Genomic DNA, 139,063 nt, shown 5'->3' on the forward strand with positions numbered 1-139,063 from the left:
GTTTCTTTGGGCTGATAGCTTTAAAGATATGTTCTGATGGTGGTGAGAGCGGAGCAGGACTGTCTCCGTGGCGCAATTGGCTAGTGCGATCGGCTGTTAACCGAGAGCTTGGAGTTTCGAGCCCACCCGGTGGTGGTGTGGCGCTTCTTTTTCTTTGGGCTGATAGGTCTTACGAAATGTTCTGACGGTGGTAAGAGTGGAGCACGACTGTCTCCGTGGCGCAATTGGCTAGCGCGATCTGCAGTTAACCGAAAAGTTGGAGGTTCGAGCCCACCCGGTGGTTGTGCGGCGCTTTTTTCTTCTTTGGGGGCTGATAGCTTTGAAGATATGTTCTGATGGTGGTGAGAGTGGAGCAGGACTGTCTCCGTGGCGCAATTGGCTAGCGCGATCGGCTGTTAACCGAAAGCTTGGAGTTTCGAGCCCACCCGGTAATGGTGCGGCGCTTTTTTTTCTTTGGGCTGATAGCTTTGAAGATATGTTCTGATGGTGGTGAGAGTGGAGCAGGACTGTCTCCGTGGCGCAATTGGCGAGCGCGATCGGCTGTTAACCGAAAGGTGGGAGGTTCGAGCCCACCCGGTGGTGGTGCGGCGCTTTTTGTTTCTTTGGGCTGATAGCTTTAAAGATGTGTTCTGATGGTGGTGAGAGCGAAGCAGGACTGTCTCCGTGGCGCAATTGGCTAGCGCGATCGGCTGTTAACCGAAAGCTTGGAGTTTAGAGCCCACCCGGTAGTGGTGCGGCGCTTTTTTTTTGGGCTAGAGCTTTGAAGATATGTTCTGAAGGTGTTGAGTGTGGAGCAGGACTGTCTCCGTGACGCAATTGGCCAGCGCGATCGGCTACTAACCGAAAGGTAGGAGTTTCGAGCCCACCCGAGGACGGTGCGTCGCTTTTTTTTCTTTGCGCTGATAGCTTTGAAGATATGTTCTGATGGTGGGGAGAGTGGAGCACGACAGTCTCCGTGGCGCAATTGGCTAGCGCGATCGGCTACTAACCGAAAGGTTGGACTTTCGAGCCCACCCGAGGACGGTGTGTCGCTTTTTTTTCTTTGCGCTTATAGCTTTGAAGATATGTTTTGATGGTGGTGAGAGTGGAGCACGACTGTTTCCGTGGCGCCATTGGCTAGCGCGATCGGCTGTTAATCGAAAGGTTGGATATTTGAGCCCACCCGGGGGTGGTGCGGCGCTTCTTTTTCTTTGGGCTGATAGCTCTTAAGAAATGTTCAGACGGTGGTAAGAGTGGAGCGCGACTGTCTCCGTGGCGCAATTGGCTAGCGCGATCTGCAGTTAACCGAAAAGTTGGAGGTTCGAGCCCACCCAGTGGTGGTGCGGCGCTTTTTTTTTCTTTGGGCTGATAGCTTTGAAGATATGTTTTGATGGTGGTGAGAGTGTAGCAGGACTGTCTCCGTGGCGCAATTGGCTAGCGCAATCGGCTGTTAACTGAAAGGTTGGAGGTTCGAGCCCACCCGGTGGTGGTGCGGCGCTTTTTTTTCTTTGGGCTGATAGCTTTGAAGATATGTTCCGATGGTGGTGAGAGTATAGCAGGACAGTCTCCGTGGCGCAATTTGCTAGCGCAAGCGGCTCTTAACCGAAAGGTTGGTGGTTCGAGCCCTCCCGGGAGTGGTGTGCTGCTTTTTTCTTTGCGCTGATAGCTTTGCAGACATGTTCTGACGGTGGTGAGATTGGAGCACGACTGTCTCCGTGGCGCAATTTGCTAGCGCGATCGGCTGTTAACCGAAAGGTTGGTGGTTCGAGCCCTCCCGGGAGTGGTGTGTTGCTTTTTTCTTTGCGCTGATAGCTTTAGAGACATGTTCTGACGGTGGTGAGATTGGAGCACGACTGTCTCCGTGGCGCGATTGGCTAGCGCGATCTGCTGTTGACCGAAAGGTTGGAGGTTCGAGCCCACCCGGTGGTGGTGCGGCGCTTCTTTTTCTTTGGGCTGATAGCTCTGAAGAAATGTTCTGACTCTGGTAAGAGTGGAGCACGACTGTCTCCGTGGCGCAATTGGCTATCGCGATCGGCAGTTAACCGAAAAGTTGGAGGTTCGAGCCCACCCGGTGGTGGTGCGGCGCTTTTTTTTCTTTGGGCTGATAGCTTTGAAGATATGTACTGATGGTGGTGAGAGTATAAAAGGAATGTCTCCGGGGCGCAATTTGCTAGCGCGATCGGCTGTTAACCGAAAGGTTGGAGGTTCGAGCCCTCCCGCGAGTAGTGTGTTGCTTTTTTCTTTGCACTGATAGCTTTGGAGACATGTTCTTACAGTGGTGAGATTGGAGCACGACTGTCTCCATGGCGCAATTGGCTATCGCGATCGGCTCTTAACTGAAAGGTTGGAGGTTCGAGCTCTCCCGGGAGTGGTGTGTTGCTTTTTTTTCTTTAGGCTGATAGCTTTGAAGATATGTTCTGATGGTGGTGAGAGTGGAGCAGGACTGTCTCCGTGGCGCAATTGGCGAGCGCGATCGGCTGTTAACCGAAAGGTTGGAGGTTCGAGCCCACCCGGTGGTGTTGCGGCGCTTTTTGTTTCTTTGGGCTGATAGCTTTAAAGATATGTTCTGATGGTGGTGAGAGCGGAGCAGGACTGTCTCCGTGGCGCAATTGGCTAGTGCGATCGGCTGTTAACCGAGAGCTTGGAGTTTCGAGCCCACCCGGTGGTGGTGTGGCGCTTCTTTTTCTTTGGGCTGATAGGTCTTACGAAATGTTCTGACGGTGGTAAGAGTGGAGCACGACTGTCTCCGTGGCGCAATTGGCTAGCGCGATCTGCAGTTAACCGAAAAGTTGGAGGTTCGAGCCCACCCGGTGGTTGTGCGGCGCTTTTTTCTTCTTTGGGGGCTGATAGCTTTGAAGATATGTTCTGATGGTGGTGAGAGTGGAGCAGGACTGTCTCCGTGGCGCAATTGGCTAGCGCGATCGGCTGTTAACCAAAAGCTTGGAGTTTCGAGCCCACCCGGTAATGGTGCGGCGCTTTTTTTTCTTTGGGCTGATAGCTTTGAAGATATGTTCTGATGGTGGTGAGAGTGGAGCAGGACTGTCTCCGTGGCGCAATTGGCGAGCGCGATCGGGTGTTAACCGAAAGGTTGGAGGTTCGAGCCCACCCGGTGGTGGTGCGGCGCTTTTTGTTTCTTTGGGCTGATAGCTTTAAAGATGTGTTCTGATGGTGGTGAGAGCGGAGCAGGACTGTCTCCGTGGCGCAATTGGCTATCGCGATCGGCAGTTAACCGAAAAGTTGGAGGTTCGAGCCCACCCGGTGGTGGTGCGGCGCTTTTTTTTCTTTGGGCTGAGAGCTTTGAAGATATGTACAGATGGTGGTGAGAGTATAAAAGGAATGTCTCCGGGGCGCAATTTGCTAGCGCGATCGGCTGTTAACCGAAAGGTTGGAGGTTCGAGCCCTCCCGCGAGTAGTGTGTTGCTTTTTTCTTTGCACTGATAGCTTTGGAGACATGTTCTTACAGTGGTGAGATTGGAGCACGACTGTCTCCATGGCGCAATTGGCTATCGCGATCGGCTCTTAACTGAAAGGTTGGAGGTTCGAGCTCTCCCGGGAGTGGTGTGTTGCTTTTTTTTCTTTAGGCTGATAGCTTTGAAGATATGTTCTGATGGTGTTGAGAGTCGAGCACGACTGTCTCCGTGGCGCAATTTGCTAGCGCGATCGGCTGTTAACCGAAAGGTTGGTGGTTCGAGCCCTCCCGGGAGTGGTGTGTTGCTTTTTTCTTTGCGCTGATAGCTTTAGAGACATGTTCTGACGGTGGTGAGATTGGAGCACGACTGTCTCCGTGGCGCGATTGGCTAGCGCGATCTGCTGTTGACCGAAAGGTTGGAGGTTCGAGCCCACCCGGTGGTGGTGCGGCGCTTCTTTTTCTTTGGGCTGATAGCTCTGAAGAAATGTTCTGACTCTGGTAAGAGTGGAGCACGACTGTCTCCGTGGCGCAATTGGCTATCGCGATCGGCAGTTAACCGAAAAGTTGGAGGTTCGAGCCCACCCGGTGGTGGTGCGGCGCTTTTTTTTCTTTGGGCTGATAGCTTTGAAGATATGTACTGATGGTGGTGAGAGTATAAAAGGAATGTCTCCGGGGCGCAATTTGCTTGCGCGATCGGCTGTTAACCGAAAGGTTGGAGGTTCGAGCCCTCCCGCGAGTAGTGTGTTGCTTTTTTCTTTGCACTGATAGCTTTGGAGACATGTTCTTACAGTGGTGAGATTGGAGCACGACTGTCTCCATGGCGCAATTGGCTATCGCGATCGGCTCTTAACTGAAAGGTTGGAGGTTCGAGCTCTCCCGGGAGTGGTGTGTTGCTTTTTTTTCTTTAGGCTGATAGCTTTGAAGATATGTTCTGATGGTGGTGAGAGTGGAGCAGGACTGTCTCCGTGGCGCAATTGGCGAGCGCGATCGGCTGTTAACCAAAAGGTTGGAGGTTCGAGCCCACCCGGTGGTGTTGCGGCGCTTTTTGTTTCTTTGGGCTGATAGCTTTAAAGATATGTTCTGATGGTGGTGAGAGCGGAGCAGGACTGTCTCCGTGGCGCAATTGGCTAGTGCGATCGGCTGTTAACCGAGAGCTTGGAGTTTCGAGCCCACGCGGTGGTGGTGTGGCGCTTCTTTTTCTTTGGGCTGATAGCTCTTAAGAAATGTTCTGACGGTGGTAAGAGTGGAGCACGACTGTCTCCGTGGCGCAATTGGCTAGCGCGATCTGCAGTTAACCGAAAAGTTGGAGGTTCGAGCCCACCCGGCGGTTGTGCGGCGCTTTTTTCTTCTTTGGGGGCTGATAGCTTTGAAGATATGTTCTGATGGTGGTGAGAGTGGAGCAGGACTGTCTCCGTGGCGCAATTGGCTAGCGCGATCGGCTGTTAACCGAAAGCTTGGAGTTTCGAGCCCACCCGGTAATGGTGCGGCGCTTTTTTTTCTTTGGGCTGATAGCTTTGAAGATATGTTCTGATGGTGGTGAGAGTGGAGCAGGACTGTCTCCGTGGCGCAATTGGCGAGCGCGATCGGCTGTTAACCGAAAGGTGGGAGGTTCGAGCCCACCCGGTGGTGGTGCGGCGCTTTTTGTTTCTTTGGGCTGATAGCTTTAAAGATGTGTTCTGATGGTGGTGAGAGCGAAGCAGGACTGTCTCCGTGGCGCAATTGGCTAGCGCGATCGGCTGTTAACCGAAAGCTTGGAGTTTAGAGCCCACCCGGTAGTGGTGCGGCGCTTTTTTTTGGGCTAGAGCTTTGAAGATATGTTCTGAAGGTGTTGAGTGTGGAGCAGGACTGTCTCCGTGACGCAATTGGCCAGCGCGATCGGCTACTAACCGAAAGGTAGGAGTTTCGAGCCCACCCGAGGACGGTGCGTCGCTTTTTTTTCTTTGCGCTGATAGCTTTGAAGATATGTTCTGATGGTGGTGAGAGTGGAGCACGACAGTCTCCGTGGCGCAATTGGCTAGCGCGATCGGCTACTAACCGAAAGGTTGGACTTTCGAGCCCACCCGAGGACGGTGTGTCGCTTTTTTTTCTTTGCGCTTATAGCTTTGAAGATATGTTTTGATGGTGGTGAGAGTGGAGCACGACTGTTTCCGTGGCGCCATTGGCTAGCGCGATCGGCTGTTAATCGAAAGGTTGGATATTTGAGCCCACCCGGGGGTGGTGCGGCGCTTCTTTTTCTTTGGGCTGATAGCTCTTAAGAAATGTTCAGACGGTGGTAAGAGTGGAGCGCGACTGTCTCCGTGGCGCAATTGGCTAGCGCGATCTGCAGTTAACCGAAAAGTTGGAGGTTCGAGCCCACCCAGTGGTGGTGCGGCGCTTTTTTTTTCTTTGGGCTGATAGCTTTGAAGATATGTTTTGATGGTGGTGAGAGTGTAGCAGGACTGTCTCCGTGGCGCAATTGGCTAGCGCAATCGGCTGTTAACTGAAAGGTTGGAGGTTCGAGCCCACCCGGTGGTGGTGCGGCGCTTTTTTTTCTTTGGGCTGATAGCTTTGAAGATATGTTCCGATGGTGGTGAGAGTATAGCAGGACAGTCTCCGTGGCGCAATTTGCTAGCGCAAGCGGCTCTTAACCGAAAGGTTGGTGGTTCGAGCCCTCCCGGGAGTGGTGTGCTGCTTTTTTCTTTGCGCTGATAGCTTTGCAGACATGTTCTGACGGTGGTGAGATTGGAGCACGACTGTCTCCGTGGCGCAATTTGCTAGCGCGATCGGCTGTTAACCGAAAGGTTGGTGGTTCGAGCCCTCCCGGGAGTGGTGTGTTGCTTTTTTCTTTGCGCTGATAGCTTTAGAGACATGTTCTGACGGTGGTGAGATTGGAGCACGACTGTCTCCGTGGCGCGATTGGCTAGCGCGATCTGCTGTTGACCGAAAGGTTGGAGGTTCGAGCCCACCCGGTGGTGGTGCGGCGCTTCTTTTTCTTTGGGCTGATAGCTCTGAAGAAATGTTCTGACTCTGGTAAGAGTGGAGCACGACTGTCTCCGTGGCGCAATTGGCTATCGCGATCGGCAGTTAACCGAAAAGTTGGAGGTTCGAGCCCACCCGGTGGTGGTGCGGCGCTTTTTTTTCTTTGGGCTGATAGCTTTGAAGATATGTACTGATGGTGGTGAGAGTATAAAAGGAATGTCTCCGGGGCGCAATTTGCTAGCGCGATCGGCTGTTAACCGAAAGGTTGGAGGTTCGAGCCCTCCCGCGAGTAGTGTGTTGCTTTTTTCTTTGCACTGATAGCTTTGGAGACATGTTCTTACAGTGGTGAGATTGGAGCACGACTGTCTCCATGGCGCAATTGGCTATCGCGATCGGCTCTTAACTGAAAGGTTGGAGGTTCGAGCTTTCCCGGGAGTGGTGTGTTGCTTTTTTTTCTTTAGTCTGATAGCTTTGAAGATATGTTCTGATGGTGGTGAGAGTGGAGCAGGACTGTCTCCGTGGCGCAATTGGCGAGCGCGATCGGCTGTTAACCGAAAGGTTGGAGGTTCGAGCCCACCCGGTGGTGTTGCGGCGCTTTTTGTTTCTTTGGGCTGATAGCTTTAAAGATATGTTCTGATGGTGGTGAGAGCGGAGCAGGACTGTCTCCGTGGCGCAATTGGCTAGTGCGATCGGCTGTTAACCGAGAGCTTGGAGTTTCGAGCCCACCCGGTGGTGGTGTGGCGCTTCTTTTTCTTTGGGCTGATAGGTCTTACGAAATGTTCTGACGGTGGTAAGAGTGGAGCACGACTGTCTCCGTGGCGCAATTGGCTAGCGCGATCTGCAGTTAACCGAAAAGTTGGAGGTTCGAGCCCACCCGGTGGTTGTGCGGCGCTTTTTTCTTCTTTGGGGGCTGATAGCTTTGAAGATATGTTCTGATGGTGGTGAGAGTGGAGCAGGACTGTCTCCGTGGCGCAATTGGCTAGCGCGATCGGCTGTTAACCAAAAGCTTGGAGTTTCGAGCCCACCCGGTAATGGTGCGGCGCTTTTTTTTCTTTGGGCTGATAGCTTTGAAGATATGTTCTGATGGTGGTGAGAGTGGAGCAGGACTGTCTCCGTGGCGCAATTGGCGAGCGCGATCGGCTGTTAACCGAAAGGTTGGAGGTTCGAGCCCACCCGGTGGTGGTGCGGCGCTTTTTGTTTCTTTGGGCTGATAGCTTTAAAGATGTGTTCTGATGGTGGTGAGAGCGGAGCAGGACTGTCTCCGTGGCGCAATTGGCTATCGCGATCGGCAGTTAACCGAAAAGTTGGAGGTTCGAGCCCACCCGGTGGTGGTGCGGCGCTTTTTTTTCTTTGGGCTGAGAGCTTTGAAGATATGTACAGATGGTGGTGAGAGTATAAAAGGAATGTCTCCGGGGCGCAATTTGCTAGCGCGATCGGCTGTTAACCGAAAGGTTGGAGGTTCGAGCCCTCCCGCGAGTAGTGTGTTGCTTTTTTCTTTGCACTGATAGCTTTGGAGACATGTTCTTACAGTGGTGAGATTGGAGCACGACTGTCTCCATGGCGCAATTGGCTATCGCGATCGGCTCTTAACTGAAAGGTTGGAGGTTCGAGCTCTCCCGGGAGTGGTGTGTTGCTTTTTTTTCTTTAGGCTGATAGCTTTGAAGATATGTTCTGATGGTGTTGAGAGTCGAGCACGACTGTCTCCGTGGCGCAATTTGCTAGCGCGATCGGCTGTTAACCGAAAGGTTGGTGGTTCGAGCCCTCCCGGGAGTGGTGTGTTGCTTTTTTCTTTGCGCTGATAGCTTTAGAGACATGTTCTGACGGTGGTGAGATTGGAGCACGACTGTCTCCGTGGCGCGATTGGCTAGCGCGATCTGCTGTTGACCGAAAGGTTGGAGGTTCGAGCCCACCCGGTGGTGGTGCGGCGCTTCTTTTTCTTTGGGCTGATAGCTCTGAAGAAATGTTCTGACTCTGGTAAGAGTGGAGCACGACTGTCTCCGTGGCGCAATTGGCTATCGCGATCGGCAGTTAACCGAAAAGTTGGAGGTTCGAGCCCACCCGGTGGTGGTGCGGCGCTTTTTTTTCTTTGGGCTGATAGCTTTGAAGATATGTACTGATGGTGGTGAGAGTATAAAAGGAATGTCTCCGGGGCGCAATTTGCTAGCGCGATCGGCTGTTAACCGAAAGGTTGGAGGTTCGAGCCCTCCCGCGAGTAGTGTGTTGCTTTTTTCTTTGCACTGATAGCTTTGGAGACATGTTCTTACAGTGGTGAGATTGGAGCACGACTGTCTCCATGGCGCAATTGGCTATCGCGATCGGCTCTTAACTGAAAGGTTGGAGGTTCGAGCTCTCCCGGGAGTGGTGTGTTGCTTTTTTTTCTTTAGGCTGATAGCTTTGAAGATATGTTCTGATGGTGGTGAGAGTGGAGCAGGACTGTCTCCGTGGCGCAATTGGCGAGCGCGATCGGCTGTTAACCAAAAGGTTGGAGGTTCGAGCCCACCCGGTGGTGTTGCGGCGCTTTTTGTTTCTTTGGGCTGATAGCTTTAAAGATATGTTCTGATGGTGGTGAGAGCGGAGCAGGACTGTCTCCGTGGCGCAATTGGCTAGTGCGATCGGCTGTTAACCGAGAGCTTGGAGTTTCGAGCCCACGCGGTGGTGGTGTGGCGCTTCTTTTTCTTTGGGCTGATAGCTCTTAAGAAATGTTCTGACGGTGGTAAGAGTGGAGCACGACTGTCTCCGTGGCGCAATTGGCTAGCGCGATCTGCAGTTAACCGAAAAGTTGGAGGTTCGAGCCCACCCGGCGGTTGTGCGGCGCTTTTTTCTTCTTTGGGGGCTGATAGCTTTGAAGATATGTTCTGATGGTGGTGAGAGTGGAGCAGGACTGTCTCCGTGGCGCAATTGGCTAGCGCGATCGGCTGTTAACCGAAAGCTTGGAGTTTCGAGCCCACCCGGTAATTGTGCGGCGCTTTTTTTTCTTTGGGCTGATAGCTTTGAAGATATGTTCTGATGGTGGTGAGAGTGGAGCAGGACTGTCTCCGTGGCGCAATTGGCGAGAGCGATCGGCTGTTAACCGAAAGGTTGGAGGTTCGAGCCCACCCGGTGGTGGTGCGGCGCTTTTTGTTTCTTTGGGCTGATAGCTTTAAAGATGTGTTCTGATGGTGGTGAGAGCGGAGCAGGACTGTCTCCGTGGCGCAATTGGCTAGCGCGATCGGCTGTTAACCGAAAGCTTGGAGTTTCGAGCCCACCCGGTAGTGGTGCGGCGCTTTTTTTTTGGCTAGAGCTTTGAAGATATGTTCTGAAGGTGTTGAGTGTGGAGCAGGACTGTCTCCGTGACGCAATTGGCCAGCGCGATCGGCTACTAACCGAAAGGTAGGAGTTTCGAGCCCACCAGAGGACGGTGCGTCGCTTTTTTTTCTTTGCGCTGATAGCTTTGAAGATATGTTCTGATGGTGGTGAGAGTGGAGCACGACAGTCTCCGTGGCGCAATTGGCTAGCGCGATCGGCTACTAACCGAAAGCTTGGACTTTCGAGCCCACCCGAGGACGGTGTGTCGCTTTTTTTTCTTTGCGCTTATAGCTTTGAAGATATGTTTTGATGGTGGTGAGAGTGGAGCACGACTGTCTCCGTGGCGCCATTGGCTAGCGCGATCGGCTGTTAATCGAAAGGTTGGATATTTGAGCCCACCCGGGGGTGGTGCGGCGCTTCTTTTTCTTTGGGCTGATAGCTCTTAAGAAATGTTCAGACGGTGGTAAGAGTGGAGCGCGACTGTCTCCGTGGCGCAATTGGCTAGTGCGATCTGCAGTTAACCGAAAAGTTGGAGGTTCGAGCCCACCCAGTGGTGGTGCGGCGCTTTTTTTTTCTTTGGGCTGATAGCTTTGAAGATATGTTTTGATGGTGGTGAGAGTGTAGCAGGACTGTCTCCGTGGCGCAATTGGCTAGCGCAATCGGCTGTTAACTGAAAGGTTGGAGGTTCGAGCCCACCCGGTGGTGGTGCAGCGCTTTTTTTCTTTGGGCTGATAGCTTTGAAGATATGTTCCGATGGTGGTGAGAGTATAGCAGGACTGTCTCCGTGGCGCAATTTGCTAGCGCGATCGGCTGTTAACCGAAAGGTTGGAGGTTTGAGCCCTCCCGCGAGTAGTGTGTAGCTTTTATCTTTGCACTGATAGCTTTGGAAACATGTTCTGACGGTGGTGAGATTGGAGCACGACTGTCTCCGTGGCGCAATTGGCTATCGCGATCGGCTGTTAACAGAAAGGTAGGAGGTTCGAGCCCTCTCGATAGTGGTGTGTTGCTTTTTTTCTTTAGGCTGATAGCTCTGAAGAAATGTTCTGACGGTGGTAAGAGTGGAGCACGACTGTCTCCGTGGCGCAATTGGCTAGTGCGATCGGCAGTTAACCGAAAAGTTGGAGGTTCGAGCCCACCCGGTGGTTGTGCGGCGCTTTTTTCTTCTTTGGGGGCTGATAGCTTTGAAGATATGTTCTGATGGTGGTGAGAGTGGAGCAGGACTGTCTCCGTGGCGCAATTGGCTAGCGCGATCGGCTGTTAACCGAAAGCTTGGAGTTTCGAGCCCACCCGGTAATGGTGCGTGCTTTTTATTCTTTGGGCTGATAGCTTTGAAGATATGTTCTGATGGTGGTGAGAGTGGAGCAGGACTGTCTCCGTGGCGCAATTGGCGAGCGCGATCGGCTGTTAACCGAAAGGTTGGAGGTTCGAGCCCACCCGGTGGTGGTGCGGCGCTTTTTGTTTCTTTGGGCTGATAGCTTTAAAGATGTGTTCTGATGGTGGTGAGAGCGGAGCAGGACTGTCTCCGTGGCGCAATTGGCTAGCGCGATCGGCTGTTAACCGAAAGCTTGGAGTTTAGAGCCCACCCGGTAGTGGTGCGGCGCTTTTTTTTTGGGCTAGAGCTTTGAAGATATGTTCTGAAGGTGTTGAGTGTGGAGCAGGACTGTCTCCGTGACGCAATTGGCCAGCGCGATCGGCTACTAACCGAAAGGTAGGAGTTTCGAGCCCACCCGAGGACGGTGCGTCGCTTTTTTTTCTTTGCGCTGATAGCTTTGAAGATATGTTCTGATGGTGGTGAGAGTGGAGCACGACAATCTCCGTGGCGCAATTGGCTAGCGCGATCGGCTACTAACCGAAAGGTTGGACTTTCGAGCCCACCCGAGGACGGTGTGTCGCTTTTTTTTTCTTTGCGCTTATAGCTTTGAAGATATGTTTTGATGGTGGTGAGAGTGGAGCACGACTGTCTCCGTGGCGCCATTGGCTAGCGCGATCGGCTGTTAATCGAAAGGTTGGATATTTGAGCCCACCCGGGGGTGGTGCGGCGCTTCTTTTTCTTTGGGCTGATAGCTCTTAAGAAATGTTCAGACGGTGGTAAGAGTGGAGCGCGACTGTCTCCGTGGCGCAATTGGCTAGCGCGATCTGCAGTTAACCGAAAAGTTGGAGGTTCGAGCCCACCCAGTGGTGGTGCGGCGCTTTTTTTTTCTTTGGGCTGATAGCTTTGAAGATATGTTTTGATGGTGGTGAGAGTGTAGCAGGACTGTCTCCGTGGCGCAATTGGCTAGCGCAATCGGCTGTTAACTGAAAGGTTGGAGGTTCGAGCCCACCCGGTGGTGGTGCGGCGCTTTTTTTTCTTTGGGCTGATAGCTTTGAAGATATGTCCCGATGGTGGTGAGAGTATAGCAGGACTGTCTCCGTGGCGCAATTTGCTAGCGCAAGCGGCTCTTAACCGAAAGGTTGGTGGTTCGAGCCCTCCCGGGAGTGGTGTGCTGCTTTTTTCTTTGCGCTGATAGCTTTGCAGACATGTTCTGACGGTGGTGAGATTGGAGCACGACTGTCTCCGTGGCGCAATTGGCTATCGCGATCGGCTGTTAACTGAAAGATTGGAGGTTCGAGCCCTCCCGGGAGTGGTGTGTTGCTTTTTTTTCTATAGGCTGACAGCTTTGAAGATATGTTCTGATGGTGTTGAGAGTCGAGCACGACTGTCTCCGTGGCGCAATTTGCTAGCGCGATCGGCTGTTAACCGAAAGGTTGGTGGTTCGAGCCCTCCCGGGAGTGGTGTGTTGCTTTTTTCTTTGCGCTGATAGCTTTAGAGACATGTTCTGACGGTGGTGAGATTGGAGCACGACTGTCTCCATGGCGCGATTGGCTAGCGCGATCTGCTGTTGACCGAAAGGTTGGAGGTTCGAGCCCACCCGGTGGTGGTGCGGCGCTTCTTTTTCTTTGGGCTGATAGCTCTGAAGAAATGTTCTGACTCTGGTAAGAGTGGAGCACGACTGTCTCCGTGACGCAATTGGCTATCGCGATCGGCAGTTAACCGAAAAGTTGGAGGTTCGAGCCCACCCGGTGGTGGTGCGGCGCTTTTTTTTCTTTGGGCTGATAGCTTTGAAGATATGTACTGATGGTGGTGAGAGTATAAAAGGAATGTCTCCGGGGCGCAATTTGCTAGCGCGATCGGCTGTTAACCGAAAGGTTGGAGGTTCGAGCCCTCCCGCGAGTAGTGTGTTGCTTTTTTCTTTGCACTGATAGCTTTGGAGACATGTTCTTACAGTGGTGAGATTGGAGCACGACTGTCTCCATGGCGCAATTGGCTATCGCGATCGGCTCTTAACTGAAAGGTTGGAGGTTCGAGCTCTCCCGGGAGTGGTGTGTTGCTTTTTTTTCTTTAGGCTGATAGCTTTGAAGATATGTTCTGATGGTGGTGAGAGTGGAGCAGGACTGTCTCCGTGGCGCAATTGGCGAGCGCGATCGGCTTTTAACCGAAAGGTTGGAGGTTCGAGCCCACCCGGTGGTGTTGCGGCGCTTTTTGTTTCTTTGGGCTGATAGCTTTAAAGATATGTTCTGATGGTGGTGAGAGCGGAGCAGGACTGTCTCCGTGGCGCAATTGGCTAGTGCGATCGGCTGTCAACCGAGAGCTTGGAGTTTCGAGCCCACCCGGTGGTGGTGTGGCGCTTCTTTTTCTTTGGGCTGATAGCTCTTAAGAAATGTTCTGACGGTGGTAAGAGTGGAGCACGACTGTCTCCGTGGCGCAATTGGCTAGCGCGATCTGCAGTTAACCGAAAAGTTGGAGGTTCGAGCCCACGCGGTGGTTGTGCGGCGCTTTTTTCTTCTTTGGGGGCTGATAGCTTTGAAGATATGTTCTGATGGTGGTGAGAGTGGAGCAGGACTGTCTCCGTGGCGCAATTGGCTAGCGCGATCGGCTGTTAACCGAAAGCTTGGAGTTTCGAGCCCACCCGGTAATGGTGCGGCGCTTTGTTTTCTTTGGGCTGATAGCTTTGAAGATATGTTCTGATGGTGGTGAGAGTGGAGCAGGACTGTCTCCGTGGCGCAATTGGCGAGCGCGATCGGCTGTTAACCGAAACGTTGGAGGTTCGAGCCCACCCGGTGGTGGTGCGGCGCTTTTTGTTTCTTTGGGCTGATAGCTTTAAAGATGTGTTCTGATGGTGGTGAGAGCGGAGCAGGACTGTCTCCGTGGCGCAATTGGCTAGCGCGATCGGCTGTTAACCGAAAGCTTGGAGTTTCGAGCCCACCCGGTAGTGGTGCGGCGCTTTTTTTTTGGCTAGAGCTTTGAAGATATGTTCTGAAGGTGTTGAGTGTGGAGCAGGACTGTCTCCGTGACGCAATTGGCCAGCGCGATCGGCTACTAACCGAAAGGTAGGAGTTTCGAGCCCACCCGAGGACGGTGCGTCGCTTTTTTTTCTTCGCGCTGATAGCTTTGAAGATATGTTCTGATGGTGGTGAGAGTGGAGCACGACAGTCTCCGTGGCGCAATTGGCTAGCGCGATCGGCTACTAACCGAAAGGTTGGACTTTCGAGCCCACCCGAGGACGGTGTGTCGCTTTTTTTTCTTTGCGCTTATAGCTTTGAAGATATGTTTTGATGGTGGTGAGAGTGGAGCATGACTGTCTCCGTGGCGCCATTGGCTAGCGCGATCGGCTGTTAATCGAAAGGTTGCATATTTGAGCCCACCCGGGGGTGGTGCGGCGCTTCTTTTTCTTTGGGCTGATAGCTCTTAAGAAATGTTCAGACGGTGGTAAGAGTGGAGCGCGACTGTCTCCGTGGCGCAATTGGCTAGCGCGATCTGCAGTTAACCTAAAAGTTGGAGGTTCGAGCCCACCCAGTGGTGGTGCGGCGCTTTTTTTTTCTTTGGGCTGATAGCTTTGAAGATATGTTTTGATGGTGGTGAGAGTGTAGCAGGACTGTCTCCGTGGCGCAATTGGCTAGCGCAATCGGCTGTTAACTGAAAGGTTGGAGGTTCGAGCCCACCCGGTGGTGGTGCGGCGCTTTTTTTTCTTTGGGCTGATAGCTTTGAAGATATGTTCCGATGGTGGTGAGAGTATAGCAGGACTGTCTCCGTGGCGCAATTTGCTAGCGCGATCGGCTGTTAACCGAAAGGTTGGAGGTTTGAGCCCTCCCGCGAGTAGTGTGTAGCTTTTATCTTTGCACTGATAGCTTTGGAAACATGTTCTGACGGTGGTGAGATTGGAGCACGACTGTCTCCGTGGCGCAATTGGCTATCGCGATCGGCTGTTAACAGAAAGGTTGGAGGTTCGAGCCCTCTCGATAGTGGTGTGTTGCTTTTTTTCTTTAGGCTGATAGCTCTGAAGAAATGTTCTGACGGTGGTAAGAGTGGAGCACGACTGTCTCCGTGGCGCAATTGGCTAGTGCGATCGGCAGTTAACCGAAAAGTTGGAGGTTCGAGCCCACCCGGTGGTGGTGCGGCGCTTTTTTTTTTCATTGGGCTGATAGCTTTGAAGATATGTTCTGATGGTGGTGAGAGTGGAGCAGGACTGTCTCCGTGGCGCAATTTGCTAGCGCGATCGGCTGTTAACCGAAAGGTTGGAGGTTCGAGCCCTCCCACGAGTAGTGTGTAGCTTTTTTCTTTGCACTGATAGCTTTGGAAACATGTTCTGACGGTGGTGAGATCGGAGCACGACTGTCTCCGTGGCGCAATTGGCTATCGCGATCAGCTGTTAACTGAAAGGTTGGAGGTTCAAGCCCTCTCGGGAGTGGTGTGTTGCTTTTTTTCTTTAGGCTGATAGCTTTGAAGATATAATCTGATGGTGATGAGAGTGCAACAGGACTGTCTCCGTGGCGCACTTGGCTGAAGCGATCGGCTGTTAACCGAAAGTTTGGAAGTTCGAGCCCACCCGGTGGTGGTGCGGCACTTTTTTTTTCTTTGGGCTGATAGCTTTGAAGATATGTTCTGATGGTGGTGAGAGTGGAGCAGGACTGTCTCCGTGGCGCAATTGGCTAGCGCAATCGGCTGTTAACCGAAAGGTTGGAGGTTCGAGCCCACCCGGGAGTGGTGCGGCGCTTTTTTTTCTTTGAGCTGATAGCTTTTAAGATATGTTCTGATGGTGGTGCGAGTGGAGCACGACTGTCTCCGTGGCGCAATTTGCTAGCACAATCGGCTGTTAACCGAAAGGTTGGAGGTTCGAGCCCACCCGGGAGTGGTGTGTTGCTTTTTTCTTTGCGCTGATAGCTTTGAAGATATGTTCTGATGGTGGTGAGAGTGGAGTACGACTGTCTCCGTGGCGCAATTTGCTAGCGCAATCGGCTGTTAACCGAAAGGTTGGTGGTTCGAGCCCTCCCGGGAGTGGTGTGTTGCTTTTTTCTTTGCGCTGATAGCTTTGCAGACATGTTCTGACGGTGGTGAGATTAGAGCACGATTGTCTCCGTGGCGCAATTGGCTATCGCGATCGGCTGTTAACTGAAAGGTTGGAGGTTCGAGCCCTCCCGGGAGTGGTGTGTTGCTTTTTTTTCTTTAGGCTGATAGCTTTGAAGATATATTCTGATGGTGTTGAGAGTGGAGCAGGACTGTCTCCGTGGCGCAATTGGCTAGAGCGATCGGCTGTTAACCGAAAGGTTTGAGGTTCGAGCCCACCCGGTGGTGGTGCGGCGGTTTTTTTTTCTTTGGGCTGATAGCTTTGAAGATATGTTCTGATGGTGGTGAGAGTGGAGCAGGACTATCTCCGTTGCGCAATTGGCTAGCGCGATCGGCTGTTAACCGAAAGGTTGGAGGTTCGAGCCCACCCGGTGGTACTGCGGCGCTTTTTTTTCTTTGCACTGATAGCTTTGGAAACATGTTCTGACGGTGGTGAGATTGGAGCACGACTGTCTCCGTGGCGCAATTGGCTATCGCCATCGGCTGTTAACTGAAAAGTTGGAGGTTCGAGCCCTCTCGGGAGTGGTGTGTTGCTTTTTTTCTTTAGGCTGATAGCTTTGAAGATATAATCTGACGGTGGTGAGTGTGCAGCAGGACTGTCTCCGTGGCGCAATTGGCTAGGGCGATCGGCTGTTAACCGAAAGGTTGGAAGTTCGAGCCCACCCGGTGGTGGTGCGGCGCTTTTTTTTGCTTTGGGCTGATAGCTTTGAAGATATGTTCTGATGGTGGTGAGGGTGGAGCAGGACTGTCTCCGTGGCGCAATTGGCTAGCGCAATCGGCTGTTAACCGAAAGGTTGGAGTTTCGAGCCCACCCGGGAGTGGTGTGTTGCTTTTTTCTTTGCGCTGATAGCTTTGAAGATATGTTCTGATGGGGGTGAGAGTGGAGCACGACTGTCCCCGTGGCGCAATTTGCTAGCGCAATCGGCTGTTAACCGAAAGGTTGGAGGTTCGAGCCCACCCGAGAGTGGTGTGTTGCTTTTTTCTTTGCGCTGATAGCTTTGAAGATATAATCTGATGGTGGTGAGAGTGCAGCAGGACTGTCTCCGTGGCGCAATTGGCTAGAGCGATCGGCTGTTAACCGAAAGGTTGGAAGTTCGAGCCCACCCGGTGGTGGTGCGGCGCTTTTTTTTCTTTGGGCTGATAGCTTTGAAGATATGTTCTGATGGTGGTGAGATTGGAGCAGGACTGTCTCCGTGGCGCAATTGGCTAGCGCGATCGGCTGTTAACCGAAAGGTTGGAGGTTCGAGCCCAATCGGGGGTGGTGCGGCGCTTTTTTTTCTTTGCTCTGATAGCTTTGGAGAAATGTTGTGACGGTGGTGAGATTGGAGCAGGACTGTCTCCGTGGCGCAATTGGCTAGCACGGTCGGCTGTTAACCGAAAGGTTGGAGGTTCGAGCCCTCCCGGAAGTGGTGCGGCGCTTTTTTTTTCTTTGGGCTGATAGCTTTGAAGATATGTTCTGATGGTGGTGAGAGTGGAGCAGGACTGTCTCCGTGGCGCAATTGGCCAGCGCGATCGGCTACTAACCGGAAGGTTGGAGTTTCGAGCCCACCCGAGGACCGAGGACGGTGCGTTGCTTTTTTTTTTCTTTGCGCTGACAGGTTTGAAGATATGTTCTGATGGTGGTGAGAGTGGAGCACGACTGTCTCCGTTGCGCAATTGGCAAGCGCGATCGGCTGTTAATCGAAATGTTGGAGGTTCGAGCCCACCCGGGGGTGGTGCGGCACTCTTTTTTCTTTGGGCTGATAGCTTTGAAGATATGTTTTGATGGTGGTGGGAGTGGAGCAGGACTGTCTCCGTGGCGCAATTTGCTGGCGCGATCGGCTGTTAACCGAAAGGTTGGAGGTTTGAGCCCTCCCGCGAGTAGTGTGTTGCTTTTTTCTTTGCGCTGATAGCTTTGGAGACATGTTCTGACGGTGGTGAGATTAAAGCACGACTGTCTCCATGGCGCAATCGGCTATCGCGATCGGCTGTTAACTGAAATGTTAGAGGTTCGAGCCCTCCCGGAAGTTGTGTGTTGCTTTTATTTCTTTAGGCTGATAGCTTTAAAGATATGTTCTGATGGTGGTGAGAGTGGAGCAGGACTGTCTGCGTGGCGCCATTGGCTAGCGCGATCGGCTGTTAACCGAAAGGTTGGAGGTTCGAGCCCACCCTGTGGTGCTGCGGCGCTTTTTTTTCTTTTCGCTGATAGCTTTGAAGATACGTTCTGATGGTGGTGAAAGTGGAGCACGACTGTCTCCGTGGCGCAATTGGCTAGCGCGATCGGCAGTTAACCGAAAAGTTGGAGGTTCGAGCCCACCCGGTGGTGCGGCGCTTTTTTTCTTTGGGCTGATGCTTTGAAGATATGTTCTGATGGTGGTGAGAGTATAGCAGGACTGTCTCCGTGGCGCAATTTGCTGGCGCGATCGGCTGTTAACCGAAAGGTTGGAGGTTTGAGCCCTCCCGCGAGTAGTGTGTTGCTTTTTTCTTTGCGCTGATAGCTTTGGAGACATGTTCTGACGGTGGTGAGATTAAAGCACGACTGTCTCCATGGCGCAATCGGCTATCGCGATCGGCTGTTAACTGAAATGTTAGAGGTTCGAGCCCTCCCGGAAGTTGTGTGTTGCTTTTATTTCTTTAGGCTGATAGCTTTAAAGATATGTTCTGATGGTGGTGAGAGTGGAGCAGGACTGTCTGCGTGGCGCCATTGGCTAGCGCGATCGGCTGTTAACCGAAAGGTTGGAGGTTCGAGCCCACCCTGTGGTGCTGCGGCGCTTTTTTTTTCTTTGAGCTGATAGCTCTGAACAAATGTTCTGACGGTGGTGAGAGTGGAGCACGACTGTCTCGGCGGCGCAATTGGCTAGCACATTTGGCTGTTAGCCGAAAAATTGGAGTTTCGAGCCCTCCCGGGAGTGATGTGTTTCATTTTTCTTTTCGCTGATAGCTTTGAAGATATGTTCTGATGGTGGTGAGAGTGGAGCACGACTGTCTCCGTGGCGCAATTGGCTAGCGCGATCGGCTGTTAACCGAAAGGTTGGAGGTTCGAGCCCACCCGGTGGTGGTGCGGCGCTTTTTTTTTCTTTGCGCTGATAGCTTTGGAGAAATGTTGTGACAGTGGTGAGATTGGAGCACGACTATCTCCATGGCGCAATTAGCTAGCACGCTTGGCTGTCAACCGAAAAATTAAAGTTTCGAGCCCTCCTGGGAGTGGTGTGTCGCTTTTTTCTTCGCGCTGATAGCTCTGAAGAAATGTTCTGACGGGGGTGAGAGTGGGGAACTACTGTCTCCGTGGCGCAATTGGCTGGCGCGATCGGCTGTTAACCGAAACGTTCGAGGTTCGAGCCCACCCGGTGGTGGTGCGGCGCTTTTTTTTCTTTGGGCTGCTAGCTTTGAAGATATGACCTGATGGTGGTGAGAGTGGAGCAGGACTGTCTCCGTGGTGCAATTGGCTAGCACGGTCGGCTGTTAACCGAAAGGTTGGAGGTTCGAGCCCTCCCGGGATGGGTGTATTGCTTTTTTCTTTGCGCTGATAGCTTTGAAGATATGTTCTGATGGTGTTGAGTGTGAAGCAGAACTGTCTCCGTGGCACAATTGGCTAGCGCGATCGGCTGTTCACCGAAAGGTTGGAGGTTCGAGCCCTCCCGGTGGTGGTGTGGCGCTTTTTTTTCTTTGGGCTGATAGCTTTGAAGATATGTTCTGATGGTGGTGAGAGAGGAGTAGGACTGTCTCCGTGGCGCAATTGGCTAGCGCAATCGGATGTTGACCGAAAAGTTGGAGGTTCGAGCCCACCCGGTGGTGGTGCAGCGCTTTTTTTCTTTGGGCTGATAGCTTTGAAGATATGTTCTCATAGTGGTGAGAGTGGAGCAGGACTGTCTCCGTGGCGCAATTGGCTAGCGGCATCGGCTGTTAACCGAAAGGTTGGAGGTTCGAGCCCTTCCGGGAGTGGTGTGTTGCTTTTTTTTCTTTGGGCTGATAGCTTTGAAGATATGTTCTGATGGTGGTTAGAGTGGAGCAGGAATGTCTCCGTGGCGCAATTGGCCAGCACGTTCGGCCGTTAACCGAAAGCTTGGAGGTTCGAGCCGACCTGGTGGTGGGGCGGGTTTTTTTTTCTATGGGCTGATAGCTTTGAAGATATGTTCTGATAGTGGTGAGAGTGAAGCAGGACTGTCTCCGTGGCGCAATTGGCTAGGGCGATTGCTGTGAACCGAAAGGTTGGAGGTTCGAGCCCACCCGGTTGTGGTGCGGTGCTTTTTTTCTTTGGGCTTATAGCTTAGAAGATATGTTCTTATGGTGGTGAGAGTGGTGCAGGACTGTCTCCGTGGCGCAATTGGCTCGCGCGATTGGCTGTTAACCGAAAGCTTGGAGTTTCGAGCCCACCCGGTAGTGGTGCGGCGCTTTTTTTTCTTTGAGCTGATAGCTTTGAAGATATGTTCTGATGGTAGTGAGAGTGCAGCAGGACTGTCTCCGTGGCGCAATTGGCTAGCGCGATCGGCTGTTAACTGAAAGGTTGGAGGTGCGAGCCCACACGGTGGTGCTGCTGCGCTTTTTTTTCTTTGAGCTGATAGCTCTGAACAAATGTTCTGGTGGTGCTGAGAGTGGAGCACGACTGTCTCCGCGGCAAATTGGCTAGCACGTTCGGCTGTTAACCGAAAAATTGGAGTTTCGAGCCCTCCCGGGAGTGGTGTGTTGCTTTTTTCTTTGCGCTGATAGCTTTGAAGATATGTTCTGATGGTGGTGAGAGTGGAGCACGACTGTCTCCGTGGCGCAATTGGCTAGCGCGATCGGCTGTTAACCTAAAGTTTGGAGGTTCGAGCCCACCCGGTGGTGGTGCGGCGCTTTTTTTCTTTCCGCTGATAGCTTTGGAGAAATGTTGTGACGGTGGTGAGATTGGAGCACGACTATCTCCGTGGCGCAATTGGCTAGCACGTTCGGCTGTCAACCAAAAAATTGAAGTTTCTAGCGCTGCCGGGAGTGGTGTGTCGCTTTTTTCTTCGCGCTGATAGCTCTGAAGAAATGTTCTGACGGGAGTGAGAGTGGAGCACGACTGTCTCCGTGGCGCAATTGGCTGGCGCGATCGGCTGTTAACCGAAACGTTCGAGGTTCGAGCCCACCCGGTGGTGTTGCGGCGCTTTTTTTTCTTTGGGCTGCTAGCTTTGAAGATATGTTCTCATGGTGGTGAGAGTGGAGCAGGATGTCTCCGTGGCGCAATTGGCTAGCGCAATCGGCTGTTAACCGAAAGGTTGGAGGTTCGAGCCCTCCCGGGAGTGGTGTGTTGCTTTTTTTTCTTTGGGCTGATAGCTTTGAAGATATGTTCTAATGGAAGTTAGAGTGGAGCAGGAATGTCTCCGTGGCGCAATTGGCTAGCACGTTCGGCCGTTAACCGAAAGGTTGGAGGTTCGAGCCGACCTGGTGGTGGTACGGTTTTTTTTCTATAGGCTGATAGCTTTGAAGATATGTTCTGATGGTGGTGAGAGTGAAGCAGGACTGTCTCCGTGGCGCAATTGGCTAGCGCGATCGAGTGTTAACCGAAAGCTGGGAGGTTCGAGCCCACCCGGTGGTGGTGCGGTGCTTTTTTTCTTTGGGCTGATAGCTTTGAAGATATGTTCTGATGGTGGTGAGAGTGGTGCAGGACTGTCTCCGTGGCGCAATTGGCTAGCGCGATCGACTGTTAACCGAAAGCTTGGAGTTTCGAGCCCTGCCGGGAGATGTGTGTCGCTTTTTTTTGCGCTGATAGCTCTGAAGAAATGTTCTGATGGAGGTGAGAGTGGAGCACGGCTGTCTCCGTGGCGCAATTGGCTGGCGCGATCGGCTGTTAACCGAAACGTTCGAGTTTCGAGCCCACCCGGTGGTGGTGCGGCGCTTTTTTTTCTTTGGGCTGCTAACTTTGAAGATATGTTCTGATGGTGGTGAGAGTGGAGCAGGACTGTCTCCGTGGCGCAGTCGGCTAGCACGGTCGGCTGTTAACCGAAAGGTTGGAGGTTCGAGCCCTCCCCGGATGGGTGTGTTGCTTTTTTCTTTGCACTGATAGCTTTGAAGATATGTCCTGATGGTGGTGAGAGAGGAGTAGGACTGTCTCCGTGGCGCAATTGGCTAGCGCAATCGGCTGTTAACCGAAAAGTTGGAGGTTCGAGCCCTTCCGGGAGTGGTGTGTTGCTTTTTTCTTTGCGCTGATAGCATTGAAGATATGTTCTGATGGTGGTGAGAGTAGAGCACGACTGTCTTCGTGGCGCAATTGGCTAGCGCGATCGGCTGTTTACCGAAAGCTTGGAGGTTCGAACCCACCCGGTGGTGGTGCAGCGCTTTTTTTCTTTGGGCTGATAGCTTTGAAGATATGTTCTCATGATGGTGAGAGTGGAGCAGGACTGTCTCCGTGGCGCAATTGGCTAGCGCAATCGGCTGTACACCGAAAGGTTGGAGGTTCGAGCCCTCCCGGGAGTGGCGTGTTGCTTTTTTTTTCTTTGGGCTGATAGCTTTGAAGATATGTTCTGATGGTGGTTAGAGTGGAGAAGGAATGTCTCCGTGGCGCAATTGGCTAGCACGGTCGGCTGTTAACCGAAAGGTTGGAGGTTCGAGCCCACCCGGTGGTGGTGCAGCGCTTTTTTTCTTTGGGCTGATAGCTTTGAAGATATGTTCTCATAGTGGTGAGAGTGGAGCAGGGCTGTCTCCGTGGCGCAATTGGCTAGCGGCATCGGCTGTTAACCGAAAGGTTGGAGGTTCGAGCCCTCCCGGTGGTGGTGTGGCGCTTTTTTTTCTTTGGGCTGATAGCTTTGAAGATATGTTCTGATGGTGGTGAGAGAGGAGTAGGACTGTCTCCGTGGCGCAATTGGCTAGCGCGATCGGCTGTTTTCCGAAAGCTTGGAGGTTCGAGCCCACCCGGTGGTGGTGCAGCGCTTTTTTTCTTTGGGCTGATTGCTTTGAAGTTTTGTTCTCATAGTGGTGAGAGTGGAGCAGGACTGTCTCCGTGGCGCAATTGGCTAGCGGTATCGGCTGTTAACCGAAAGGTTGGAGGTTCGAGCCCTTCCGGGAGTGGTGTGTTGCTTTTTTTTCTTTGGGCTGATAGCTTTGAAGATATGTTCTGATGGTGGTTAGAGTGGAGCAGGAATGTCTCCGTGGCGCAATTGGCCAGCACGTTCGGCCGTTAACCGAAAGCTTGGAGGTTCGAGCCGACCTGGTGGTGAGGCGGGTTTTTTTTTCTATGGGCTGATAGCTTTGAAGATATGTTCTGATAGTGGTGAGAGTGAAGCAGGACTGTCTCCGTGGCGCAATTGGCTAGGGCGATTGCTGTGAACCGAAAGGTTGGAGGTTCGAGCCCACCCGGTTGTGGTGCGGTGCTTTTTTTCTTTGGGCTTATAGCTGAGAAGATATGTTCTTATGGTGGTGAGAGTGGTGCAGGACTGTCTCCGTGGCGCAATTGGCTAGCGCGATTGGCTGTTAACCGAAAGCTTGGAGTTTCGAGCCCACCCGGTAGTGGTGCGGCGCTTTTTTTTCTTTGAGCTGATAGCTTTGAAGATATGTTCTGATGGTAGTGAGAGTGCAGCAGGACTGTCTCCGTGGCGCAATTGGCTAGCGCGATCGGCTGTTAACTGAAAGGTTGGAGGTGCGACCCACACGGTGGTGCTGCTGCGCTTTTTTTTCTTTGAGCTGATAGCTCTGAACAAATGTTCTGATGGTGTTGAGAGTGGAGCACGACTGTCTCCGCGGCAAATTGGCTAGCACGTTCGGCTGTTAACCGAAAAATTGGAGTTTCGAGCCCTCCCGGGAGTGGTGTGTGTTGCTTATTTCTTTGCGCTGATAGCTTTGAAGATATGTTCTGATGGTGGTGAGAGTGGAGCACGACTGTCTCCGTGGCGCAATTGGCTAGCGCGATCGGCTGTTAACCTAAAGTTTGGAGGTTCGAGCCCACCCGGTGGTGGTGCGGCGCTTTTTTTCTTTCCGCTGATAGCTTTGGAGAAATGTTGTGACGGTGGTGAGATTGGAGCACGACTATCTCCGTGGCGCAATTGGCTAGCACGTTCGGCTGTCAACCGAAAAATTGAAGTTTCTAGCGCTGCCGGGAGTGGTGTGTCGCTTTTTTCTTCGCGCTGATAGCTCTGAAGAAATGTTCTGACGGGAGTGAGAGTGGAGCACGACTGTCTCCGTGGCGCAATTGGCTGGCGCGATCGGCTGTTAACCGAAACGTTCGAGGTTCGAGCCCACCCGGTGGTGTTGCGGCGCTTTTTTTTCTTTGGGCTGCTAGCTTTGAAGATATGTTCTCATGGTGGTGAGAGTGGAGCAGGATGTCTCCGTGGCCCAATTGGCTAGCGCAATCGGCTGTTAACCGAAAGGTTGGAGGTTCGAGCCCTCCCGGGAGTGGTGTGTTGCTTTTTTTTCTTTGGGCTGATAGCTTTGAAGATATGTTCTAATGGTAGTTAGAGTGGAGCAGGAATGTCTCCGTGGCGCAATTGGCTAGCACGTTCGGCCGTTAACCGAAAGGTTGGAGGTTCGAGCCGACCTGGTGGTGGTACGGTTTTTTTTCTATAGGCTGATAGCTTTGAAGATATGTTCTGATGGTGGTGAGAGTGAAGCAGGACTGTCTCCGTGGCGCAATTGGCTAGCGCGATCGACTGTTAACCGAAAGCTGGGAGGTTCGAGCCCACCCGGTGGTGGTGCGGTGCTTTTTTTCTTTGGGCTGATAGCTTTGAAGATATGTTCTGATGGTAGTGAGAGTGGTGCAGGATTGTCTCCGTGGCGCAATTGGCTAGCGCGATCGACTGTTAACCGAAAGCTTGGAGTTTCGAGCCCTGCCGGGAGATGTGTGTCACTTTTTTTTGCGCTGATAGCTCTGAAGAAATGTTCTGACGGAGGTGAGAGTGGAGCACGGCTGTCTCCGTGGCGCAATTGGCTGGCGCGATCGGCTGTTAACCGAAACGTTCGAGTTTCGAGCCCACCCGGTGGTGGTGCGGCGCTTTTTTTTCTTTGGGCTGCTAGCTTTGAAGATATGTTCTGATGGTGGTGAGAGTGGAGCAGGACTGTCTCCGTGGCGCAGTCGGCTAGCACGGTCGGCTGTTAACCGAAAGGTTGGAGGTTCGAGCCCTCCCCGGATGGGTGTGTTGCTTTTTTCTTTGCACTGATAGCTTTGAAGATATGTCCTGATGGTGGTGAGAGAGGAGTAGGACTGTCTCCGTGGCGCAATTGGCTAGCGCAATCGGCTGTTAACCGAAAAGTTGGAGGTTCGAGCCCTTCCGGGAGTGGTGTGTTGCTTTTTTCTTTGCGCTGATAGCATTGAAGATATGTTCTGATGGTGGTGAGAGTAGAGCACGACTGTCTTCGTGGCGCAATTGGCTAGCGCGATGGGCTGTTTACCGAAAGCTTGGAGGTTCGAACCCACCCGGTGGTGGTGCAGCGCTTTTTTTCTTTGGGCTGATAGCTTTGAAGATATGTTCTCATGATGGTGAGAGTGGAGCAGGACTGTCTCCGTGGCGCAATTGGCTAGCGCAATCGGCTGTACACCGAAAGGTTGGAGGTTCGAGCCCTCCCGGGAGTGGTGTGTTGCTTTTTTTTTCTTTGGGCTGATAGCTTTGAAGATATGTTCTGATGGTGGTTAGAGTGGAGAAGGAATGTCTCCGTGGCGCAATTGGCTAGCACGGTCGGCTGTTAACCGAAAGGTTGGAGGTTCGAGCCCACCCGGTGGTGGTGCAGCGCTTTTTTTCTTTGGGCTGATAGCTTTGAAGATATGTTCTCATAGTGGTGAGAGTGGAGCAGGACTGTCTCCGTGGCGCAAATGGCTAGCGGCATCGGCTGTTAACCGAAAGGTTGGAGGTTCGAGCCCTCCCGGTGGTGGTGGGGCGCTTTTTTTTCTTTGGGCTGATAGCTTTGAAGATATGTTCTGATGGTGGTGAGAGAGGAGTAGGACTGTCTCCGTGGCGCAATTGGCTAGCGCAATCGGATGTTGACCGAAAGGTTGGAGGTTGGAGCCCTTCCGGGAGTGGTGTGTTGCTTTTTTCTTTGCGCTGATAGCTTTGAAGATATGTTCTGATGGTGGTGAGAGTAGAGCACGACTGTCTCCGTGGCGCAATTGGCTAGCGCGATCGGCTGTTTTCCGAAAGCTTGGAGGTTCGAGCCCACCCGGTGGTGGTGCAGCGCTTTTTTTCTTTGGGCTGATAGCTTTGAAGATATGTTCTCATAGTGGTGAGAGTGGAGCAGGACTGTCTCCGTGGCGCAATTGGCTAGCGGCATCGGCGGTTAACCGAAAGGTTGGAGGTTCGAGCCCTTCCGGGAGTGGTGTGTTGCTTTTTTTTCTTTGGGCTGACAGCTTTGAAGATATGTTCTGATGGTGGTTAGAGTGGAGCAGGAATGTCTCCGTGGCGCAATTGGCCAGCACGTTCGGCCGTTAACCGAAAGCTTGGAGGTTCGAGCCGACCTGGTGGTGGGGCGGGTTTTTTTTTCTATGGGCTGATAGCTTTGAAGATATGTTCTGATAGTGGTGAGAGTGAAGCAGGACTGTCTCCGTGGCGCAATTGGCTAGGGCGATTGCTGTGAACCGAAAGGTTGGAGGTTCGAGCCCACCCGGTTGTGGTGCGGTGCTTTTTTTCTTTGGGCTTATAGCTTAGAAGATATGTTCTTATGGTGGTGAGAGTGGTGCAGGACTGTCTCCGTGGCGCAATTGGCTAGCGCGATTGGCTGTTAACCGAAAGCTTGGAGTTTCGAGCCCACCCGGTAGTGGTGCGGCGCTTTTTTTTCTTTGAGCTGATAGCTTTGAAGATATGTTCTGATGGTAGTGAGAGTGCAGCAGGACTGTCTCCGTGGCGCAATTGGCTAGCGCGATCGGCTGTTAACTGAAAGGTTGGAGGTGCGAGCCCACACGGTGGTGCTGCTGCGCTTTTTTTTCTTTGAGCTGATAGCTCTGAACAAATGTTCTGATGGTGTTGAGAGTGGAGCACGACTGTCTCCGCGGCAAATTGGCTAGCACGTTCGGCTGTTAACCGAAAAATTGGAGTTTCGAGCCCTCCCGGGAGTGGTGTGTTGCTTTTTTCTTTGCGCTGATAGCTTTGAAGATATGTTCTGATGGTGGTGAGAGTGGAGCACGACTGTCTCCGTGGCGCAATTGGCTAGCGCGATCGGCTGTTAACCTAAAGTTTGGAGGTTCGAGCCCACCCGGTGGTGGTGCGGCGCTTTTTTTTCTTTCCGCTGATAGCTTTGGAGAAATGTTGTGACAGTGGTGAGATTGGAGCACGACTATCTCCGTGGCGCAATTGGCTAGCACGTTCGGCTGTCAACCGAAAAATTGAAGTTTCTAGCGCTGCCGGGAGTGGTGTGTCGCTTTTTTCTTCGCGCTGATAGCTCTGAAGAAATGTTCTGACGGGACTGAGAGTGGAGCACGACTGTCTCCGTGGCGCAATTGGCTGGCGCGATCGGCTGTTAACCGAAACGTTCGAGGTTCGAGCCCACCCGGTGGTGTTGCGGCGCTTTTTTTTCTTTGGGCTGCTAGCTTTGAAGATATGTTCTCATGGTGGTGAGAGTGGAGCAGGATGTCTCCGTGGCGCAATTGGCTAGCGCAATCGGCTGTTAACCGAAAGGTTGGAGGTTCGAGCCCTCCCGGGAGTGGTGTGTTGCTTTTTTTTCTTTGGGCTGATAGCTTTGAAGATATGTTCTAATGGTAGTTAGAGTGGAGCAGGAATGTCTCCGTGGCGCAATTGGCTAGCACGTTCGGCCGTTAACCGAAAGGTTGGAGGTTCGAGCCGACCTGGTGGTGGTACGGTTTTTTTTCTATAGGCTGATAGCTTTGAAGATATGTTCTGATGGTGGTGAGAGTGAAGCAGGACTGTCTCCGTGGCGCAATTGGCTAGCGCGATCGACTGTTAACCGAAAGCTGGGAGGTTCGAACCCACCCGGTGGTGGTGCAGCGCTTTTTTTCTTTGGGCTGATAGCTTTGAAGATATGTTCTCATGATGGTGAGAGTGGAGCAGGACTGTCTCCGTGGCGCAATTGGCTAGCGCAATCGGCTGTACACCGAAAGGTTGGAGGTTCGAGCCCTCCCGGGAGTGGTGTGTTGCTTTTTTTTTCTTTGGGCTGATAGCTTTGAAGATATGTTCTGATGGTGGTTAGAGTGGAGAAGGAATGTCTCCGTGGCGCAATTGGCTAGCACGGTCGGCTGTTAACCGAAAGGTTGGAGGTTCGAGCCCACCCGGTGGTGGTGCAGCGCTTTTTTTCTTTGGGCTGATAGCTTTGAAGATATGTTCTCATAGTGGTGAGAGTGGAGCAGGACTGTCTCCGTGGCGCAAATGGCTAGCGGCATCGGCTGTTAACCGAAAGGTTGGAGGTTCGAGCCCTCCCGGTGGTGGTGGGGCGCTTTTTTTTCTTTGGGCTGATAGCTTTGAAGATATGTTCTGATGGTGGTGAGAGAGGAGTAGGACTGTCTCCGTGGCGCAATTGGCTAGCGCAATCGGATGTTGACCGAAAGGTTGGAGGTTGGAGCCCTTCCGGGAGTGGTGTGTTGCTTTTTTCTTTGCGCTGATAGCTTTGAAGATATGTTCTGATGGTGGTGAGAGTAGAGCACGACTGTCTCCGTGGCGCAATTGGCTAGCGCGATCGGCTGTTTTCCGAAAGCTTGGAGGTTCGAGCCCACCCGGTGGTGGTGCAGCGCTTTTTTTCTTTGGGCTGATAGCTTTGAAGATATGTTCTCATAGTGGTGAGAGTGGAGCAGGACTGTCTCCGTGGCGCAATTGGCTAGCGGCATCGGCGGTTAACCGAAAGGTTGGAGGTTCGAGCCCTTCCGGGAGTGGTGTGTTGCTTTTTTTTCTTTGGGCTGACAGCTTTGAAGATATGTTCTGATGGTGGTTAGAGTGGAGCAGGAATGTCTCCGTGGCGCAATTGGCCAGCACGTTCGGCCGTTAACCGAAAGCTTGGAGGTTCGAGCCGACCTGGTGGTGGGGCGGGTTTTTTTTTCTATGGGCTGATAGCTTTGAAGATATGTTCTGATAGTGGTGAGAGTGAAGCAGGACTGTCTCCGTGGCGCAATTGGCTAGGGCGATTGCTGTGAACCGAAAGGTTGGAGGTTCGAGCCCACCCGGTTGTGGTGCGGTGCTTTTTTTCTTTGGGCTTATAGCTTAGAAGATATGTTCTTATGGTGGTGAGAGTGGTGCAGGACTGTCTCCGTGGCGCAATTGGCTAGCGCGATTGGCTGTTAACCGAAAGCTTGGAGTTTCGAGCCCACCCGGTAGTGGTGCGGCGCTTTTTTTTCTTTGAGCTGATAGCTTTGAAGATATGTTCTGATGGTAGTGAGAGTGCAGCAGGACTGTCTCCGTGGCGCAATTGGCTAGCGCGATCGGCTGTTAACTGAAAGGTTGGAGGTGCGAGCCCACACGGTGGTGCTGCTGCGCTTTTTTTTCTTTGAGCTGATAGCTCTGAACAAATGTTCTGATGGTGTTGAGAGTGGAGCACGACTGTCTCCGCGGCAAATTGGCTAGCACGTTCGGCTGTTAACCGAAAAATTGGAGTTTCGAGCCCTCCCGGGAGTGGTGTGTTGCTTTTTTCTTTGCGCTGATAGCTTTGAAGATATGTTCTGATGGTGGTGAGAGTGGAGCACGACTGTCTCCGTGGCGCAATTGGCTAGCGCGATCGGCTGTTAACCTAAAGTTTGGAGGTTCGAGCCCACCCGGTGGTGGTGCGGCGCTTTTTTTTCTTTCCGCTGATAGCTTTGGAGAAATGTTGTGACAGTGGTGAGATTGGAGCACGACTATCTCCGTGGCGCAATTGGCTAGCACGTTCGGCTGTCAACCGAAAAATTGAAGTTTCTAGCGCTGCCGGGAGTGGTGTGTCGCTTTTTTCTTCGCGCTGATAGCTCTGAAGAAATGTTCTGACGGGACTGAGAGTGGAGCACGACTGTCTCCGTGGCGCAATTGGCTGGCGCGATCGGCTGTTAACCGAAACGTTCGAGGTTCGAGCCCACCCGGTGGTGTTGCGGCGCTTTTTTTTCTTTGGGCTGCTAGCTTTGAAGATATGTTCTCATGGTGGTGAGAGTGGAGCAGGATGTCTCCGTGGCGCAATTGGCTAGCGCAATCGGCTGTTAACCGAAAGGTTGGAGGTTCGAGCCCTCCCGGGAGTGGTGTGTTGCTTTTTTTTCTTTGGGCTGATAGCTTTGAAGATATGTTCTAATGGTAGTTAGAGTGGAGCAGGAATGTCTCCGTGGCGCAATTGGCTAGCACGTTCGGCCGTTAACCGAAAGGTTGGAGGTTCGAGCCGACCTGGTGGTGGTACGGTTTTTTTTCTATAGGCTGATAGCTTTGAAGATATGTTCTGATGGTGGTGAGAGTGAAGCAGGACTGTCTCCGTGGCGCAATTGGCTAGCGCGATCGACTGTTAACCGAAAGCTGGGAGGTTCGAGCCCACCCGGTGGTGGTGCGGTGCTTTTTTTCTTTGGGCTGATAGCTTTGAAGATATGTCCTGATGGTGGTGAGAGAGGAGTAGGACTGTCTCCGTGGCGCAATTGGCTAGCGCAATCGGCTGTTAACCGAAAAGTTGGAGGTTCGAGCCCTTCCGGGAGTGGTGTGTTGCTTTTTTCTTTGCGCTGATAGCATTGAAGATATGTTCTGATGGTGGTGAGAGTAGAGCACGACTGTCTCCGTGGCGCAATTGGCTAGCGCGATCGGCTGTTTACCGAAAGCTTGGAGGTTCGAACCCACCCGGTGGTGGTGCAGCGCTTTTTTTCTTTGGGCTGATAGCTTTGAAGATATGTTCTCATGATGGTGAGAGTGGAGCAGGACTGTCTCCGTGGCGCAATTGGCTAGCGTAATCGGCTGTACACCGAAAGGTTGGAGGTTCGAGCCCTCCCGGGAGTGGTGTGTTGCTTTTTTTTTCTTTGGGCTGATAGCTTTGAAGATATGTTCTGATGGTGGTTAGAGTGGAGAAGGAATGTCTCCGTGGCGCAATTGGCTAGCACGTTCAGCCGTTAACCGAAAGGTTGGAGGTTCGAGCCCACCCGGTGGTGGTGCGGGCATTTTTTTTCTATGGGCTGATAGCTTTGAAGATATGTTCTGATGGCGGTGAGAGTCAAGCAGGACTGTCTCCGTGGCGCAATTGGCTCGCGCGATCGACTGTTAACCGAAAGGTTGGAGGTTCGAGCCCACCCGGTGGTGGTGGTGCGGCGCTTTTTTACTTTGGGCGGATAGCTTGAAGATATATTCTGATGGTGGTGAGAGTAGAGCAGGACTGTCTCCGTGGCGCAATCGGCTAGCGCGATTGCCTGTTAACCGAAAGGTTGGAGTTTCAAGCCCACCCGGGGACGGTGTGTCGCTTTTTTCTCTTTGCACTGATAGCTTCGAAGATATGTTCTGATGGTGGTGAGAGTGGAGCACGACTGTCTCCGTGGCGCACTTGGCTAGCGCGATCGGCTGTTAACAGAAAGGTTGGAGGTTCGAGCCCATCCGGGGGTGGTGCGGCGCTTTTTTTTTCTTTGCCCTGATAGCTTTGAAGATATGTTCTGATGGTGGTGAGAGTGGAGCAGGACTGTCTCCGTGGCGCAATGGGCTAGCGCGATCGGCTGTTAACCGCAAACTTGGAGTTTCTAGCCCACCCGGTAGTGGTGCGGCGCTTTTTTTTCTTTGGGCTGATAACTTTGAAGATATGTTCTTATGGTGGTGAGAGTGCAGCAGGACTGTCTCCGTGGCGCAATTGGTTAGCGCGATCGGCTCTTAACCGAAAGCTTGGAGGTTCGAGCCCACCCGGGGGTGGTGCGGCGCTTTTTTTTTTCTTTGCGCTGATAGCTTTGAAGATATGTTCTGATGGTGGTCAGAGTATAGCAATGACTGTCTCCGTGGCACAATTGGCTGGCACGATCGGCTGTTAACCGAAACGTTCGAGGTTCGAGCCCACCCGGGAGTGGTGTGTTGCTTTTATTTCTTCAGGCTGATAGTTTAAAGATATGTTCTGATGGTGGTGAGAGTGGAGCAGGACTGTCTGCGTGGCGCCATTGGCTAGCGCGATCGGCTGTTAACCGAAAGGTTGGAGGTTCGAGTCCACCCGGTGGTGGTGCGGGCTTTTTTTTCTATGGGCTGATAGCTTTGAAGATATGTTCTAATGGTGGTGAGAGTCAAGCAGGACTGTCTCCGTGGCGCAATTGGCTAGCGCGATCGGCTGTTAACAGAAAGGTAGGAGGTTCGAGCCCACCCGGTGGTGCTGCGGTGCTCTTTTTTCTTTGCGCTGATAGCTTTGAAGATATATTCTGATGGTGGTGAGAGTATAGCAGGACTGTCTCCGTGACGCAATTGGCTAGCGCGATCAGCCGTTGACCGAGAGGTTGGAGGTTTGAGCCCTCCCGGGAGTGGTGTGTCGCTTTTTTCTTCGCGCTGATAGCTCTGAAGAAATGTTCTGACGAGGGTGAGAGTGGAGCACGACTGTCTCCGTGGCGCAATTGGCTGGCGCGAACGGCTGTTAACCGGAACGTTCGAGGTTCGAGCCCACCCGGTGGTGGTGCGGTGCTTTTTTTTTTTGGGCTGCTAGCTTTGAAGATATAATCTGATGGTGGTGAGAGTAGAGCAGGACTGTCTTCGTGGCGCAATTGGCTAGCACGGTCGGCTGTTAACCGAAAGGTTGGAGGTTCGAGCCCTCCCGGGATGGGTGTGTTGCTTTTTTCTTTGCGCTGATAGCTTTGAAGATATGTTCTGATGGTGGTGAGAGAGGAGTAGGACTGTCTCCGTGGCGCAATTGGCTAGCGCAATCGGCTGTTAACTGAAAGGTTGGAGGTTCGAGCCCTTCCGGGAGTGGTGTGTTGCTTTTTTCTTTGTGCTGATAGCTTTGAAGATATGTTCTGATGGTGGTTAGAGTGGTGCAGGAATGTCTCCGTGGCGCAAATGGCTAGCACGTTCAGCCGTTAACCGAAAGGTTCGAGGTTCGAGCTCACCCGGTGGTGGTGCGGCGCTTTTTTTCTTTGGGCTGATACTTTGAAGATATATTCTGATGGTGGTGAGAGTGGAGCAAGACTGTCTCCGTGGCGCAATGGGCTAGCGAGATCGGCTGTTAACCGAAATGTTGGAGTTTCAAGCCCACCCGGGGACGGTGTCTCGCTTTTTTTTTCTTTGCACTGATAGCTTTGAAGATATGTTCTGATGGTGGTGAGAGTGGAGTACGACTGTCTCTGTGGCACAATTGGCTAGCGCGAGCGGCTGTTAACAGAAAGGTTGGAGGTTCGAGCCCAACCGGGGGTGGTGCGGCGCTTTTTTTTCATTGCACTGATAGCTTTGAAGATATGTTCTGATGGTGGTGAGAGTGGAGCAGGACTGTCTCCATGGCGCAATTGGTTAGCGCGATCGGCTGTTAACTGAAAGGTTGGAGTTTCGAGCCCACCCGGGGACGGTGCGTCGCCTTTTTTTTCTTTGCGCTGATAGCTTTGAAGATATGTTCTGATGGTGGTGAGAGTGGAGCAGGACTGTCTCCATGGCGCAATTGGTTAGCGCGATCGGCTGTTAACTGAAAGGTTGGAGTTTCGAGCCCACCCGGGGACGGTGCGTCGCCTTTTTTTTCTTTGCGCTGATAGCTTTGATGATATGCTCTGATGGTGGTTAGAGTGGAGCAGGAATGTCTCCGTGGCGCAAATGGCTAGCACGTTCAGCCGTTAACCGAAAGGTTCGAGGTTCGAGCTCACCCGGTGGTGGTGCGGCGCTTTTTTTCTTTGGGCTGATACTTTGAAGATATATTCTGATGGTGGTGAGAGTGGAGCAAGACTGTCTCCGTGGCGCAATGGGCTAGCGAGATCGGCTGTTAACCGAAATGTTGGAGTTTCAAGCCCACCCGGGGACGGTGTCTCGCTTTTTTTTTTCTTTGCACTGATAGCTTTGAAGATATGTTCTGATGGTGGTGAGAGTAGAGCAGGACTGTCTCCGTGGCGCAATTGGCTAGCACGGTCGGCTGTTAACCGAAAGATTGGGAGGTTCGAGCCCTCCCGGGATGGGTGTGTTGCTTTTTTCTTTGCGCTGATACTTTGAAGATATGTTCTGATGGTGGTGAGAGAGGAGTAGGACTGTCTCCGGGGCGCAATTGGCTAGCGAAATCGGCTGTTAACCGAAAGGTTGGAGGTTCGAGCCCTTCCGGGAGTGGTGTGTTGCTTTTTTCTTTGTGCTGATAGCTTTGAAGATATGTTCTGATGGTGGTGAAAGCAGAGTACGACTGTCTCCGTGGCGCAATTGGCTAGCGCGATCGGCTGTTTACCGAAAGCTTGGAGGTTTGAGCCCACCCGGGGGTGGTGCAGCACTTTTTTTCTTTGGGCTGATAGCTTTGAAGATATGTTCTCATGGTGGTGAGAGTGGAGCAGGACTGTCTCTGAGGCGCAATTGGCTAGCGCAATCGGCTGTTAACCGAAACGTTGGAGGTTCGAGCCCTCCCCGGAAGTGGTGTGTTGCTTTTTTTCTTTGGGCTGATAGCTTTGAAGATATATTCTGATGGTGGTGAGAGTATAGCAGGACTGTCTCCGTGGCGCAATTGGCTAGCGCGATCAGCCGTTGACCGAGAGGTTGGAGGTTTGAGCCCTCCCGGGAGTGGTGTGTCGCTTTTTTTTCTTTGGGCTGATAGCTTTGAAGATATGTTCTGATGGTGGTTAGAGTGGAGCAGGAATGTCTCCGTGGCGCAATGGGCTAGCACGTTCTGCCGTTAACCGAAAGGTTGGAGGTTCGAGCCGACCCGGTGGTGGTGCGGGATTTTTTTCTATGGGCTGATAGCTTTGAAGATATGTTCTGATGGTGGTGAGAGTGAAGCAGGACTGTCTCCGTGGCGAAATTGGCTAGCGCGATCGACTGTTAACCGAAAGGTTGGAGGTTCGAGCCCACCCGGTGGTGGTGCGGCACTTTTTTTCTTTGGGCTGATAGTTTTGAAGATATATTCTGATGGTGGTGAGAGTATAGCAGGACTGTCTCCGTGGCGCAATTGGCTAGCGCGATCAGCCGTTGACCGAGAGGTTGGAGGTTTGAGCCCTCCCGGGAGTGGTGTGTCGCTTTTTTTTCTTTGGGCTGATAGCTTTGAAGATATGTTCTGATGGTGGTTAGAGTGGAGCAGGAATGTCTCCGTGGCGCAATGGGCTAGCACGTTCTGCCGTTAACCGAAAGGTTGGAGTTTCAAGCCCACCCGGGGATGGTGTGTCGCTTTTTTTTCTTTGCGCTGATAGCTTTGAGGATATGCTCCGATGGTGGTGAGAGTGGAGCAGGACTGTCTCCGTGGCGCAATGGGCTAGCGCGATCAGCTGTTGACCGAAAGGTTGGAGGTTTGAGCCCACCCGGGGACGTTGTGTCGCTTTTCTCTTTGCGCTGATAGCTTCGAAGATATGTTCTGATGGTGGTGAGAGTGGAGCACGACTGTCTCTGTGGCGCAATTGGCTAGCGCGATCGGCTGTTAACCGAAAGGTTGGAGGTTCGAGCCCACCCGGTGGTGGTGCGGCGCTTCTTTTTCTTTGAGCTGATAGCTTTGGAGAAATGTTGTGACGGTGGTGAGATTGGAGCACGACTATCTCCGTGGCGCAATTGGCTAGCACGTTCGGCTGTCAACCGAAAAACTGAAGTTTCGAGCCCTCCCGGGAGTGGTGTGTCGCTTTTTTCTTCGCGCTGATAGCTCTGAAGATATGTTCTGATGGTGGTGAGAGTGGAGTACGACTGTCTCCGTGGCACAATTGGCTAGCGCGAGCGGCTGTTAACAGAAAGGTTGGAGGTTCGAGCCCAACCGGGGGTGGTGCGGCGCTTTTTTTCATTGCACTGATAGCTTTGAAGATATGTTCTGATGGTGGTGAGAGTGGAGCAGGACTGTCTCCATGGCGCAATTGGTTAGCGCGATCGGCTGTTAACCGAAAGGTTGGAATTTCGAGCCCACCCGGGGACGGTGTGTCCCTTTTTTTTCTTTGCGCTGATAGCTTTGATGATATGCTCTGATGGTGGTGAGAGTGGAGCAGGACTGTTTCCGTGGCGCAATGGGCTAGCGCGATCGGCTGTTAACCGAAAGCTTGGAGGTTCGAGCCCACCCGGGGGTGGTGCGGCGCTTTTTTTTCTTTGCGCGGATAGCTTTGAAGATATGTTCTGATGGTGGTAAGAGTGGAGCAGGAATGTCTCCGTGGCGCAATTGGCTAGCACGTTCAGCCATTAACCGAAAGGTTGGAGGTTCGAGCCCACCCGGTGGTGGTGCGGGCTTTTTTTTCTATGGGCTGATAGCTTTGAAGATATGTTCTGATGGTGGTGAGAGTCAAGCAGGACTGTCTCCGTGGCGCAATTGGCTAGCGCGATCGACTGTTAACCGAAAGTTTGGAGGTTCGAGCCCACCCGGTGGTGGTGCGGCGCATTTTTCTTTGGGCTGATAGCTTTGAAGATATGTTCTGATGGAGGTGAGAGTGGAGCAGGACTGTCTCCGTGGCGCAATCGGCTAGCGCGATCGGCTGTTAACCGAAAGTTTGGAGTTTCAAGCCCACCCGGGGACGGTATGTCGCTTTTTTTTTCTTTGCACTGATATCTTTGAAGATATGTTCTGATGGTGGTGAGAGTGGAGCACGACTGTCTCCGTGGCGCAATTGGCTAGCGCGATCGGCTGTTAACAGAAAGGTTGGAGGTTCGAGCCCACCCGGGGGTGGTGCGGCGCTTTTTTTTCTTTGCGCTGATAGCTTTGAAGGTATGTTATGATGGTGGTGAGAGTGGAGCAGGACTGTCTACGTGGCGCAATGGGCTAGCGCGATCGGCTGTTAACCGAAAACTTGGAGTTTCTAGCCCACCCGGTAGTGGTGCGGCGCTTTTTTTTCTTTGGGCTGATAACTTTGAAGATATGTTCTGATGGTGGTGAGAGGGCAGCAGGACTGTCTCCGTGGCGCAATTGGTTAGCGCGATCGGCTGTTAACCGAAAGCTTGGAGGTTCGAGCCCACCCGGGGGTGGTGCGGCGCTTTTTTTTCTTTGCGCTGATAGCTTTGAAGATATGTTCTGATGGTGGTGAGAGTATAGCATTGACTGTCTCCGTGGCGCAATGGGTTAGCGCGATCGGCTGTTAACCGAAAGCTTGGAGGTTCGAGCCCACCCGGGGGTGGTGTGGCGCTTTTTGTTCTTTGCGCTGATAGCTTTGAAGATATGTTCTGATGGTGGTGAGAGTATAGCAGGACTGTCTCCGTGGCGCAATGGGCTAGCGCGATCGACTGTTAACCGAAATGTTGGAGTTTCAAGCCCACCCGGGGACGGTGTCTCCTTTTTTTTTTCTTAGCTGATAGCTTTGGAGATATGTTCTGATGGTGGTGAGAGTGAAGTACGACTGTCTCCGTGGCACAATTGGCTAGCGCGAGCGGCTGTTAACAGAAAGGTTGGAGGTTCGAACCCAACCGGGGGTGGTGCGGCACTTTTTTTTCATTGCACTGATAGCTTTGAAGATATGTTCTGATGGTGGTGAGAGTATAGCAGGACTGTCTCCGTGGCGCAATTGGCTAGCGCGATCAGCCGTTGACCGAGAGGTTGGAGGTTTGAGCCCTCCCGGGAGTGGTGTGTCGCTTTTTTTTCTTTGGGCTGATAGCTTTGAAGATATGTTCTGATGGTGGTTAGAGTGGAGCAGGAATGTCTCCGTGGCGCAATGGGCTAGCACGTTCTGCCGTTAACCGAAAGGTTGGAGTTTCAAGCCCACCCGGGGATGGTGTGTCGCTTTTTTTTCTTTGCGCTGATAGCTTTGAGGATATGCTCTGATGGTGGTGAGAGTGGAGCAGGACTGTCTCCGTGGCGCAATGGGCTAGCGCGATCGACTGTTAACCGAAAGGTTGGAGGTTCGAGCCCACCCGGTGGTGGTGCGGCGCTTTTTTTCTTTGGGCTGATAGTTTTGAAGATATATTTTGATGGTGGTGAGAGTATAGCAGGACTGTCTCCGTGGCGCAATTGGCTAGCGCGATCAGCTGTTGACCGAGAGGTTGGAGGTTTGAGCCCTCCCGGGAGTGGTGTGTCACTTTTTTCTTTGCGCTGATAGCTTCGAAGATATGTTCTGATGGTGGTGAGAGTGAAGCACGACTGTCTCTGTGGCGCAATTGGCTAGCGCGATCGGCTGTGAACCGAAAGCTTGGAGGTTCTAGCCCACCCGGGGGTGGTGCGGCGCTTATTTTTCGTTGCGCTGATAGCTTTCAAGATATGTTCTGATGGTGGTGAGAGTAAAGCAGGACTGTCTCCGTGGCGCAATTGGCTAGCGCGATCAGCTGTTGAGCGAGAGGTTGGAGGTTTGAGCCCTCCCGGGAGTGGTGTGTCGCTTTTTTCTTCGCGCTGATAGCTCTGAAGAAATGTTCTGATGGGGGTGAGAGTGGAGCACGACTGTCTCCGTGGCGCAATTGGCTGGCGCGATCGGCTGTCAACCGAAACGTTCGAGGTTCGAGCCCACCCTGTGGTGGTGCGGCGCATTTTTTTCTTTGGGCTGCTAGCTTTGAAGATATGTTCTGATGGTGGTGAGAGTAGAGCAGGACTGTCTCCGTGGCGCAATTGGCTAGCGCGGTCGGCTGTTAACCGAAAGATTGGGAGGTTCGAGCCCTCCCGGGATGGGTGTGTTGCTTTTTTCTTTGCGCTGATACTTTGAAGATATGTTCTGATGGTGGTGAGAGAGGTGTAGGACTGTCTCCGGGGCGCAATTGGCTAGCGAAATCGGCTGTTAACCGAAAGGTTGGAGGTTCGAGCCCTTCCGGGAGTGGTGTGTTGCTTTTTTCTTTGTGCTGATAGCTTTGAAGATATGTTCTGATGGTGGTGAAAGCAGAGTACGACTGTCTCCGTGGCGCAATTGGCTAGCGCGATCGGCTGTTTACCGAGAGCTTGGAGGTTTGAGCCCACCCGGGGGTGGTGCAGCACTTTTTTTCTTTGGGCTGATAGCTTTGAAGATATGTTCTCATGGTGGTGAGAGTGGAGCAGGACTGTCTCCGAGGCGCAATTGGCTAGCGCAATCGGCTGTTAACCGAAAGGTTGGAGGTTCGAGCCCTCCCGGAAGTGGTGTGTTGCTTTTTTTTCTTTGGGCTGATAGCTTTGAAGATATGTTCTGATGGTGGTTAGAGTGGAGCAGGAATGTCTCCGTGGCGCAATGGGCTAGCACGTTCTGCCGTTAACCGAAAGGTTGGAGGTTCGAGCCGACCCGGTGGTGGTGCGGGATTTTTTTCTATGGGCTGATAGCTTTGAAGATATGTTCTGATGGTGGTGAGAGTGAAGCAGGACTGTCTCCGTGGCGAAATTGGCTAGCGCGATCGACTGTTAACCGAAAGGTTGGAGGTTCGAGCCTACCCGGTGGTGGTGCGGCGCTTTTTTTCTTTGGGCTGATAGTTTTGAAGATATATTCTGATGGTGGTGAGAGTATAGCAGGACTGTCTCCGTGGCGCAATTGGCTAGCGCGATCAGCCGTTGACCGAGAGGTTGGAGGTTTGAGCCCTCCCGGGAGTGGTGTGTCGCTTTTTTTTCTTTGGGCTGATAGCTTTGAAGATATGTTCTGATGGTGGTTAGAGTGGAGCAGGAATGTCTCCGTGGCGCAGTGGGCTAGCACGTTCTGCCGTTAACCGAAAGGTTGGAGTTTCAAGCCCACCCGGGGATGGTGTGTCGCTTTTTTTTCTTTCCGCTGATAGCTTTGAGGATATGCTCTGATGGTGGTGAGAGTGGAGCAGGACTGTCTCCGTGGCGCAATGGGCTAGCGCGATCGGCTGTTAACCGAAAGCTTGGAGGTTCGAGCCCACCCGGGGGTGGTGCGGCGCTTTTTTTTCTTTGCGCGGATAGCTTTGAAGATATGTTCTGATGGTGGTGAGAGTAGAGCAGGACTCTCTCCGTGGCGCAATTGGCTAGCACGATCGGCTGTTTACCGAAAGCTTGGAGGTTCGAGCCCACCCGGTGGTGGTGCAGCGCTTTTTTTCTTTGGGCTGATAGCTTTGAAGGTATGTTCTGATGGTGGTAAGAGTGGAGCAGGAATGTCTCCGTGGCGCGATTGGCTAGCACGTTCAGCCGTTAACCGAAAGGTTGGAGGTTCGAGCTCACCCGGTGGTGGTGCGGGCTTTTTTTTCTATGGGCTGATAGCTTTGAAGATATGTTCTGATGGTGGTGAGAGTCAAGCAGGACTGTCTCCGTGGCGCAATTGGCTAGCGCGATCGACTGTTAACCGAAAGGTTGGAGGTTCGAGCCCACCCGGTGGTGGTGCGGCGCATTTTTCTTTGGGCTGATAGCTTTGAAGATATGTTCTGATGGAGGTGAGAGTGGAGCAGGACTGTCTCCGTGGCGCAATCGGCTAGCGCGATCGGCTGTTAACCGAAAGTTTGGAGTTTCTAGCTCACCCGGTAGTGGTGCGGCGCTTTTTTTTCTTTGGGCTGATAACTTTGAAGATATGTTCTGATGGTGGTTAGAGTGGAGCAGGAATGTCTCCGTGGCGCAACGGGCTAGCCCGTTCTGCCGTTAACCGAAAGGTTGGAGGTTCGAGCCGACCCGGTGGTGGTGCGGGATTTTTTTCTATGGGCTGATAGCTTTGAAGATATGTTCTGATGGTGGTGAGAGTGGAGCAGGACTGTCTCCATGGCGCAATTGGTTAGCGCGATCGGCTGTTAACCGAAAGGTTGGAGTTTCAAGCCCACCCGGTGACGGTGTGTCGCTTTTTTTTTCTTTGCGCTGATAGCTTTGAGGATATGCTCTGATGGTGGTGAGAGTGGAGCAGGACTGTCTCCGTGGCGCAATGGGCTAGCGCGATCGGCTGTTAACCGAAAGCTTGGAGGTTCGAGCCCACCCGGGGGTGGTGCGGCGCTTTTTGTTCTTTGCGCTGATAGCTTTGAAGATATGTTCTGATGGTGGTGAGAGTATAGCAGGACTGTCTCCGTGGCGCAATTGGCTAGAGCGATCAGCTGTTGACCGAGAGGTTGGAGGTTTGTGCCCACCCGGGGACGTTGTGTCGCTTTTCTCTTTGCGCTGATAGCTTCGAAGATATGTTCTGATGGTGGTGAGAGTGGAGCACGACTGTCTCTGTGGCGCAATTGGCTAGCGCGATCGGCTGTTAACCGAAAGGTTGGAGGTTCGAGCCCACCCGGTGGTGGTGCGGCGCTTCTTTTTCTTTGAGCTGATAGCTTTGGAGAAATGTAGTGACGGTGGTGAGATTGGAGCACGACTATCTCCGTGGCGCAATTGGCTAGCACGTTCGGCTGTCAACCGAAAAACTGAAGTTTCGAGCCCTCCCGGGAGTGGTGTGTCGCTTTTTTCTTCGCGCTTATAGCTCTGAAGATATGTTCTGATGGTGTTGAGAGTGGAGTACGACTGTCTCCGTGGCACAATTGGCTAGCGCGAGCGGCTGTTAACAGAAAGGTTGGAGGTTCGAGCCCAACCGGGGGTGGTGCGGCGCTTTTTTTCATTGCACTGATAGCTTTGAAGATATGTTCTGATGGTGGTGAGAGTGGAGCAGGACTGTCTCCATGGCGCAATTGGTTAGCGCGATCGGCTGTTAACCGAAAGGTTGGAATTTCGAGCCCACCCGGGGACGGTGTGTCCCTTTTTTTTCTTTGCGCTGATAGCTTTGATGATATGCTCTGATGGTGGTGAGAGTGGAGCAGGACTGTTTCCGTGGCGCAATGGGCTAGCGCGATCGGCTGTTAACCGAAAGCTTGGAGGTTCGAGCTCACCCGGTGGTGGTGCGGCGCTTTTTTTCTTTGGGCTGATAGCTTTGAAGATATATTCTGATGGTGGTGAGAGTGGAGCAAGACTGTCTCCGTGGCGCAATGGGCTAGCGCGATCAGCTGTTAACCGAAATGTTGAAATTTCAAGCCCACCCGGGGACGGTGTCTCGCTTTTTTTTCTTTGCACTGATAGCTTTGAAGATATGTTCTGATGGTGGTGAGAGTGGAGTACGACTGTCTCCGTGGCACAATTGGCTAGCGCGAGCGGCTGTTAACAGAAAGGTTGGAGGTTCGAGCCCAACCGGTGGTGGTGCGGCGCTTTTTTTCATTGCACTGATAGCTTTGAAGATATGTTCTGATGGTGGTGAGAGTGGAGCAGGACTGTCTCCGTGGCGCAATGGGCTAGCGCGATCGGCTGTTAACCGAAAGCCTGGAGGTTCGAGCCCACCCGGGGGTGGTGCGGCGCTTTTTTTTGCGCTGATAGCTTTGAAGATATGTTCTGATGGTGGTGAGAGTAGAGCACGACTGTCTCCGTGGCGCTATTGGCTAGCGCGATCGGCTGTTTACCGAAAGCTTGGAGGTTCGAGCCCACCCGGTGGTGGTGCAGCGCTTTTTTTCTTTGGGCTGATAGCTTTGAAGGTATGTTCTCATGGTGGTGAGAGTGGAGCAGGACTGTCTCCGTGGCGCAATTGGCAGGCGCAATCGGCTGTTTACCGAAAGCTTGGAGGTTCGAGCCCACCCGGTGGTGGTGCAGCGCTTATTTTCTTTGGGCTGATAGCTTTGAAGATATGTTCTGATGGTGGTGAGAGTGGAGCACGACTGTCTCCGTGGCGCAATTGGCTGGCGCGATCGGCTCTTAACCGAAACGTTCGAGGTTCGAGCCCACCCGGTGGTGGTGCGGCGCATTTTTTTCTTTGGGCTGCTAGCTTTGAAGATATGTTCTGATGGTGGTGAGAGTAGAGCAGGACTGTCTCCGTGGCGCAATTGGCTAGCACGGTCGGCTGTTAACCGAAAGGTTGGAGGATCGAGCCCTCCCGGGTTGGGTGTGTTGCTTTTTTCTTTGCGCTGATACTTTGAAGATATGTTCTGATGGTGGTGAGAGAGGAGTGGGACTGTCTCCGTGGCGCAATTGGCTAGCGAAATCGGCTGTTAACCGAAAGGTTGGAGGTTCGAGCCCTTCCGGGAGTGGTGTGTTGCTTTTTTCTTTGTGCTGATAGCTTTGAAGATATGTTCTGATGGTGGTGAGAGCAGAGTACGACTGTCTCCGTGGCGCAATTGGCTAGCGCGATCGGCTGTTTACCGAAACCTTGGAGGTTCGAGCCCACCCGGGGGTGGTGCAGCACTTTTTTTCTTTGGGCTGATAGCTTTGAAGATATGTTCTCATGGTGGTGAGAGTAGAGCAGGACTGTTTCCGAGGCGCAATTGGCTAGCGCAATCGGCTGTTAACCGAAAGGTTGGAGGTTCGAGCCCTCGCGGAAGTGGTGTGTTGCTTTTTTTTCTTTGGGCTGATAGCTTTGAAGATATGTTCTGATGGTGGTTAGAGTGGAGCAGAAATGTCTCCGTGGCGCAATGGGCTAGCACGTTCTGCCGTTAACCGAAAGGTTGGAGGTTCGAGCCGACCCGGTGGTGGTGCGGGATTTTTTTCTATGGGCTGATAGCTTTGAAGATATGTTCTGATGGTGGTGAGAGTGAAGCAGGACTGTCTCCGTGGCGCAATTGGCTAGCGCGACCAACTGTTAACCGAAAGGTTGGAGGTTCGAGCCCACCCGGTGGTGGTGCGGCGCTTTTTTTCTTTGGGCTGATAGCTTTGAAGATATGTTCTGATGGTGGTGAGAGTGGAGCACGACTGTCTCCGTGGCGCAATTGGCTGGCGCGATCGGCTCTTAACCGAAACGTTCGAGGTTCAAGCCCACCCGGTGGTGGTGCGGCGCATTTTTTTCTTTGAGCTGATAGCTTTGAAGATATATTCTGATGGTGGTGAGAGTGGAGCAAGACTGTCTCCGTGGCGCAATTGGCTAGCGCGATCGGCTGTTAACCAAAATGTTGGAGTTTGAAGCCCACCCGCGGACGGTGTGTCGCTTTTTTTTATTTGCACTGATAGCTTTGAAGATATGTCCTGATGGTGGTGAGAGTGGAGTACGACTGTCTCCGTGGCACAATTGGCTAGCGCGAGCGGCTCTAAACAGAAAGGTTGGAGGTTCGAGCCCAATCGGGGGTGGTGCGGCGCTTTTTTTCATTGCACTGATAGCTTTGAAGATATGTTCTGATGGTGGTGAGAGTGGAGCAGGACTGTCTCCATGGCGCAATTTGTTAGCGCGATCGGCTGTTAACCGAAAGGTTGGAGTTTCGAGCCCACCCGGGGACGGTGTGTCGCTTTTTTTTCTTTGCGCTGATAGCTTTGAGGATATGCTCTGATGGTGGTGAGAGTGGAGCACGACTGTCTCTGTGGCGCAATTGGCTAGCGCGATCGGCTGTTAACTGAAAGGTTGGAGGTTCGAGCCTACCCGGTGGTGGTGCGGCGCTTCTTTTTCTTTGAGCTGATAGCTTTGGAGAAATGTTGTGACGGTGGTGAGATTGGACCACGACTATCTCCGTGGCGCAATTGGCTAGCACGTTCGGCTGTCAACCGAAAAATTGAAGTTTCGAGCCCTCCCGGGAGTGGTGTGTCGCTTTTTTCTTCGCGCTGATAGCTCTGAAGAAATGTTCTGACGGGGGTGAGAGTGGAGCAGGACTGTCTCCGTGGCGCAATTGGCTGGCGCGATCGGCTGTTAACCGAAACGTTCGAGGCACGAGCCCACCCGGTGGTGGTGTGTTGCTTTTTTTTCTTTGGGCTGATAGCTTTGAAGATATGTTCTGATGGTGGTTAGAGTGGAGCAGGAATGTCTCCGTGGCGCAATGGGCTAGCACGTTCTGCCGTTAACCGAAAGGTTGGAGGTTCGAGCCGACCCGGTGGTGGTGCGGGATTTTTTTCTATGGGCTGATAGCTTTGGAGATATGTTCTGATGGTGGTGAGAGTGAAGCAGGACTGTCTCCGTGGCGCAATTGGCTAGCGCGATCGACTGTTAACCGAAAGGTTGGAGGTTCGAGCCCACCCGGTGGTGGTGCGGCGCTTTTTTTCTTTGGGCTGATAGTTTTGAAGATATGTTCTGATGGTGGTGAGAGTGGTGCAGGACTGTCTCCGCGGCGCAATTGGCTAGCGTGATCGGCTGTTAACCGAAAGCTTGGAGTTTCGAGCCTACCCGGTAGTGGTGTGGCGCTTTTTTTTCTTTGAGCTGATAGCTTTGAAGATATATTCTGATGGTGGTGAGAGTGGACCAGGACTGTCTCCATGGCGCAATTGGTTAGCGCGATCGGCTGTTAACCGAAAGGTTGGAGTTTCGAGCCCACCCGGGGACGGTGTGTCGCTTTTTTTTTCTTTGCGCTGATAGCTTTGAGGATATGCTCTGATGGTGGTGAGAGTGGAGCAGGACTGTCTCCGTGGCGCAATGGGCTAGCGCGATCGGCTGTTAACGGAAATCTTGGAGGTTCGAGCCCACCCGGGGGTGGTGCGGCGGTTTTTTTTCTTTGCGCTGATAGCTTTGAAGATATGTTCTGATGGTGGTGAGAGTAGAGCAGGACTCTCTCCGTGGCGCAATTGGCTAGCGCAATCGGCTGTTTACCGAAAGCTTGGAGGTTCGAGCCCACCCGGTGGTGGTGCAGCGCTTTTTTTCTTTGGGCTGATAGCTTTGAAGGTATGTTCTGATGGTGGTAAGAGTGGAGCAGGAATGTCTCCGTGGCGCAATTGGCTAGCACGTTCAGCCGTTAACCGAAAGGTTGGAGGTTCGAGCCCGCCCGGTGGTGCTGCGGCTTTTTTTTCTATGGGCTGATAGCTTTGAAGATATGTTCTGATGGTGGTGAGAGTCAAGCAGGACTGTCTCCGTGGCGCAATTGGCTAGCGCGATCGACTGTTAACCGAAAGGTTGGAGGTTCGAGCCCACCCGGTGGTGGTGCAGCGCATTTTTCTTTGGGCTGATAGCTTTGAAGATATGTTCTGATGGAGGTGAGAGTGGAGCAGGACTGTCTCCGTGGCGCAATCGGCTAGCGCGATCGGCTGTTAACCGAAAGTTTGGAGTTTTAAGCCCACCCGGGGACGGTGTGTCGCTTTTTTCTCTTTGCACTGATATCTTTGAAGATATGTTCTGATGGTGGTGAGAGTGGAGCACGACTGTCTCCGTGGCGCAATTGGCTAGCGCGATCGGCTGTTACCAGAAAGGTTGGAGGTTCGAGCCCACCCGGGGGTGGTGCGGCGCTTTTTTTTCTTTGCGCTGATAGCTTTGAAGATATGTTCTGATGGTGGTGAGAGTGGAGCAGGACTGTCTACGTGGCGCAATGGGCTAGCGCGATCGGCTGTTAACCGAAAACTTGAAGTTTCTAGCCCACCCGGTAGAGGTGCGGCGCTTTTTTTTCTTTGGGCTGATAACTTTGAAGATATGTTCTGATGGTGGTGAGAGGGCAGCAGGACTGTCTCCGTGGCGCAATTGGTTAGCGCGATCGGCTGTTAACCGAAAGCTTGGAGGTTCGAGCCCACCCGGGGGTGGTGCGGCGCTTTTTTTTCTTTGCGCTGATAGCTTTGAAGTTATGTTCTGATGGTGGTGAGAGTATAGCAGGACTGTCTCCGTGGCGCAATTGGCTAGAGCGATCAGCTGTTGACCGAGAGGTTGGAGGTTTGAGCCCACCCGGGGACGTTGTGTCGCTTTTCTCTTCGCGCTGATAGCTCTGAAGAAATGTTCTGACGGGGGTGAGAGTGGAGCACGACTGTCTCCGTGGCGCAATTGGCTGGCGCGATCGGCTGTTAACCGAAACGTTAGAGGTTCGAGCCCACCCGGTGGTGGTGCGGCGCTTTTTTTTTCTTTGGGCTGCTAGCTTTGAAGATATGTTCTGATGGTGGTGAGAGTAGAGCAGGACTGTCTCCCTGGCGCAATTGGCTAGCACGGTCGGCTGTTAACCGAAAGGTTGGGGGTTCGAGCCCTCCCGGGATGGGTGTGTTGCTTTTTTCTTTGCGCTGATAGCTTTGAAGATATGTTCTGATGGTGGTGAGAGTATAGCAGGACTGTCTCCGTGGCGCAATTGGCTGGCGCGATCGGCTGTTAACCGAAACGTTCGAGGTTCGAGCCCACCCGGTGGTGGTGCGGCGCATTTTTTTCTTTGGGCTGCTAGCTTTGAAGATATGTTCTGATGGTGGTGAGAGTAGAGCAGGACTGTCTCCGTGGCGCAATTGGCTAGCACGGTCGGCTGTTAACCGAAAGGTTGGAGGTTCGAGCCCTCCCGGGATGAGTGTGTTGCTTTTTTCTTTGCGCTGATACTTTGAACATATGTTCTGATGGTGGTGAGAGAGGAGTAGGACTGTCTCCGTGGCGCAATTCGCTAGCGAAATCGGCTGTTAACCGAAAGGTTGGAGGTTCGAGCCCTTCCGGGAGTGGTGTGTTGCTTTTTTCTTTGTGCTGATAGCTTTGAAGATATGTTCTGATGGTGGTGAGAGCAGAGTACGACTGTCTCCGTGGCGCAATGGCTAGCGCGATCGGCTGTTAACCGAAAGCTTGGAGGTTCGAGCCCAACCGGGGGTGGTGGGCGCTTTTTTTCTTTGCGCTGATAGCTTTGAAGATATGTTCTGATGGTGGTGAGAGTAGAGCAGGACTCTCTCCGTGGCGCAATTGGCTAGCGCGATCGGCTGTTTACCGAAAGCTTGGAGGTTCGTGCCCACCCGGTGGTGGTGCAGCGCTTTTTTTCTTTGGGCTGATAGCTTTGAAGGTATGTTCTGATGGTGGTAAGAGTGGAGCAGGAATGTCTCCGTGGCGCAATTGGCTAGCACGTTCAGCCGTTAACCAAAAGGTTGGAGGTTCGAGCCCACCCGGTGGTGGTGCGGGCTTTTTTTCTATGGGCTGATAGCTTTGAAGATATGTTCTGATGGTGGTGAGAGTCAAGCAGGACTGTCTCCGCGGCGCAATTGGCTAGCGCGATCGACTGTTAACCAAAAGGTTGGAGGTTCGAGCCCACCCGGTGGTGGTGCGGCGCATTTTTCTTTGGGCTGATAGCTTTGAAGATATGTTCTGATGGAGGTGAGAGTGGAGCAGGACTGTCTCCGTGGCGCAATCGGCTAGCGCGATCGGCTGTTAACCGAAAGGTTGGAGTTTCGAGCCCACCCGGGGACGGTGTGTCTCTTTTTTTTTCTTTGCGCTGATAGCTTTGATGATATGCTCTGATGGTGGTGAGAGTGGAGCAGGACTGTCTCCGTGGCGCAATGGGCTAGCGCGATCGGCTGTTAACCGAAAGCTTGGAGGTTCGAGCCCACCCGGGGGTGGTGCGGCGCTTTTTTTTCTTTGCACTGATAGCTTTGAAGATATGTTCTGATGGTGGTGAGAGTAGAGCAGGACTGTCTCCATGGCGCAATTGGTTAGCGCGATCGGCTGTTAACCAAAAGGTTGGAGTTTCGAGCCCACCCGGGGACGGTGTGTCGCTTTTTTTTTCTTTGCGCTGATAGCTTTGATGATATGCTCTGATGGTGGTGAGAGTGGAGCAGGACTGTCTCCGTGGCGCATTGGGCTAGCGCGATCGGCTGTTAACCGAAAGCTTGGAGTTTCGAGCCCACCCGGGGACGGTGTGTCGCTTTTTTTTTCTTTGCGCTGATAGCTTTGAAGATATGTTCTGATGGTGGTGAGAGTGGAGCAGGACTGTCTCCATGGCGCAATTGGTTAGCGCGATCGGCTGTTAACCGAAAGTTTGGAGTTTCGAGCCCACCCGGGGACGGTGTGTCGCTTTTTTTTGCGCTGATAGATTTGATGATATGCTCTGATGGTGGTGAGAGTGGAGCAGGACTGTTTCCGTGGCGCAATGGGCTAGCGCGATCGGCTGTTAACCGAAAGCTTGTAGGTTCGAGCTCACCCGGTGGTGGTGCGGCGCTTTTTTTCTTTGGGCTGATAGCTTTGAAGATATATTCTGATGGTGGTGAGAGTGGAGCAAGACTGTCTCCGTGGCGCAATGGGCTAGCGCGATCGGCTGTTAACCGAAAGCTTGGAGGTTCGAGCCCACGCGGGGGTGGTGCGGCGCTTATTTTTCTTTGCGCTGATAGCTTTGAAGATATTTTCTGATGGTGGTGAGAGTATAGCATTGACTGTCTCCGTGGCGCAATTGGCTAGCGCGATCAGCTGTTGACCGAGAGGTTGGAGGTTCGAGCCCACCCGGGGGTGGTGTGTCACTTTTTTCTTTGCGCTGATAGCTTCGAAGATATGTTCTGATGGTGGTGAGAGTGGAGCAGGACTGTCTCCGTGGCGCAATGGGCTAGCGCGATAGGCTGTTAACCGAAAGCTTGGAGGTTCGAGCCCACCCGGAGGTGGTGCCGCGCTTAATTTTCTTTGCGCTGATAGCTTTGAAGATATGTTCTGATGGTGGTGAGAGTATAGCAGGACTGTCTCCGTGGCGCAATTGGCTAGCGCGATCAGCTGTTGACAGAGAGGTTGGAGGTTTGAGCCCTTCCGGGAGTGGTGTGTCGCTTTTTTCTTCGCGCTGATAGCTCTGAAGAAATGTTCTGACGGGGGTGAGAGTGGAGCACGACTGTCTCCGTGGCGCAATTGGCTGGCGCGATCGACTCTTAACCGAAACGTTCGAGGTTCGAGCCCACCCGGTGGTGGTGCGGCGCATTTTTTTCTCTGGGCTGCTAGCTTTGAAGATATGTTCTGATGGTGGTGAGAGTAGAGCAGGACTGTCTCCGTGGCGCAGTTGGCTAGCACGGTCGGCTGTTAACCGAAAGGTTGGAGGTTCGAGCCCTCCCGGGATGGGTGTGTTGCTTTTTTCTTTGCGCTGATACTTTGAAGGTATGTTCTGATGGAGGTGAGAGAGGAGTAGGACTGTCTCCGTGGCGCAATTGGCTAGCGAAATCGGCTGTTAACAGAAAGGTTGGAGGTTCGAGCCCTTCCGGGAGTGGTGTGTTGCTTTTTTCTTTGTGCTGATAGCTTTGAAGATATGTTCTGATGGTGGTGAGAGCAGAGTACGACTGTCTCCGTGGCGCAATTGGCTAGCGCGATCGGCTGTTTACCGAAAGCTTGGAGGTTAGAGCCCACCCGGGGGTGGTGCAGCACTTTTTTTCTTTGGGCTGATAGCTTTGAAGATATGTTCTCATGGTGGTGAGAGTGGAGCAGGACTGTCTCCGAGGCGCAATTGGCTAGCGCAATCGGCTGTTAACCGAAAGGTTGGAGGTTCGAGCCCTCCCGGAAGTGGTGTGTTGCTTATTTTTCTTTGGGCTGATAGCTTTGAAGATATGTTCTGATGGTGGTTAGAGTGGAGCAGGACTGTCTCCGCGGCGCAATTGGCTAGCGTGATCGGCTGTTAACCGAAAGCTTGGAGTTTCGAGCCCACCCGGTAGTGGTGTGGCGCTTTTTTTTCTTTGAGCTGATAGCTTTGAAGATATATTCTGATGGTGGTGAGAGTGGAGCAAGACTGTCTCCGTGGCGCAATTGGCTAGCGCGATCGGCTGTTAACCAAAATGTTGGAGTTTCAAGCCCACCCGGGGACGGTGTGTCGCTTTTTTTTCTTTGCACTGATAGCTTTGAAGATATGTCCTGATGGTGGTGAGAGTGGAGTACGACTGTCTCCGTGGCACAATTGGCTAGCGCGAGCGGCTGTAAACAGAAAGGTTGGAGGTTCGAGCCCAACCGGGGGTGGTGCGGCGCTTTTTTTCATTGCACTGATAGCTTTGAAGATATGTTCTGATGGTGGTGAGAGTGGAGCAGGACTGTCTCCATGGCGCAATTGGTTAGCGCGATCGGCTGTTAACCGAAAGGTTGGAGTTTCGAGCCCACCCGGGGACGGTGTGTCGCTTTTTTTTTCTTTGCGCTGATAGCTTTGAGGATATGCTCTGATGGTGGTGAGAGTGGAGCAGGACTGTCTCCGTGGCGCAATGGGCTAGCGCGATGGGCTGTTAACGGAAAGCTTGGAGGTTCGAGCCCACCCGGAGGTGGTGCGGCGCTTTTTTTTCTTTGCGCTGATAGCTTTGAAGATATGTTCTGATGGTGGTGAGAGTAGAGCAGGACTCTCTCCGTGGCGCAATTGGCTAGCGCGATCGGCTGTTTACCGATAGCTTGGAGGTTCGAGCCCACCCGGTGGTGGTGCAGCGCTTTTTTTCTTTCGGCTGATAGCTTCGAAGGTATGTTCTGATGGTGGTAAGAGTGGAGCAGGAATGTCTCCGTGGCGCAATTGGCTAGCACGTTCAGCCGTTAACCGAAAGGTTGGAGGTTCGAGCCCACCCGGTGGTGGTGCGGGCTTTTTTTTCTATGGGCTGATAGCTTTGAAGATATGTTCTAATGGTGGTGAGAGTCAAGCAGGACTGTCTCCGTGGCGCAATTGGCTAGCGCGATCGACTGTTAACCGAAAGGTTGGAGGATCGAGCCCACCCGGTGGTGGTGCAGCGCATTTTTCTTTGGGCTGATAGCTTTGAAGATATGTTCTGATGGAGGTGAGAGTGGAGCAGGACTGTCTCCGTGGCGCAATTGGCTAGCGCGATCGGCTGTTAACCGAAAGTTTGGAGTTTTAAGCCCACACGGGGACGGTGTGTCGCTTTATTCTCTTTGCACTGATATCTTTGAAGATATGTTCTGATGGTGGTGAGAGTGGAGCACGACTGTCTCCGTGGCGCAATTGGCTAGCGCGATCGGCTGTTACCAGAAAGGTTGGAGGTTCGAGCCCACCCGGGGACGGTGTGTCGCTTTTTTTTCTTTGCGCTGATAGCTTTGAAGATATGTTCTGATGGTGGTGAGAGTTGAGCAGGACTGTCTCCATGGCGCAATTGGTTAGCGCGGTCGGCTGTTAACCGAAAGGTTGGAGTTTCGAGCCCACCCGGGGACGGTGTGTCGCTTTTTTTTGCGCTGATAGCTTTGATGATATGCTCTGATGGTGGTGAGAGTGGAGCAGGACTGTTTCCGTGGCGCAATGGGCTAGCGCGATCGGCTGTTAACCGAAAGCTTGGAGGTTCGAGCTCACCCGGTGGTGGTGCGGCGCTTTTTTTCTTTGGGCTGATAGCTTTCAAGATATATTCTGATGGTGGTGAGAGTGGAGCAAGACTGTCTCTGTGGCGCAATGGGCTAGCGCGATAGGCTGTTAACCGAAAGCTTGGAGGTTCGAGCCCACCCGGGGGTGGTGCGGCGCTTATTTTTCTTTGCGCTGATAGCTTTGAAGATATTTTCTGATGGTGGTGAGAGTATAGCATTGACTGTCTCCGTGGCGCAATTGGCTAGCGCGATCAGCTGTTGACCGAGAGGTTGGAGGTTCGAGCCCACCCGGGGGTGGTGTGTCACTTTTTTCTTTGCGCTGATAGCTTCGAAGATATGTTCTGATGGTGGTGAGAGTGGAGCAGGACTTTCTCCGTGGCGCAATGGGCTAGCGCGATCGGCTGTTAACCGAAATGTTGAAATTTCAAGCCCACCCGGGGACGGTGTCTCGCTTTTTTTTCTTTGCACTGATAGCTTTGAAGATATGTTCTGATGGTGGTGAGAGTGGAGTACGACTGTCTCCGTGGCACAATTGGCTAGCGCGATCGGCTGTTAACCGAAACGTAGGAGTTTCGAGCCCACCCGGGGACGGTGTGTCGCTTTTTTTTTCTTTGCGCTGATAGCTTTGATGATATGCTCTGATGGTGGTGAGAGTGGAGCAGGACTGTCTCCGTGGCGCAATGGGCTAGCGCGATCGGCTGTTAACCGAAAGCCTGGAGGTTCGAGCCCACCCGGTGGTGGTGCAGCGCTTTTTTTCTTTGGGCTGATAGCTTTGAAGATATGTTCTCATGGTGGTGAGAGTGGAGCAGGACTGTCTCCGTGGCGCAATTGGCAGGCGCAATCGGCTGTTTACCGAAAGCTTGGAGGTTCGAGCCCACCCGGTGGTGGTGCAGCGCTTTTTTTCTTTGGGCTGATAGCTTTGAAGATATGTTCTGATGGTGGTGAGAGTATAGCATTGACTGTCTCCGTGGCGCAATTGGCTAGCGCGATCAGCTGTTGACCGAGAGGTTGGAGGTTCGAGCCCACCCGGGGGTGGTGTGTCGCTTTTTTCTTCGCGCTGATAGCTCTGAAGATATGTTCTGATGATGGTGAGAGTGGAGCAGGACTGTCTCCATGGCGCAATTGGTTAGCGTGATCGGCTGTTAACCGAAAGGTGGAGTTTCGAGCCCACCCGGGGACGGTGTGTCGCTTTTTTTTTCTTTGCGCTGATAGCTTTCATGATATGCTCTGATGGTGGTGAGAGTGGAGCAGGACTGTCTCCGTGGCGCAATGGGCTAGCGCGATCGGCTGTTAACCGAAAGCTTGGAGGTTCGAGCCCACCCGGGGGTGGTGCGGCGCTTTTTTTTCTTTGCACTGATAGCTTTGAAGATATGTTCTGATGGTGGTGAGAGTAGAGCACGACTGTCTCCGTGGCGCAATGGGCTAGCGCGATCGGCTGTTAACCGAAAGCTTGGAGTTTTGAGCCCACCCGGGGACGGTGTGTCGCTTTTTTTTCTTTGCGCTGATAGCTTTGAAGATATGTTCTGATGGTGGTGAGAGTGGAGCAGGACTGTCTCCATGGCGCAATTGGTTAGCGCGATCGGCTGTTAACCAAAAGGTTGGAGTTTCGAGCCCACCCGGGGACGGTGTGTCGCTTTTTTTTTCTTTGCGCTGATAGCTTTGATGATATGCTCTGATGGTGAGAGTGGAGCAGGACTGTCTCCGTGGCGCATTGGGCTAGCGCGATCAGCTGTTAACCGAAAGCTTGGAGTTTCAAGCCCACCCGGGGACGGTGTGTCGCTTTTTTTTTCTTTGCGCTGATAGCTTTGAAGATATGTTCTGATGGTGGTGAGAGTGGAGCAGGACTGTCTCCATGGCGAAATTGGTTAGCGCGATCGGCTGTTAACCGAAAGGTTGGAGTTTCGAGCCCACCCGGGGACGGTGTGTCGCTTTTTTTTTCTTTGCGCTGATAGCTTTGATGATATGCTCTGATGGTGGTGAGAGTGGAGCAGGACTGTTTCCGTGGCGCAATGGGCTAGCGCGATCGGCTGTTAACCGAAAGCTTGGAGGTTCGAGCTCACCCGGTGGTGGTGCGGCGCTTTTTTTCTTTGGGCTGATAGCTTTGAAGATATATTCTGATGGTGGTGAGAGTGGAGCAAGACTGTCTCCGTGGCGCAGTGGGCTAGCGCGATCGGCTGTTAACCGAAAGCTTGGAGGTTCGAGCCCACCTGGGGTGGTGCGGCGCTTATTTTTCTTTGCGCTGATAGCTTTGAAGATATGTTCTGATGGTGGTGAGAGTATAGCATTGACTGTCTCCGTGGCGCAATTGGCTAGCGCGATCAGCTGTTGACCGAGAGGTTGGAGGTTCGAGCCCACCCGGGGGTGGTGTGTCACTTTTTTCTTTGCGCTGATAGCTTCGAAGATATGTTCTGATGGTGGTGAGAGTGGAGCACGACTGTCTCTGTGGCGCAATTGGCTAGCGCGATCGGCTGTTGACCGAAACGTTCGAGGTTCGAGCCCACCCGGTGGTGGTGCGGCGCATTTTTTTCTTTGGGCTGCTAGCTTTGAAGATATGTTCTGATGGTGGTGAGAGTAGAGCAGGACTGTCTCCGTGGCGCAATTGGCTAGCACGGTCGGCTGTTAACCGAAAGGTTGGAGGTTCGAGCCCTCCCGGGATGGGTGTGTTGCTTTTTTATTTGCGCTGATACTTTGAAGATATGTTCTGATGGTGGTGAGAGAGGAGTAGGACTGTCTCCGTGGCGCAATTGGCTAGCGAAATCGGCTGTTAACCGAAAGGTTGGAGGTTCGAGCCCTTCTGGGAGTGGTGTGTTGCTTTTTTCTTTGTGCTGATAGCTTTGAAGATATGTTCTGATGGTGGTGAGAGCAGAGTACGACTGTCTCCGTGGCGCAATTGGCTAGCGCGATCGGCTGTTTACCGAAAGCTTGGAGGTTCGAGCCCACCCGGGGGTGGTGCAGCACTTTTTTTCTTTGGGCTGATAGCTTTGAAGATATGTTCTGATGGTGGTTAGAGTGGAGCAGGACTGTCTCCGCGGCGCAATTGGCTAGCGTGATCGGCTGTTAACCGAAAGCTTGGAGTTTCGAGCCCACCCGGTAGTGGTGTGGCGCTTTTTTTTCTTTGAGCTGATAGATTTGAAGATATATTCTGATGGTGGTGAGAGTGGAGCAAGACTGTCTCCGTGGCGCAATTGGCTAGCGCGATCGGCTGTTAACCAAAATGTTGGAGTTTCAAGCCCACCCGGGGATGGTGTGTCGCTTTTTTTTCTTTGCACTGATAGCTTTGAAGATATGTCCTGATGGTGGTGAGAGTGGAGTACGACTGTCTCCGTGGCACAATTGGCTAGCGCGAGCGGCTGTAAACAGAAAGTTTGGAGGTTCGAGCGCAACCGGGGGTGGTGCGGCGCTTTTTTTCATTGCACTGATAGCTTTGAAGATATGTTCTGATGGTGGTGAGAGTGGAGCAAGACTGTCTCCATGGCGCAATTGGTTAGCGCGATCGGCTGTTAACCGAATGGTTGGAGTTTCGAGCCCACCCGGGGACGGTGTGTCGCTTTTTTTTTCTTTGCGCTGATAGCTTTGAGGATATGCTCTGATGGTGGTGAGAGTGGAGCAGGACTGTCTCCGTGGCGCAATGGGCTAACGCGATCGGCTGTTAACGGAAAGCTTGGAGGTTCGAGCCCACCCGGGGGTGGTGCGGCGCTTTTTTTTCTTTGCGCAGATAGCTTTGAAGATATGTTCTGATGGTGGTGAGAGTAGAGCAGGACTCTCTCCGTGGCGCAATTAGCTAGCGCGATCGGCTGTTTACCGATAGCTTGGAGGTTCGAGCCCACCCGGTGGTGGTGCAGCGCTTTTTTTCTTTCGGCTGATAGCTTTGAAGGTATGTTCTGATGGTGGTAAGAGTGGAGCAGGAATGTCTCCGTGGCGCACTTAGTTAGCACGTTCAGCCGTTAACCGAAAGGTTGGAGGTTCGAGCCCATCCGGTGGTGGTGCGGGCTTTTTTTTCTATGGGCTGATAGCTTTGAAGATATGTTCTGATGGTGGTGAGAGTCAAGCAGGACTGTCTCCGTGGCGCAATTGGCTAGCGCGATCGACTGTTAACCGAAAGGTTGGAGGATCGAGCCCACCCGGTGGTGGTGCAGCGCATTTTTCTTTGGGCTGATAGCTTTGAAGATATGTTCTGATGGAGGTGAGAGTGGAGCAGGACTGTCTCCGTGGCGCAATTGGCTAGCGCGATCGGCTGTTAACCGAAAGTTTGGAGTTTTAAGCCCACACGGGGACGGTGTGTCGCTTTATTCTCTTTGCACTGATATCTTTGAAGATATGTTCTGATGGTGGTGAGAGTGGAGCACGACTGTCTCCGTGGCGCAATTGGCTAGCGCGATCGGCTGTTACCAGAAACGTTGGAGGTTCGAGCCCACCCGGGGGTGGTGCGGCGCTTTTTTTTGCGTTGATAGCTTTGAAGATATGTTCTGATGGTGGTGAGAGTGGAGCAGGACTGTCTCCGTGGCGCAATGGGTTAGCGCGATCGGCTGTTAACCGAAAGCTTGGAGGTTCGAGCCCACCCGGGGGTGGTGCGGCGCTTTTTGTTCTTTGCGCTGATAGCTTTGAAGATATGTTCTGATGGTGGTGAGAGTATAGCAGGACTGTCTCCGTGGCGCAATTGGCTAGAGCGATCAGCTGTTGACCGAGAGGTTGGAGGTTTGAGCCCACCCGGGGACGTTGTGTCGCTTTTCTCTTTGCGCTGATAGCTTCGAAGATATGTTCTGATGGTGGTGAGAGTGGAGCACGACTGTCTCTGTAGCGCAATTGGCTAGCGCGATCGGCTGTTAACCGAAAGGTTGGAAGTTCGAGCCCACCCGGTGGTGGTGCGGCGCTTCTTTTTCTTTGACCTGATAGCTTTGGAGAAATGTTGTGACGGTGGTGAGATTGGAGCACGACTATCTCCGTGGCGCAATTGGCTAGCACGTTCGGCTGTCAACCGAAAAATTGAAGTTTCGAGCCCTCCCGGGAGTGGTGTGTCGCTTTTTTCTTCGCGCTGATAGCTCTGAAGAAATGTTCTGACGGGGTTGAGAGTGGAGCACGACTGTCTCCGTGGCGCAATTGGCTGGCGCGATCGGCTGTTAACCGAAACGTTCGAGGTTCGAGCCCACCCGGTGGTGGTGCGGCGCTTTTTTTTCTTTGGGCTGCTAGCTTTGAAGATATGTTCTGATGGTGGTGAGAGTAGAGCAGGACTGTCTCCCTGGCGCAAGTGGCTAGCACGGTCGGCTGTTAACCGAAAGGTTGGAGGTTCGAGCCCTCCCGGGATGGGTGTGTTGCTTTATTCTTTGCGCTGATAGCTTTGAAGATATGTTCTGATGGTGGTGAGAGTATAGCAGGACTGTCTCCGTGGCGCAATTGGCTAGCGCGATCAGCTCTTGACCGAGAGGTTGGAGGTTTGAGCCCTCCCGGGAGTGATGCGGCGCTTTTTTTTCTTTGCGCTGATAGCTTTGAAGATATGTTCTGATGGTGGTGAGAGTAGAGCAGGACTCTCTCCGTGGCGCAATTGTCTAGCGCGATCGGCTGTTTACCGAAAGCTTGGAGGTTCGAGCCCACCCGGTGGTGGTGCAGCGCTTTTTTTCTTTGGGCTGATAGCTTTGAAGGTATGTTCTGATGGTGGTAAGAGTGGAGCAGGAATGTCTCCGTGGCGCAATTGGCTAGCACGTTCAGCCGTTAACCGAAAGGTTGGAGGTTCGAGCCCACCCGGTGGTGGTGCGGGCTTTTTTTTCTATGGGCTGATAGCTTTGAAGATATGTTCTGATGGTGGTGAGAGTCAAGCAGGACTGTCTCCGTGGCGCAATTGGCTAGCGCGATCGACTGTTAACCAAAAGGTTGGAGGTTCGAGCCCACCCGGTGGTGGTGCGGCGCATTTTTCTTTGGGCTGATAGCTTTGAAGATATGTTCTGATGGAGGTGAGAGTGGAGCAGGACTGTCTCCGTGGCGCAATTGGCTAGCGCGATCGGCTGTTAACCGAAAGGTTGGAGTTTCGAGCCCACCCGGGGACGGTGTGTCGCTTTTTTTTTCTTTGCGCTGATAGCTTTGATGATATGCTCTGATGGTGGTGAGAGTGGAGCAGGACTGTCTCCGTGGCGCAATGGGCTAGCGCGATCGGCTGTTAACCGAAAGCTTGGAGGTTCGAGCCAACCCGGCGGTGGTGCGGCGCTTTTTTTTCTTTGCACTGATAGCTTTGAAGATATGTTCTGATAGTGGTGAGAGTAGAGCACGACTGTCTCCGTGGCGCAATGGGCTAGCGCGATCGGCTGTTAACCGAAAGCTTGGAGTTTCGAGCCCACCCGGGGACGGTGTGTCGCTTTTTTTTTCTTTGCGCTGATAGCTTTGAAGATATGTTCTGATGGTGGTGAGAGTGGACCAGGACTGTCTCCATGGCGCAATTGGTTAGCGCGATCGGCTGTTAACCAAAAGGTTGGAGTTTCGAGCCCACCCGGGGACGGTGTGTCGCTTTTTTTTCTTTGCGCTGATAGCTTTGATGATATGCTCTGATGGTGGTGAGAGTGGAGCAGGACTGTCTCCGTGGCGCATTGGGCTAGCGCGATCGGCTGTTAACCGAAAGCTTGGAGTTTCGAGCCCACCCGGGGACGGTGTGTCGCTTTTTTTTCTTTGCGCTGATAGCTTTGAAGATATGTTCTGATGGTGGTGAGAGTGGAGCAGGACTGTCTCCATGGCGCAATTGGTTAGCGCGATCGGCTGTTAACCGAAAGGTTGGAGTTTCGAGCCCACCCGGGGACGGTGTGTCGCTTTTTTTGCGCTGATAGCTTTGATGATATGCTCTGATGGTGGTGAGAGTGGAGCAGGACTGTTTCCGTGGCGCAATGGGCTAGCGCGATCGGCTGTTAACCGAAAGCTTGGAGGTTCGAGCTCACCCGGTGGTGGTGCGGCGCTTTTTTTCTTTGGGCTGATAGCTTTGAATATATATTCTGATGGTGGTGAGAGTGGAGCAAGACTGTCTCCGTGGCGCAATGGGCTAGCGCGATCGGCTGTTAACCGAAAGCTTGGAGGTTCGAGCCCACCCGGGGGTGGCGCGGCGCTTATTTTTCTTTGCGCTGATAGCTTTGAAGATATGTTCTGATGGTGGTGAGAGTATAGCATTGACTGTCTCCGTGGCGCAATTGGCTAGCGCGATCAGCTGTTGACCGAGAGGTTGGAGGTTCGAGCCCACCCGGGGGTGGTGTGTCACTTTTTTCTTTGCGCTGATAGCTTCGAAGATATGTTCTGATGGTGGTGAGAGTGGAGCAGGACTGTCTCCGTGGCGCAATGGGCTAGCGCGATCGGCTGTTAACCGAAATGTTGAAATTTCAAGCCCACCCGGGGACGGTGTCTCGCTTTTTTTTCTTTGCACTGATAGCTTTGAAGATATGTTCTGATGGTGGTGAGAGTGGAGTACGACTGTCTCCGTGGCACAATTGGCTAGCGCGAGCGGCTGTCAACAGAAAGGTTGGAGGTTCGAGCCCAACCGGGGGTGGTGCGGCGCTTTTTTTCATTGCACTGATAGCTTTGAAGATATGTTCTGATGGTGGTGAGAGTGGAGCAGGACTGTCTTCATGGCGCGATTGGTTAGCGCGATCGGCTGTTAACCGAAAGGTTGGAGTTTCGAGCCCACCCGGGGACGGTGTGTCGCTTTTTTTTTTCTTTGCGCTGATAGCTTTGATGATATGCTCTGATGGTGGTGAGAGTGGAGCAGGACTGTCTCTGTGGCGCAATGGGCAAGCGCGATCAGCTGTTAACCGAAAGCCTGGAGGTTCGAGCCCACCCGGTGGTGGTGCAGCGCTTTTTTTCTTTGGGCTGATAGCTTTGAAGATATGTTCTCATGGTGGTGAGAGTGGAGCAGGACTGTCTCGGTGGCGCAATTGGCAGGCGCAATCGGCTGTTTACCGAAAGCTTGGAGGTTCGAGCCCACCCGGTGGTGGTGCAGCGCTTTTTTTCTTTGGGCTGATAGCTTTGAAGATATGTTCTGATGGTGGTGAGAGTATAGCATTGACTGTCTCCGTGGCGCAATTGGCTAGCGCGATCAGCTGTTGACCGAGAGGTTGGAGGTTCGAGCCCACACGGGGGTGGTGTGTCGCTTTTTTCTTCGCGCTGATAGCTCTGAAGATATGTTCTGATGGTGGTGAGAGTGGAGCAGGACTGTCTCCATGGCGCAATTGGTTAGCGCGATCGGCTGTTAACCGAAAGGTTGGAGTTTCGAGCCCACCCGGGGACGGTGTGTCGCTTTTTTTTTCTTTGCGCTGATAGCTTTGATGAGATGCTATGATGGTGGTGAGAGTGGAGCAGGACTGCCTCCGTGGCGCAATGGGCTAGCGCGATCGGCTGTTAACCGAAAGCTTGGAGGTTCGAGCCCACCCGGGGGTGGTGCGGCGCTTTTTTTTCTTTGCACTGATAGCTTTGAAGATATGTTCTGATGGTGGTGAGAGTAGAGCACGACTGTCTCCGTGGCGCAATGGGCTAGCGCGATCGGCTGTTAACCGAAAGCTTGGAGTTTCGAGCCCACCCGGGGACGGTGTGTCGCTTTTTTTTTCTTTGCGCTGATAGCTTTGATGATATGCTCTGATGGTGAGATTGGAGCAGGACTGTCTCCGTGGCGCATTGGGCTAGCGCGATCGGCTGTTAACCGAAAGCTTGGAGTTTCGAGCCCACCCGGGGACGGTGTGTCGCTTTTTTTTTCTTTGCGCTGATAGCTTTGAAGATATGTTCTGATGGTGGTGAGAGTGGAGCAGGACTGTCTCCATGGCGCAATTGGTTAGCGCGATCGGCTGTTAACCGAAAGGTTGGAGTTTCGAGCCCACCCGGGGACGGTGTGTCGCTTTTTTTTTCTTTGCGCTGATAGCTTTGATGATATGCTCTGATGGTGGTGAGAGTGGAGCAGGACTGTTTCCGTGGCGCAATGGGCTAGCGCGATCGGCTGTTAACCGAAAGCTTGGAGGTTCGACCTCACCCGGTGGTGGTGCGGCGCTTTTTTTCTTTGGGCTGATAGCTTTGAAGATATATTCTGATGGTGGTGAGAGTGGAGCAAGACTGTCTCCATGGCGCAATGGGCTAGCGCGATCGGCTGTTAACCGAAAGCTTGGAGGTTCGAGCCCACCCGGGGGGTGTGCGGCGCTTATTTTACTTTGCGCTGATAGCTTTGAAGATATGTTCTGATGGTGGTGAGAGTATAGCATTGACTGTCTCCGTGGCGCAATTGGCTAGCGCGATCAGCTGTTGACCGAGAGGTTGGAGGTTCGAGCCCACCCGGGGGTGGTGTGTCACTTTTTTCTTTGCGCTGATAGCTTCGAAGATATGTTCTGATGGTGGTGAGAGTGGAGCAGGACTGTCTCCGTGGCGCAATGGGCTAGCGCGATCGGCTGTTAACCGAAAGCCTGGAGGTTCGAGCCCACCCGGTGGTGGTGCAGCGCTTTTTTTCTTTGGGCTGATAGCTTTGAAGATATGTTCTCATGGTGGTGAGAGTGGAGCAGGACTGTCTCCGTGGAGCAATTGGCAGGCGCAATCGGCTGTTTACCGAAAGCTTGGATGTTCGAGCCGACCCGGGGGTGGTGCCGCGCTTATTTTTCTTTGCGCTGATAGCTTTGAAGATATGTTCTGATGGTGGTGAGAGTATAGCAGGACTTTCTCCGTGGCGCAATTGGCTAGCGCGATCAGCTGTTGACAGAGAGGTTGGAGGTTTGAGCCCTTCCGGGAGTGGTGTGTCGCTTTTTTCTTCGCGCTGATAGCTCTGAAGAAATGTTCTGACGGGGGTGAGAGTGGAGCACGACTGTCTCCGTGGCGCAATTGGCTGGCGCGATCGGCTCTTAACCGAAAGGTTGGAGGTTCGAGCCCTCCCGGGATGGGTGTGTTGCTTTTTTCTTTGCGCTGATACTTTGAAGATATGTTCTGATGGTGGTGAGAGAGGAGTAGGACTGTCTCCGTGGCGCAATTGGCAAGCGAAATCGGCTGTTAACCGAAAGGTTGGAGGTTCGAGCCCTTCCGGGAGTGGTGTGTTGCTTTTTTCTTTGTGGTGATAGCTTTGAAGATATGTTCTGATGGTGGTGAGAGCAGAGTACGACTGTCTCCGTGGCGCAATTGGCTAGCGCGATCGGCTGTTTACCGAAAGCTTGGAGGTTCGAGCTCACCCGGGGGTGGTGCAGTACTTTTTTCTTTGGGCTGATAGCTTTGAAGATATGTTCTCGTGGTGGTGAGAGTGGAGCAGGGCTGTCTCCGAGGCGCAATTGCCTAGCGCAATCGGCTGTTAACCGAAAGGTTGGAGGTTCGAGCCCTCCTGGAAGTGGTGTGTTGCTTTTTTTTCTTTGGGCTGATAGCTTTGAAGATATGTTCTGATGGTGGTTAGAGTGGAGCAGGAATGTCTCCGTGGCACAATGGGCTAGCACGTTCTGCCGTTAACCGAAAGGTTGGAGGTTCGAGCCGACCCGGTGGTGGTGCGGGATTTTTTTCTATGGGCTGATAGCTTTGAAGATATGTTCTGATGGTGGTGAGAGTGAAGCAGGACTGTCTCCGTGGCGCAATTGGCTAGCGCGATCGACTGTTAACCGAAAGGTTGGAGGTTCGAGCCCACCCGGTGGTGGTGCGGCGCTTTTTTTCTTTGGGCTGATAGTTTTGAAGATATGTTCTGATGGTGGTGAGAGTGGTGCAGGACTGTCTCCGCGGCGCAATTGGCTAGCGCGATCGGCTGTTAACCAAAATGTTGGAGTTTCAAGCCCACCCGGGGACGGTGTGTCGCTTTTTTTTCTTTGCACTGATAGCTTTGAAGATATGTCCTGATGGTGGTGAGAGTGGAGTTCGACTGTCTCCGTGGCACAATTGGCTAGCGCGAGCGGCTGTAAACAGAAAGGTTGGAGGTTCGAGCCCAACCGGGGGTGGTGCGGCGCTTTTTTTTCTTTGCGCTGATAGCTTTGAAGATATGTTCTGATGGTGGTGAGAGTAGAGCAGGACTCTCTCCGTGGCGCAATTAGCTAGCGCGATCGGCTGTTTACCGATAGCTTGGAGGTTCGAGCCCACCCGGTGGTGGTGCAGCGCTTTTTTTCTTTCGGCTGATAGCTTTGAAGGTATGTTCTGATGGTGGTAAGAGTGGAGCAGGAATGTCTCCGTGGCGCAATTAGCTAGCACGTTCAGCCGTTAACCGAAAGGTTGGAGGTTCGAGCCCATCCGGTGGTGGTGCGGGCTTTTTTTTTCTATGGGCTGATAGCTTTGAAGATATGTTCTGATGGTGGTGAGAGTCAAGCAGGACTGTCTCCGTGGCGCAATTGGCTAGCGCGATCGACTGTTAACCAAAAGGTTGGAGGATCGAGCCCACCCGGTGGTGGTGCAGCGCATTTTTCTTTGGGCTGATAGCTTTGAAGATATGTTCTGATGGAGGTGAGAGTGGAGCAGGACTGTCTCCGTGGCGCAATTGGCTAGCGCGATCGGCTGTTAACCGAAAGTTTGGAGTTTTAAGCCCACACGGGGACGGTGTGTCGCTTTATTCTCTTTGCACTGATATCTTTGAAGATATGTTCTGATGGTGGTGAGAGTGGAGCACGACTGTCTCCGTGGCGCAATTGGCTAGCGCGATCGGCTGTTACCAGAAACGTTGGAGGTTCGAGCCCACCCGGGGGTGGTGCGGCGCTTTTTTTTGCGTTGATAGCTTTGAAGATATGTTCTGATGGTGGTGAGAGTGGAGCAGGACTGTCTACGTGGCGCAATGGGCTAGCGCGATCGGCTGTTAACCGAAAACTTGGAGTTTCTACCCCACCCGGTAGTGGTGCGGCGCTTTTTTTTTCTTTGGGCTGATAACTTTGGAGATATGTTCTGATGGTGGTGAGAGGGCAGCAGGACTGTCTCCGTGGCGCAATTGGTTAGCGCGATCGGCTGTTAACCGAAAGCTTGGAGGTTCGAGCCCACCCGGGGGTGGTGCGGCGCTTTTTTTTCTTTGCGCTGATAGCTTTGAAGATATGTTCTGATGGTGGTGAGAGTATAGCATTGACTGTCTCCGTGGCGCAATGGGTTAGCGCGATCGGCTGTTAACCGAAAGCTTGGAGGTTCGAGCCCACCCGGGGGTGGTGCGGCGCTTTTTGTTCTTTGCGCTGATAGCTTTGAAGATATGTTCTGATGGTGGTGAGAGTATAGCAGGACTGTCTCCGTGGCGCAATTGGCTAGAGCGATCAGCTGTTGACCGAGAGGTTGGAGGTTTGAGCCCACCCGGGGACGTAGTGTCGCTTTTCTCTTTGCGCTGATAGCTTCGAAGATATGTTCTGATGGTGGTGAGAGTGGAGCACGACTGTCTCTGTAGCGCAATTGGCTAGCGCGATCGGCTGTTAACCGAAAGGTTGGAAGTTCGAGCCCACCCGGTGGTGGTGCGGCGCTTCTTTTTCTTTGACCTGATAGCTTTGGAGAAATGTTGTGACGGTGGTGAGATTGGAGCACGACTATCTCCGTGGCGCAATTGGCTAGCACGTTCGGCTGTCAACCGAAAAATTGAAGTTTCGAGCCCTCCCGGGAGTGGTGTGTCGCTTTTTTCTTCGCGCTGATAGCTCTGAAGAAATGTTCTGACGGGGTTGAGAGTGGAGCACGACTGTCTCCGTGGCGCAATTGGCTGGCGCGATCGGCTGTTAACCGAAACGTTCGAGGTTCGAGCCCACCCGGTGGTGGTGCGGCGCTTTTTTTTCTTTGGGCTGCTAGCTTTGAAGATATGTTCTGATGGTGGTGAGAGTAGAGCAGGACTGTCTCCCTGGCGCAAGTGGCTAGCACGGTCGGCTGTTAACCGAAAGGTTGGAGGTTCGAGCCCTCCCGGGATGGGTGTGTTGCTTTATTCTTTGCGCTGATAGCTTTGAAGATATGTTCTGATGGTGGTGAGAGTATAGCAGGACTGTCTCCGTGGCGCAATTGGCTAGCGCGATCAGCTCTTGACCGAGAGGTTGGAGGTTTGAGCCCTCCCGGGAGTGATGCGGCGCTTTTTTTTCTTTGCGCTGATAGCTTTGAAGATATGTTCTGATGGTGGTGAGAGTAGAGCAGGACTCTCTCCGTGGCGCAATTGTCTAGCGCGATCGGCTGTTTACCGAAAGCTTGGAGGTTCGAGCCCACCCGGTGGTGGTGCAGCGCTTTTTTCTTTGGGCTGATAGCTTTGAAGGTATGTTCTGATGGTGGTAAGAGTGGAGCAGGAATGTTTCCGTGGCGCAATTGGCTAGCACGTTCAGCCGTTAACCGAAAGGTTGGAGGTTCGAGCCCACCTGGTGGTGGTGCGGGCTTTTTTTTCTATGGGCTGATAGCTTTGAAGATATGTTCTGATGGTGGTGAGAGTCAAGCAGGACTGTCTCCGTGGCGCAATTGGCTAGCGCGATCGACTGTTAACCAAAAGGTTGGAGGTTCGAGCCCACCCGGTGGTGGTGCGGCGCATTTTTCTTTGGGCTGATAGCTTTGAAGATATGTTCTGATGGAGGTGAGAGTGGAGCAGGACTGTCTCCGTGGCGCAATCGGCTAGCGCGATCGGCTGTTAACCGAAAGGTTGGAGTTTCGAGCCCACCCGGGGACGGTGTGTCGCTTTTTTTTCTTTGCGCTGATAGCTTTGATGATATGCTCTGATGGTGGTGAGAGTGGAGCAGGACTGTCTCCGTGGCGCAATGGGCTAGCGCGATCGGCTGTTAACCGAAAGCTTGGAGGTTCGAGCCAACCCGGCGGTGGTGCGGCGCTTTTTTTTCTTTGCACTGATAGCTTTGAAGATATGTTCTGATAGTGGTGAGAGTAGAGCACGACTGTCTCCGTGGCGCAATGGGCTAGCGCGATCGGCTGTTAACCGAAAGCTTGGAGTTTCGAGCCCACCCGGGGACGGTGTGTCGCTTTTTTTTTCTTTGCGCTGATAGCTTTGAAGATATGTTCTGATGGTGGTGAGAGTGGACCAGGACTGTCTCCATGGCGCAATTGGTTAGCGCGATCGGCTGTTAACCAAAAGGTTGGAGTTTCGAGCCCACCCGGGGACGGTGTGTCGCTTTTTTTTCTTTGCGCTGATAGCTTTGATGATATGCTCTGATGGTGGTGAGAGTGGAGCAGGACTGTCTCCGTGGCGCATTGGGCTAGCGCGATCGGCTGTTAACCGAAAGCTTGGAGTTTCGAGCCCACCCGGGGACGGTGTGTCGCTTTTTTTTTCTTTGCGCTGATAGCTTTGAAGATATGTTCTGATGGTGGTGAGAGTGGAGCTGGACTGTCTCCATGGCGCAATTGGTTAGCGCGATCGGCTGTTAACCGAAAGGTTGGAGTTTCGAGCCCACCCGGGGACGGTGTGTCGCTTTTTTGCGCTGATAGCTTTGATGATATGCTCTGATGGTGGTGAGAGTGGAGCAGGACTGTTTCCGTGGCGCAATGGGCCAGCGCGATCGGCTGTTAACCGAAAGCTTGGAGGTTCGAGCTCACCCGGTGGTGGTGCGGCGCTTTTTTTCTTTGGGCTGATAGCTTTGAATATATATTCTGATGGTGGTGAGAGTGGAGCAAGACTGTCTCCGTGGCGCAATGGGCTAGCGCGATCGGCTGTTAACCGAAAGCTTGGAGGTTCGAGCCCACCCGGGGGTGGCGCGGCGCTTATTTTTCTTTGCGCTGATAGCTTTGAAGATATGTTCTGATGGTGGTGAGAGTATAGCATTGACTGTCTCCGTGGCGCAATTGGCTAGTGCGATCAGCTGTTGACCGAGAGGTTGGAGGTTCGAGCCCACCCGGGGGTGGTGTGTCACTTTTTTCTTTGCGCTGATAGCTTCGAAGATATGTTCTGATGGTGGTGAGAGTGGAGCAGGACTGTCTCCGTGGCGCAATGGGCTAGCGCGATCGGCTGTTAACCGAAATGTTGAAATTTCAAGCCCACCCGGGGACGGTGTCTCGCTTTTTTTTCTTTGCACTGATAGCTTTGAAGATATGTTCTGATGGTGGTGACAGTGGAGTACGACTGTCTCCGTGGCACAATTGGCTAGCGCGAGCGGCTGTCAACAGAAAGGTTGGACGTTCGAGCCCAACCGGGGGTGGTGCGGCGCTTTTTTTCATTGCACTGATAGCTTTGAAGATATGTTCTGATGGTGGTGAGAGTAGAGCAGGACTGTCTTCATGGCGCGATTGGTTAGCGCGATAGGCTGTTAACCGAAAGGTTGGAGTTTCGAGCCCACCCGGGGACAGTGTGTCGCTTTTTTTTTCTTTGCGCTGATAGCTTTGATGATATGCTCTGATGGTGGTGAGAGTGGAGCAGGACTGTCTCTGTGGCGCAATGGGCTAGCGCGATCAGCTGTTAACCGAAAGCCTGGAGGTTCGAGCCCACCCGGTGGTGGTGCAGCGCTTTTTTTCTTTGGGCTGATAGCTTTGAAGATATGTTCTCATGGTGGTGAGAGTGGAGCAGGACTGTCTCGGTGGCGCAATTGGCAGGCGCAATCGGCTGTTTACCGAAAGCTTGGAGGTTCGAGCCCACCCGGTGGTGGTGCAGCGCTTTTTTTCTTTGGGCTGATAGCTTTGAAGATATGTTCTGATGGTGGTGAGAGTATAGCATTGACTGTCTCCGTGGCGCAATTGGCTAGCGCGATCAGCTGTTGACCGAGAGGTTGGAGGTTCGAGCCCACACGGGGGTGGTGTGTCGCTTTTTTCTTCGCGCTGATAGCTCTGAAGATATGTTCTGATGGTGGTGAGAGTGGAGCAGGACTGTCTCCATGGCGCAATTTGTTAGCGCGATCGGCTGTTAACCGAAAGGTTGGAGTTTCGAGCCCACCCGGGGACGGTGTGTCGATTTTTTTTTCTTTGCGCTGATAGCTTTGATGAGATGCTCTGATGGTGGTGAGAGTGGAGCAGGACTGTCTCCGTGGCGCAATGGGCTAGCGCGATCGGCTGTTAACCGAAAGCTTGGAGGTTCGAGCCCACCCGGGGGTGGTGCGGCGCTTTTTTTTCTTTGCACTGATAGCTTTGAAGATATGTTCTGATGGTGGTGAGAGTAGAGCACGACTGTCTCCGTGGCGCAATGGGCTAGCGCGATCGGCTGTTAACCGAAAGCTTGGAGTTTCGAGCCCACCCGGGGACGGTGTGTCGCTTTTTTTTTCTTTGCGCTGATAGCTTTGATGATATGCTCTGATGGTGAGAGTGGAGCAGGACTGTCTCCGTGGCGCATTGGGCTAGCGCGATCGGCTGTTAACCGAAAGCTTGGAGTTTCGAGCCCACCCGGGGACGGTGTGTCGCTTTTTTTTTCTTTGCGCTGATAGCTTTGAAGATATGTTCTGATGGTGGTGAGAGTGGAGCAGGACTGTCTCCATGGCGCAATTGGTTAGCGCGATCGGCTGTTAACCGAAAGGTTGGAGTTTCGAGCCCACCCGGGGACGGTGTGTCGCTTTTTTTTTCTTTGCGCTGATAGCTTTGATGATATGCTCTGATGGTGGTGAGAGTGGAGCAGGACTGTTTCCGTGGCGCAATGGGCTAGCGCGATCGGCTGTTAACCGGAAGCTTGGAGGTTCGACCTCACCCGGTGGTGGTGCGGCGCTTTTTTTCTTTGGGCTGATAGCTTTGAAGATATATTCTGATGGTGGTGAGAGTGGAGCAAGACTGTCTCCGTGGCGCAATGGGCTAGCGCGATCGGCTGTTAACCGAAAGCTTGGAGGTTCGAGCCCACCCGGGGGGTGTGCGGCGCTTATTTTTCTTTGCGCTGATAGCTTTGAAGATATGTTCTGATGGTGGTGAGAGTATAGCATTGACTGTCTCCGTGACGCAATTGGCTAGCGCGATCAGCTGTTGACCGAGAGGTTGGAGGTTCGAGCCCACCCGGGGGTGGTGTGTCACTTTTTTCTTTGCGCTGATAGCTTCGAAGATATGTTCTGATGGTGGTGAGAGTGGAGCAGGACTGTCTCCGTGGCGCAATGGGCTAGCGCGATCGGCTGTTAACCGAAAGCCTGGAGGTTCGAGCCCACCCGGTGGTGGTGCAGCGCTTTTTTTCTTTGGGCTGATAGCTTTGAAGATATGTTCTCATGGTGGTGAGAGTGGAGCAGGACTGTCTCCGTGGCGCAATTGGCAGGCGCAATCGGCTGTTTACCGAAAGCTTGGAGGTTCGGGCCCACCCGGTGGTGGTGCAGCGCTTTTTTTCTTTGGGCTGATAGCTTTGAAGATATGTTCTGATGGTGGTGAGAGTATAGCATTGACTGTCTCCGTGGCGCAATTGGCTAGCGCGATCAGCTGTTGACCGAGAGGTTGGAGGTTCGAGCCCACCCGGGGGTGGTGTGTCACTTTTTTCTTTGCGCTGATAGCTTCGAAGATATGTTCTGATGGTGGTGAGAGTGAAGCACGACTGTCTCTGTGGCGCAATTGGCTAGCGCGATCGGCTGTTAACCGAAAGCTTGGATGTTCGAGCCCACCCGGGGGTGGTGCCGCGCTTATTTTTCTTTTCGCTGATAGCTTTGAAGATATGTTCTGATGGTGGTGAGAGTATAGCATTGACTGTCTCCGTGGCGCAATTGGCTAGCGCGATCAGCTGTTGACCGAGAGGTTGGAGGTTCGAGCCCACACGGGGGTGGTGTGTCGCTTTTTTCTTCGCGCTGATAGCTCTGAAGATATGTTCTGATGGTGGTGAGAGTGGAGCAGGACTGTCTCCATGGCGCAATTGGTTAGCGCGATCGGCTGTTAACCGAAAGGTTGGAGTTTCGAGCCCACCCGGGGACGGTGTGTCGCTTTTTTTTTCTTTGCGCTGATAGCTTTGATGAGATGCTCTGATGGTGGTGAGAGTGGAGCAGGACTGTCTCCGTGGCGCAATGGGCTAGCGCGATCGGCTGTTAACCGAAAGCTTGGAGGTTCGAGCCCACCCGGGGGTGGTGCGGCGCTTTTTTTTCTTTGCACTGATAGCTTTGAAGATATGTTCTGATGGTGGTGAGAGTAGAGCACGACTGTCTCCGTGGCGCAATGGGCTAGCGCGATCGGCTGTTAACCGAAAGCTTGGAGTTTCGAGCCCACCCGGGGACGGTGTGTCGCTTTTTTTTTCTTTGCGCTGATAGCTTTGATGATATGCTCTGATGGTGAGAGTGGAGCAGGACTGTCTCCGTGGCGCATTGGGCTAGCGCGATCGGCTGTTAACCGAAAGCTTGGAGTTTCGAGCCCACCCGGGGACGGTGTGTCGCTTTTTTTTTCTTTGCGCTGATAGCTTTGAAGATATGTTCTGATGGTGGTGAGAGTGGAGCAGGACTGTCTCCATGGCGCAATTGGTTAGCGCGATCGGCTGTTAACCGAAAGGTTGGAGTTTCGAGCCCACCCGGGGACGGTGTGTCGCTTTTTTTTCTTTGCGCTGATAGCTTTGATGATATGCTCTGATGGTGGTGAGAGTGGAGCAGGACTGTTTCCGTGGCGCAATGGGCTAGCGCGATCGGCTGTTAACCGAAAGCTTGGAGGTTCGACCTCACCCGGTGGTGGTGCGGCGCTTTTTTTCTTTGGGCTGATAGCTTTGAAGATATATTCTGATGGTGGTGAGAGTGGAGCAAGACTGTCTCCGTGGCGCAATGGGCTAGCGCGATCGGCTGTTAACCGAAAGCTTGGAGGTTCGAGCCCACCCGGGGGGTGTGCGGCGCTTATTTTTCTTTGCGCTGATAGCTTTGAAGATATGTTCTGATGGTGGTGAGAGTATAGCATTGACTGTCTCCGTGGCGCAATTGGCTAGCGCGATCAGCTGTTGACCGAGAGGTTGGAGGTTCGAGCCCACCCGGGGGTGGTGTGTCACTTTTTTCTTTGCGCTGATAGCTTCGAAGATATGTTCTGATGGTGGTGAGAGTGGAGCAGGACTGTCTCCGTGGCGCAATGGGCTAGCGCGATCGGCTGTTAACCGAAAGCCTGGAGGTTCGAGCCCACCCGGTGGTGGTGCAGCGCTTTTTTTCTTTGGGCTGATAGCTTTGAAGATATGTTCTCATGGTGGTGAGAGTGGAGCAGGACTGTCTCCGTGGCGCAATTGGCAGGCGCAATCGGCTGTTTACCGAAAGCTTGGAGGTTCGGGCCCACCCGGTGGTGGTGCAGCGCTTTTTTTCTTTGGGCTGATAGCTTTGAAGATATGTTCTGATGGTGGTGAGAGTGTAGCATTGACTGTCTCCGTGGCGCAATTGGCTAGCGCGATCAGCTGTTGACCGAGAGGTTGGAGGTTCGAGCCCACCCGGGGGTGGTGTGTCACTTTTTTCTTCGCGCTGATAGCTTCGAAGATATGTTCTGATGGTGGTGAGAGTGGAGCACGACTGTCTCTGTGGCGCAATTGGCTAGCGAATTCGGCTGTTAACCGAAAGGTTGGAGGTTCGAGCCCTTCCGGGAGTGGTGTGTTGCTTTTTTCTTTGTGGTGATAGCTTTGAAGATATGTTCTGATGGTGGTGAGAGCAGAGTACGACTGTCTCCGTGGCGCAATTGGCTAGCGCGATCGGCTGTTTACCGAAAGCTTGGAGGTTCGAGCTCACCCGGGGGTGGTGCAGTACTTTTTTCTTTGGGCTGATAGCTTTGAAGATATGTTCTGATGGTGGTGAGAGTAGAGCACGACTGTCTCCGTGGCGCAATGGGCTAGCGCGATCGGCTGTTAACCGAAAGCTTGGAGTTTCGAGCCCACCCGGGGACGGTGTGTCGCTTTTTTTTTCTTTGCGCTGATAGCTTTGATGATATGCTCTGATGGTGAGAGTGGAGCAGGACTGTCTCCGTGGCGCATTGGGCTAGCGCGATCGGCTGTTAACCGAAAGCTTGGAGTTTCGAGCCCACCCGGGGACGGTGTGTCGCTTTTTTTTTCTTTGCGCTGATAGCTTTGAAGATATGTTCTGATGGTGGTGAGAGTGGAGCAGGACTGTCTCCATGGCGCAATTGGTTAGCGCGATCGGCTGTTAACCGAAAGGTTGGAGTTTCGAGCCCACCCGGGGACGGTGTGTCGCTTTTTTTTCTTTGCGCTGATAGCTTTGATGATATGCTCTGATGGTGGTGAGAGTGGAGCAGGACTGTTTCCGTGGCGCAATGGGCTAGCGCGATCGGCTGTTAACCGAAAGCTTGGAGGTTCGACCTCACCCGGTGGTGGTGCGGCGCTTTTTTTCTTTGGGCTGATAGCTTTGAAGATATATTCTGATGGTGGTGAGAGTGGAGCAAGACTGTCTCCGTGGCGCAATGGGCTAGCGCGATCGGCTGTTAACCGAAAGCTTGGAGGTTCGAGCCCACCCGGGGGGTGTGCGGCGCTTATTTTTCTTTGCGCTGATAGCTTTGAAGATATGTTCTGATGGTGGTGAGAGTATAGCATTGACTGTCTCCGTGGCGCAATTGGCTAGCGCGATCAGCTGTTGACCGAGAGGTTGGAGGTTCGAGCCCACCCGGGGGTGGTGTGTCACTTTTTTCTTTGCGCTGATAGCTTCGAAGATATGTTCTGATGGTGGTGAGAGTGGAGCAGGACTGTCTCCGTGGCGCAATGGGCTAGCGCGATCGGCTGTTAACCGAAAGCTTGGATGTTCGAGCCCACCCGGGGGTGGTGCCGCGCTTATTTTTCTTTTCGCTGATAGCTTTGAAGATATGTTCTGATGGTGGTGAGAGTATAGCAGGACTGTCTCCGTGGCGCAATTGGCTAGCGCGATCAGCTGTTGACAGAGAGGTTGGAGGTTTGAGCCCTTCCGGGAGTGGTGTGTCGCTTTTTTCTTCGCGCTGATAGCTCTGAAGAAATGTTCTGACGGGGGTGAGAGTGGAGCACGACTGTCTCCGTGGCGCAATTGGCTGGCGCGATCGGCTCTTAACCGAAAGGTTGGAGGTTCGAGCCCTCCCGGGATGGGTGTGTTGCTTTTTTCTTTGCGCTGATACTTTGAAGATATGTTCTGATGGTGGTGAGAGAGGAGTAGGACTGTCTCCGTGGCGCAATTGGCTAGCGAATTCGGCTGTTAACCGAAAGGTTGGAGGTTCGAGCCCTTCCGGGAGTGGTGTGTTGCTTTTTTCTTTGTGGTGATAGCTTTGAAGATATGTTCTGATGGTGGTGAGAGCAGAGTACGACTGTCTCCGTGGCGCAATTGGCTAGCGCGATCGGCTGTTTACCGAAAGCTTGGAGGTTCGAGCTCACCCGGGGGTGGTGCAGTACTTTTTTCTTTGGGCTGATAGCTTTGAAGATATGTTCTCGTGGTGGTGAGAGTGGAGCAGGGCTGTCTCCGAGGCGCAATTGGCTAGCGCAATCGGCTGTTAACCGAAAGGTTGGAGGTTCGAGCCCTCCTGGAAGTGGTGTGTTGCTTTTTTTTCTTTGGGCTGATAGCTTTGAAGATATGCTCTGATGGTGGTTAGAGTGGAGCAGGAATGTCTCCGTGGCACAATGGGCTAGCACGTTCTGCCGTTAACCGAAAGATTGGAGGTTCGAGCCGACCCGGTGGTGGTGCGGGATTTTTTTCTATGGGCTGATAGCTTTGAAGATATGTTCTGATGGTGGTGAGAGTGAAGCAGGACTGTCTCCGTGGCGCAATTGGCTAGCGCGATCGACTGTTAACCGAAAGGTTGGAGGTTCGAGCCCACCCGGTGGTGGTGCGGCGCTTTTTTTCTTTGGGCTGATAGTTTTGAAGATATGTTCTGATGGTGGTGAGAATGGTGCAGGACTGTCTCCGCGACGCAATTGGCTAGCGCGATCGGCTGTTAACCAAAATGTTGGAGTTTCAAGCCCACCCGGGGACGGTGTGTCGCTTTTTTTTCTTTGCACTGATAGCTTTGAAGATATGTCCTGATGGTGGTGAGAGTGGAGTACGACTGCCTCCGTGGCACAATTGGCTAGCGCGAGCGGCTGTAAACAGAAAGGTTGGAGGATCGAGCCCAACCGGGGGTGGTGCGGCGCTTTTTTTCATTGCACGGATAGCTTTGAAGATATGTTCTGATGGTTGTGAGAGTGGAGCAGGACTGTCTCCATGGCGCAATTGGTTAGCGCGATCGGCTGTTAACCGAAAGGTTGGAGTTTCGAGCCCACCCGGGGACGGTGTGTCGCTTTTTTTTTCTTTGCGCTGATAGCTTTGAGGATATGCTCTGATGGTGGTGAGAGTGGAGCAGGACTGTCTCCGTGGCGCAATGGGCTAGCGCGATCGGCTGTTAACGGAAAGCTTGGAGGTTCGAGCCCACCCGGGGGTGGTGCGGCGCTTTTTTTTCTTTGCGCTGATAGCTTTGAAGATATGTTCTGATGGTGGTGAGAGTAGAGCAGGACTGTCTCCGTGGCGCAATTGGCTAGAGCGATCAGCTGTTGACCGAGAGGTTGGAGGTTTGAGCCCACCCGGGGACGTTGTGTCGCTTTTCTCTTTGCGCTGATAGCTTCGAAGATATGTTCTGATGGTGGTGAGAGTGGAGCACGACTGTCTCTGTAGCGCAATTGGCTAGCGCGATCGGCTGTTAACCGAAAGGTTGGAAGTTCGAGCCCACCCGGTGGTGGTGCGGCGCTTCTTTTTCTTTGAGCTGATAGCTTTGGAGAAATGTTGTGATGGTGGTGAGATTGGAGCACGACTATCTCCGTGGCGCAATTGGCTAGCACGTTCGGCTGTCAACCGAATAATTGAAGTTTCGAGCCCTCCCGGGAGTGGTGTGTCGCTTTTTTCTTCGCGCTGATAGCTCTGAAGAAATGTTCTGACGGGGGTTAGAGTGGAGCACGACTGTCTCCGTGGCGCAATTGGCTGGCGCGATCGGCTGTTAACCGAAACGTTCGAGGTTCGAGTCCACCCGGTGGTGGTGCGGCGCTTTTTTTTCTTTGGGCTGCTAGCTTTGAAGATATGTTCTGATGGTGGTGAGAGTAGAGCAGGACTGTCTCCCTGGCGCAATTGGCTAGCACGGTCGGCTGTTAACCGAAAGGTTGGAGGTTCGAGCCCTCCCGGGATGGGTGTGTGGCTTTTTTCTTTGCGCTGATAGCTTTGAAGATATGTTCTGATGGTGGTGAGAGTATAGCACGACTGTCTCCGTGGCGCAATTGGCTAGCGCGATCGGCTGTTACCAGAAAGGTTGGAGGTTCGAGCCCACCCGGGGGTGGTGCGGCGCTTTTTTTTCTTTGCGCTGATAGCTTTGAAGATATGTTCTGATGGTGGTGAGAGTGGAGCAGGACTGTCTACGTGGCGCAATGGGCTAGCGCGATCGGCTGTTAACTGAAAACTTGGAGTTTCTAGCCCACCGGGTAGTGGTGCGGCGCTTTTTTTTCTTTGGGCTGATAACTTTGAAGATATGTTCTGATGGTGGTGAGAGGGCAGCAGGACTGTCTCCGTGGCGCAATTGGTTAGCGCGATCGGCTGTTAACCGAAAGCTTGGAGGTTCGAGCCCACCCGGGGGTGGTGCGGCGCTTTTTTTTCTTTGCGCTGATAGCTTTGAAGATATGTTCTGAAGGTGGCGAGAGTATAGCATTGACTGTCTCCGTGGCGCAATGGGTGAGCGCGATCGGCTGTTAACCGAAAGCTTGGAGGTTCGAGCCCACCCGAGGGTGGTGCGGCGCTTTTTGTTCTTTGCGCTGATAGGTTTGAAGATATGTTCTGATGGTGGTGAGAGTATAGCAGGACTGTCTCCGTGGCGCAATTGGCTAGAGCGATCAGCTGTTGACCGAGAGGTTGGAGGTTTGAGCCCACCCGGAGATGTTGTGTCGCTTTTCTCTTTGCGCTGATAGCTTCGAAGATATGTTCTGATGGTGGTGAGAGTGGAGCACGACTGTCTCTGTGGCGCAATTGGCTAGCGCGATCGGCTGTTAACCGAAAGGTTGGAGGTTCGAGCCCACCCGGTGGTGGTGCGGCGCTTCTTTTTCTTTGAGCTGATAGCTTAGGATAAATGTTGTGACGGTGGCGAGATTGGAGCACGACTATCTCCGTGGCGCAATTGGCTAGCACGTTCGGCTGTCAACCGAAAAATTGAAGTTTCGAGCCCTCCCGGGAGTGGTGTGTCGCTTTTTTCTTCGCGCTGATAGCTCTGAAGAAATGTTCTGACGGGGGTGAGAGTGGAGCACGAATGTCTCCGTGGCGCAATTGGCTGACGTGATCGGCTGTTAACCGAAACGTTCGAGGTTCGAGCACACCCGGTGGTGGTGCGGCGCTTTTTTTTGGGCTGCTAGCTTTGAAGATATGTTCTGATGGTGGTGAGAGAGGAGTAGGACTGTCTCCGTGGCGCAATTGGCTAGCGCAATCGGCAGTTAACCGAAAGGTTGGAGGTTCGAGCCCTTCCGGGAGTGGTGTGTTGCTTTTTTTTCTTTGGGCTGATAACTTTGAAGATATGTTCTGTTGATGGTGAGAGGGCAGCAGGACTGTCTCCGTGGCGCAATTGGTTTGCGCGATCGGCTGTTAACCGAAAGGTTGGAGTTTCGAGCCCACCCGGGGACGGTGTGTCGCTTTTTTTTGCGCTGATAGCTTTGATGATATGCTCTGATGGTGGTGAGAGTGGAGCAGGACTGTTTCCGTGGCGCAATGGGCTAGCGCGATCGGCTGTTAACCGAAAGCTTGGAGGTTCGAGCTCACCCGGTGGTGGTGCGGCGCTTTTTTTCTTTGGGCTGATAGCTTTGAATATATATTCTGATGGTGGTGAGAGTGGAGCAAGACTGTCTCCGTGGCGCAATGGGCTAGCGCGATCGGCTGTTAACCGAAAGCTTGGAGGTTCGAGCCCACCCGGGGGTGGCGCGGCGCTTATTTTTCTTTGCGCTGATAGCTTTGAAGATATGTTCTGATGGTGGTGAGAGTATAGCATTGACTGTCTCCGTGGCGCAATTGGCTAGCGCGATCAGCTGTTGACCGAGAGGTTGGAGGTTCGAGCCCACCCGGGGGTGGTGTGTCACTTTTTTCTTTGCGCTGATAGCTTCGAAGATATGTTCTGATGGTGGTGAGAGTGGAGCAGGACTGTCTCCGTGGCGCAATGGGCTAGCGCGATCGGCTGTTAACCGAAATGTTGAAATTTCAAGCCCACCCGGGGATGGTGTCTCGCTTTTTTTTCTTTGCACTGATAGCTTTGAAGATATGTTCTGATGGTGGTGAGAGTGGAGTACGACTGTCTCCGTGTCACAATTGGCTAGCGCGAGCGGCTGTTAACAGAAAGGTTGGAGGTTCGAGCCCAACCGGGGGTGGTGCGGCGCTTTTTTTTCATTGCACTGATAGCTTTGAAGATATGTTCTGATGGTGGTGAGAGTGGAGCAGGACTGTCTTCATGGCGCGATTGGTTAGCGCGATCGGCTGTTAACCGAAAGGTTGGAGTTTCGAGCCCACCCGGGGACGGTGTGTCGCTTTTTTTTTCTTTGCGCTGATAGCTTTGATGATATGCTCTGATGGTGGTGAGAGTGGAGCAGGACTGTCTCCGTGGCGCAATGGGCTAGCGCGATCAGCTGTTAACCGAAAGCCTGGAGGTTCGAGCCCACCCGGTGGTGGTACAGCGCTTTTTTTCTTTGGGCTGATAGCTTTGAAGATATGTTCTCATGGTGGTGAGAGTGGAGCAGGACTGTCTCGGTGGCGCAATTGGCAGGCGCAATCGGCTGTTTACCGAAAACTTGGAGGTTCGAGCCCACCCGGTGGTGGTGCAGCGCTTTTTTTCTTTGGGCTGATAGCTTTGAAGATATGTTCTGATGGTGGTGAGAGTATAGCATTGACTGTCTCCGTGGCGCAATTGGCTAGCGCGATCAGCTGTTGACCGAGAGGTTGGAGGTTCGAGCCCACACGGGGGTGGTGTGTCGCTTTTTTCTTCGCGCTGATAGCTCTGAAGATATGTTCTGATGGTGGTGAGAGTGGAGCAGGACTGTCTCCATGGCGCAATTGGTTAGCGCGATCGGCTGTTAACCGAAAGGTTGGAGTTTCGAGCCCACCCGGGGACGGTGTGTCGCTTTTTTTTTCTTTGCGCTGATAGCTTTGATGAGATGCTCTGATGGTGGTGAGAGTGGAGCAGGACTGTCTCCGTGGCGCAATGGGCTAGCGCGATCGGCTGTTAACCGAAAGCTTGGAGGTTCGAGCCCACCCGGGGGTGGTGCGGCGCTTTTTTTTCTTTGCACTGATAGCTTTGAAGATATGTTCTGATGGTGGTGAGAGTAGAGCACGACTGTCTCCGTGGCGCAATGGGCTAGCGCGATCGGCTGTTAACCGAAAGCTTGGAGTTTCGAGCCCACCCGGGGACGGTGTGTCGCTTTTTTTTTCTTTGCGCTGATAGCTTTGATGATATGCTCTGATGGTGAGAGTGGAGCAGGACTGTCTCCGTGGCGCATTGGGCTAGCGCGATCGGCTGTTAACCGAAAGCTTGGAGTTTCGAGCCCACCCGGGGACGGTGTGTCGCTTTTTTTTTCTTTGCGCTGATAGCTTTGAAGATATGTTCTGATGGTGGTGAGAGTGGAGCAGGACTGTCTCCATGGCGCAATTGGTTAGCGCGATCGGCTGTTAACCGAAAGGTTGGAGTTTCGAGCCCACCCGGGGACGGTGTGTCGCTTTTTTTTTCTTTGCGCTGATAGCTTTGATGATATGCTCTGATGGTGGTGAGAGTGGAGCAGGACTGTTTCCGTGGCGCAATGGGCTAGCGCGATCGGCTGTTAACCGAAAGCTTGGAGGTTCGACCTCACCCGGTGGTGGTGCGGCGCTTTTTTTCTTTGGGCTGATAGCTTTGAAGATATATTCTGATGGTGGTGAGAGTGGAGCAAGACTGTCTCCGTGGCGCAATGGGCTAGCGCGATCGGCTGTTAACCGAAAGCTTGGAGGTTCGAGCCCACCCGGGGGGTGTGCGGCGCTTATTTTTCTTTGCGCTGATAGCTTTGAAGATATGTTCTGATGGTGGTGAGAGTATAGCATTGACTGTCTCCGTGGCGCAATTGGCTAGCGCGATCAGCTGTTGACCGAGAGGTTGGAGGTTCGAGCCCACCCGGGGGTGGTGTGTCACTTTTTTCTTTGCGCTGATAGCTTCGAAGATATGTTCTGATGGTGGTGAGAGTGGAGCAGGACTGTCTCCGTGGCGCAATGGGCTAGCGCGATCGGCTGTTAACCGAAAGCCTGGAGGTTCGAGCCCACCCGGTGGTGGTGCAGCGCTTTTTTTCTTTGGGCTGATAGCTTTGAAGATATGTTCTCATGGTGGTGAGAGTGGAGCAGGACTGTCTCCGTGGCGCAATTGGCAGGCGCAATCGGCTGTTTACCGAAAGCTTGGAGGTTCGAGCCCACCCGGTGGTGGTGCAGCGCTTTTTTTCTTTGGGCTGATAGCTTTGAAGATATGTTCTGATGGTGGTGAGAGTATAGCATTGACTGTCTCCGTGGCGCAATTGGCTAGCGCGATCAGCTGTTGACCGAGAGGTTGGAGGTTCGAGCCCACCCGGGGGTGGTGTGTCACTTTTTTCTTTGCGCTGATAGCTTCGAAGATATGTTCTGATGGTGGTGAGAGTGGAGCACGACTGTCTCTGTGGCGCAATTGGCTAGCGCGATCGGCTGTTAACCGAAAGCTTGGATGTTCGAGCCCACCCGGGGGTGGTGCCGCGCTTATTTTTCTTTTCGCTGATAGCTTTGAAGATATGTTCTGATGGTGGTGAGAGTATAGCAAGACTGTCTCCGTGGCGCAATTGGCTAGCGCGATCAGCTGTTGACAGAGAGGTTGGAGGTTTGAGCCCTTCCGGGAGTGGTGTGTCGCTTTTTTCTTCGCGCTGATAGCTCTGAAGAAATGTTCTGACGGGGGTGAGAGTGGAGCACGACTGTCTCCGTGGCGCAATTGGCTGGCGCGATCGGCTCTTAACCGAAAGGTTGGAGGTTCGAGCCCTCCCGGGATGGGTGTGTTGCTTTTTTCTTTGCGCTGATACTTTGAAGATATGTTCTGATGGTGGTGAGAGAGGAGTAGGACTGTCTCCGTGGCGCAATTGGCTAGCGAATTCGGCTGTTAACCGAAAGGTTGGAGGTTCGAGCCCTTCCGGGAGTGGTGTGTTGCTTTTTTCTTTGTGGTGATCGCTTTGAAGATATGTTCTGATGGTGGTGAGAGCAGAGTACGACTGTCTCCGTGGCGCAATTGGCTAGCGCGATCGGCTGTTTACCGAAAGCTTGGAGGTTCGAGCTCACCCGGGGGTGGTGCAGTACTTTTTTCTTTGGGCTGATAGCTTTGAAGATATGTTCTCGTGGTGGTGAGAGTGGAGCAGGGCTGTCTCCGAGGCGCAATTGGCTAGCGCAATCGGCTGTTAACCGAAAGGTTGGAGGTTCGAGCCCTCCTGGAAGTGGTGTGTTGCTTTTTTTTCTTTGGGCTGATAGCTTTGAAGATATGCTCTGATGGTGGTTAGAGTGGAGCAGGAATGTCTCCGTGGCACAATGGGCTAGCACGTTCTGCCGTTAACCGAAAGATTGGAGGTTCGAGCCGACCCGGTGGTGGTGCGGGATTTTTTTCTATGGGCTGATAGCTTTGAAGATATGTTCTGATGGTGGTGAGAGTGAAGCAGGACTGTCTCCGTGGCGCAATTGGCTAGCGCGATCGACTGTTAACCGAAAGGTTGGAGGTTCGAGCCCACCCGGTGGTGGTGCGGCGCTTTTTTTCTTTGGGCTGATAGTTTTGAAGATATGTTCTGATGGTGGTGAGAATGGTGCAGGACTGTCTCCGCGACGCAATTGGCTAGCGCGATCGGCTGTTAACCAAAATGTTGGAGTTTCAAGCCCACCCGGGGATGGTGTGTCGCTTTTTTTTCTTTGCACTGATAGCTTTGAAGATATGTCCTGATGGTGGTGAGAGTGTAGTACGACTGCCTCCGTGGCACAATTGGCTAGCGCGAGCGGCTGTAAACAGAAAGGTTGGAGGATCGAGCCCAACCGGGGGTGGTGCGGCGCTTTTTTTCATTGCACTGATAGCTTTGAAGATATGTTCTGATGGTTGTGAGAGTGGAGCAGGACTGTCTCCATGGCGCAATTGGTTAGCGCGATCGGCTGTTAACCGAAAGGTTGGAGTTTCGAGCCCACCCGGGGACGGTGTGTCGCTTTTTTTTTCTTTGCGCTGATAGCTTTGAGGATATGCTCTGATGGTGGTGAGAGTGGAGCAGGACTGTCTCCGTGGCGCAATGGGCTAGCGCGATCGGCTGTTAACGGAAAGCTTGGAGGTTCGAGCCCACCCGGGGGTGGTGCGGCGCTTTTTTTTCTTTGCGCTGATAGCTTTGAAGATATGTTCTGATGGTGGTGAGAGTAGAGCAGGACTGTCTCCGTGGCGCAATTGGCTAGAGCGATCAGCTGTTGACCGAGAGGTTGGAGGTTTGAGCCCACCCGGGGACGTTGTGTCGCTTTTCTCTTTGCGCTGATAGCTTCGAAGATATGTTCTGATGGTGGTGAGAGTGGAGCACGACTGTCTCTGTAGCGCAATTGGCTAGCGCGATCGGCTGTTAACCGAAAGGTTGGAAGTTCGAGCCCACTCGGTGGTGGTGCGGCGCTTCTTTTTCTTTGAGCTGATAGCTTTGGAGAAATGTTGTGACGGTGGTGAGATTGGAGCACGACTATCTCCGTGGCGCAATTGGCTAGCACGTTCGGCTGTCAACCGAATAATTGAAGTTTCGAGCCCTCCCGGGAGTGGTGTGTCGCTTTTTTCTTCGCGCTGATAGCTCTGAAGAAATGTTCTGACGGGGGTTAGAGTGGAGCACGACTGTCTCCGTGGCGCAATTGGCTGGCGCGATCGGCTGTTAACCGAAACGTTCGAGGTTCGAGTCCACCCGGTGGTGGTGCGGCGCTTTTTTTTCTTTGGGCTGCTAGCTTTGAAGATATGTTCTGATGGTGGTGAGAGTAGAGCAGGACTGTCTCCCTGGCGCAATTGGCTAGCACGGTCGGCTGTTAACCGAAAGGTTGGAGGTTCGAGCCCTCCCGGGATGGGTGTGTGGCTTTTTTCTTTGCGCTGATAGCTTTGAAGATATGTTCTGATGGTGGTGAGAGTATAGCACGACTGTCTCCGTGGCCCAATTGGCTAGCGCGATCGGCTGTTACCAGAAAGGTTGGAGGTTCGAGCCCACCCGGGGGTGGTGCGCTGCTTTTTTTTCTTCGCGCTGATAGCTTTGAAGATATGTTCTGATGGTGGTGAGAGTGGAGCAGGACTGTCTACGTGGCGCAATGGGCTAGCGCGATCGGCTGTTAACTGAAAACTTGGAGTTTCTAGCCCACCGGGTAGTGGTGCGGCGCTTTTTTTTCTTTGGGCTGATAACTTTGAAGATATGTTCTGATGGTGGTGAGAGGGCAGCAGGACTGTCTCCGTGGCGCAATTGGTTAGCGCGATCGGCTGTTAACCGAAAGCTTGGAGGTTCGAGCCCACCCGGGGGTGGTGCGGCGCTTTTTTTTCTTTGCGCTGATAGCTTTGAATATATATTCTGATGGTGGTGAGAGTGGAGCAAGACTGTCTCCGTGGCGCAATGGGCTAGCGCGATCGGCTGTTAACCGAAAGCTTGGAGGTTCGAGCCCACCCGGGGGTGGCGCGGCGCTTATTTTTCTTTGCGCTGATAGCTTTGAAGATATGTTCTGATGGTGGTGAGAGTATAGCATTGACTGTCTCCGTGGCGCAATTGGCTAGCGCGATCAGCTGTTGACCGAGAGGTTGGAGGTTCGAGCCCACCCGGGGGTGGTGTGTCACTTTTTTCTTTGCGCTGATAGCTTCGAAGATATGTTCTGATGGTGGTAAGAGTGGAGCAGGACTGTCTCCGTGGCGCAATGGGCTAGCGCGATCGGCTGTTAACCGAAATGTTGAAATTTCAAGCCCACCCGGGGACGGTGTCTCGCTTTTTTTTCTTTGCACTGATAGCTTTGAAGATATGTTCTGATGGTGGTGAGAGTGGAGTACGACTGTCTCCGTGTCACAATTGGCTAGCGCGAGCGGCTGTTAACAGAAAGGTTGGAGGTTCGAGCCCAACCGGGGGTGGTGCGGCGCTTTTTTTTCATTGCACTGATAGCTTTGAAGATATGTTCTGATGGTGGTGAGAGTGGAGCAGGACTGTCTTCATGGCGCGATTGGTTAGCGCGATCGGCTGTTAACCGAAAGGTTGGAGTTTCGAGCCCACCCGGGGATGGTGTGTCGCTTTTTTTTTCTTTGCGCTGATAGCTTTGATGATATGCTCTGATGGTGGTGAGAGTGGAGCAGGACTGTCTCCGTGGCGCAATGGGCTAGCGCGATCAGCTGTTAACCGAAAGCCTGGAGGTTCGAGCCCACCCGGTGGTGGTGCAGCGCTTTTTTTCTTTGGGCTGATAGCTTTGAAGATATGTTCTCATGGTGGTGAGAGTGGAGCAGGACTGTCTCGGTGGCGCAATTGGCAGGCGCAATCGGCTGTTTACCGAAAGGTTGGAGTTTCGAGCCCACCCGGGGACGGTGTGTCGCTTTTTTTTTCTTTGCGCTGATAGCTTTGATGAGATGCTCTGATGGTGGTGAGAGTGGAGCAGGACTGTCTCCGTGGCGCAATGGGCTAGCGCGATCGGCTGTTAACCGAAAGCTTGGAGGTTCGAGCCCACCCGGGGGTGGTGCGGCGCTTTTTTTTCTTTGCACTGATAGCTTTGAAGATATGTTCTGATGGTGGTGAGAGTAGAGCACGACTGTCTCCGTGGCGCAATGGGCTAGCGCGATCGGCTGTTAACCGAAAGCTTGGAGTTTCGAGCCCACCCGGGGACGGTGTGTCGCTTTTTTTTTCTTTGCGCTGATAGCTTTGATGATATGCTCTGATGGTGAGAGTGGAGCAGGACTGTCTCCGTGGCGCATTGGGCTAGCGCGATCGGCTGTTAACCGAAAGCTTGGAGTTTCGAGCCCACCCGGGGACGGTGTGTCGCTTTTTTTTTCTTTGCGCTGATAGCTTTGAAGATATGTTCTGATGGTGGTGAGAGTGGAGCAGGACTGTCTCCATGGCGCAATTGGTTAGCGCGATCGGCTGTTAACCGAAAGGTTGGAGGTTTGAGCCCACCCGGAGATGTTGTGTCGCTTTTCTCTTTGCGCTGATAGCTTCGAAGATATGTTCTGATGGTGGTGAGAGTGGAGCACGACTGTCTCTGTGGCGCAATTGGCTAGCGCGATCGGCTGTTAACCGAAAGGTTGGAGGTTCGAGCCCACCCGGTGGTGGTGCGGCGCTTCTTTTTCTTTGAGCTGATAGCTTAGGATAAATGTTGTGACGGTGGCGAGATTGGAGCACGACTATCTCCGTGGCGCAATTGGCTAGCACGTTCGGCTGTCAACCGAAAAATTGAAGTTTCGAGCCCTCCCGGGAGTGGTGTGTCGCTTTTTTCTTCGCGCTGATAGCTCTGAAGAAATGTTCTGACGGGGGTGAGAGTGGAGCACGAATGTCTCCGTGGCGCAATTGGCTGACGTGATCGGCTGTTAACCGAAACGTTCGAGGTTCGAGCACACCCGGTGGTGGTGCGGCGCTTTTTTTTGGGCTGCTAGCTTTGAAGATATGTTCTGATGGTGGTGAGAGAGGAGTAGGACTGTCTCCGTGGCGCAATTGGCTAGCGCAATCGGCAGTTAACCGAAAGGTTGGAGGTTCGAGCCCTTCCGGGAGTGGTGTGTTGCTTTTTTTTCTTTGGGCTGATAACTTTGAAGATATGTTCTGTTGATGGTGAGAGGGCAGCAGGACTGTCTCCGTGGCGCAATTGGTTTGCGCGATCGGCTGTTAACCGAAAGGTTGGAGTTTCGAGCCCACCCGGGGACGGTGTGTCGCTTTTTTTTGCGCTGATAGCTTTGATGATATGCTCTGATGGTGGTGAGAGTGGAGCAGGACTGTTTCCGTGGCGCAATGGGCTAGCGCGATCGGCTGTTAACCGAAAGCTTGGAGGTTCGAGCTCACCCGGTGGTGGTGCGGCGCTTTTTTTCTTTGGGCTGATAGCTTTGAATATATATTCTGATGGTGGTGAGAGTGGAGCAAGACTGTCTCCGTGGCGCAATGGGCTAGCGCGATCGGCTGTTAACCGAAAGCTTGGAGGTTCGAGCCCACCCGGGGGTGGCGCGGCGCTTATTTTTCTTTGCGCTGATAGCTTTGAAGATATGTTCTGATGGTGGTGAGAGTATAGCATTGACTGTCTCCGTGGCGCAATTGGCTAGCGCGATCAGCTGTCGACCGAGAGGTTGGAGGTTCGAGCCCACCCGGGGGTGGTGTGTCACTTTTTTCTTTGCGCTGATAGCTTCGAAGATATGTTCTGATGGTGGTGAGAGTGGAGCAGGACTGTCTCCGTGGCGCAATGGGCTAGCGCGATCGGCTGTTAACCGAAATGTTGAAATTTCAAGCCCACCCGGGGACGGTGTCTCGCTTTTTTTTCTTTGCACTGATAGCTTTGAAGATATGTTCTGATGGTGGTGAGAGTGGAGTACGACTGTCTCCGTGTCACAATTGGCTAGCGCGAGCGGCTGTTAACAGAAAGGTTGGAGGTTCGAGCCCAACCGGGGGTGGTGCGGCGCTTTTTTTTCATTGCACTGATAGCTTTGAAGATATGTTCTGATGGTGGTGAGAGTGGAGCAGGACTGTCTTCATGGCGCGATTGGTTAGCGCGATCGGCTGTTAACCGAAAGGTTGGAGTTTCGAGCCCACCCGGGGACGGTGTGTCGCTTTTTTTTTTCTTTGCGCTGATAGCTTTGATGATATGCTCTGATGGTGGTGAGAGTGGAGCAGGACTGTCTCCGTGGCGCAATGGGCTAGCGCGATCAGCTGTTAACCGAAAGCCTGGAGGTTCGAGCCCACCCGGTGGTGGTACAGCGCTTTTTTTCTTTGGGCTGATAGCTTTGAAGATATGTTCTCATGGTGGTGAGAGTGGAGCAGGACTGTCTCGGTGGCGCAATTGGCAGGCGCAATCGGCTGTTTACCGAAAACTTGGAGGTTCGAGCCCACCCGGTGGTGGTGCAGCGCTTTTTTTCTTTGGGCTGATAGCTTTGAAGATATGTTCTGATGGTGGTGAGAGTATAGCATTGACTGTCTCCGTGGCGCAATTGGCTAGCGCGATCAGCTGTTGACCGAGAGGTTGGAGGTTCGAGCCCACACGGGGGTGGTGTGTCGCTTTTTTCTTCGCGCTGATAGCTCTGAAGATATGTTCTGATGGTGGTGAGAGTGGAGCAGGACTGTCTCCATGGCGCAATTGGTTAGCGCGATCGGCTGTTAACCGAAAGGTTGGAGTTTCGAGCCCACCCGGGGACGGTGTGTCGCTTTTTTTTTCTTTGCGCTGATAGCTTTGATGAGATGCTCTGATGGTGGTGAGAGTGGAGCAGGACTGTCTCCGTGGCGCAATGGGCTAGCGCGATCGGCTGTTAACCGAAAGCTTGGAGGTTCGAGCCCACCCGGGGACGGTGTCTCGCTTTTTTTTCTTTGCACTGATAGCTTTGAAGATATGTTCTGATGGTGGTGAGAGTGGAGTACGACTGTCTCCGTGTCACAATTGGCTAGCGCGAGCGGCTGTTAACAGAAAGGTTGGAGGTTCGAGCCCAACCGGGGGTGGTGCGGCGCTTTTTTTTCATTGCACTGATAGCTTTGAAGATATGTTCTGATGGTGGTGAGAGTGGAGCAGGACTGTCTTCATGGCGCGATTGGTTAGCGCGATCGGCTGTTAACCGAAAGGTTGGAGTTTCGAGCCCACCCGGGGATGGTGTGTCGCTTTTTTTTTCTTTGCGCTGATAGCTTTGATGATATGCTCTGATGGTGGTGAGAGTGGAGCAGGACTGTCTCCGTGGCGCAATGGGCTAGCGCGATCAGCTGTTAACCGAAAGCCTGGAGGTTCGAGCCCACCCGGTGGTGGTGCAGCGCTTTTTTTCTTTGGGCTGATAGCTTTGAAGATATGTTCTCATGGTGGTGAGAGTGGAGCAGGACTGTCTCGGTGGCGCAATTGGCAGGCGCAATCGGCTGTTTACCGAAAGGTTGGAGTTTCGAGCCCACCCGGGGACGGTGTGTCGCTTTTTTTTTCTTTGCGCTGATAGCTTTGATGAGATGCTCTGATGGTGGTGAGAGTGGAGCAGGACTGTCTCCGTGGCGCAATGGGCTAGCGCGATCGGCTGTTAACCGAAAGCTTGGAGGTTCGAGCCCACCCGGGGGTGGTGCGGCGCTTTTTTTTCTTTGCACTGATAGCTTTGAAGATATGTTCTGATGGTGGTGAGAGTAGAGCACGACTGTCTCCGTGGCGCAATGGGCTAGCGCGATCGGCTGTTAACCGAAAGCTTGGAGTTTCGAGCCCACCCGGGGACGGTGTGTCGCTTTTTTTTTCTTTGCGCTGATAGCTTTGATGATATGCTCTGATGGTGAGAGTGGAGCAGGACTGTCTCCGTGGCGCATTGGGCTAGCGCGATCGGCTGTTAACCGAAAGCTTGGAGTTTCGAGCCCACCCGGGGACGGTGTGTCGCTTTTTTTTCTTTGCGCTGATAGCTTTGAAGATATGTTCTGATGGTGGTGAGAGTGGAGCAGGACTGTCTCCATGGCGCAATTGGTTAGCGCGATCGGCTGTTAACCGAAAGGTTGGAGGTTTGAGCCCACCCGGAGATGTTGTGTCGCTTTTCTCTTTGCGCTGATAGCTTCGAAGATATGTTCTGATGGTGGTGAGAGTGGAGCACGACTGTCTCTGTGGCGCAATTGGCTAGCGCGATCGGCTGTTAACCGAAAGGTTGGAGGTTCGAGCCCACCCGGTGGTGGTGCGGCGCTTCTTTTTCTTTGAGCTGATAGCTTAGGATAAATGTTGTGACGGTGGCGAGATTGGAGCACGACTATCTCCGTGGCGCAATTGGCTAGCACGTTCGGCTGTCAACCGAAAAATTGAAGTTTCGAGCCCTCCCGGGAGTGGTGTGTCGCTTTTTTCTTCGCGCTGATAGCTCTGAAGAAATGTTCTGACGGGGGTGAGAGTGGAGCACGAATGTCTCCGTGGCGCAATTGGCTGACGTGATCGGCTGTTAACCGAAACGTTCGAGGTTCGAGCACACCCGGTGGTGGTGCGGCGCTTTTTTTTGGGCTGCTAGCTTTGAAGATATGTTCTGATGGTGGTGAGAGAGGAGTAGGACTGTCTCCGTGGCGCAATTGGCTAGCGCAATCGGCAGTTAACCGAAAGGTTGGAGGTTCGAGCCCTTCCGGGAGTGGTGTGTTGCTTTTTTTTCTTTGGGCTGATAACTTTGAAGATATGTTCTGTTGATGGTGAGAGGGCAGCAGGACTGTCTCCGTGGCGCAATTGGTTTGCGCGATCGGCTGTTAACCGAAAGGTTGGAGTTTCGAGCCCACCCGGGGACGGTGTGTCGCTTTTTTTTGCGCTGATAGCTTTGATGATATGCTCTGATGGTGGTGAGAGTGGAGCAGGACTGTTTCCGTGGCGCAATGGGCTAGCGCGATCGGCTGTTAACCGAAAGCTTCGAGGTTCGAGCTCACCCGGTGGTGGTGCGGCGCTTTTTTTCTTTGGGCTGATAGCTTTGAATATATATTCTGATGGTGGTGAGAGTGGAGCAAGACTGTCTCCGTGGCGCAATGGGCTAGCGCGATCGGCTGTTAACCGAAAGCTTGGAGGTTCGAGCCCACCCGGGGGTGGCGCGGCGCTTATTTTTCTTTGCGCTGATAGCTTTGAAGATATGTTCTGATGGTGGTGAGAGTATAGCATTGACTGTCTCCGTGGCGCAATTGGCTAGCGCGATCAGCTGTTGACCGAGAGGTTGGAGGTTCGAGCCCACCCGGGGGTGGTGTGTCACTTTTTTCTTTGCGCTGATAGCTTCGAAGATATGTTCTGATGGTGGTGAGAGTGGAGCAGGACTGTCTCCGTGGCGCAATGGGCTAGCGCGATCGGCTGTTAACCGAAATGTTGAAATTTCAAGCCCACCCGGGGACGGTGTCTCGCTTTTTTTTCTTTGCACTGATAGCTTTGAAGATATGTTCTGATGGTGGTGAGAGTGGAGTACGACTGTCTCCGTGTCACAATTGGCTAGCGCGAGCGGCTGTTAACAGAAAGGTTGGAGGTTCGAGCCCAACCGGGGGTGGTGCGGCGCTTTTTTTTCATTGCACTGATAGCTTTGAAGATATGTTCTGATGGTGGTGAGAGTGGAGCAGGACTGTCTTCATGGCGCGATTGGTTAGCGCGATCGGCTGTTAACCGAAAGGTTGGAGTTTCGAGCCCACCCGGGGACGGTGTGTCGCTTTTTTTTTTCTTTGCGCTGATAGCTTTGATGATATGCTCTGATGGTGGTGAGAGTGGAGCAGGACTGTCTCCGTGGCGCAATGGGCTAGCGCGATCAGCTGTTAACCGAAAGCCTGGAGGTTCGAGCCCACCCGGTGGTGGTACAGCGCTTTTTTTCTTTGGGCTGATAGCTTTGAAGATATGTTCTCATGGTGGTGAGAGTGGAGCAGGACTGTCTCGGTGGCGCAATTGGCAGGCGCAATCGGCTGTTTACCGAAAACTTGGAGGTTCGAGCCCACCCGGTGGTGGTGCAGCGCTTTTTTTCTTTGGGCTGATAGCTTTGAAGATATGTTCTGATGGTGGTGAGAGTATAGCATTGACTGTCTCCGTGGCGCAATTGGCTAGCGCGATCAGCTGTTGACCGAGAGGTTGGAGGTTCGAGCCCACACGGGGGTGGTGTGTCGCTTTTTTCTTCGCGCTGATAGCTCTGAAGATATGTTCTGATGGTGGTGAGAGTGGAGCAGGACTGTCTCCATGGCGCAATTGGTTAGCGCGATCGGCTGTTAACCGAAAGGTTGGAGTTTCGAGCCCACCCGGGGACGGTGTGTCGCTTTTTTTTTCTTTGCGCTGATAGCTTTGATGAGATGCTCTGATGGTGGTGAGAGTGGAGCAGGACTGTCTCCGTGGCGCAATGGGCTAGCGCGATCGGCTGTTAACCGAAAGCTTGGAGGTTCGAGCCCACCCGGGGGTGGTGCGGCGCTTTTTTTTCTTTGCACTGATAGCTTTGAAGATATGTTCTGATGGTGGTGAGAGTAGAGCACGACTGTCTCCGTGGCGCAATGGGCTAGCGCGATCGGCTGTTAACCGAAAGCTTGGAGTTTCGAGCCCACCCGGGGACGGTGTGTCGCTTTTTTTTTCTTTGCGCTGATAGCTTTGATGATATGCTCTGATGGTGAGAGTGGAGCAGGACTGTCTCCGTGGCGCATTGGGCTAGCGCGATCGGCTGTTAACCGAAAGCTTGGAGTTTCGAGCCCACCCGGGGACGGTGTGTCGCTTTTTTTTTCTTTGCGCTGATAGCTTTGAAGATATGTTCTGATGGTGGTGAGAGTGGAGCAGGACTGTCTCCATGGCGCAATTGGTTAGCGCGATCGGCTGTTAACCGAAAGGTTGGAGTTTCGAGCCCACCCGGGGACGGTGTGTCGCTTTTTTTTTCTTTGCGCTGATAGCTTTGATGATATGCTCTGATGGTGGTGAGAGTGGAGCAGGACTGTTTCCGTGGCGCAATGGGCTAGCGCGATCGGCTGTTAACCGAAAGCTTGGAGGTTCGACCTCACCCGGTGGTGGTGCGGCGCTTTTTTTCTTTGGGCTGATAGCTTTGAAGATATATTCTGATGGTGGTGAGAGTGGAGCAAGACTGTCTCCGTGGCGCAATGGGCTAGCGCGATCGGCTGTTAACCGAAAGCTTGGAGGTTCGAGCCCACCCGGGGGGTGTGCGGCGCTTATTTTTCTTTGCGCTGATAGCTTTGAAGATATGTTCTGATGGTGGTGAGAGTATAGCATTGACTGTCTCCGTGGCGCAATTGGCTAGCGCGATCAGCTGTTGACCGAGAGGTTGGAGGTTCGAGCCCACCCGGGGGTGGTGTGTCACTTTTTTCTTTGCGCTGATAGCTTCGAAGATATGTTCTGATGGTGGTGAGAGTGGAGCAGGACTGTCTCCGTGGCGCAATGGGCTAGCGCGATCGGCTGTTAACCGAAAGCCTGGAGGTTCGAGCCCACCCGGTGGTGGTGCAGCGCTTTTTTTCTTTGGGCTGATAGCTTTGAAGATATGTTCTCATGGTGGTGAGAGTGGAGCAGGACTGTCTCCGTGGCGCAATTGGCAGGCGCAATCGGCTGTTTACCGAAAGCTTGGAGGTTCGAGCCCACCCGGGGGTGGTGTGTCACTTTTTTCTTTGCGCTGATAGCTTCGAAGATATGTTCTGATGGTGGTGAGAGTGGAGCACGACTGTCTCTGTGGCGCAATTGGCTAGCGCGATCGGCTGTTAACCGAAAGCTTGGATGTTCGAGCCCACCCGGGGGTGGTGCCGCGCTTATTTTTCTTTTCGCTGATAGCTTTGAAGATATGTTCTGATGGTGGTGAGAGTATAGCAAGACTGTCTCCGTGGCGCAATTGGCTAGCGCGATCAGCTGTTGACAGAGAGGTTGGAGGTTTGAGCCCTTCCGGGAGTGGTGTGTCGCTTTTTTCTTCGCGCTGATAGCTCTGAAGAAATGTTCTGACGGGGGTGAGAGTGGAGCACGACTGTCTCCGTGGCGCAATTGGCTGGCGCGATCGGCTCTTAACCGAAAGGTTGGAGGTTCGAGCCCTCCCGGGATGGGTGTGTTGCTTTTTTCTTTGCGCTGATACTTTGAAGATATGTTCTGATGGTGGTGAGAGAGGAGTAGGACTGTCTCCGTGGCGCAATTGGCTAGCGAATTCGGCTGTTAACCGAAAGGTTGGAGGTTCGAGCCCTTCCGGGAGTGGTGTGTTGCTTTTTTCTTTGTGGTGATCGCTTTGAAGATATGTTCTGATGGTGGTGAGAGCAGAGTACGACTGTCTCCGTGGCGCAATTGGCTAGCGCGATCGGCTGTTTACCGAAAGCTTGGAGGTTCGAGCTCACCCGGGGGTGGTGCAGTACTTTTTTCTTTGGGCTGATAGCTTTGAAGATATGTTCTCGTGGTGGTGAGAGTGGAGCAGGGCTGTCTCCGAGGCGCAATTGGCTAGCGCAATCGGCTGTTAACCGAAAGGTTGGAGGTTCGAGCCCTCCTGGAAGTGGTGTGTTGCTTTTTTTTCTTTGGGCTGATAGCTTTGAAGATATGCTCTGATGGTGGTTAGAGTGGAGCAGGAATGTCTCCGTGGCACAATGGGCTAGCACGTTCTGCCGTTAACCGAAAGATTGGAGGTTCGAGCCGACCCGGTGGTGGTGCGGGATTTTTTTCTATGGGCTGATAGCTTTGAAGATATGTTCTGATGGTGGTGAGAGTGAAGCAGGACTGTCTCCGTGGCGCAATTGGCTAGCGCGATCGACTGTTAACCGAAAGGTTGGAGGTTCGAGCCCACCCGGTGGTGGTGCGGCGCTTTTTTTCTTTGGGCTGATAGTTTTGAAGATATGTTCTGATGGTGGTGAGAATGGTGCAGGACTGTCTCCGCGACGCAATTGGCTAGCGCGATCGGCTGTTAACCAAAATGTTGGAGTTTCAAGCCCACCCGGGGATGGTGTGTCGCTTTTTTTTCTTTGCACTGATAGCTTTGAAGATATGTCCTGATGGTGGTGAGAGTGGAGTACGACTGCCTCCGTGGCACAATTGGCTAGCGCGAGCGGCTGTAAACAGAAAGGTTGGAGGATCGAGCCCAACCGGGGGTGGTGCGGCGCTTTTTTTCATTGCACTGATAGCTTTGAAGATATGTTCTGATGGTTGTGAGAGTGGAGCAGGACTGTCTCCATGGCGCAATTGGTTAGCGCGATCGGCTGTTAACCGAAAGGTTGGAGTTTCGAGCCCACCCGGGGACGGTGTGTCGCTTTTTTTTTCTTTGCGCTGATAGCTTTGAGGATATGCTCTGATGGTGGTGAGAGTGGAGCAGGACTGTCTCCGTGGCGCAATGGGCTAGCGCGATCGGCTGTTAACGGAAAGCTTGGAGGTTCGAGCCCACCCGGGGGTGGTGCGGCGCTTTTTTTTCTTTGCGCTGATAGCTTTGAAGATATGTTCTGATGGTGGTGAGAGTAGAGCAGGACTGTCTCCGTGGCGCAATTGGCTAGAGCGATCAGCTGTTGACCGAGAGGTTGGAGGTTTGAGCCCACCCGGGGACGTTGTGTCGCTTTTCTCTTTGCGCTGATAGCTTCGAAGATATGTTCTGATGGTGGTGAGAGTGGAGCACGACTGTCTCTGTAGCGCAATTGGCTAGCGCGATCGGCTGTTAACCGAAAGGTTGGAAGTTCGAGCCCACCCGGTGGTGGTGCGGCGCTTCTTTTTCTTTGAGCTGATAGCTTTGGAGAAATGTTGTGACGGTGGTGAGATTGGAGCACGACTATCTCCGTGGCGCAATTGGCTAGCACGTTCGGCTGTCAACCGAATAATTGAAGTTTCGAGCCCTCCCGGGAGTGGTGTGTCGCTTTTTTCTTCGCGCTGATAGCTCTGAAGAAATGTTCTGACGGGGGTTAGAGTGGAGCACGACTGTCTCCGTGGCGCAATTGGCTGGCGCGATCGGCTGTTAACCGAAACGTTCGAGGTTCGAGTCCACCCGGTGGTGGTGCGGCGCTTTTTTTTCTTTGGGCTGCTAGCTTTGAAGATATGTTCTGATGGTGGTGAGAGTAGAGCAGGACTGTCTCCCTGGCGCAATTGGCTAGCACGGTCGGCTGTTAACCGAAAGGTTGGAGGTTCAAGCCCTCCCGGGATGGGTGTGTGGCTTTTTTCTTTGCGCTGATAGCTTTGAAGATATGTTCTGATGGTGGTGAGAGTATAGCACGACTGTCTCCGTGGCGCAATTGGCTAGCGCGATCGGCTGTTACCAGAAAGGTTGGAGGTTCGAGCCCACCCGGGGGTGGTGCGGCGCTCTTTTTTCTTTGCGCTGATAGCTTTGAAGATATGTTCTGATGGTGGTGAGAGTGGAGCAGGACTGTCTACGTGGCGCAATGGGCTAGCGCGATCGGCTGTTAACTGAAAACTTGGAGTTTCTAGCCCACCGGGTAGTGGTGCGGCGCTTTTTTTTCTTTGGGCTGATAACTTTGAAGATATGTTCTGATGGTGGTGAGAGGGCAGCAGGACTGTCTCCGTGGCGCAATTGGTTAGCGCGATCGGCTGTTAACCGAAAGCTTGGAGGTTCGAGCCCACCCGGGGGTGGTGCGGCGCTTTTTTTTCTTTGCGCTGATAGCTTTGAATATATATTCTGATGGTGGTGAGAGTGGAGCAAGACTGTCTCCGTGGCGCAATGGGCTAGCGCGATCGGCTGTTAACCGAAAGCTTGGAGGTTCGAGCCCACCCGGGGGTGGCGCGGCGCTTATTTTTCTTTGCGCTGATAGCTTTGAAGATATGTTCTGATGGTGGTGAGAGTATAGCATTGACTGTCTCCGTGGCGCAATTGGCTAGCGCGATCAGCTGTTGACCGAGAGGTTGGAGGTTCGAGCCCACGTGGGGGTGGTGTGTCACTTTTTTCTTTGCGCTGATAGCTTCGAAGATATGTTCTGATGGTGGTGAGAGTGGAGCAGGACTGTCTCCGTGGCGCAATGGGCTAGCGCGATCGGCTGTTAACCGAAATGTTGAAATTTCAAGCCCACCCGGGGACGGTGTCTCGCTTTTTTTTCTTTGCACTGATAGCTTTGAAGATATGTTCTGATGGTGGTGAGAGTGGAGTACGACTGTCTCCGTGTCACAATTGGCTAGCGCGAGCGGCTGTTAACAGAAAGGTTGGAGGTTCGAGCCCAACCGGGGGTGGTGCGGCGCTTTTTTTTCATTGCACTGATAGCTTTGAAGATATGTTCTGATGGTGGTGAGAGTGGAGCAGGACTGTCTTCATGGCGCGATTGGTTAGCGCGATCGGCTGTTAACCGAAAGGTTGGAGTTTCGAGCCCACCCGGGGACGGTGTGTCGCTTTTTTTTTCTTTGCGCTGATAGCTTTGATGATATGCTCTGATGGTGGTGAGAGTGGAGCAGGACTGTCTCCGTGGCGCAATGGGCTAGCGCGATCAGCTGTTAACCGAAAGCCTGGAGGTTCGAGCCCACCCGGTGGTGGTGCAGCGCTTTTTTTCTTTGGGCTGATAGCTTTGAAGATATGTTCTGATGGTGGTGAGAGTATAGCATTGACTGTCTCCGTGGCGCAATTGGCTAGCGCGATCAGCTGTTGACCGAGAGGTTGGAGGTTCGAGCCCACACGGGGGTGGTGTGTCGCTTTTTTCTTCGCGCTGATAGCTCTGAAGATATGTTCTGATGGTGGTGAGAGTGGAGCAGGACTGTCTCCATGGCGCAATTGGTTAGCGCGATCGGCTGTTAACCGAAAGGTTGGAGTTTCGAGCCCACCCGGGGACGGTGTGTCGCTTTTTTTTCTTTGCGCTGATAGCTTTGATGAGATGCTCTGATGGTGGTGAGAGTGGAGCAGGACTGTCTCCGTGGCGCAATGGGCTAGCGCGATCGGCTGTTAACCGAAAGCTTGGAGGTTCGAGCCCACCCGGGGGTGTTGCGGCGCTTTTTTTTCTTTGCACTGATAGCTTTGAAGATATGTTCTGATGGTGGTGAGAGTAGAGCACGACTGTCTCCGTGGCGCAATGGGCTAGCGCGATCGGCTGTTAACCGAAAGCTTGGAGTTTCGAGCCCACCCGGGGACGGTGTGTCGCTTTTTTTTTCTTTGCGCTGATAGCTTTGATGATATGCTCTCATGGTGAGAGTGGAGCAGGACTGTCTCCGTGGCGCATTGGGCTAGCGCGATCGGCTGTTAACCGAAAGCTTGGAGTTTCGAGCCCACCCAGGGACGGTGTGTCGCTTTTTTTTTCTTTGCGCTGATAGCTTTGAAGATATGTTCTGATGGTGGTGAGAGTGGAGCAGGACTGTCTCCATGGCGCAATTGGTTAGCGCGATCGGCTGTTAACCGAAAGGTTGGAGTTTCGAGCCCACCCGGGGACGGTGTGTCGCTTTTTTTTCTTTGCGCTGATAGCTTTGATGATATGCTCTGATGGTGGTGAGAGTGGAGCAGGACTGTTTCCGTGGCGCAATGGGCTAGCGCGATCGGCTGTTAACCGAAAGCTTGGAGGTTCGACCTCACCCGGTGGTGGTGCGGCGCTTTTTTTCTTTGGGCTGATAGCTTTGAAGATATATTCTGATGGTGGTGAGAGTGGAGCAAGACTGTCTCCGTGGCGCAATGGGCTAGCGCGATCGGCTGTTAACCGAAAGCTTGGAGGTTCGAGCCCACCCGGGGGGTGTGCGGCGCTTATTTTTCTTTGCGCTGATAGCTTTGAAGATATGTTCTGATGGTGGTGAGAGTATAGCATTGACTGTCTCCGTGGCGCAATTGGCTAGCGCGATCAGCTGTTGACCGAGAGGTTGGAGGTTCGAGCCCACCCGGGGGTGGTGTGTCACTTTTTTCTTTGCGCTGATAGCTTCGAAGATATGTTCTGATGGTGGTGAGAGTGGAGCAGGACTGTCTCCGTGGCGCAATGGGCTAGCGCGATCGGCTGTTAACCGAAAGCCTGGAGGTTCGAGCCCACCCGGTGGTGGTGCAGCGCTTTTTTTCTTTGGGCTGATAGCTTTGAAGATATGTTCTCATGGTGGTGAGAGTGGAGCAGGACTGTCTCCGTGGCGCGATTGGCAGGCGCAATCGGCTGTTTACCGAAAGCTTGGAGGTTCGAGCCCACCCGGTGGTGGTGCAGCGCTTTTTTTCTTTGGGCTGATAGCTTTGAAGATATGTTCTGATGGTGGTGAGAGAGGAGTAGGACTGTCTCCGTGGCGCAATTGGCTAGCGAATTCGGCTGTTAACCGAAAGGTTGGAGGTTCGAGCCCTTCCGGGAGTGGTGTGTTGCTTTTTTCTTTGTGGTGATAGCTTTGAAGATATGTTCTGATGGTGGTGAGAGCAGAGTACGACTGTCTCCGTGGCGCAATTGGCTAGCGCGATCGGCTGTTTACCGAAAGCTTGGAGGTTCGAGCTCACCCGGGGGTGGTGCAGTACTTTTTTCTTTGGGCTGATAGCTTTGAAGATATGTTCTCGTGGTGGTGAGAGTGGAGCAGGGCTGTCTCCGAGGCGCAATTGGCTAGCGCAATCGGCTGTTAACCGAAAGGTTGGAGGTTCGAGCCCTCCTGGAAGTGGTGTGTTGCTTTTTTTTCTTTGGGCTGATAGCTTTGAAGATATGCTCTGATGGTGGTTAGAGTGGAGCAGGAATGTCTCCGTGGCACAATGGGCTAGCACGTTCTGCCGTTAACCGAAAGATTGGAGGTTCGAGCCGACCCGGTTGTGGTGCGGGATTTTTTTCTATGGGCTGATAGCTTTGAAGATATGTTCTGATGGTGGTGAGAGTGAAGCAGGACTGTCTCCGTGGCGCAATTGGCTAGCGCGATCGACTGTTAACCGAAAGGTTGGAGGTTCGAGCCCACCCGGTGGTGGTGCGGCGCTTTTTTTCTTTGGGCTGATAGTTTTGAAGATATGTTCTGATGGTGGTGAGAATGGAGCAAGACTGTCTCCGTGGACTGTCTCCGCGACGCAATTGGCTAGCGCGATCGGCTGTTAACCAAAATGTTGGAGTTTCAAGCCCACCCGGGGACGGTGTGTCGCTTTTTTTTCTTTGCACTGATAGCTTTGAAGATATGTCCTGATGGTGGTGAGAGTGGAGTACGACTGCCTCCGTGGCACAATTGGCTAGCGCGAGCGGCTGTAAACAGAAAGGTTGGAGGATCGAGCCCAACCGGGGGTGGTGCGGCGCTTTTTTTCATTGCACTGATAGCTTTGAAGATATGTTCTGATGGTTGTGAGAGTGGAGCAGGACTGTCTCCATGGCGCAATTGGTTAGCGCGATCGGCTGTTAACCGAAAGGTTGGAGTTTCGAGCCCACCCGGGGACGGTGTGTCGCTTTTTTTTTCTTTGCGCTGATAGCTTTGAGGATATGCTCTGATGGTGGTGAGAGTGGAGCAGGACTGTCTCCGTGGCGCAATGGGCTAGCGCGATCGGCTGTTAACGGAAAGCTTGGTGGTTCGAGCCCACCCGGGGGTGGTGCGGCGCTTTTTTTTCTTTGCGCTGATAGCTTTGAAGATATGTTCTGATGGTGGTGAGAGTAGAGCAGGACTGTCTCCGTGGCGCAATTGGCTAGAGCGATCAGCTGTTGACCGAGAGGTTGGAGGTTTGAGCCCACCCGGGGACGTTGTGTCGCTTTTCTCTTTGCGCTGATAGCTTCGAAGATATGTTCTGATGGTGGTGAGAGTGGAGCACGACTGTCTCTGTAGCGCAATTGGCTAGCGCGATCGGCTGTTAACCGAAAGGTTGGAAGTTCGAGCCCACCCGGTGGTGGTGCGGCGCTTCTTTTTCTTTGAGCTGATAGCTTTGGAGAAATGTTGTGACGGTGGTGAGATTGGAGCACGACTATCTCCGTGGCGCAATTGGCTAGCACGTTCGGCTGTCAACCGAATAATTGAAGTTTCGAGCCCTCCCGGGAGTGGTGTGTCGCTTTTTTCTTCGCGCTGATAGCTCTGAAGAAATGTTCTGACGGGGGTTAGAGTGGAGCACGACTGTCTCCGTGGCGCAATTGGCTGGCGCGATCGGCTGTTAACCGAAACGTTCGAGGTTCGAGTCCACCCGGTGGTGGTGCGGCGCTTTTTTTCTTTGGGCTGCTAGCTTTGAAGATATGTTCTGATGGTGGTGAGAGTAGAGCAGGACTGTCTCCCTGGCGCAATTGGCTAGCACGGTCGGCTGTTAACCGAAAGGTTGGAGGTTCGAGCCCTCCCGGGATGGGTGTGTGGCTTTTTTCTTTGCGCTGATAGCTTTGAAGATATGTTCTGATGGTGGTGAGAGTATAGCACGACTGTCTCCGTGGCGCAATTGGCTAGCGCGATCGGCTGTTACCAGAAAGGTTGGAGGTTCGAGCCCACCCGGGGGTGGTGCGGCGCTTTTTTTTCTTTGCGCTGATAGCTTTGAAGATATGTTCTGATGGTGGTGAGAGTGGAGCAGGACTGTCTACGTGGCGCAATGGGCTAGCGCGATCGGCTGTTAACTGAGAACTTGGAGTTTCTAGCCCACCGGGTAGTGGTGCGGCGCTTTTTTTTCTTTGGGCTGATAACTTTGAAGATATGTTCTGATGGTGGTGAGAGGGCAGCAGGACTGTCTCCGTGGCGCAGTTGGTTAGCGCGATCGGCTGTTAACCGAAAGCTTGGAGGTTCGAGCCCACCCGGGGGTGGTGCGGCGCTTTTTTTTCTTTGCGCTGATAGCTTTGAAGATATGTTCTGAAGGTGGTGAGAGTATAGCATTGACTGTCTCCGTGGCGCAATGGGTGAGCGCGATCGGCTGTTAACCGAAAGCTTGGAGGTTCGAGCCCACCCGGGGGTGGTGCGGCGCTTTTTGTTCTTTGCGCTGATAGGTTTGAAGATATGTTCTGATGGTGGTGAGAGTATAGCAGGACTGTCTCCGTGGCGCAATTGGCTAGAGCGATCAGCTGTTGACCGAGAGGTTGGAGGTTTGAGCCCACCCGGAGATGTTGTGTCGCTTTTCTCTTTGCGCTGATAGCTTCGAAGATATGTTCTGATGGTGGTGAGAGTGGAGCACGACTGTCTCTGTGGCGCAATTGGCTAGCGCGATCGGCTGTTAACCGAAAGGTTGGAGGTTCGAGCCCACCCGGTGGTGGTGCGGCGCTTCTTTTTCTTTGAGCTGATAGCTTAGGATAAATGTTGTGACGGTGGCGAGATTGGAGCACGACTATCTCCGTGGCGCAATTGGCTAGCACGTTCGGCTGTCAACCGAAAAATTGAAGTTTCGAGCCCTCCCGGGAGTGGTGTGTCGCTTTTTTCTTCGCGCTGATAGCTCTGAAGAAATGTTCTGACGGGGGTGAGAGTGGAGCACGACTGTCTCCGTGGCGCAATTGGCTGACGTGATCGGCTGTTAACCGAAACGTTCGAGGTTCGAGCACACCCGGTGGTGGTGCGGCGCTTTTTTTTGGGCTGCTAGCTTTGAAGATATGTTCTGATGGTGGTGAGAGAGGAGTAGGACTGTCTCCGTGGCGCAATTGGCTAGCGCAATCGGCAGTTAACCGAAAGGTTGGAGGTTCGAGCCCTTCCGGGAGTGGTGTGTTGCTTTTTTCTTTGCGCTGATAGCTTTGAAGATATGTTCTGATGGTGGTGAGAGCAGAGTAGTACTGTCTCTGTGGCGCAATTGGCTAGCGCGATCGGCTGTTTACCGCAAGCTTGGAGGTTCGAGCCCACCCGGGGGTGGTGCAGCACTTTTTTTCTTTGGGCTGATAGCTTTGAAGATATGTTCTGATGGTGGTTAGAGTGGAGCTGGAATGTCTCCAAGGCGCAATTGGCTAGCACGTTAGGCCGTTAACCGAAAGGTTGGAGGTTCGAGCCCACCCGGTGGTGGTGCGGGATTTTTTTCTATGGGCTGATAGCTTTGAAGATATGTTCTGATGGTGGTGAGAGTGAAGCAGGACTGTCTCTGTGGCGTAATTGGCTTGCGCGATCGACTGTTAACCGAAAGGTTGGAGGTTCGAGCCCACCCGGTGGTGGTGCGGCGCTTTTTTTCTTTGGGCTGATAGCTTTGAAGATATGTTCTGATGGTGGTGAGAGTGGTGCAGGACTGTCTCCGCGGCGCAATTGGCTAGCGCGATCGGCTGTTAACCGAAAGCTTGGAGTTTCGAGCCCACCCGGTAGTGGTGCGGCGCTTTTTTTTCTTTGAGCTGATAGCTTTGAAGATATATTCTGATGGTGGTGAGAGTGGAGCAAGACTGTCTCCGTGGCGCAATTGGCTAGCGCGGTCGGCTGTTAACCGAAATGTTGGAGGTTCGAGCCCACCCGGTCGTGGTGCGGTGCTTTTTTTCTTTGCGCTGATAGCTTTGGAGAAATGTTCTGACGGTGGTGAGATTGGAGCACGACTGTCTCCGTGGCGCAATTGGCTAGCACGTTCGGTTGTTAACCGAAAAATTGGAGTTTCGAGCCCACCCGGTGGTGGTGCAGCGCTTTTTTTCTTTGGGCTGATAGCTTTGAAGGTATGTTCTGATGGTGGTAAGAGTGGAGCAGGAATGTCTCCGTGGCGCAATTGGCTAGCACGTTCAGCCGTTAACCGAAAGGTTGGAGGTTCGAGCCCACGCGGTGGTGGTGCGGGCTTTTTTTTCTATGGGCTGATAGCTTTGAAGATATGTTCTGATGGTGGTGAGAGTGGAGCACGACTGTCTGCGTGGCGCAATTAGCTAGCGCGATCGGCTGGTAACAGAAAGGTTGGAGGTTCGAGCCCACCCGGGGGTGGTGCGGCGCTTTTTTTTCTTTGCGCTGATAGCTTTGAAGATATGTTCTGATGGTGGTGAGAGTGGAGCAGGACTGTCTACGTGGCGCAATGGGCTAGCGCGATCGGCTGTTAACCGAAAACTTGGAGTTTCTAGCCCACCCGGTAGTGGTGAGGCGCTTATTTTTCTTTGGGCTGATAACTTTGAAAATATGTTCAGATGGTGGTGAGAGGGCAGCAGGACTGTCTCCGTGGCGCAATTGGTTAGCGCGATCGGCTGTTAACCGAAAGCTTGGAGGTTCGAGCCCACCCGGGGGTGGTGCGGCGCTTTTTTTTCTTTGCGCTGATAGCTTTGAAAATATGTTCTGATGGTGGTGAGAGTATAGCATTGACTGTCTCCGTGGCGCAATGGGTTAGCGCGATCGGCTGTTAACCGAAAGCTGGGAGGTTCCAGCCCACCCGGGGGTGGTGCAGCGCTTTTTGTTCTTTGCGCTGATAGCTTTGAAGATATGTTCTGATGGTGGTGAGAGTATAGCAGGACTGTCTCCGTGGCGCAGTGGGTTAGCGCGATCGGCTGTTAACCGAAAGCTTGGAGGTTCGAGCCCACCCGGGGGTGGTGCGGCGCTTTTTGTTCTTTGCGCTGATAGCTTTGAAGATATATTCTGATGGTGGTGAGAGTGGAGCAAGACTGTCTCCGTGGCGCAATTGGCTAGCGCGGTCGGCTGTTAACCGAAATGTTGGAGGTTCGAGCCCACCCGGTCGTGGTGCGGTGCTTTTTTTCTTTGCGCTGATAGCTTTGGAGTAATGTTCTGACGGTGGTGAGATTGGAGCACGACTGTCTCCGTGGCGCAATCGGCTAGCACGTTCGGCTGTTAACCGAAAAATTGGAGTTTCGAGCCCACCCGGTCGTGGTGCAGCACTTTTTTTCTTTGGGCTGATAGCTTTGAAGATATGTTCTGATGGTGGTTAGAGTGGAGCTGGAATGTCTCCAAGGCGCAATTGGCTAGCACGTTAGGCCGTTAACCGAAAGGTTGGAGGTTCGAGCCCACCCGGTGGTGGTGCGGGATTTTTTTCTATGGGCTGATAGCTTTGAAGATATGTTCTGATGGTGGTGAGAGTGAAGCAGGACTGTCTCTGTGGCGTAATTGGCTTGCGCGATCGACTGTTAACCGAAAGGTTGGAGGTTCGAGCCCACCCGGTGGTGGTGCGGCGCTTTTTTTCTTTGGGCTGATAGCTTTGAAGATATGTTCTGATGGTGGTGAGAGTGGTGCAGGACTGTCTCCGCGGCGCAATTGGCTAGCGCGATCGGCTGTTAACCGAAAGCTTGGAGTTTCGAGCCCACCCGGTAGTGGTGCGGCGCTTTTTTTTCTTTGAACTGATAGCTTTGAAGATATATTCTGATGGTGGTGAGAGTGGAGCAAGACTGTCTCCGTGGCGCAATTGGCTAGCGCGGTCGGCTGTTAACCGAAATGTTGGAGGTTCGAGCCCACCCGGTCGTGGTGCGGTGCTTTTTTTCTTTGCGCTGATAGCTTTGGAGAAATGTTCTGACGGTGGTGAGATTGGAGCACGACTGTCTCCGTGGCGCAATTGGCTAGCACGTTCGGTTGTTAACCGAAAAATTGGAGTTTCGAGCCCACCCGGTGGTGGTGCAGCGCTTTTTTTCTTTGGGCTGATAGCTTTGAAGGTATGTTCTGATGGTGGTAAGAGTGGAGCAGGAATGTCTCCGTGGCGCAATTGGCTAGCACGTTCAGCCGTTAACCGAAAGGTTGGAGGTTCGAGCCCACGCGGTGGTGGTGCGGGCTTTTTTTTCTATGGGCTGATAGCTTTGAAGATATGTTCTGATGGTGGTGAGAGTGGAGCACGACTGTCTGCGTGGCGCAATTAGCTAGCGCGATCGGCTGGTAACAGAAAGGTTGGAGGTTCGAGCCCACCCGGGGGTGGTGCGGCGCTTTTTTTTCTTTGCGCTGATAGCTTTGAAGATATGTTCTGATGGTGGTGAGAGTGGAGCAGGACTGTCTACGTGGCGCAATGGGCTAGCGCGATCGGCTGTTAACCGAAAACTTGGAGTTTCTAGCCCACCCGGTAGTGGTGAGGCGCTTATTTTTCTTTGGGCTGATAACTTTGAAAATATGTTCAGATGGTGGTGAGAGGGCAGCAGGACTGTCTCCGTGGCGCAATTGGTTAGCGCGATCGGCTGTTAACCGAAAGCTTGGAGGTTCGAGCCCACCCGGGGGTGGTGCGGCGCTTTTTTTTCTTTGCGCTGATAGCTTTGAAAATATGTTCTGATGGTGGTGAGAGTATAGCATTGACTGTCTCCGTGGCGCAATGGGTTAGCGCGATCGGCTGTTAACCGAAAGCTGGGAGGTTCCAGCCCACCCGGGGGTGGTGCAGCGCTTTTTGTTCTTTGCGCTGATAGCTTTGAAGATATGTTCTGATGGTGGTGAGAGTATAGCAGGACTGTCTCCGTGGCGCAATGGGTTAGCGCGATCGGCTGTTAACCGAAAGCTTGGAGGTTCGAGCCCACCCGGGGGTGGTGCGGCGCTTTTTGTTCTTTGCGCTGATAGCTTTGAAGATATATTCTGATGGTGGTGAGAGTGGAGCAAGACTGTCTCCGTGGCGCAATTGGCTAGCGCGGTCGGCTGTTAACCGAAATGTTGGAGGTTCGAGCCCACCCGGTCGTGGTGCGGTGCTTTTTTTCTTTGCGCTGATAGCTTTGGAGTAATGTTCTGACGGTGGTGAGATTGGAGCACGACTGTCTCCGTGGCGCAATCGGCTAGCACGTTCGGCTGTTAACCGAAAAATTGGAGTTTCGAGCCCACCCGGTCGTGGTGCAGCGCTTTTTTTCTTTGGTCTGATAGCTTTGAAGGTATATTCTGATGGTGGTAAGAGTGGAGCAGGAATGTCTCCGTGGCGCAATTGGCTAGCACGTTCAGCCGTTAACCGAAAGGTTGGAGGTTCGAGCCCACGCGGTGGTGGTGCGGGCATTTTTTTCTATGGGCTGATAGCTTTGAAGATATGTTCTGATGGTGGTGAGAGTGAAGCAGGACTGTCTCTGTGGCGTAATTGGCTTGCGCGATCGACTGTTAACCGAAAGGTTGGAGGTTCGAGCCCACCCGGTGGTGGTGCGGCGCTTTTTTTCTTTGGGCTGATAGCTTTGAAGATATGTTCTGATGGTGGTGAGAGTGGTGCAGGACTGTCTCCGCGGCGCAATTGGCTAGCGCGATCGGCTGTTAACCGAAAGCTTGGAGTTTCGAGCCCACCCGGTAGTGGTGCGGCGCTTTTTTTTCTTTGAGCTGATAGCTTTGAAGATATATTCTGATGGTGGTGAGAGTGGGGCAAGACTGTCTCCGTGGCGCAATTGGCTAGCGCGGTCGGCTGTTAACCGAAATGTTGGAGGTTCGAGCCCACCCGGTCGTGGTGCGGTGCTTTTTTTCTTTGCGCTGATAGCTTTGGAGAAATGTTCTGACGGTGGTGAGATTGGAGCACGACTGTCTCCGTGGCGCAATTGGCTAGCACGTTCGGCTTTTAACCGAAAAATTGGAGTTTCGAGCCCACCCGGTGGCGGTGCAGCGCTTTTTTTCTTTGGGCTGATAGCTTTGAAGGTATGTTCTGATGGTGGTAAGAGTGGAGCAGGAATGTCTCCGTGGCGCAATTGGCTAGCACGTTCAGCCGTTAACCGAAAGGTTGGAGGTTCGAGCCCACGCGGTGGTGGTGCGGGCTTTTTTTTCTATGGGCTGATAGCTTTGAAGATATGTTCTGATGGTGGTGAGAGTGGAGCACGACTGTCTCCGTGGCGCAATTAGCTAGCGCGGTCGGCTGGTAACAGAAAGGTTGGAGGTTCGAGCCCACCCGGGGGTGGTGCGGCGCTTTTTTTTCTTTGCGCTGATAGCTTTGAAGATATGTTCTGATGGTGGTGAGAGTGGAGCAGGACTGTCTACGTGGCGCAATGGGCTAGCGCGATCGGCTGTTAACCGAAAACTTGGAGTTTCTAGCCCACCCGGTAGTGGTGAGGCGCTTATTTTTCTTTGGGCTGATAACTTTGAAAATATGTTCTGATGGTGGTGAGAGGGCAGCAGGACTGTCTCCGTGGCGCAATTGGTTAGCGCGATCGGCTGTTAACCGAAAGCTTGGAGGTTCGAGCCCACCCGGGGGTGGTGCGGCGCTTTTTTTTCTTTGCGCTGATAGCTTTGAAAATATGTTCTGATGGTGGTGAGAGTATAGCATTGACTGTCTCCGTGGCGCAATGGGTTAGCGCGATCGGCTGTTAACCGAAAGCTGGGAGGTTCCAGCCCACCCGGGGGTGGTGCAGCGCTTTTTGTTCTTTGCGCTGATAGCTTTGAAGATATGTTCTGATGGTGGTGAGAGTATAGCAGGACTGTCTCCGTGGCGCAATGGGTTAGCGCGATCGGCTGTTAACCGAAAGCTTGGAGGTTCGAGCCCACCCGGGGGTGGTGCGGCGCTTTTTGTTCTTTGCGCTGATAGCTTTGAAGATATATTCTGATGGTGGTGAGAGTGGAGCAAGACTGTCTCCGTGGCGCAATTGGCTAGCGCGGTCGGCTGTTAACCGAAATGTTGGAGGTTCGAGCCCACCCGGTCGTGGTGCGGTGCTTTTTTTCTTTGCGCTGATAGCTTTGGAGAAATGTTCTGACGGTGGTGAGATTGGAGCACGACTGTCTCCGTGGCGCAATCGGCTAGCACGTTCGGCTGTTAACCGAAAAATTGGAGTTTCGAGCCCACCCGGTCGTGGTGCAGCGCTTTTTTTCTTTGGTCTGATAGCTTTGAAGGTATATTCTGATGGTGGTAAGAGTGGAGCAGGAATGTCTCCGTGGCGCAATTGGCTAGCACGTTCAGCCGTTAACCGAAAGGTTGGAGGTTCGAGCCCACGCGGTGGTGGTGCGAGCATTTTTTTCTATGGGCTGATAGCTTTGAAGATATGTTCTGATGGTGGTGAGAGTGGAGCACGACTGTCTCCGTGGCGCAATTGGCTAGCGCGATCGGCTGGTAACAGAAAGGTTGGAGGTTCGAGCCCACCCGGGGGTGGTGCGGCGCTTTTTTTTCTTTGCGGTGATAGCTTTGAAGATATGTTCTGATGGTAGTGAGAGTGGAGCAGGACTGTCTACGTGGCGCAATGGGCGAGCGCGATCGGCTGTTAACCGAAAACTTGCAGTTTCTAGCCCACCCGGTAGTGGTGAGGCGCTTTTTTTTTATTGGGCTGATAACTTTGAAGATATGTTCTGTTGGTGGTGAGAGGGCAGCAGGACTGTCTCCGTGGCGCAATTGGTTAGCGCGATCGGCTGTTAACCGAAAGCTTGGAGGTTCGAGCCCACCCGGGGGTGGTGCGGCGCTTTTTTTTCTTTGCACTGATAGCTTTGAAAATATGTTCTGATGGTGGTGAGAGTATAGCATTGACTGTCTCCGTGGCGCAATGGGTTAGCGCGATCGGCTGTTAACCGAAAGCTTGGAGGTTCGAGCCCACCCGGGGGTGGTGCGGCGCTTTTTGTTCTTTGCGCTGATAGCTTTGAAGATATGTTCTGATGGTGGTGAGAGTATAGCAGGACTGTCTCCGTGGCGCAATTGGCTAGAGCGATCAGCTGTTGACCGAGAGGTTGGAGGTTTGAGCCCACCCGGAGATGTTGTGTCGCTTTTCTCTTTGCGCTGATAGCTTCGAAGATATGTTCTGATGGTGGTGAGAGTGGAGCACGACTGTCTCTGTGGCGCAATTGGCTTGCGCGATCGGCTGTTAACCGAAAGGTTGGAGGTTCGAGCCCACCCGGTGGTGGTGCGGCGCTTCTTTTTCTTTGAGCTGATAGCTTAGGATAAATGTTGTGACGGTGGCGAGATTGGAGCACGACTATCTCCGTGGCGCAATTGGCTAGCACGTTCGGCTGTCAACCGAAAAATTGAAGTTTCGAGCCCTCCCGGGAGTGGTGTGTCGCTTTTTTCTTCGCGCTGATAGCTCTGAAGAAATGTTCTGACGGGGGTGAGAGTGGAGCACGACTGTCTCCGTGGCGCAATTGGCTGACGTGATCGGCTGTTAACCGAAACGTTCGAGGTTCGAGCACACCCGGTGGTGGTGCGGCGCTTTTTTTTTGGGCTGCTAGCTTTGAAGATATGTTCTGATGGTGGTGAGAGAGGAGTAGGACTGTCTCCGTGGCGCAATTGGCTAGCGCAATCGGCAGTTAACCGAAAGGTTGGAGGTTCGAGCCCTTCCGGGAGTGGTGTGTTGCTTTTTTCTTTGCGCTGATAGCTTTGAAGATATGTTCTGATGGTGGTGAGAGCAGAGTACGACTGTCTCTGTGGCGCAATTGGCTAGCGCGATCGGCTGTTTACCGCAAGCTTGGAGGTTCGAGCCCACCCGGGGGTGGTGCAGCACTTTTTTTCTTTGGGCTGATAGCTTTGAAGATATGTTCTGATGGTGGTTAGAGTGGAGCTGGAATGTCTCCAAGGCGCAATTGGCTAGCACGTTAGGCCGTTAACCGAAAGGTTGGAGGTTCGAGCCCACCCGGTGGTGGTGCGGCGCTTTTTTTCTTTGGGCTGATAGCTTTGAAGATATGTTCTGATGGTGGTGAGAGTGGTGCAGGACTGTCTCCGCGGCGATATTGGCTAGCGCGATCGGCTGTTAACCGAAAGCTTGGAGTTTCGAGCCCACCCGGTAGTGGTGCGGCGCTTTTTTTTCTTTGTGCTGATAGCTTTGAAGATATATTCTGATGGTGGTGAGAGTGGGGCAAGACTGTCTCCGTGGCGCAATTGGCTAGCGCGGTCGGCTGTTAACCGAAATGTTGGAGGTTCGAGCCCACCCGGTCGTGGTGCGGTGCTTTTTTTCTTTGCGCTGATAGCTTTGGAGAAATGTTCTGACGGTGGTGAGATTGGAGCACGACTGTCTCCGTGGCGCAATTGGCTAGCGCGTTCGGCTGTTAACCGAAAAATTGGAGTTTCGAGCCCACCCGGTGGTGGTGCAGCGCTTTTTTTCTTTGGGCTGATAGCTTTGAAGGTATGTTCTGATGGTGGTAAGAGTGGAGCAGGAATGTCTCCGTGGCGCAATTGGCTAGCACGTTCAGCCGTTAACCGAAAGGTTGGAGGTTCGAGCCCACGCGGTGGTGGTGCGGGCTTTTTTTTCTATGGGCTTATAGCTTTGAAGATATGTTCTGATGGTGGTGAGAGTGGAGCAGGACTGTCTACGTGGCGCAATGGGCTAGCGCGATCGGCTGTTAACCGAAAACTTGGAGTTTCTAGCCCACCCGGTAGTGGTGAGGCGCTTATTTTTCTTTGGGCTGATAACTTTGAAAATATGTTCTGATGGTGGTGAGAGGGCAGCAGGACTGTCTCCGTGGCGCAATTGGTTAGCGCGATCGGCTGTTAACCGAAAGCTTGGAGGTTCGAGCCCACCCGGGGGTGGTGCGGCGCTTTTTTTTCTTTGCGCTGATAGCTTTGAAAATATGTTCTGATGGTGGTGAGAGTATAGCATTGACAGTCTCCGTGGCGCAATGGGTTAGCGCGATCGGCTGTTAACCGAAAGCTGGGAGGTTCCAGCCCACCCGGGGGTGGTGCGGCGCTTTTTGTTCTTTGCGCTGATAGCTTTGAAGATATGTTCTGATGGTGGTGAGAGTATAGCAGGACTGTCTCCGTGGCGCAATGGGTTAGCGCGATCGGCTGTTAACCGAAAGCTTGGAGGTTCGAGCCCACCCGGGGGTGGTGCGGCGCTTTTTGTTCTTTGCGCTGATAGCTTTGAAGATATATTCTGATGGTGGTGAGAGTGGAGCAAGACTGTCTCCGTGGCGCAATTGGCTAGCGCGGTCGGCTGTTAACCGAAATGTTGGAGGTTCGAGCCCACCCGGTCGTGGTGCGGTGCTTTTTTTCTTTGCGCTGATAGCTTTGGAGAAATGTTCTGACGGTGGTGAGATTGGAGCACGACTGTCTCCGTGGCGCAATCGGCTAGCACGTTCGGCTGTTAACCGAAAAATTGGAGTTTCGAGCCCACCCGGTCGTGGTGCAGCGCTTTTTTTCTTTGGTCTGATAGCTTTGAAGGTATATTCTGATGGTGGTAAGAGTGGAGCAGGAATGTCTCCGTGGCGCAATTGGCTAGCACGTTCAGCCGTTAACCGAAAGGTTGGAGGTTCGAGCCCACGCGGTGGTGGTGCGGGCTTTTTTTTCTATGGGCTGATAGCTTTGAAGATATGTTCTGATGGTGGTGAGAGTGGAGCACGACTGTCTCCGTGGCGCAATTGGCTAGCGCGATCGGCTGGTAACAGAAAGGTTGGAGGTTCGAGCTCACCCGGGGGTGGTGCGGCGCTTTTTTTTCTTTGCGCTGATAGCTTTGAAGATATGTTCTGATGGTAGTGAGAGTGGAGCAGGACTGTCTACGTGGCGCAATGGGCTAGCGCGATCGGCTGTTAACCGAAAACTTGGAGTTTCTAGCCCACCCGGTAGTGGTGAGGCGCTTTTTTTTTATTGGGCTGATAACTTTGAAGATATGTTCTGTTGGTGGTGAGAGGGCAGCAGGACTGTCTCCGTGGCGCAATTGGTTAGCGCGATCGGCTGTTAACCGAAAGCTTGGAGGTTCGAGCCCACCCGGGGGTGGTGCGGCGCTTTTTTTTCTTTGCGCTGATAGCTTTGAAAATATGTTCTGATGGTGGTGAGAGTATAGCATTGACTGTCTCCGTGGCGCAATGGGTTAGCGCGATCGGCTGTTAACCGAAAGCTTGGAGGTTCGAGCCCACCCGGGGGTGGTGCGGCGCTTTTTGTTCTTTGCGCTGATAGCTTTGAAGATATGTTCTGATGGTGGTGAGAGTATAGCAGGACTGTCTCCGTGGCGCAATTGGCTAGAGCGATCAGCTGTTGACCGAGAGGTTGGAGGTTTGAGCCCACCCGGAGATGTTGTGTCGCTTTTCTCTTTGCGCTGATAGCTTCGAAGATATGTTCTGATGGTGGTGAGAGTGGAGCACGACTGTCTCTGTGGCGCAATTGGCTAGCGCGATCGGCTGTTAACCGAAAGGTTGGAGGTTCGAGCGCACCCGGTGGTGGTGCGGCGCTTTTTTTTCTTTGAGCTGATAGCTTAGGAGAAATGTTGTGACGGTGGTGAGATTGGAGCACGACTATCTCCGTGGCGCAATTGGCTAGCACGTTCGGCTGTCAACCGAAAAATTGAAGTTTCGAGCCCTCCCGGGAGTGGTGTGTCGCTTTTTTCTTCGCGCTGATAGCTCTGAAGAAATGTTCTGACGGGGGTGAGAGTGGAGCACGACTGTCTCCGTGGCGCAATTGGCTGGCGCGATCGGCTGTCAACCGAAACGTTCGAGGTTCGAGCCCACCCGGTGGTGGTGCGGCGCTTTTTTTTCTTTGCGCTGATAGCTTTGAAGATATGTTCTGATGGTGGTGAGAGTAGAGCCGGACTGTCTCCCTGGCGCAATTGGCTAGCACGGTCGGCTGTTAACCGAAAGGTTGGAGGTTCGAGCCCTCCTGGGATGGGTGTGTTGCTTTTTTCTTTGCGCTGATAGCTTTGAAGATATGTTCTGATGGTGGTGAGAGAGGAGTAGGCCTGTCTCCGTGGCGCAATTGGCTAGCGCAATCGGCAGTTAACCGAAAGGTTGGAGGTTCGAGCCCTTCCGGGAGTGGTGTGTTGCTTTTTTCTTTGCGCTGATAGCTTTGAAGATATGTTTTGATGGTGGTGAGAGCAGAGTACGACTGTCTCCGTGGCGCAATTGGCTAGCGCGATCGGCTGTTTACCGAAAGCTTGGAGGTTCGAGCCCACCCGGGGGTGGTGCAGCACTTTTTTTCTTTGGGCTGATAGCTTTGAAGATATGTTCTGATGGTGGTTAGAGTGGAGCAGGAATGTCTCCAAGGCGCAATTGGCTAGCACGTTAGGCCGTTAACCGAAAGGTTGGAGGTTCGAGCCCACCCGGTGGTGGTGCGGGATTTTTTTCTATGGGCTGATAGCTTTGAAGATATGTTCTGATGGTGGTGAGAGTGAAGCAGGACTGTCTCTGTGGCGTAATTGGCTTGCGCGATCGACTGTTAACCGAAAGGTTGGAGGTTCGAGCCCACGCGGTGGTGGTGCGGCGCTTTTTTTCTTTGGGCTGATAGCTTTGAAGATATGTTCTGATGGTGTGAGAGTGGTGCAGGACTGTCTCCGCGGCGCAATTGGCTAGCGCGATCGGCTGTTAACCGAAATGTTGGAGGTTCGAGCCCACCCGGTCGTGGTGCGGTGCTTTTTTTTCTTTGCGCTGATAGCTTTGGAGAAATGTTCTGACGGTGGTGAGATTGGAGCACGACTGTCTCCGTGGCGCAATTGGCTAGCACGTCCGGCTGTTAACCGAAAAATTGGAGTTTCGAGCCCACCCGGTGGTGGTGCCGCGCTTGTTTTTCTTTGGGCTGATAGCTCTGAAGAAATGTTGTGACGGAGGTGAGAGTGGAGCACGAATGTCTCCGTGGCGTAATTGGCTAGAGCGATCAGCTGTTAACCGAAAGGTTGGAGGTTTGAGCCCACCCGGGAGTGGTGTGTTGCTTTTTAATTTGCGCTGATAGCTTTGAATATGTGTTCTGATGGTGGTGAGAGTGGAGCACGACTGTCTCCGTGGACGCAATCGGCTAGCGCGATCGGCTGTTAACCAAAAGGTTGGAGTTTCGAGCCCTCCCGTAAGTGGTGTGTTGCTTTTTTCTTTGCGCTGATAGCTTTGGAGACATGTTCTGACGATGGTGGGATTGGAGCACGACTGTCTCCGTGGCGCAATTTGCTACTGCGATCGGCTGTTAACCGAAAGGCTGGAGGTTCGAGCGCTCCCGGGGACGGTGTGTCGCTTTTTTTTCTTTGCGCTGATAGCTTTGGAGAAACGTTCTGACAGCGGTGAGAGTGGAGCACGACTGTCTCCGTGGCGCAATTGGCTAGCACGATGGGCTGTTAACCGAAAGGTTGGAGGTTCGAGCCCACTCGGTGGTGGTGCGGCGCTTTTTTTCCTTTGGGCTGATAGCTCTGAACAAATGTTCTGACGGTGGTGAGAGTGAAGCACGACGGTCTCCGTGGCGCAATTGGCTAGCGCGATCATCTGTTAACCAAAAGGTTGGTGTTTCGAGCCCTCCCGGGAGTGGTGTGTTGCTTTTTTTGCGCTGATACCTTTGGAGACATGTTCTCACGGTGGTGAGATTGGAGCAAGACTGTCTCCGTGGCGCAATTGGCTAGCACGTTCGGCTGTTAACCGAAAGTTTGGAGGTTTGAGCCCACCCGGTGGTGGTGCGGCGCTTTTTTTGTTTGGGCTTATAGCTTTGAAGATATGTTCTGATGGTGGTGAGAGTGGAGCAGGACACTCTTCGTGGAGCCATTGGCTAGCGCGATCGGCTGTTAACCGAAAGGTTGGAGGTTCGAGCCCTCGCGGGAGTGGTGTGTTGCTTTTTCTTTGCGCTGATAGCTTTGAAGATATGTTCTGATGGTGGTGAGAGTGGAGCACGACTGTCTCCGTGGCGTAATTGGCTAGCGCAATCGGCTGTTAACCATAAGGTTGGAGGTTCGAGCCCTTCCGGGAGTGGTGTGTTGCTTTTTTCTTTGTGCTGATAGCTTTGAAGATATGTTCTGATGGTGGTGAGAGCAGAGTACGACTGTCTTCGTGGCAGGATTGGCTAGCGCGATCGGCTGTTTACCGAAAGCTTGGAGGTTCGAGCCCACCCGGAATGGTGCAGCACTTTTTTTTGGGCTTATAGCTTTGAAGATATGTTCTCATGGTGGTGAGAGTGCAGCAGGACTGTCTCCGAGGCGCAATTGGCTAGCGTAATCGGCTGTTAACCGAAAGGGTGGAGGTTCGAGCCCTCCCGGAAGTGGTGTGTTGCTTTTTTTTCTTTGGGCTGATAGCTTTGAAGATATGTTCTGATGGTGGTTAGAGTGGAGCAGGAATGTCTCCGTGGCGCAATTGGCTAGCACGTTCAGCCGTTAACCGAAAGGTTGGAGGTTCGAGCCCACCCGGTGGTGGTGCGGGATTTTTTTCAATGGGCTGATAGCTTTGAAGATATGTTCTGATGGTGATGAGAGTGAAGCAGGACTGTCTCCGTGGCGCAATTGGCTAGCGCGATCGACTGTTAACCGAAAGGTTGGAGGTTCGAGCCCACCCGGTGGTGGTGCGGCGCGTTTTTCTTTGGGCTGATAGCTTTGAAGATATGTTCTGATGGTGGTGAGAGTGGTGCAGGACTGTCTCCGCGGCGCAATTGGCTAGCGCGATCGGCTGTTAACCGAAAGCTTGGAGTTTCGAGCCCACCCGGTAGTGGTGTGGCGCTTTTTTTTCTTTGAGCTGATAGCTTTGAAGATATATTCTTATGGTGGTGAGGGTGGAGCAAGACTGTCTCCTTGGCGCAATTGGCTAGCGCGATCGGCTGTTAACCGAAATGTTGGAGTTTCAAGCCCACCCAGGGACGGTGTGTCGCTTTTCTGTCTTTGCGCTGATAGCTTTGAAGATATGTTCTGATGGTGGTGAGAGTGGAGTACGACTGTCTCCGTGGCACAATTGGCTAGCGCGAGCGGCTGTTAACAGAAAGGTTGGAGGTTGGAGCCCAACCGGGGGTGGTGCGGCGCTTTTTTTTCATTGCACTGATAGCTTTGAAGATATGTTCTGATGGTGGTGAGAGTGGAGCAGGACTGTCTCCATGGCGCAATTTTTAGCGCGATCGGCTGTTAACCGAAAGGTTGGAGTTTCGAGCCCACCCGGGGACGGTGTGTCGCTTTTTTTTCTTTGCGCTGATAGCTTTGAGAATATGCTCTGATGGTGGTGAGAGTAGAGCAGGACTGTCTCCGTGGCGCAATGGGCTAGCGCGATCGGCTGTTTACCGAAAGCTTGGAGGTTCGAGCCCACCCGGTGGTGGTGCAGCGCTTTTTTTCTTTGGGCTGATAGCTTTGAAGATATGTTCTGATGGTGGTAAGAGTGGAGCAGGAATGTCTCCGTGGCGCAATTGGCTAGCACGTTCAGCCGTTAACCGAAAGGTTGGAGGTTCGAGCCCACCCGGTGGTGGTGCGGGCTTTTTTTTCTATGGGCTGATAGCTTTGAAGATATGTTCTGATGGTGGTGAGAGTCAAGCAGGACTGTCTCCGTGGCGCAATTGGCTAGCGCGATCTACTGTTAACCGAAAGGTTGGAGGTTCGAGCCCACCCGGTGGTGGTGCGGCGCTTTTTTGCTTTGGGCTGATAGCTTTGAAGATATGTTCTGATGGTGGTGAGAGTGGAGCAGGACTGTCTCCGTGGCGCAATCGGCTAGCGCGATCGGCTGTTAACAGAAAGGTTGGAGGTTCGAGCCCACCCGGGGGTGGTGCGGCGCTTTTTTTTCTTTGCGCTGATAGCTTTGAAGATATGTTCTGATGGTGGTGAGAGTGGAGCAGGACTGTCTACGTGGCGCAATGGGCTAGCGCGATTGGCTGTTAACCGAAAGCTTGGAGGTTCGAGCCCACCCGGGGGTGGTGCGGCGCTTTTTGTTCTTTGCGCTGATAGCTTTGAAGATATGTTATGATGGTGGTGAGAGTATAGCAGGACTGTCTCCGTGGCGCAATTGGCTAGCGCGATCAGCTGTTGACCGAGAGGTTGGAGGTTTGAGCCCACCCGGGGACGGTGTATCGCTTTTCTCTTTGCGCTGATAGCTTCGAAGATATGTTCTGATGGTGGTGAGAGTGGAGCACGACTGTCTCTGTGGCGCAATTGGCTAGCGCGATCGGCTGTTAACCGAAAGGTTGGAGGTTCGAGCCCACCTGGTGGTGGTGCGGCGCTTTTTTTTCTTTGCGCTGATAGCTTTGGAGAAATGTTGTGACGGTGGTGAGATTGGAGCACGACTATCTCCGTGGCGCAATTGGCTAGCACAATCGGCTGTCAATCGAAAAATTGAAGTTTCGAGCCCTCCCGGGAGTTGTGTGTCGCTTTTTTCTTCGCGCTGATAGCTCTGAAGAAATGTTCTGATGGGGGTGAGAGTGGAGCACGACTGTCTCCGTGGCGCAATGGGCTGGCGCGATCGGCTGTTAACTGAAACATTCGAGGTTCGAGCCCACCCGGTGGTGGTGCGGTGCTTTTTTTTCTTTGGGCTGCTAGCTTTGAAGATATGTTCTGATGGTGGTGAGAGTAGAGCAGGACTGTCTCCGTGGCTCAATTGGCTAGCACGGTCGGCTGTTAACCGAAAGGTTGGAGGTTCGAGCCTTCCCGGGATGGGTGTGTTCCTGTTTTCTTTGCGCTGGTAACTTTGAAGATATGTTCTGATGGTGGTGAGAGAGGAGTAGGACTGTCTACGTGGCGCAATTGGCTAGCGCAATCGTCTGTTTACCGAAAGGTTGGAGGTTCGAGTCCTTCCGGGAGTGGTGTGTTGCTTTTTTCTTTGCGCTGATACCTTTGAAGATATGTTCTGATGGTGGTGAGAGCAGAGTATGACTGTCTCTGTGGCGCAATTAGCTAGCGCGATCGGCTGTTTACCGAAAGCTTGGAGGTTCGAGCCGCCCCGGGGGTGGTGCAGCACTTTTTTTCTTTGGGCTCATAGCTTTGAAGATATGTTCTCATGGTGGTGAGAGTGGAGCAGGACTGTCTCCGAGGCGCAATTGGCTAGCGCAATCGGCTGTTAACCGAAAGGTTGGAGGTTCGAGCCCTCCCGGGAGTGGTGTGTTGCTTTTTTTTCTTTGGGCTGATAGCTTTGAAGATATGTTCTGATGGTGGTTAGAGTGAAGCAGGAAAGTCTCCGTGGCGCAATTGGCTAGCACGTTAGGCCGTTAACCGAAAGGTTGGAGGTTCGAGCCCACCCGGTGGTGGTGCGGGATTTTTTTCTATGGGCTGTTAGCTTTGAATATATGTTCTGATGGTGGTGAGAGTGGAGCACGACTGTCTCTGTGACACAATTGGCTAGCGCGATCGGCTGTTAACCGAAAGGTTGCAGGTTTGAGCCCTCCCGGGAGTGGTGTGTTGCTTTTTTCTTCGCGCTGATAGCTCTGAAGAAATGTTCTGATGGGGGTGAGAGTGGAGCACGACTGTCTCCGTGGCGCAATGGGCTGGCGCGATTGGCTGTTAACTGAAACATTCGAGGTTCGAGCCCACCCGGTGGTGGTGCGGTGCTTTTTTTTCTTTGGGCTGCTAGCTTTGAAGATATGTTCTGATGGTGGTGAGAGTGAAGCAGGACTGTCTCTGTGGCGCAATTGGCTTGTGCGATCGACTGTTAACCGAAAGGTTGGAGGTTCGAGCCCACCCGGTGGTGGTGGGGCGCTTGTTTTTCTTTGGGCTGATAGCTTTGAAGATATATTCTGACGGTGGTGAGAGTGGAGCAAGACTGTCTCCGTGGCGCAATTGGCTAGCACGTTCGGCTGTTAACCGAAAAATTGGAGTTTCGAGCCCACCCGGTGGTGGTGCGGCGCTTGTTTTTCTTTGGGCTGATAGCTCTGAAGAAATGTTGTGACGGGGGTGAGAGTGGAGCACGACTGTCTCCGTGGCGCAATTGGCTAGAGCGATCAGCTGTTAACCGAAAGGTTGGAGGTTTGAGCCAACCCGGTGGTGGTGCGGCGCTTTTTTTTCTTTGGGCTGTTAGCTTTGAATATATGTTCTGATGGTGGTGAGAGTGGAGCACGACTGTCTCTGTGACACAATTGGCTAGCGCGATCGGCTGTTAACCGAAAGGTTGGAGGTTTGAGCCCTCCCGGGAGTGGTGTGTTGCTTTTTTCTTTGCGCTGATAGCTTTGAAGATGTTTTCTGATGGTGGTGAGAGTGGAGCACGACTGTCTCCGTGGACGCAATCGGCTAGCGCGATCGGCTGTTAACCAAAAGGTTGGAGTTTCGAGCCCTCCCGTAAGTGGTGTTTTGCTTTTTTCTTTGCGCTGATAGCTTTGGAGACATGTTCTGACGATGGTGGGATTGGAGCACGACTGTCTCCGTGGCGCAACTGGCTAGCACGATGGGCTGTTAACCGAAAGGTTGGAGGTTCGAGCCCACTCGGTGGTGGTGCGGTGCTTTTTTTCTTTTGGGCTGATAGCTCTGAACAAATGTTCTGACGGTGGTGAGAGTGGAGCACGACTGTCTCCGTGGCGCAATTGGCTAGCGCGATCGGCTGTTAACCAAAAGGTTGGAGTTTCGAGCCCTCCCGGGAGTGGTGTGTTGCTTTTTTCTTTGCGCTGATACCTTTGGAGACATGTTCTCACGGTGGTGAGATTGGAGCACGACTGTCTCCGTGTCGCAATTGGCTAGCACGTTCGGCTGTTAACCGAAAGTTTGGAGGTTCGAGCCCAGCCGGTGGTGGTGCGGCGCTTCTTTTTCTTTGGGCTGATAGCTCTGAAAAAATGCTGGGACGGGGGTGAGAGTGGAGCACGACTGTCTCCGTGGCGCAATTGGCTAGAGCGATCAGCTGTTAACCGGAAGGTTGGAGGTTTGAGCCCACCCGGTGGTGGTGCGGCGCTTTTTTTCTTTGGGCTGTTAGCTTTGAAGATATGTTCTGATGGTGGTGAGAGTGGAGCACGACTGTCTCTTTGGCGCAATTGGCTAGCGCGATCGGCTGTTACCCGAAAGGTTGGAGGTTCGAGCCCTCCCGGGAGTGGTGTGTTGCTTTTTTCTTTGCGCTGATAGCTTTGAAGATGTGTTCAATTGGGGTGAGAGTGGAGCACGACTGTCTCCGTGGACGCAATTGGCTAGCGCAATCGGCTTTTAACCAAAAGGTTGGAATTTCGAGCCCTCCCGGAAGTGGTGTGTTGCTTTTTTCTTTGCACTGATAGCTTTGGAGACATGTTCTGATGGTGGTGAGATTGGAGCACGACTGTCTCCGTGGCGCAATTGGCTAGTACGTTCGGCTGTTAACCGAAAAATTGGAGGTTTGAGCCCTCCCGGGAGTAATGTGTTGCTTTTCTCTTTGCGCTGATACCTTTGGAGAAATGTTCTGACAGTGGTGAGATTGGAGCACGACTGTCTCCGTGGCGCCATTGGCTAGCACGTTCGGCTGTTAACCGAATATTTGGAGTTTCGAGCCCTTCCGGGAGTGGTGTGTCGCTTTTTTTTGCGCTGATAGCTTGTAAGATATGTTCTGATGGTGGTGAGAGTGAAGCCTGACTGTCTCGGTGGCGCAATTGGCTAGCGCGATCGGCTGTTAACCGAATGGTTGGAGGTTGAGCCCACCCGGTGGTGGTGCGGCGCTTTTTTTTCTTTGGGCTGATAGATTTGAAGATATGTTCTGATGGTGGTGAGAGTGGAGCAGGACACTCTTCGGGGCGCGATTGGCTAGCGCGATCGGCTGTTAACCGAAAGGTTGGTGTTCGAGCCCTCCCGGGAGTGGTGTGTGGCTTTTTTCTTTGCGTTGATAGCTTTGAAGATATGTTCTGATGGTGGTGAGAGTGGAGCAGGACACTCTTCGGGGCGCGATTGGCTAGGCGATCGGCTGTTAACTGAAACGTTGGAGGTTCGAGCCCTCCCGGGAGTGGTGTGTGGCTTTTTTTTTGCGCTGATAGCTTTGAAGATATGTTCTGATGGTGGTGAGAGTGGAGCACGACTGTCTCCGTGGCGCAATTGGCTAGCGCGGTCGGCTGTTAACCGAAATGTTGGAGGTTCGAGCCCACCCGGTGGTGGTGCGGCGCTTGTTTTTCTTTGGGCTGATAGCTCTGAAGAAACGTTGTGACGGGGGTGAGAGTGGAGCACGACTGTCTCCGTGGCGCAATTGGCTAGAGCGATCAGCTGTTAACCGAAAGGTTGGAGGTTTGAGCCCACCCGGTGGTGGTGCGGCGCTTTTTTTTCTTTGGGCTGTTAGCTTTAAATATATGTTCTGATGGTGGTGAGAGTGGAGCACGACTGTCTCTGTGGCGCAATTGGCTAGCGCGATCGGCTGTTAACCAAAAGGTTGGAGTTTCGAGCCCTCCCGTAAGTGGTGTGTTGCTTTTTTCTTTGCGCTGATAGCTTTGGAGACATGTTCTGACGATGGTGGGATGGGAGCATGACTGTCTCCGTGGCGCAATTTGCTACTGCGATCGGCTGTTAACCGAAAGTTTGGAGGTTCGAGCCCTCCCGGGAGTGGTGTGTTGCTTTTTTCCTTGCGCTGATAGCTTTGAAGATGTGTTCTGATTGTGGTGAGAGTGGAGCACGGCTGTCTCCGTGGCGCAATTGGCTAGCGTGGTCGGCTATTAACCGAAAGGTTGGAGGTTCGAGCCCACCCGGTGGTGGTGCGGCGCTTTTTTTTTTCTTTGGGATGATAGCTTTGAAGATATGTTCTGATGGTGGTGAGAGTGGAGCAGGACTGTCTCCGTGGCGCAATTGGCTAGCGCAATCGGCTGTTAACCGAAAGAATGGAGGTTCGAGCGCTCCCAGGGACGTTGTGTCGCTTTTTTTTCTTTGCGCTGATAGCTTTGGAGAAATATTCTGACAGTGGTGAGAGTGGAGCATGACTGTCTCCGTGACGCAATCGGATAGCACGATGGGCTGTTAACCGAAAGGTTGGAGGTTCGAGCCCACCCGGTGGTGTTGCGGCGCATTTTTTCCTTTGGGCTGATAGCTCTGAAGAAATGTTCTGACGGTGGTGAGAGTGGAGCACGACTGTCTTCGTGGCGCAATTGGCTAGCGCGATCGGCTGTTAACCGAAAGGTTGGAGTTTCGAGCCCTCCCGGGAGTGGTGTGTTGCTTTTTTTTTGCGCTGATACCTTTGGAGACATGTTCTGAAGGTGGTGAGATTGGAGCACGACTGTCTCCGTGGCGCAATTGGCTAGCGCAATCGGCAGTTAACCGAAAGGTTGGAGGTTCGAGCCCTTCCGGGAGTGGTGTGTTGCTTTTTTCTTTGCGCTGATAGCTTTGAAGATATGTTCTGATGGTGGTGAGAGCAGAGTACGACTGTCTCTGTGGCGCAATTGGCTAGCGCGATCGGCTGTTTACCGCAAGCTTGGAGGTTCGAGCCCACCCGGGGGTGGTGCAGCACTTTTTTTCTTTGGGCTGATAGCTTTGAAGATATGTTCTGATGGTGGTTACAGTGGAGCTGGAATGTCTCCAAGGCGCAATTGGCTAGCACGTTAGGCCGTTAACCGAAAGGTTGGAGGTTCGAGCCCACCCGGTGGTGGTGCGGGATTTTTTTCTATGGGCTGATAGCTTTGAAGATATGTTCTGATGGTGGTGAGAGTGAAGCAGGACTGTCTCTGTGGCGTAATTGGCTTGCGCGATCGACTGTTAACCGAAAGGTTGGAGGTTCGAGCCCACCCGGTGGTGGTGCGGCGCTTTTTTTCTTTGGGCTGATAGCTTTGAAGATATGTTCTGATGGTGGTGAGAGTGGTGCAGGACTGTCTCCGCGGCGCAATTGGCTAGCGCCATCGGCTGTTAACCGAAAGCTTGGAGTTTCGAGCCCACCCGGTAGTGGTGCGGCGCTTTTTTTTCTTTGAGCTGATAGCTTTGAAGATATATTCTGATGGTGGTGAGAGTGGAGCAAGACTGTCTCCGTGGCGCAATTGGCTAGCGCGGTCGGCTGTTAACCGAAATGTTGGAGGTTCGAGCCCACCCGGTCGTGGTGCGGTGCTTTTTTTCTTTGCGCTGATAGCTTTGGAGAAATGTTCTGACGGTGGTGAGATTGGAGCACGACTGTCTCCGTGGCGCAATTGGCTAGCACGTTCGGCTGTTAACCGAAAAATTGGAGTTTCGAGCCCACCCGGTGGTGGTGCAGCGCTTTTTTTCTTTGGGCTGATAGCTTTGAAGGTATGTTCTGATGGTGGTAAGAGTGGAGCAGGAATGTCTCCGTGGCGCAATTGGCTAGCACGTTCAGCCGTTAACCGAAAGGTTGGAGGTTCGAGCCCACGCGGTGGTGGTGCGGGCTTTTTTTTCTATGGGCTGATAGCTTTGAAGATATGTTCTGATGGTGGTGAGAGTGGAGCACGACTGTCTCCGTGGCGCAATTAGCTAGCGCGATCGGCTGGTAACAGAAAGGTTGGAGGTTCGAGCCCACCCGGGGGTGGTGCGGCGCTTTTTTTTCTTTGCGCTGATAGCTTTGAAGATATGTTCTGATGGTGGTGAGAGTGGAGCAGGACTGTCTACGTGGCGCAATGGGCTAGCGCGATCGGCTGTTAACCGAAAACTTGGAGTTTCTAGCCCACCCGGTAGTGGTGAGGCGCTTTTTTTTCTTTGGGCTGATAACTTTGAAAATATGTTCTAATGGTGGTGAGAGGGCAGCAGGACTGTCTCCGTGGCGCAATTGGTAGCGCGATCGGCTGTTAACCGAAAGCTTGGAGGTTCGAGCCCACCCGGGGGTGGTGCGGCGCTTTTTTTTCTTTGCGCTGATAGCTTTGAAAATATGTTCTGATGGTGGTGAGAGTATAGCATTGACTGTCTCCGTGGCGCAATGGGTTAGCGCGATCGGCTGTTAACCGAAAGCTTGGAGGTTCGAGCCCACCCGGGGGTGGTGCGGCGCTTTTTGTTCTTTGCGCTGATAGCTTTGAAGATATGTTCTGATGGTGGTGAGAGTATAGCAGGACTGTCTCCGTGGCGCAATGGGTTAGCGCGATCGGCTGTTAACCGAAAGCTTGGAGGTTCGAGCCAACCCGGGGGTGGTGCGGCGCTTTTTGTTCTTTGCGCTGATAGCTTTGAAGATATATTCTGATGGTGGTGAGAGTGGAGCAAGACTGTCTCCGTGGCGCAATTGGCTAGCGCGGTCGGCTGCTAACCGAAATGTTGGAGGTTCGAGCCCACCCGGTCGTGGTGCGGTGCTTTTTTTCTTTGCGCTGATAGCTTTGGAGAAATGTTCTGACGGTGGTGAGATTGGAGCACGACTGTCTCCGTGGCGCAATCGGCTAGCACGTTCGGCTGTTAACCGAAAAATTGGAGTTTCGAGCCCACCCGGTGGTGGTGCAGCGCTTTTTTTCTTTGGGCTGATAGCTTTGAAGGTATATTCTGATGGTGGTAAGAGTGGAGCAGGAATGTCTCCGTGGCGCAATTGGCTAGCACGTTCAGCCGTTAACCGAAAGGTTGGAGGTTCGAGCCCACGCGGTGGTGGTGCGGGCTTTTTTTTCTATGGGCTGATAGCTTTGAAGATATGTTCTGATGGTGGTGAGAGTGGAGCACGACTGTCTCCGTGGCGCAATTGGCTAGCGCGATCGGCTGGTAACAGAAAGGTTGGAGGTTCGAGCCCACCCGGGGGTGGTGCGGCGCTTTTTTTTCTTTGCGCTGATAGCTTTGAAGATATGTTCTGATGGTAGTGAGAGTGGAGCAGGACTGTCTACGTGGCGCAATGGGCTAGCGCGATCGGCTGTTAACCGAAAACTTGGAGTTTCTAGCCCACCCGGTAGTGGTGAGGCGCTTTTTTTTTATTGGGCTGATAACTTTGAAGATATGTTCTGTTGGTGGTGAGAGGGCAGCAGGACTGTCTCCGTGGCGCAATTGGTTAGCGCGATCGGCTGTTACCCGAAAGCTTGGAGGTTCGAGCCCACCCGGGGGTGGTGCGGCGCTTTTTTTTCTTTGCGCTGATAGCTTGGAAAATATGTTCTGATGGTGGTGAGAGTATAGCATTGACTGTCTCCGTGGCGCAATGGGTTAGCGCGATCGGCTGTTAACCGAAAGCTTGGAGGTTCGAGCCCACCCGGGGGTGGTGCGGCGCTTTTTGTTCTTTGCGCTGATAGCTTTGAAGATATGTTCTGGTGGTGGTGAGAGTATAGCAGGACTGTCTCCGTGGCGCAATTGGCTAGAGCGATCAGCTGTTGACCGAGAGGTTGGAGGTTTGAGCCCACCCGGAGATGTTGTGTCGCTTTTCTCTTTGCGCTGATAGCTTCGAAGATATGTTCTAATGGTGGTGAGAGTGGAGCACGACTGTCTCTGTGGCGCAATTGGCTAGCGCGATCGGCTGTTAACCGAAAGGTTGGAGGTTCGAGCCCACCCGGTGGTGGTGCGGCGCTTCTTTTTCTTTGAGCTGATAGCTTAGGAGAAATGTTGTGACGGTGGTGAGATTGGAGCACGACTATCTCCGTGGCGCAATTGGCTAGCACGTTCGGCTGTCAACCGAAAAATTGAAGTTTCGAGCCCTCCCGGGAGTGGTGTGTCGCTTTTTTCTTCGCGCTGATAGCTCTGAAGAAATGTTCTGACGGGGGTGAGAGTGGAGCATGACTTTCTCCGTGGCGCAATATGCTGGCGCGATCGGCTGTCAACCGAAACGTTCGAGGTTCGAGCCCACCCGGTGGTGGTGCGGCGCTTTTTTTTCTTTGGGCTGCTAGCTTTGAAGATATGTTCTGATGGTGGTGAGAGTAGAGCCGGACTGTCTCCCTGGCGCAATTGGCTAGCACGGTCGGCTGTTAACCGAAAGGTTGGAGGTTCGAGCCCTCCTGGGATGGGTGTGTTGCTTTTTTCTTTGCGCTGATAGCTTTGAAGATATGTCCTGATGGTGGTGAGAGAGGAGTAGGACTGTCTCCGTGGCGCAATTGGCTAGCGCAATCGGCAGTTAACCGAAAGGTTGGAGGTTCGAGCCCTTCCGGGAGTGGTGTGTTGCTTTTTTCTTTGCGCTGATAGCTTTGAAGATATGTTTTGATGGTGGTGAGAGCAGAGTACGACTGTCTCCGTGGCGCAATTGGCTAGCGCGATCGGCTGTTTACCGAAAGCTTGGAGGTTCGAGCCCACCCGGGGGTGGTGCAGCACTTTTTTTCTTTGGGCTGACAGCTTTGAAGATATGTTCTGATGGTGGTTAGAGTGGAGCAGGAATGTCTCCAAGGCGCAATTGGCTAGCACGTTAGGCCGTTAACCGAAAGGTTGGAGGTTCGAGCCCACCCGGTGGTGGTGCGGGATTTTTTTCTATGGGCTGATAGCTTTGAAGATATGTTCTGATGGTGGTGAGATTGAAGCAGGACTGTCTCTGTGGCGTAATTGGCTTGCGCGATCGACTGTTAACCGAAAGGTTGGAGGTTCGAGCCCACCCGGTGGTGGTGCGGCGCTTTTTTTCTTTGGGCTGATAGCTTTGAAGATATGTTCTGATGGTGGTGAGAGTGATGCAGGACTGTCTCCGCGGCGCAATTGGCTAGCGCGATCGGCTGTTAACCGAAAGCTTGGAGTTTCGAGCCCACCCGGTAGTGGTGCGGCGCTTTTTTTTTTCTTTGAGCTGATAGCTTTGAAGATATATTCTGATGGTGGTGAGAGTGGAGCAAGACTGTCTCCGTGGCGCAATTGGCTAGCGCGGTCGGCTGTTAACCGAAATGTTGGAGGTTCGAGCCCACCCGGTCGTGGTGCGGTGCTTTTTTTTCTTTGCGCTGATAGCTTTGGAGAAATGTTCTGACGGTGGTGAGATTGGAGCACGACTGTCTCCGTGGCGCAATTGGCTAGCACGTCCGGCTGTTAACCGAAAAATTGGAGTTTCGAGCCCACCCGGTGGTGGTGCCGCGCTTGTTTTTCTTTGGGCTGATAGCTCTGAAGAAATGTTGTGACGGAGGTGAGAGTGGAGCACGAATGTCTCCGTGGCGTAATTGGCTAGAGCGATCAGCTGTTAACCGAAAGGTTGGAGGTTTGAGCCCACCCGGGAGTGGTGTGTTGCTTTTTAATTTGCGCTGATAGCTTTGAATATGTGTTCTGATGGTGGGGAGAGTGAAGCACGACTGTCTCCGTGGACGCAATCGGCTAGCGCGGTCGGCTGTTAACCAAAAGGTTGGAGTTTCGAGCCCTCCCGTAAGTGGTGTGTTGCTTTTTTCTTTGCGCTGATAGCTTTGGAGACATGTTCTGACGATGGTGGGATTGGAGCACGACTGTCTCCGTGGCGCAATTTGCTACTGCGATCGGCTGTTGACCGAAAGGCTGGAGGTTTGAGCGCTCCCGGGGACGGTGTGTCGCTTTTTTTTCTTTGCGCTGATAGCTTTGGAGAAACGTTCTGACGGTGGTGAGAGTGAAGCACGACGGTCTCCGTGGCGCAATTGGCTAGCGCGATCATCTGTTAACCAAAAGGTTGGTGTTTCGAGCCCTCCCGGGAGTGGTGTGTTGCTTTTTTTTGCGCTGATACCTTTGGAGACATGTTCTCACGGTGGTGAGATTGGAGCAAGACTGTCTCCGTGGCGCAATTGGCTAGCACGTTCGGCTGTTAACCGAAAGTTTGGAGGTTTGAGCCCACCCGGTGGTGGTGCGGCGCTTTTTTTGTTTGGGCTTATAGCTTTGAAGATATGTTCTGATGGTGGTGAGAGTGGAGCAGGACACTCTTCGTGGCGCCATTGGCTAGCGCGATCGGCTGTTAACCGAAAGGTTGGAGGTTCGAGCCCTCGCGGGAGTGGTGTGTTGCTTTTTGTTTGCGCTGATAGCTTTGAATATATGTTCTGATGGTGGTGAGAGTGGAGCACGACTGTCTCCGTGGCGTAATTGGCTAGCGCAATCGGCTGTTAACCGAAAGGTTGGAGGTTCGAGCCCTTCCGGGAGTGGTGTATTGCTTTTTTCTTTGTGCTGATAGCTTTGAAGATATGTTCTGATGGTGGTGAGAGCAGAGTACGACTGTCTTCGTGGCAGGATTGGCTAGCGCGATCGGCTGTTTACCGAAAGCTTGGAGGTTCGAGCCCACCCGGGGGTGGTGCAGCACTTTTTTTTGGGCTTATAGCTTTGAAGATATGTTCTCATGGTGGTGAGAGTGGAGCAGGACTGTCTCCGAGGCGCAATTGGCTAGCGTAATCGGCTGTTAACCGAAAGGGTGGAGGTTCGAGCCCTCCCGGAAGTGGTGTGTTGCTTTTTTTTCTTTGGGCTGATATATCTGAAGAAATGTTGTGACGGGGGTAAGAGTGGAGCACGACTGTCTCCGTGGCGCATGCGCATTGGCTAGCGCGATCAGCTGTTAACCGAAAGGTTGGAGGTTTGAGCCCACCCGGTGGTGGTGCGGCGCTTTTTTTCTTTGGGCTGATAGCTTTGAAGATATGTTCTGATGGTGGTGAGATCGAAGCAGGACACTCTCCGTGGCGCGATTGGCTAGCGCGATCGGCTGTTAACCGAAAGGTTGGAGGCTCGAGCCCTCCCGGGAGTGGTGTGTTGCTTTTTTCTTTGCGCTTATAGCTTTGGAGATATATTCTGATGGTGCTGAGAGTGGAGCACGACTGTCTCTGTGGCGCAATTGGCTAGCGCGGTTGGCTGTTAACTGAAATGTTGGAGGTTCGAGCCCACCCGGTCGTGGTGGGGCGCTTTTTTTTCTTTGCGCTGATAGCTTTGGACAAATGTTCTGACGGTGGTGAGATTGGAGTACGACTATCTCCGTGGCGCAATTGGCTAGCACGTTCGGCTGTTAACCGAAAAATTGGAGTTTGGAGCCCACCCGGTGGTGGTGCGGCGCTTCTTTTTCTTTGGGCTGATAACTCTGAAGAAATGTTATGACGGGGGTGAGAGTGGAGCACGACTGTCTCCGTGGCGCAATTGGCTAGCGCGATCAGCTGTTAATCGAAAGGTTGGAGGTTTGAGCCCACCCGGTGGTGGTGCGGCGCTTTTTTTTTGGGGGGCTGATAGCTTTGAAGATATGTTCTGATAATGGTGAGAGTGGAGCAGGACACTCTCCGTGGCGCGATTGGCTAGCGCGATCGGCTGTTAACCGAAAAATTGGAGGTTTGAGCCCTCCCGGGAGTGGTGTGTTGCTTTTCTCTTTGCGCGGATACCTTTGGAAAAATGTTCTGACGGTGGTGAAATTGGAGCACGACTGTCTCCGTGGCGCCATTGGCTAGCACGTTCGGCTGTTAACCGAAAAATTGGAGTTTCGAGCCCTTCCGGGAGTGGTGTGTCGCTTTTTTTTTGCGCTGATAGCTTTGAAGATATGTTCTCACGGTGGTGAGAGTGGAGCACGACTGTTGCGGTGGCGCAATTGGCTAGCGCGATCGGCTGTTTACCGAAAGTTTGGAGGGTCGAGCCCAGCCGGTGGTGGTGCGGCGCTTCTTTTTCTTTGGGCTGATAGCTCTGAAGAAATGCTGTGACGGGGGTGAGAGTGGAGCACGACTGTCTCCGTGGCGCATGCGCATTGGCTAGCGCGATGAGCTGTTAACCGTAAGGTTGGAGATTTGAGCCTACCCGGTGGTGGTGCGGCGCTTTTTTTTCTTTGGGCTGATAGCTTTGAAGTTATGTTCTGATGGTGGTGAGAGTGGAGCAGGACACTCTTCGTGGCGCGATTGGCTAGCACGATCGGCTGTTAACCCAAAGGTTGGAGGTTCGAGCCCTCCTGGGAGTGGTGTGTTGCTTTTTTCTTGGCGCTGATAGCTTTGAAGATATTGTCACGGGGTCGTGACGTGGCCAAAGACAGAAAGCTTCGTGTTGGGATTTAACTGTTTATTTGGGCGAACCTGTGCCCGGTAAAGGGAAAGTCTAATTACAGCAGCAGTCTTTCACAGATAGCAGTCTCGGACTGATAGCGGCGAACGCAGCGTCGGCCTTCGATCAACAACTGACAAGCGGCGAAGCGCGTCGGCATTTATACACTTGCCGTCGAATGTTCTAGCGTTATCGCTGGCGGTGGCGTAGGTTCCAGAACAATCTGTACCGTTCGCACAGTGGGCGTGATCTTATCGAAATGATCTACTACAGTCCGGAACCTTCTCGAAACCTGCAGGCGCGGTTTGCGCCGAGAATCGTGTGGTGTTTCGGAACGATAACAAAAACTTGTGAAATGGAACGTGGCATTGCCCCCCTCTGAAAAAAGGCATCGTCCAGATGCTTTAACTAAAGATGAAGGTACAATAATAATGCAAGAAAGTACAATGAATAAATTACAATACAACAATAATACAAAAAACACTGTTTCAGTTTGTTAACGTGCATGAAACGGCTTGAGGCGCGCGACATGGACGACTTCAGGTCGCGATCGGCGTCGTTGAGAGTTCGTGATGCCGTCGGGGACAACCTCGTAATCAAGTGGGCCGAGACGTCGAACCACCTTGTACGGTCCAAAGTACCGTCGCAGAAGCTTTTCACTTAGTCCACGTCGGCGTATCGGCGTCCACACCCAAACACGTTCACCGGGCTGGTATTTCACGAAGCGTCGTCGAAGGTTGTAACGGTGGCTGTCCGTCGTCTGTTGATTCTTGATACGAAGACGCGCAAGTTGTCGGGCTTCTTCGGCGCGTCGAAGGTACTCGCTCACATCGAGGTTTTCTTCGTCGGTGACGTTGGGTAACATGGCTTCGAGCGTCGTTGCCGGGCTCCTTCCGTAGACCAATTTGTATGGAGATATCTGCGTCGTCTCCTGCACCGCCGTATTGTATGCGAAGGTCACATACGGAAAAATGGTGTCCCACGTCTTGTGTTCGACATCGACGTACATTGACAGCATGTCGGCGATTGTCTTGTTAAGCCGCTCGATGAGGCCGTTGGTCTGTGGGTGGTACGCTGTCATCCGGCGGTGGTTTGTTTGGCCGTATGCCAAGATCGCTTGAGTTAAGTCGGCAGTGAATGCCGTTCCTCTGTCGGTGATAAGGACCTCCGGGGCGCCGTGACGTAGGACGATATTTTCGACGAAGAACCTAGCTACCTCGGATGCACTGCCTTTTGGCAGGGCTTTTGTTTCGGCGCAGCGGGTGAGGTAGTCGGTGGCTACCACGATCCACTTGTTTCCGAAAGCCGACGTCGGGAACGGCCCCAGTAGGTCTATACCAATCTGCTGGAAAGGTCGGCAAGGTGGATCAATTGGCTGCAGAAGTCCCGCTGGCCTTGTCGGCGGTGTCTTGCGTCGCTGACAGTCCCGGCATGTCCTCACATAACGAGTGACGTCGGTGGTAAGACGTGGCCAGTAGTACCTTTCTTGTATCCTCGCAAGCGTACGGGAAACACCGAGGTGCCCTGCCGTCGGATCGTCGTGCAGGGCCTGCAGGAGTTCTGGTCGCAGAACTGAAGGCACCACAAGGAGGTACTTAGCTCGAAGCGGTGAAAAGTTTTTCTTTTGTAGAAGACCGTTTCGTAGAAAGAACGACGCAAGTGCGCGCTTGAATACCTTCGGGACTTCGGCGGTCCTGCCTTCGAGGTATTCTATTAGGGCTTTAAGTTCCGGGTCGGCCCGCTGTCGTTCAGCGAAGTCGTCGGTAGTTACCGTTCCCAAGAAGTAGTCGTCATCCGAGTCGTCGGGTAGCGGTTGGTCGACAGGCGTACGAGAGAGACAGTCAGCGTCGGAGTGTTTTTTGCCGGACTTGTAAATGACAGTAATGTCATACTCTTGAAGTCTCAGGCTCCATCGTGCGAGGCGACTTGAAGGGTCCTTCAAGGTGGCTAGCCAACACAAGGCGTGGTGGTCGCTCACAACTTTGTAGGGCCTGCCGTAGAGGTAGGGGCGAAATTTCGACGTAGCCCAGATGATGGCGAGGCACTCCTTTTCTGTTGTGGAATAATTTGCTTCTGCTTTGGATAGCGATCGGCTGGCGTAACTAATAACCCTTTCAAGTCCGTCAGCCCTCTGCACAAGAACGGCGCCAAGACCTACGCTGCTTGCGTCAATATGTATTTCTGTCTCGGCGAATTCGTCGAAATGGGCAAGTAACGAAGGCGTCTGGAGGCGATGATTAAGCTCCTGGAAAGCGTGTTCCTGTGGCGTTTCCCACTTGAACTCCGAGTCGGCCTTGGTAAGGTTAGTGAGAGGATCGGCGATGCGGGCGAAGTTTTTCACGAACCGCCTATAATAGGCGCACAGGCCCAGAAATCGGCGCACGGCCTTCTTGTCAGTGGGCGGCGGGAAATCAGCGGTGGCGGCTGTTTTGAGTGGATCGGGACGAACTCCAGACTTGCTGATAACGTGCCCCAGAAACAAGAGCTCCTCATACGCAAATCTGCAGTTTTCTGGCTTCAGTGTGAGTCCGGAAGTCTTGATGGCTTGAAGTACAGCTTCAAGGCGCCGAAGATGCTCGTCGAAACTCGAGGAAAACACGACGACGTCGTCCAAGTACACAAGGCAAGTCTGCCACTTCAATCCTGCCAGTACTGTATCCATAACGCGTTGAAAAGTTGCAGGCGCTGAGCAAAGGCCGAAGGGCATCACCTTAAACTCGAAGAGGCCGTCCGGTGTTATAAACGCCGTCTTCTCTCGGTCTCTTTCGTCGACTTCGATTTGCCAATAGCCAGTCTTGAGGTCCATTGACGAGAAGTACTTGGCGTTATGGAGCCGATCAAGGGCGTCGTCTATTCGTGGGAGAGGATACACGTCCTTTCTTGTGATTTTGTTCAGGCGGCGATAATCGACGCAGAAACGTAGGGTCCCATCCTTTTTCTTCACTAACACCACGGGGGATGCCCACGGACTTTTGGACGGCTGGATAATGTCATCTCGCAGCATTTTATCAACTTGTCTCTTCATTGCCTCACGTTCTCGCGTCGAAAACCTGTACGGACTCCGACGGAGTGGTCTGGCATTTTGTTCGGTTATGATTCGATGTTTCGTGATTGGGGTCTGTCGAATTTTCGATGACGACGAAAAGCAATCTTCGTATTGCAGGAGCAGGGCCTTGAGCTGTTCTTGCTTATCGTTCGGAAGTCTGGGATTGACGTCGAAAGCTATAGGAGGGGCTTGGTTCCTCTGAGCAGGTTCCGCAGAATAGGCGAGGGCGAAAGCACTGGTGGCTTCGACAATTTCTTCGATGTATGCGACCGTTGTTCCTTTGTTCACATGTTTGTACTCATTGCTGAAATTCGTGAGCATAACCGTTGCTTTGCCTCTCCGCAGCTCTGCAATTCCTCTTGCGACGCAAATATTTCGGGTGACCAGCAGATGCTGACTGCCTTCAACGACGCCTTCCAAGTCAGGTGATTTAGGAGCGCCGACTGAAATAATGACGCTTGAGCGAGGCGGAATTGTGACTTGTTCTTCCAGCACATTCAAGGCATGGTGTCCTGACGGCGTGCGCGGCGGTAGTGCTTCTTCTGTGGATAACGTTATCGACCTTGTTTTTAGGTTGATGACAGCACCATGGAGGCATAAGAAGTCCATGCCAAGGATGACATCTCTCGAGCAACGCTGTAGGACTACGAAGTCTGTAGGATAAATACGGCTGTTAATGGTGACTCTCGCTGTGCAGATTCCTGCAGGCGTTACGAGATGACCTCCGGCTGTGCGGATTTCAGGGCCTTTCCAAGCTGTCCTAACTTTCTTTAACTTCGCGGCGAACGACCCACTGATGACAGAATAGTCGGCTCCAGTATCGACGAGAGCAGTCACACTGTGGCCGTCGATAAGAACGTCGAGGTCGCTAGTTCGCCGTCTCGCATTACAGTTAGGGCGTGGCATCGGGTCACGGCTGCGTCGGCTTGTTCCGCTGCTTCCATGTTGCGTCGTCCGGCCACCTTCGGTAAGTGAGCTTTTGCCTTCAGGGCTTTGCCTGGTTGGGGTTGTGTTCAAAAAGCTCCGTCGCGTCAGCGTCGTCGTCGGAGGATTTTCGGTAGTTCGTCGCACAGCAACCGCACCTCCATCGGTTGCTGCCCTTAGTTTCCCGAATACGGGCTAGGAGACCGGCCCCGCGTTGGGCCAGAGTACTGCCGGGGGTGCGGTGACATGCGGCGGCTGGGCGACGGCGAACGGGAAGGACTTCGTGGTGTCCATTGAGTTCCTGCCAGGTAGTCGGCGATGTCACGTGGCCGATCTCCTGGCTGCGGACGCGGTGCATTGACGGCGAAGCCACGCAGTCCCATCTGTCGGTACTGGCAACGGCGGTATGTGTGCCCGGCCTCGCCGCAGTGGTAGCAGAGCGGGCGGTTGTCAGGTGCACGCCAAACGTCCGTTTTCCTCGGTGCACTGCGCTGGCCCGCTGGGGAACGGTAGGACGTCGGTTGGGGTGGTGGCGGTGGTGGCGTATGGCGACGGAAGTGTGACGGGGCGGCGTTTTGGCGTGGACGGGGAGGAGCGTTGTGGCGCACTGCAGCGGCGTAGCTCATAGTTTCTGGCTCGGGCGGCGGTGTTTCGGGAATCCGAAGCGATTGCCGGACTTCTTCTCGCACAATGTCGGCGATCGAATCCACTTGAGGCTGCGCCGAAGGCAACAGTTTGCGCAGCTCTTCCCGCACGATCGCTCGGATTGTTTCACGCAGGTCGTCGGAGTCACTGGCTTGAGCAGCAGCGTATTCTGGAGTCAGGCGACGATTATACTGTCTGGTGCGCATGTCCAGCGTTTTTTCGATGGTGGTCGCCTCGGATACAAATTCTTGGACGGTGTTCGGTGGATTCCTCATTAGTCCCGCGAAGAGCTCCTGTTTGACCCCTCGCATGAGGAAACGAACTTTCTTTTCCTCAGGCATGTCTGGGTCCGCGTGACGGAATAGGCGGGTCATCTCCTCTGTGAAAATTCCAACCTTTTCATTTGGTAGCTGAACCCGGGTCTCCAGTAGAGCAGCGGCCCCCTCTTTGCGAGCGACGCTTGCGAACGTTTGAAGAAATGCGCCGCAGAAGACATCCCACGTTCGGAGTGTGGACTCCCGATTCTCTAGCCAGGTCCTTGCGGTGTCTTCCAGGTAGAAGTACACACGACGGAGCTTTTCTTCGTTGTCCCAGTGGTTGAGGGCGGCCACACGGTCGTATGTTTCTAGCCAGGTTTCCGGGTCTTCAAACGATGAGCCACGGAACGTTGGTGGTTCCCTGGGTTGATGAATGACGATCGCGGGCTGGGACGCTCCGGTTGTCATTGTTGCTGCAGTCGACGTCATGGTCTTGGTCTTCCGCGCCTTGTCTTGTAGCAGGCCGTACTCCTGTGGGAGACCTTGCTGTCGGTGGCTCGTTCGCTGCTCTTGGTTGGCGTCGGTGTCTTCTCCGCGAAGGGGGCTGGGTTCACGGCTTGACGGGGGCGTCCGGTACATGAACGAAGCAGCACCTCCACCAGATGTCACGGGGTCGTGACTTGGCCAAAGACAGAAAACTTCGTGTTGGGATTTAACTGTTTATTTGGGCGAACCTGTGCCCGGTAAAGGGAAAGTCTAATTACAGCAGCAGTCTTGCACAGATAGCAGTCTCGGACTGATAGCGGCGAACGCAGCGTCGGCCTTCGATCAACAACTGACAAGCGGCGAAGCGCGTCGGCATTTATACCCTTGCCGTCGAATGTTCTAGCGTTATCGCTGGCGGTGGCGTAGGTTCCAGAACAATCTGTACCGTTCGCACAGTGGGCGTGATCTTATCGAAATGATCTCCTACAGTCCGGAACCTTCTCGAAACCTGCAGGCGCGGTTTGCGCCGAGAATCGTGTGGTGTTTCGGAACAATCACAAAAACTTGTGAAATGGAACGTGGCAATATGTTCTGATGGTGGTGACAGTGGAGCACGACTGTCTCCATGTCGCAATTGGCTATCGCGGTCGGCTGTTAACCGAAATGTTGGAGGTTCGAGCCCACCTGGTCGTGGTGCGGTGCTTTTTTTTCTTTGCGCTGATAGCTTTGGAGAAATGTTCTGACGGTGGTGAGATTGGAGCACGACTGTCTCCGTCGCGCAATTGCCTAGCACGTTCGGCTCTTAACCGAAAAATTGGAGTTTCGAGTCCACCCGGTGGTGGTGCGGCGCTTCTTTTTCTTTGGGCTGATTGCTCTGAAGAAAGGTTATGACGGGGGTGGGAGTGGAGCACGACTGTCTCAGTGGCGCAATTGGCTAGCGCGATCGGCTGTTAACCGAAAGGCTTGGAGGTTCGAGCCCTCCCGGGAGTGGTGTGTTGCTTTTTTCTTTGCACTGATAGCTATGAAGATGTGTTCTGATGGTGGTGAGAGTGAAGCACGACTGTCTCCGTGGACGGAATTGGCTAGCGTGATCGGCTGTTAACCAAAAGGTTGGAGTTTCGAGCCCTCCCGGGAGTGGTGTGTTGCTTTTTCTTTGCACTGATAGCTTTGGAGACATGTTCTGACGATGGTGCGATCTGAGCACGACTGTCTCCGTGGCGAAATTGGCTAGCACGTTCGGCTGTTAACCGAAAAATTGGAGGTTTGAGCCCTTCCGGGAGTGGTGTGTTGCTTTTTTCTTTGCGCTGATAGCTTTGTAGAAATGTTCTGACGGTGGTGAGATTGGAGCATGACTATCTCCGTGGCGCCATTGGCTAGCACATTCGGCTGTTAACCGAAAAATTGGAGTTTCGAGCCCTCCCGGGAGTGGTGTGTCGCTTTTTTCTTTGCGCTGATAGCTTTGAAGATATGTTCTGATGGTGGTGAGAGTGGAGCATGACTGTCTCCGTGGCGCAATCGGCTAGCGCGATCGGCTGTTAACCGAAAGGTTGGAGGCTCGAGCCCAGCCGGTGTTGGTGCGGCGCTTCTTTTTCTTGGGGCTGATAGCTCTGAAGAAATGTTGTGACGGGGATGAGAGTGGAGCACGACTGTCTCCGTGGAGCATGCGCATTGGCTAGCGCGATCAGCTGTTAACCGAAAGCTTGGAGGTTTGAGCCCAACCGGTGGTGGTGCGGCACTTTTTTTTCTTTGGGCTGATAGCTTTGAAGATATATTCTGAGTGTGGTGAGAGTGGAGCAGGACACTCTCCGTGGCGCGATTGGCTAGCGCGATCGGCTGTTGACCGAAAGGTTGGAGTTTCGAGCCATCCCGGGAGTGGTGTGTCGCTTTTTTTCTTTGCGCTAATAGCTTTGAAGATATGTTCTGATGGTGGTGAGAGTGGAGCACGACTGTCTCTGTGGCGCGATTGGCTAGCGCGGTCGGCTGTTAACCGAAATGTTGGAGGTTCGAGCCCACCCGGTCGTGGCGGGACGCTTTTTTTTCTTTGCGCTGATAACTTTGGACAAATGTTGTGACGGTGGTGAGATTGGAGTACGGCTGTCTGCGTGGCGCGATTGGCTAGCGCGATCGGCTGTTAACTCAAAAATTGGAGATTTGAGCCCTCCCGGGAGTGGTGTGTTGCTTTTCTCTTTGCGCTGATACCTTTGGAAAATTGTTCTGACGGTGGTGAGATTGGAGCACGACTGTCTCCGTGGACGCAATTGGCTAGCGCGATCGGCTGTTAACCAAAAGGTTGGAGTTTCGAGCCCTCCCGGAAGTGGTGTGTTGCTTTTTTCTGTGCGCTGATAGCTTTGAAGATGTGTTCTAATGGTGGTGAGAGTAGAGCACGAATGTCTCTTGGGCGCAATTGGCTAGCGCGATCGGCTATTAACCGAAAGGTTGGAGGTTCGAGCGCTCCCGGGGACGGTGTGTCGCTTTTTTTTCTTTGCGCTGATAGCTTTGGAGAAATGTTCTGACAGTGGTGAGAGTGGAGCACGACTGTCTTCGTGGCGCAATTGGCTAGCACGATGGGCTGTTAACCGAAAATTTGGCGGTTCGAGCCCACCCGGTGGTGGTGCGGCGCTTTTTTTCCTTTAGACTGATAGCTCTGAACAAATGTTCTGACGGTGGTGAGACTGGAGCACGACTGTCTCCGTGGCGCAATTGGCTAGCGCGATCGGCTGTTAACCAAAAGGTTGGAGTTTCGAGCCCTCCCGGGAGTGGTGTGTTGCTTTTATCTTTGCGCTGATAGCTTTGAAGATGTGTTCTGATGGTGGTGAGAGTGAAGCACGACTGTCTCCGGGGCGCAATTGGCTAGCGCGATCGGATATTAACCGAAAGGCTGGAGGTTCAAGCCCACCCGGTGGTGGTGCGGTGCTTTTTTTTTAGCTGATAGCTTTGAAGATATGTTCTGACGGTGGTGAGGGTGGTGCACGACTATCTCCGTGGCGCCATTGACTAGCACATTCGGCTGTTAACCGAAAAATTGGAGTTTCGAGCCATCCCGGGAGTGGTGTGTCACTTTTTTCTTTGCGCTGATAGCTTTGAAGATATGTTCTGATGGTGGTGAGAGTGGAGCACGACTGTCTCCGTGGCGCAATTGGCTAGCGCGATCGGCTGTTAACCGAAATGTTGGAGGTTCGAGCCCACCCGGTCGTGGTGGGGCGCTTTTTTTTCTTTGCGCTGATAGCTTTGGACAAATGTTCTGACGGTGGTGAGATTGGAGTACGACTATCTCCGTGGCGCAATTGGCTAGCACGTTCGGCTGTTAACCAAAAGGTTGGAGTTTCGAGCCCTCCCGGGAGTGGTGTGTTGCTTTTTTCTTTGCGCTGATAGCTTCGAAGATGTGTTCTGATGGTGGTGAGAGTGGAGCACGACTGTCTCCGGGGCGCAATTGGTTAGCGCGATCGGCTATTAACCGAAAGGTTGGAGTTTCGAGCCATCCCGGGAGTGGTGTGTCGCTTTTTTCTTTGCGCTGATAGCTTTGAAGATATGTTCTGATGGTGGTGAGAGTGGAGCACGACTGTCTCCGTGGCGCAATTGGCTAGCGCGATCGGCTGTTAACTGAAAAATTGGAGATTTGAGCCCTCCCGGGAGTGGTGTGTTGCTTTTCTCTTTGCGCTGATACCTTTGGAAAATTGTTCTGACGGTGGTGAGATTGGAGCACGACTGTCTCCGTGGACGCATTTGGCTAGCGCGATCGGCTGTTAACCAAAAGGTTGGAGTTTCGAGCCCTCCCGGAAGTGGTGTGTTGCTTTTTTCTTTGCGCTGATAGCTTTGGAGACATGTTCTGACGATGGTGGGATTGGAGCTCGACTGTCTCCGTGGCGCAATTTGCTACTGCGATCGGCTGTTAACCGAAAGGTTGGAGGTTCGAGCCCTTTCGGGAGTGGTGTGTTGCTTTTTTCTTTGCGCTGATAGCTTTGAAGATGTGTTCTGATGGTGGTGAGAGTAGAGCACGACTGTCTCCGGGGCGCAATTGGCTAGCGCGATCGGCTATTAACCGAAAGGTTGGAGGTTCGAGCCCACCCAGTGGTGGTGCCGCGCTTTTTTTTCTATGAGCTGATAGCTTTGAAGATATGTTCTGATGGTGGTGAGAGTGAAGCAGGACTGTCTCCGTGGCGCAATTGGCTAGGGCAATCCGCTGTTAACCGAAAGGCTGGAGGTTCGAGCGCTCCCGGGGACGGTGTGTCGCTTTTTTTTCTTTGCGCTGATAGCTTTGGAGAAATGTTCTGACAGTGGTGAGAGTGGAGCACGACTGTCTCCGTGGCGCAATTGGCTAGCACGATGGGCTGTTAACCGAAAATTTGGCGGTTCGAGCCCACCCGGTGGTGGTGCGGCGCTTTTTTTGCTTTAGACTGGTAGCTCTCAACAAATGTTCTGACGGTGGTGAGACTGGAGCACGACTGTCTCCGTGGCGATATTGGCTAGCGCGATCGGCTGTTAACCAAAAGGTTGGAGTTTCGAGCCCTCCCGGGAGTGGTGTGTTGCTTTTTTCTTTGCGCTGATAGCTTTGAAGATGTGTTCTGATGGTGGTGAGAGTGGAGCACGACTGTCTCCGGGGCGCAATTGGCTAGCGCGATCGGATATTAACCGAAAGGTTGGAGGTTCGAGCCCACCCGGTGGTGGTGCGGTGCTTTTTTTTGAGCTGATAGCTTTGAAGATATGTTCTGACGGTGGTGAGAGTGGTGCACGACTGTCTCCGTGGCGCCATTGACTAGCACAATCGGCTGTTAACCGAAAAATTGGAGTTTCGAGCCATCCCGGGAGTGGTGTGTCGCTTTTTTCTTTGCGCTGATAGCTTTGAAGATATGTTCTGATGGTGGTGAGAGTGGAGCACGACTGTCTCCGTGGCGCAATTGGCTAGCGCGATCGGCTGTTAACCGAAAGTTTGGAGGCTCGAGCCCAGCCGGAGGCGGTGCGGCGCTTCTTTTTCTTTGGGCTGATAGATCTGAAGAAATGTTGTGACGGTGGTAAAAGTGGAGCACGACTGTCTCCGTGGCGCATGCGCATTGGCTAGCGCGATCAGCTGTTGACCGAAAGGTTGGAGGTTTGAGCCCACCCGGTGGTGGTGCGGCGCTTTTTTTCTTTGGGCTGATAGCTTTGAAGATATGTTCTGATGGTGGTGAGAGTGGAGCAGGACACTCTCCGTGGCGCGATTGGCTAGCGCGATCGGCTGTTAACCGAAAGGTTGGAGGTTCGAGCCCTCCCGGGAGTGGTGTGTTGCTTTTTTCTTTGCGCTCATAGCTTTGAAGATATATTCTGATGGTGGTGACAGTGGAGCACGACTGTCTCTGTGGCACAATTGGCTAGCGCGGTCGGCTGTTAACCGAAATGTTGGAGGTTCGAGTCCACCCGGTCGTGGTGGGGCGCTTTTTTTTGCGCTGATAGCTTTGAAGATATGTTCTGATGGTGGTGAGAGTGGAGCACGACTGTCTCCGTGGCGCAATTGGCTAGCGCGATCGGTTGTTAACCGAAAGTTTGGAGGCTCGAGCCCAGCCGGTGGCGGTGCGGCGCTTCTTTTTCTTTGGGCTGATAGATCTGAAGAAATGTTGTGACGGGGGTAAGAGTGGAGCACGACTGTCTCCGTGGCGCATGCGCATTGGCTAGCGCGATCAGCTGTTAACCGAAAGGTTGGAGGTTTGAGCCCACCCGGTGGTGGTGCGGCGCTTTTTTTCTTTGGGCTGATAGCTTTGAAGATATGTTCTGATAGTGGTGAGAGTGAAGCAGGACTGTCTCCGTGGCGCAATTGGCTAGGGCAATCCGCTGTTACCCGAAAGGCTGGAGGTTCGAGCGCTCCCGGGGACGGTGTGTCACTTTTTGTTCTTTGCGCTGATAGCTTTGGATAATTGTTCTGACAGTGGTGAGAGTGGAGCACGACTGTCTCCGTGGCGCAATTGGCTAGCACGATGGGCTGTTAACCGAAAATTTGGCGGTTCGAGCCCACCCGGTGGTGGTGCGGCGCTTTTTTTCCTTTAGACTGATAGCTCTGAACAAATGTTCTGACGGTGGTGAGACTGGAGCACGACTGTCTCCGTGGCGCAATTGGCTAGCGCGATCGGCTGTTAACCAAAAGGTTGGAGTTTCGAGACCTCCCGGGAGTGGTGTGTTGCTTTTTTCTTTGCGCTGATAGCTTTGAAGATGTGTTCTGATGGTGGTGAGAGTGGAGCACGACTGTCTCCGGGGCGCAATTGGCTAGCGCGATCGGATATTAACCGAAAAGTTGGAGGTTCGAGCCAACCCGGTGGTGGTGCGGTGCTTTTTTTTTTGAGCTGATAGCTTTGAAGATATGTTCTTACGGTGGTGAGAGTGGTGCACGACTGTCTCCGTGGCGCCATTGACTAGCACATTCGGCTGTTAACCGAAAAATTGGAGTTTCGAGCCATCCCGGGAGTGGTGTGTCACTTTTTTCTTTGCGCTTATAGCTTTGAAGATATGTTCTGATGGTGGTGAGAGAGAAGCACGACTGTCTCCGTGGCGCAATTGGCTAGCGCGATCGGCTGTTAACCGAAAGTTTGGAGGCTCGAGCCCAGCCGGTGGCGGTGCGGCGCTTCTTTTTCTTTGGGCTGATAGATCTGAAGAAATGTTGTGACGGGGGTAAGAGTGGAGCACGACTGTCTCCGTGGCGCATGCGCATTGGCTAGCGCGATCAGCTGTTAACCGAAAGGTTGGAGGTTTGAGCCCACCCGGTGGTGGTGCGGCGCTTTTTTTCTTTGGGCTGATAGCTTTGAAGATATGTTCTGATGATGGTGAGAGTGGAGCAGGACACTCTCCGTGGCGTGATTGGCTAGCGCGATCGGCTGTTAACCGAAAGGTTGGAGGTTCGAGCCCTCCCGGGAGTGGTGTGTTGCCTTTTTCTTTGCGCTCATAGCTTTGAAGATATATTCTGATGGTGGTGAGAGTGGAGCACGACTGTCTCTGTGGCGCAATTGGCTAGCGCGGTCGGCTGTTAACCGAAATGTTGGAGGTTCGAGCCCACCCGGTCGTGGTGGGGCGCTTTTTTTTCTTTGCGCTGATAGCTTTGGGCAAATGTTCTGACGGTGGTGAGATTGGGGTACG

The sequence above is a fragment of the Rhipicephalus microplus genome, unplaced genomic scaffold (genome assembly GCF_043290135.1).
Source record: "Rhipicephalus microplus isolate Deutch F79 unplaced genomic scaffold, USDA_Rmic scaffold_163, whole genome shotgun sequence".
Lineage (NCBI taxonomy): Eukaryota > Metazoa > Arthropoda > Arachnida > Ixodida > Ixodidae > Rhipicephalus > Rhipicephalus microplus.